Source organism: Amblyomma maculatum, chromosome 6 (assembly GCF_055883805.1).
Source record: "Amblyomma maculatum isolate TAMU_Amacu chromosome 6, ASM5588380v1, whole genome shotgun sequence".
Lineage (NCBI taxonomy): Eukaryota > Metazoa > Arthropoda > Arachnida > Ixodida > Ixodidae > Amblyomma > Amblyomma maculatum.
In genome coordinates, this window is record NC_139349.1 from 6,817,284 (window position 1) to 6,948,785 (window position 131,502).

The 131,502-nt window shown below is 47.8% G+C and overlaps 2 protein-coding genes and 1 pseudogene across 2 annotated transcripts; 2 read left to right on the top strand and 1 right to left on the bottom strand.

Moving 5' to 3' along the window:
- The first annotated feature begins 260 nt into the window (after positions 1-260).
- LOC146184993 (uncharacterized) lies at positions 261-1,835 on the top strand (annotated as a pseudogene).
- Positions 1,836-6,815: 4,980 nt separating this feature from the next.
- On the bottom strand, positions 6,816-75,658 carry LOC146184994 (uncharacterized). Its single transcript, XM_084605462.1, has 5 exons — positions 75,479-75,658; positions 46,600-46,735; positions 12,965-13,132; positions 9,883-10,011; positions 6,816-7,213 (listed from the first exon to the last, which is right to left on the bottom strand). The coding sequence occupies exons 1-5, from the start codon at positions 75,520-75,522 to the stop codon at positions 7,037-7,039; spliced, it is 654 nt and encodes a 217-aa protein (XP_084461588.1). The 5' UTR covers positions 75,523-75,658; the 3' UTR covers positions 6,816-7,036.
- Positions 70,061-73,201, top strand: LOC146184995 (uncharacterized). The gene is made up of 3 exons (XM_084605938.1): positions 70,061-70,483; positions 70,929-71,055; positions 72,666-73,201. Exons 1-3 carry the CDS (start codon positions 70,209-70,211, stop codon positions 73,107-73,109), a joined length of 846 nt encoding a protein of 281 aa, XP_084462064.1. The 5' UTR covers positions 70,061-70,208; the 3' UTR covers positions 73,110-73,201.
- Positions 75,659-131,502: the final 55,844 nt, after the last annotated feature.

Here is a 131,502-nt window from a genome sequence, read left to right on the forward strand (position 1 = left end):
CTGCACGGGTTAGACCACGGAGGTATCAGAGCACGTGTACGGCGTCGGAGGTTCCTTTATTGTTGAATCGAACGGATATGGCAATCACGTCGGTCGAGCAAGAAACGCCGTCAGGTCCGCTCGATTCACCTGCACTACGTGACTGTGTGGTGTTCTCGAAGGTAGAAGCAGACTCCAGCCGTCCCGAACGAACACCACATTGGCGACGAGGATGCTGTGAACCTAGCCCCAACCCCGCCGCACCATCCGGGACCGCCATCATGAACTTCACCCGCCTTGCTCCGCCACCGTTCTTCCTTCCAACGCCCGGCCGTTCGTCATTGCCATGGGAGCAGATGTTCAATGTGTACTTGGTGGCATCCGTAGCTGCCGCATTCAAGCCAGAGCAACAAAAGACTATTCTTTTGCAATGTTTGGAGGTGGAGGCCCAGCGTGTTTATCAGACGTTACATGCAGGGACCAGCGCAGCAGCAGCACCGTCAGCGCCAAGCGCCGCATTCTTCGACGATGACAAGTCTGCCGCTCCTGAAGAATACGACTCTGCACTCGCCGCTTTACGGCAGCAGTTTTCAACGTCGTGCAACGTTATCGTCGAGCGCCATCGTTTTTACCGCCGCAGCCAAAACACAGGTGAGTCCGTTCATTACTTGGTTGCCGCTCTACGGGAGCTATAGCCGCACATTGTTCGTTTGCTTCACAAGATGATGCTCTGCGGGATCAATTCGTTGCTGGCGTTGCTTCCAACCGCGCATGTGAGCGGTTACTGCTCGAGGGTTCCACGCTGTCTTTCGAGGATTCAGTTCGAATTGCACTTCAGTTTGAGCAAGCAGCGGAAGAACTGAAGGAGCTTTCTGCTTCGGTAGAGGCAATTTCATTGCGGCAGCGTCGTAAACCATCCTCGAACCTTTCGAAAAAAAAAAAAAGAAGAAATACGCATCCAGCAGCTCCCTTTCAGCAGAGGTTAACGAGGGGCGCAGGTAGCTCACGTGCGCCGCAGCGGAACCGCCCCCCTGAGCGGAACCGAGAATGGAGTAGCTGCTCCGGTTCAACACATTGTTTCCGATGCGGCTCGCAGGACCACTTAGCATCAGCGCCGCAGTGCCCAGCGCATGGGAAGACTTATTCATTTTGCGGTCTCAAGGGCCACTTTCAAAAAGTATGCAACTGCAAACGAACTCAAATGCAAGGCCGAGTCCGTGAAGTTGAGTTACATGAAGATGTTTCGTCAGGTAGCAGTGCTGAGCAAGTTTTGACTTTGCAACGTTCCGCACGTAGCGGAATTCATATTCAAGTGTAAGTCGCGTATGTCACTTTCTTGTCGATTCAGGGTCGTCTGTTTCAATTCCGTCAAAGTAAGAATACAGTCGATATTTTCAGAGCGTTCTACTCCTGCCTGCTCCGCATGTCACTCTGTTCGACTACTCTCAGCGGCCGATTTCCGTGCTATAGGTTGTTTCCAGGAAGACGTTCAGTTTAAAGGCCGCACAGCTTCACTACATTTTTATGTTGTTCACCGAGGAACTTGTCTGATCGGTCTTGACGGCATTCAAGCCTTGGATCTTCGCATTGAGGGTTCTGCTCTTAAATGCTTCCACACGTCCGTTTATCCGCTGCCGACTGTCAATGACCCGCTATACCGTTCTATTTCCACACCGTCAAGCGAGCAGCCCCGCAACAAAGATCTACCGCCAGCCTTAGCACATGAGTTCAGTTCGCTTTTCAGTCCCGAGTTGGGTCTTGCTAAGGGGTTCATCCATCGCATCAAGACGCGGCAAGGCGTGCAGCCTGTAGCTTCCAAGCTTCGCCGTCTACCATATTCTCTCCGGTCGCCAGTATCGAAGAAGCTTCAGAAGTTACTGAGCCTTGACATCATCGAGCGCATCGATGCTTCTGAATGGATGTCCCCTATTGTTGTTGTTGACAAGTAAGATGGTAGTATCAAGATATGTCTAGACCTTCGAGAGTCGCTATTGTTCCAGACAGTTTCCCATTACCCCATACAGAAGAGCTGTTTCACGCTTTAGTAGGCGCTGCACACTTCACAAAACTTGACTTGGCTCCTGCTTATTATCAGGTTCTTTTGCACCCTGACAGCAGGGATCTGACAGCATTCGCCACTCATGACGGTCTTTTCCGCTTTAAAAGAGTTTGCTTAGGATTGGCTTCTGCCCCAGGGGCATTTTAGAAGATGATGGCGACAATCCTCGACCGTTACCCTGGAGTGTTGTTCTACGTCGATGATGTGATCATTTTTGGCAATACCGCATAAGAGCACCTTTCAAACTTGAAGACCGTGCTGCAATAGATCAAGAACGCAGGCCTGAAACTGAACAACAAATGCCTCTTTGACGTTCCGGAACTTGAGTTCCTAGGGCATAAGGTCACTGCACGTGGTATCTCGCCACTTCCAGAGAAAGTAGATTCCATAGTTAACACCCCAGTGCCAATTGATGTTGCCGCCCTCCGTTCGTTCCTGGGTCTCGTAGAACAATACTCCAAGTTTGTTCCACACTTTGCACAAGTGGTCGAGGCTATGAGAATTGCTTCGCAAAAATGAGCCATTCATCTGGTCAGCTGAAGCAGACAGCAGTTTCAGGAGGGTTAAGGAAACGCTTTCCTCGAGTACAGTCCTCCAGATGCTCGATCCGTCACTTCCAGTAATTGCGTCGACCGACGCGTCCGACTGTGGACTGGGAGCAGTCCTGCAACAGAAAAGTGGCCATGAGCTCCGCACAGTCGCTTTCGCATCTCGTACACTGTCGCCTGCGGAGAGGAAATATTCAGTCGGTGAACGGGAAGCACTAGCGTGTATTTGGGCATGTGAGCGATGGCACACATACCTTTGGGGTCGCCATTTCACAATTCGAACAGATCATCAAGCACTGGTGTCCTTGCTGTCGTCTCAGTGACATGGAAGACGCCCACTCCGAATCGCACGCTGGAGTGCACGACTGATTTGCTACAATTTCACGGTTGAATACCGCAAGGGGTCCACAAACACTGTAGCAGATGCACTTTCTCGGCTGCCAGCACCTATTTCGGAGGCAGAGTAAGGAGGAAGAAATCGTCTTGTTCATTGAGCCAGCCTGTGTGGCAATGGAGAATTTCAGGCCCTCGATGACGATTGCCTGAAAACCGTCAAGTCATTCGTGCTGAATTCCTGGCCGCCAAAGAAGTCCATACCAGAAGAGTCTAAATCATTCGGGAAGAACTGTCTGATGTTGACAACTTGCTACTGCGTGCAGAGCGCCTGGTTCTGGTGGTATTTTTGAAAAATAACACAACCCGTTTATTCACACATACACACATATATGTAACGAATAACAGAAACGCCTCCTGGGGAATAAAGAATACAAACCGAAAACGAAACTGAATATAACAAACTGGTGTGTAAATTCATCCTTCTTCAGAGAGTTAGCTCAATTCGCTTCGCCGCCTTTTTCTGTGCGTTCAAATGCCAGTAATGTGATTTCTAGGCGCCAAACTTATGAAACTCAATTTATCGGCCGAGACTAGTGTGTAAATTCACCCTTCTTCGGAGAGTTAGCTCAATTCGCTTCACCACCTATAATTTGTTTTTTTCCCTACTCGTTCCTATCATTTCTCAAATGCTTTCGTCTATCGCCTCTCTACATCGATGCTTCATTTTTGAGACCGGTAAACAATGTTCTGCATAAGCAATCACCAGCCCCAGAGTATAAAACCCCGAGAGAGAGAGAGAGAGAGAGACGATTACATTGCGACACCAATGAACTTAAGGAGAAAATTCGATCTCCCCTGTCGCCCCTAGCCGTCGCCGGAATCCGTTGGGGCACCGAAGTACCAAGGGTTTGGCCTTCGGTGCCCTGCTGGACGTTAGGTCTAAGCTGTGAAGCAAAGCCTGTCAGATTTTTGAGAGTGCCGCCTTCCAAAGATACCGAAACTATAAAACCAGGAGAGAAAATGATTGCAGACGCTTTATTTGCAGCTTAGGTAACGACGAGGTGCAATTTTGCGAGCATTACGGAATGTTTTACAGCGGCCGCTGCTATATCGAACCGTCAAGATTATTTAGAAGAAAACAAAGCTAAAATTAGAAGAGGGTTTAGATGGAACCCATTTGATAAGGAGGCTTCTCTAATAGGAGTACGTTCAAACTCGATTTAACGAAGTTGAGGGGAGCCGTGAAATATTTCGTTAAATCGGGAATTTCGTTAAATCGAGTGAGGCAATTCTCGGTCCTATAATTTAGTACATTCGATTATAAGGTGCGGCGGCCCCTCAAAAGCTACCGCGGCATCGTACTAGCGAAGACTTAATGCTCCCAAAATAAATTGCTGCCTGGAAAAAATTACCTGCGCTGTTAGCGCCCAAGAAAAAAAAAATTGGTACACGTCAAGAACAGCTCGAGAGGTCTACATATTTATTTTCCAGCAATCAAGTCGATGGTCTTTGCCTGTGCGCGCTTTGTAAGCAATGACCGCAACCGATTTCTCGTAGGTCTGAAGGGCTACGTATAGCACTGTTGGCCTAACAAGCTGAGCTTGAGAAAAGCAAGCACTCAAAGGCACGGGGAAATATCCGCAGGAGCACAATGGCGAACGAACCACACGAAGCACCCAACAAAAAAACACCGAACCGCAACCCCGCCCTTTGGAATGAGGCACGAGACTTTTTTTTACCGCTGTCACCATCTGGTGAATTCAACTGAACACTGCAACTCTTGTTTTGCGCCGCGCAGTTAAAAAAAAAAAAAAAAAAAAAAAGCAGGACGAAGGTGCCCCGCACTGTTACCCTGGGCTCGCAATTAATAAATTTTGGGGGTGCTCTCTACAAAATAGATCAAAAATAGCCCCTTTCCACGTTCATTTTTTGAAAAAAAGGTTCGTTAAACCGGGACAGATTACGAAATTGATTTCGTTATTTCGAGTTAATCAAAACATTGAATCCTATGGGCTTCTGACGGGGAATTACGATATCTTCGTTAAATCGGAACTTTCGTTAAATCGGGCTTCGTTAAATTGAGTTTTGACTTCAAAAAATAGAAGCAATTCAATACAGTAAACTTTTCGCTATTGGGATGCCAGGCGGATAAGCAGAGGATATCGAGGTTCGTTGGCGCAAAGCAAGTTAAGCGGGCACCTAGTGAGCGCACTGCACTGTTTATGAATTACCAACGTATGCTTAGAATATTTACGGAAATTCGAGTAATAATAAAAATTAAATATAAGCCATAAAAGGGACGAAAATTTGTGGAATCAAAATACGGTGTTAAAGGTGCTGTTTAGAAGAACGTCAATTTGGGCTAGATAGTGCATACTGTTCGAGACTGAAAATGACGTTAAGAAATGACAACCACAAGGTGAACGACGCAGGACGAGCGCTTGTCCTCTCTTGTGGTTATCTCGTTCTCTCTTGTATAGTTGTCACTTCTTAACGCTATTTTCAGTCTCGAACAAGCTGCTGTTTTCATCTCTTTTCATGCGAAGCTTAAGCGTAATTTTCTTCTTTTGTTGTTCTGGCTATTCTTAGTGGTACGGAATTTTATTCGGAAGGCAAATACTCAGCTTTTGCAGACATAATAGCCTGCATACGCACTGTAAAAGATGGCAGGCAAATCAGGTGATATATTGGCAGCCCAGAGAGGCTGTACGGTGAAGTTCTCTCCCGTCGTTCGGTTCATACCCATGGCGTTAACACCGAAAATGACTAACGACTGTGCTGTCTAGCTAGAGAAATAAGTCGTTGTGACGCCATTGCGGCTTGTGAAAACGGCTGGGGCCGTTGACTTCATTTAGCGAAAGTAGCACATAAATTTGTCGTTGCGTGCTATAACGTGTCTATACGGATCAACTTCAGTTTGTCCAATTGTATACCGATCTGAGCATACAGCGAACAGTTCTTGTACAGCTGTGGCTCTCATTTCTGCCAGAAGGGCAGCGAAGTGCGACAATCGATGCAATCGTTGATATCCTCGGCGAATTGTTCAAACGGCCGACACACAAAGTACAGGTGTGCTGCTTGCCATTTTGCCTCTCGGCTTGCCAGGCAATCGTCGCCATACTGGTGACAGTCCGAGATCCTTTTCGTACAGAACGCTGAACGCCGCACAGAACAAATCAGCGTTCTCAACAGAGCAAGGATTGGTTGGAATGATTAAAAACAATAGCAAGCAGGAATATACGATACCAAGGCATACTATAAAATGGGCACAAGGGAATGATAGCATGCACGCACTTAATAAATAAATGTATAAATAAGGCAGACGATCAGACGGTGTTGGCCGCACAAACAGGTTGTATACGGTCACGACAGCGAACGTTACACGCAACAAAACAGCACAGGTCCATCATACACACCTGGAGACAGCCACTGCATTCGATTTCGACGCAGAGTAGTACACCGTCCGCTGCCCTTGCACACTGATCACACTAAAAGCGTGCAAAATGCTAGCAAGGAAATCTTGCCGGCTAAGAAACACGCGCACATTTGCATATGCCCAGTGTGGAAGGATCAGTTCTGTCAGCACAGAGAGTTCTCATTGCAGCAGGATAATAGATTGCTCACCTAAGTAGGACAAATCTATTTCAAAAATACACAAATAAAAGTACGCCTTAATGCTGCACACAGTGTACTTCAGGGCAGGTAATATACGGCGCCCCGTAACGTACATCAAGTTTGCGGGGCGCATAATTTCCGATTCTGAGCACATTGGACAGTTTAAAGATTCCTGAGGCGTCAACTTGATCGCCTCATCGTTTGAAATCGCATGAAGCAGAAATAGACACGAAATGTGACGTTCCTTACAAGTCATAGCATGCGTACTAATTGCAAACAGATATATAACAATATAAGGGCACGCCACGCGCGTGACTAAGTAATGAACACAGTTCTAGAGCACTTTGTACAGATGCGTGGCGCAAAGTTTTCACACAAACAAATAATATTTGCATTGTCATGAACGCAGCTATAAATCCTCAGATGACCCGGTAAGTTGCGCCATTGACACGATGGACGCGCCGCCACGTATTCGCGGGAAATCAGACGGTATCACTCGTCACGGACAGGTGGACCCCGCCGGTTTCTCTTTGTACCGGTAGATGGCGTTGATCCTGGACTTTCCGTTGACGGCTTGAGATTTGGTGGAGTTGCACGCGTTCACCCAATCCTCGCACTCGATGTTGAACAGAGCCAGGCTGATGTGCTCTCCGTAGCGGTGCCTGACTTCGCACAACTGCATGGACGGGCGTATGCAGCAGAGTTAGTGAAAACCGTCCTTTCGGTACGGCTCGAAAGTGTCCGCGTTTCAATGCATGTGCAGACGCCGACGCAACACAGTTGGATGCGAAATCTAGGTGATAATAGAGAGTTTTAGCTTACCGTGGTCCGAGATCCGCTACCGTGATTCGCCACCGCGCGTTCCACTGCACATGCCCAGATCCCTTGACGCCGATAGATGGCGCCACTTACTGGATGTCGGCACATAGACCTACCGCGTCGGGACCAATCAGCTTGAGCGCCCCGCCCACGCGCAGTAGAGAGTCACAGTGGTGGATCACGGTAAGCTAAATCTCTCTAATGAGAGCGGCGCGCAATGTGGGCACGAACATTAACGCCCCGCCTTGGTGGTGCAGTGGTATGCGCAGAAGTAATCAGCGGAATTTTTTTCTTTTCAAAGTATTGGAATCTTTAAAACAAATTGTCGACAGACAAGTTATTCATTCTGCCTGTCAAAATATTAGGGGGCACAGGCACCGCTGTTAAGTGTATGACGCAGTAACGTTTCGCACAGACGAACAATGTTTTTCACTTTTTTTTTTCATTTTCTTTCTTTTTTTATATACAACGATACTTAGCGTCAGCAAACATTGGCTTTTCATTCTAAGCATTTTAATGCCTCTGAGTCACCCCCCCCCCCCTTTTTTTTTAATTACACACGTTAAATTTTCATAATTATCATCGAGCACTGGCTTTTCATTATCAGCAGTTTGAAACCTTTGAACCACCCTTTTTCCATTTTTTTTTTTTTTGAAGCGAAAAGCTTGTCAACTCCGAGTCTCGCGTGTGCTCCGTCGTTGGCAGCAGCTGCCAACTCGGGAGGGTGATATCAGAATCAGCCTGCTAGAACGCTTTGCATTCACATTACCCCTAGAACACGCAGGCAGGCACGTCCATATACGGCTTAGTTAAAGCGTCACTTTATATGTGGGCTGGTAGCTTACGCTATCGCGTCATACCCTGAAAGGCCGAGGTTAAGTGTCCTCAATAACGTAATGCCCTGCACTCATAGGGTGGGATAGGGGAATAATGTAGCAGGAAAAAGAAGTTTCCATCAGAGTTTAACCAGAGCTAAACCACAGCTTTTTTTTTTTTTTTCATTTCTTTTGATTCATTAATTAATCAAATAATCGCAATAATTTTATCATCACCTATCACAAACCAATCTATCAATCCCTAGAACCACAAATTACCATGATACGTTATTTTTTTTTTACGCACCCTCAATTTTTACGACACGTGGTGGCAACTACTACTGCTACTAGGCCGACGGCTTTTCAACCGAAAAAAGCTGTACAAGTTTACGCTCAATGCAGTGGGAGCTGCATGCGACTTAATAACTAGTAAAATGTCCTCTTATATTTGCTTGTTTTAGCAGTCGTTTTTAAAGTGGTAGCGTTAAAGGGCACCAGAAAATCCGCCATCGCCGTTGTCGGCGTTGCGAGCGAAAAATCAAGCGTAGGTCTAGCAACTGATTGGACGTAGCGTTGCCTGACGTAGGGTTAGCCAGGAGCTGCCATCTCGGGCCTCTCCTTTCATATAGGAGGGCGACATCAGAATCAACCTGTCGGAATCCTCGCATTCTATGACACCCTATATGGCTATACGCAGGTATCTGTACACAACTGCAAGCACAAGGCGACTGCGAGCAATAATGACCCTTTTTACACAACATCGTTAAAACCCCGTTAGTCAGAAAAGCCAGCGTCAGCTTTGTGAGCGAAAAATCACAGGTACGGCGCTGGCTGGTGGTATACCATGGCAGCTGGCATGGCCGATGATTTGTGCGACTTAACGAGACCATATGGTATCAGAAATTTGGGGGCATCTGCGAACTCGAATTGCTCATTTAAGGTGTGGAATAAGAATCAGCCTTCTTTCGGGTGCAGAGTTAGGTACAATAGTTTGCGCAAGCAAATTCATACGGCTGGATTGGTTAAAGCAGAAATTCATATGGTGAGCGGTCGGCTATGCTATCACTGAGCGTCCCATTTTTTTTTTTATTTTTTTTTTTTTTTTTTGCATTGCCTTAGTGCAAAATCAACCAACTTAGAAGCGTTTGTTCCGTTCAAGTGGTAGTTCCGTTTAACCGATTTCCGTTTATCGATATTCTACTTTATTCGGAATGCCGAGTGGACTGTCATGGACTCAATATAACTGAGTTTATCAGTTCTACGCGACGATCTATTTCCAAGGAAATTCCATGGAAATAATATGTCGAGCCAATGTTTAATGATAATGCGACAGAGGCACTTTCTTCCGAGGATACCTGCTAATTATGTATTTGGAGGCATAAAATGGATGCCGGGAAGTTCTAAGACTATAGATATGCAGCTACCTCAGTAAATGATAAAAACTTAATGTACGCTTTTTTGAAATTAATTCTTAGCTGAAAAAACGCACTTTTATTGTAAATTTTTGGGTTTCCGAATAGCGTGGTGATATCGTGCGCGCAAAGTGTTTGTATTCGCGCCTGTCAGGATTTGGAGAATCTTTGTAATATATCAGCGGAGTTCAGTTGAGTTGCCTAAGGTTTAGTTCTAACTGCGCTGGAAGCGACCGATAACAAAAAAAAAAAAAAAAAAAAAAGACACGCTGCCCTTTTTTTACAGTTAGGTGCCTCACCTTGAACGTAGCAGAGTAGACGACCTCGAAACTTGCTAAGTATATGCCCCCAGGCGGAACGGTGTACACAACAAGTTCGTCTGGCACGGTCTTGAAAGCGTCATACCAATCGATATCGGTGTTGCAGAACTGGAAAAAAAAAAAAAAAAAAGGAGGGGTTCATTGCTGCTGAACGGAATTTGGAAAGAAAACTTCGGTTGCGGGCGACCGAGCGTCGTATAGAACACATGGAGGAAGGAAACAACTAAGGAGAGGCCCTTGCCATTCCCAATGCATTGGAGCAAGTGTGGTGGAAGTGACGTCAAAATTTAGGGTTAGCCACGTCGGGTCATTAGCAACGGCATCGCTGTTGCTATGAAAACACGGGCCACTAGCAACAGACTAGCAACAGCGTTGCTAAGGGCCCGGGGTACGTGAGCGTCGCGGAGAAAGAAAACGCGGAAAGTAAAGGAGGAGGAGCATATCTGCTCTGGGATGCCCATACCCTCCATCTCTCTGTAGCGAGCGCTGCAGCGGAACACCGCTGGGACGGCGCAGCTGGTTGCCATGGTTACGGCGAATGCGTATAGTAGCGGCTTGGGATACACACTGTACACACTGCAATCTGGGAAACACGCGAAATACACGGCGAAACCCGGAATTACATAGCGTATAGTAAGGCTATCGCTCGAAATAAAGAAAAATAAGGTCAGTCTGCAAAGAAGATGTCCCAGCACCATAAATGTTTGAACCGATGATCGAATTTCAAGTTCGGACACATCAATTCCACGGTTTTGTTGTGGCTCGTTACGCTCTTATAAATATATGCTTCTATACTTCGTCTCACAAGATGCTTACAGCACTGCGAAAGGCAGAGGCACCCCGGTTCAATCGGGATCACGCGCGCTACAATAGGCAATTGTGCTCCTACGCGCCTCTCTCCCCCCAAATCGGCAGGGGTGACATTAGTAGCACAATTTTCTATTATAGTGCGCAGCGGCGAGATGCATTTAGAGCACAATTGAAAGGGCTCGTCTGCCTTTTGTAGTGCTGCAGATATCTTGTGAAACGAAGTATAGCCAGCGTTGCCAATTCAAAAATAGCAAATACGCGACAATAAGCCCCCAAACCCACCAAGCCCCAAAACCCGCTAAAAGCTGCCAAGTTCAATATTCTAATCAAAAAGCTAATTTTAACTTTTTATGTTATTTGCACTGTCAAACATAAAACCAATATTTTAAACATATTAGAAAGATTTTAGTATAGAAACTTGAGACAACGTATATTTTCATTCTCAAACATCCCGCTTACTTTCTGTGGGTTAAAATTAAAGTTGCAAATTGTTTTTTTTCCGTGACCACAAACTGCTCCCGACAGGTACGTTTTCTAGCAAAACGGCACCGTCTGGTTAATTTTGATTTGCCGAACACTCTGCGGGTCATTGTGCGCTCGTGCGGCCGGTTTTAGGCAGAATTTCAGCACTGCTGCCAACATGCAGAATTATATCTGTCTGTTATCTTCGCAGTTTGAGCGACATCTGATCTGCCTTCGAACCCGGCTTGAATAATTTAGATGGGATTCTTTATCTCTCTTCACTATAGTTTCCCTGTTTACAACTGATAATGTCTATAAATGACTGAACACGCGTTTAGCCTCTGCCTTTTACCGGAGGAGCGTCGGCGTGGAGAGAGAAAGCTTAATCACATCTATTTCTAGTTCACTATAGTCATGATCAGCGTAGTCTGGTCAACCGGACTCGGGAGATGGCTCGGGTCTATGGCTTCCTGGACTGAGCAGGCTGCCCAACTAGGTCTGAATATTTCACGCCTGCTCCGAATAAGTGTTTTTCTCTATAGTCAATTCGAAGGAATTTTTATCGTAAGCATCCTCGTTTTAGTTCACTTAATCTCAGAATGCTGCTGTGCTCTTATGGCTTCTCCAGCTAACGAAAGTGGGCTTCTCCCATTGCAGTTTCATGGCAGTGTTTTTTTTTTTGTTTTTTATAAGCATAGGGTCCTGCACCCACTCTTTAATAAATTTCTGCACATACTTGACAGCCCAGCCCACCGGACTGCATGCCAGGAATCACCAGACCGGACGATTGCATTTAAAAGAAGTCTCATAAATCAATTCAAGGCCTATTGGACGTGTTCGAATATTCGGCAGCTTGGTATCTTAGTAACTTCACGCGCTTACAGTAGGTTCTCTTGCAGAAATGAAAATAATGTCAAAAGCACTTGTAATATTGTAGACAAAAATTGTAGGACCACGAAAACTACCAATAAGAAAACCAAATGGACCGCAAAAAACACTAAAATCCCTTCTCCAGCAATACATTTCACTAAACAGCCTAAAAACCCGCTAAACTGGGCGAAAAAAATGGGCAAACTTGACAATACTGACTTTTACACAGAGCATTATAGACACCGCTGCAGTAAGGTCAAGAAAAATTGCATTCGTCCGTTAAAAACTCCAGCTACAAGGGAAATGTAATGCGGTTTTTACGGTGGCTTATTTCCAAACAAATATGTTGAGGAAGACGCAACAGAGAAGGCCGTCTACAGTCGCATTATGATGTGACGCAATATTAAGAAGGCAGCATCTGAAACTACCCCCTCCAGACAAAACTCCAGATGAAAAACATGACGGCATGGATGCATCTGCAAGCAGATACTTATCCAAATCCGGCCTTCAACAAATATATTTTCCAAGACTTTGAAGATGAGAGCTGCAGGGTTTGCGAGGAGAGGGGGGCTCTGAACCGCATAATATGTGAGCGTTTGCATTAATACGTAGTGGCTAGCTGACTTGTTGGTTTATCATTCTGGAGTCTACAGCGCAGTAGCAACAAGGACAGAACAAAAGAGACGGACGCAAACACAAGCGCTGACATCTGAGCGCAGCATCATCTGAAGCAGCATCTGAAGCGGATTCCCGCCTGCCCTGCCTCTCCTCAAGGGGGGATGGCTTGGAGCAGGAAAGAAGCCTTTTCTGTTGGATAATGGTTTGCTCCTTCCACTAACTACAAAACATGCATTGAAATTACAACCGCATCTTTGAGAAATGTGAGACACAAGGGTGAGCAGCGACGCCGTCTGCTCACCGCTTCTGAGGGGCCCGGTAGGAAGCCGGAGTCAAAGCAGGTGTCCCCTATCTTGGCGTCACCTGACGAGGTGGTCCCGAAGACGCGCGTGCACAAGGTCAACGGCATGGCCACCGCCGGGTAGGCGTTCCACGAAGTGCTCATGTTCACCCAGTCCATGACCTGGAACTGTCACAGTGACGAAAAAGCTCTAATATGGCGCCGCTGTATTCTATTCTGTCGGAATAACCCCATGTGTTTTTCGCCAACCCGTAACGTCAGAGCAATTGTGATCTTGAAAGAGGAACTAATGCAACATGTATTTTGTGTCAAAGGCAGAGGCTGCATAAAGCAGTGCTTCAAGAACTTACTCATTTGTTTGTCCTGAAGTTAGAAGCATATCAGAGGAGGCCTGACACTGCGTATTAAATATTTTCAAAGAATTAATATCAAAGTAAAACTAGAACTCTAGAAGTCAGCGAGAAGTACGTTCTTTTAGCCACTAAAGCTGTGGGTGTTTGAGGGTGATATAGCAAGTTGTAAACGATCGTTACATATAAAAAATTAGGGCGACACAGCGTTTCACATACACGGACTATGTTTTATTTACCTTCCTGAATTTTTTTGTTTCCTTTTTTTATACACTAATACTTAGCATCAGCAAAAATTGGCTTTTCATTCTGATCATTTTGACACCCTTAAACGCCCTTTTCCCAATTCTTTTTTTCAGTTAAATCATTGATTAATCAGTTACACTCTGAATTTTCTTAATTAGCATCATCGAGCACTGGCTTCTTACTCTGAGCAGTCTAACGCCTTTGAACTTTCTTTTTCCCTTTTTTTTATTTCTTTTGACTCATCAGTTATTTACAATGATTTCATCAACCTGCCCTCTCCTATGACATATCAATCTCTAGGAACCAAAAATTACCATGATAGAGGTTTTACGCAGCTCCTATTTCCGACACATGGTGCCGACTACTAACATTATTTCGCCGACTGCTTTTCGACCGAACGAGCTGTATAAGCAGGGTTGTTTGTTTTCGCGTAAAACCCGATTTTACCCGGTTTTTGCACCCCGAACATGTTCCCAAAAAATCGGGTAAAACCTGATTTTTCCCTGTTTCTAGAACAACTGTGCCCACGGAACTTGTTGAAAGCTCGTATGAAAGCAGCAAAGTTTTGCGCTAAAAAATGTAGGCTCGCTTCACGGAGAGTTTAACCAGTATTTTCTAGAAGCAAGCCCCACAAACGAGTCTTGAACTGATGGACTATCAGAACGACGCCACTGTGCACTACTGGGCTAGCGAATGCAGCGTTGACATTTTTCTGTCTAGCTAAAGGCGGCTGTGACGTTGAGCGAATGTTCTCTCAGTTAAGATGCCTCCAGAGATCAGACAGGTCTAGCATGGAAACCGAAATGCGCATGCAGATGATTATGTATGTTGATAAGGGCGTGTAAAACGTCGATGATCAGCTCACGTGAATAAAATGTTTCTTGTCCAAAAACTGACCGTTGCACATCACTAAGAGAAATAATTACGACAGAAACACCGAATATTGAATTACTGTTTTGAAAGCAACTCAAAACATAACCCTATCGTTACCCACCGGCTAGGAAAAATCTAATAAATTATTAGTTTGTAAACTTAACCCGATAAAACCTGATATTTCGGAGTGTTCCCACGAAAAACCCGATTTCTCCAGTGTTATCAAGTTGAAATATAACGACCGATATTTACCCCCCGAATTGGAAAAAATATAAAACTCGAATAGGAATAACCCTTGTATAAGCTATAGCATATCGCCTAAAAAGAAAGGGTGATTGTGAAAACTTAACGTTGAAAAGGGAGTTTGCCCGCTACAGCACGACGAGGCCCCGTCTTGAGTCCGCTTTACTAGAGCTCTTTGGACCTCCAGTGTGCGGGTAGGGGGAAGATGAGGACTTTGAGCGCATGCCCACACTACAGATATCGCAGATCTCTCCACATTGCGGGCAACACCCATCGGTACAGCAGGATGGAGTTCCTGTCTGCAGAGTCCGCTCCTCCGTCTTATTCAGCCCCTTGGCAGTGTAAAGTGCTTTTTTTGGAGCCGTGTGCCTTGCGGTGGCTATTCCTTTAAAGCGTTAGCTTTACAGCTCATTTGCACCGAGGTCTTGTTATTCCGTGAGCCGTAAAGAAATGGTGGTTGCAAAGGCAATGGCGTGAATCCATCGCACAGAAACAGCGCGTGTACCACGTTAAGTAAATAAATGTAAATTGATCTTTTACATTTAGTCTTTTGCATGTTTTCATGTTTACAGCTGTGATGAGACATCCGAGAAGCATGTATATACACTTCAGGATCAGTAATAAAAAAGTAAAAACGGACTAACATTCTCTTCCGTCAAGCCGTGAGCGGGCCAATTGCGTGAAGCCCATTACGGTCTGCTACAGGTAACAGTCGATCTGCGTTGTGGCGATTAAACACGCAATATTATTGTTGCAGAAAATCAACAACGCGATTTTCACCTGTATTGTCGTAAATTTTTAAAGAAAACAACGTTATAATAGTTGTTAAAACGTTTCAGTTCAACCTTTATGCCGCGAGGTGACACCAGGCGCCGACAGATCAGGCGCATTCCATTACGCGAACGTGCAGACTGGTGTAGGTGTAGACGTCTACGATGACGTCTAAGAAGCAGTCTTGCTAGAATTGGAACGTACCTTAGCTTGCATAAGTCATTTTAGCGCCAGCGTGCGGCGCCCACCCGAAACCCGCGATTCATTCATTCATTCATAAACCTTTATTCATGAGGATGACCTGAGGCCTAGAGGGGAAGGGGGTGGGTTATGTGAGGTTGAGGGCGCCAGACTCCGACATGAAGCTTGCGCTTGGTGTTGGTATTGGGGGCTGTCCAGTCTTCGTAACTCTGAATGCGGTCGTTCTGCCCGTGACCGTACTGCATTGACGCAACAGATGGCGCTAAATGGACGCGAAGTGGACGGGATGCGCTGCAGTCTACTCGTTCCTATGAGCCGTCGTCTTCAAGTGCGGTCGGTGCATCTATGCCTGCTCCTTCTACGAGTGCATCCATGCATCTGTTCCGATCGGTGGCGAGGTCGGTGAAGTAAATCTAAAGCCGATGAGGCGGAGACGAAGCCTAGACGATGAGGGTTAGGCGGCGGGAAAATAACGGGATGCGGGCAAGACAGAGGCAATGTGGCAGAAGCGGACCGGAGAAGCGGATTATCGTGCATCAAGATTCAAGAAAGTCCCAATTTAGCGGTGGCGTCCTTGCCTAGCAGGCAGTAAGGCAAAAACAAACATAACTTATAAAGTGAAAAAATAAAACAAAAAATCTCCGTCTTTCTGCGTGTATGCGTGCGTGTGTGTGTGAAATGCAATCGTGCCATACCCTTAATGGCGGAGCTTAAGTGTCCCCCTAATTTTACTAATCAACATCCGCGGCACTTTCAAATACACGGTTGTGTTCGGAATCGTTACAGCTTGAAAGGAATAAAACAAAACATAGAAATCAGCATTGTGTGTCATATGAACGGAGCTGTAGCTCGACTCTAATTAGCAGCGTTGATTCCACCCCCCCCCCTTTTTTTTTTTTCATTCTGCAAGTTAGTTAATCAGTGTCTGTTTGGAAGTCCTGGATAGTGTCAAAAAGAGCAGAGGGAGATATGTACAACACACACTATTTACCGAGATACTGCTACCTAAACAGAAAGCCCGTCGAGAGACTAGCATGTTGCTTGTGCTTGAGCATATTATGAAGCTACTGCGAATGAAAAGTCGCGTCGGTGACAGCGTTCCTGAGATGAGCGAGTCTTTGGGCCTATCACGTTTTTACATTTCGTGGGTGTGTTATTATCACCGTGAACATTTCAGACAACGGTTTTCAACACAATAATGTTCAACTTCCAGACTGACACTTTCATCCCAGAGTGATTGTTCAAAGAGCAAGCTTGCTAATACCAAACCTTTCACAGCAAAAAATATCACTGGTCAGGACATATCTATGATTCCCAAAAGTACTAAGTGGTTTCACTCGCCTTAGGCACTATAGACTATATTTTTTTAAAAATGAGTTGTTAGCGGTGGTGTTAGCTGAGAGACTAGCGACATCCACTGTCAAGCGGACGAAACGACAACGGAGAGGCGGAGCCGATAGAGGGAGTATCGGCGAGAGAGCCGAGAAGAGAAGGTAGAGAAGGGAGACGGGGGAGAGCGTTCGTGTCGGACGCACGTTACGTCGGAAGCTCCATTATGTAACCTATTCTAATCCAGTTCAATCCTTATTAAATTTCGTTTCTTGTGAACATCGATCGTGTCATCATGAGCTGCAAAGGCTGACAATTTGGATCAGACTGTGAGGCGTATGTAACACAGTTGTGTGAGGCAATCGGAGCTCTCGGTTGACAAGTCACTTTCTCGCTGAGCCAGCCAGCAAACGAGGTAAAACTTGAAGTCGGCTAAAAGCGCATTTCAGAGCGAATTTGTTTACTACTAAAGCCGAAGTCGTTTCACGAGCGTTTGACCTTGAGCCGGAGGAGTGCAGGAGGGACTCTGACGTCATGCATACGGAAGAGGCCGCAAGAAGCTAAGGGTTGCCATTGCTGGTCTCGAAGCGTGCGCGCGCATCGTGACCGGCCTTGGAGCTGCCTGCCAGCCTATAATCCGTGGGTTCACTATTCCCCGTTTTCCCAGGCCTGCGTGCCGGGGGCGGAAAGGAAGGCACCCTTTTTCTCGTGAAAATAAAAGCTGTAATATCAATCAATCAATAAAAAAATAGATGTAGTTTAGCTTGTGGTTAAACATGGAGTTACGCGAGAGCTATCTGCATGGCTACGCTTAGGTTCAGCTTGAAAGTAAAGACATGGCTTTTGCACATAGTAGTTTACTATATAGTTTGAGCTTTATTTATGCAATAGAGGGCACTTTTGGCCACTAAAGTGCGATGAGGCGAAAGCCTCTAGCCCGCGGTAGTCCGAAGCCCTCCAATATGGCACTTCATTCTCTGTTTTTCACTCCCACCTTCGCGATGACGCGATAGCGTAAGCTACAAGCCAACATATTATTACGTGCTTAGTACGCACGGGGGGGGGGGGGGGGGGGGGGGGGGGAGTATTTACAGGGATCAGTCGAAACAGGACCGCGGCGAAGCGTCAGACGTGCTGCTGCCCTTGCTCTTCTTTCTTCACCAATCCACCCGACCGTTCTTCATCTTCCGTCGACGTTCTGCGAAGGCGCGTGACATTTCCCTCCCCGCAGACGTAGCCCGTCGGAGAAGTTACATAGAACCTCTGGAATGAAATCGCTTGAGGCGGGCTACATGCACCACCTGAGACTGCCGTGACCGTCGAACATTAGCCGTGTTTACATGAAGGCGACAGTAGCGCATCGCATCGCATCGCATTTCGTAGCGCCTTACGGTAATGCGATGCGACAGCGTTTACATGTAGCGCATCATCTCTAGCGCGGTGGTGACGGGGCGCGGTGTCGCATATCGAAAGCATTATTGGCACCAGGTTGTAAATTTATCAAATTCATTTAATATTTATTTTGTACGTACCAGAATAAAAGGGAAGCTGTAATAAATATCAAAACAGCCTATGAATCGAAATTAAATACTTCTTCTAATTTGTTTATCCAGCCTAGGTAGTTTATTTATTTATTTATTTATTACAGGTTCCTGCAGCGCCCGAAGGCATCATTGCAGGGTGGGTGGGGAGATGACAAATAATCTTGCAGGGAACGCGAGTGATAAAATACATAAAAATGAAGAAAATAACACGACACAAGTGATAATGCAGAATGAGAAGCATGCATCTAAAGGGGGCAACTGCGCGACGAACAAAGGGATGAAAACACTCAAAAACAAAGTAATGAAGGAAACACACGCAAGAGAACTGGGCGCCACGTCACACATCCGATAAAAAATCCCGAAATAAATTTTCAGTGCAACACTCAGTGATGCCAGCTGGCAGCCGGTTCCACTCATTGATCGTCAGTGGAAGAAACGAGGTTTTACACACATCTGTCCGGCATTTTATTTCGCGGATCTTCCACTGATGATCAAGTCGTCTAGACAAAAAGTGAGGTTGAAGCAGGTACCGGTCTTTGTCAATGCTGAACTTTCCAAAATAAATGCGATACATGATCTGCAGTCTGAAATGTTTTCTGCGGTGAGCTAAAGATTCCCAACCAAGATGATGTTTAATAGACGTGACGCTAGATTAAAAACTATAATTGTTAGACACAAATCTGGCAGCATTATTTTGGACGCGTCCGAGCATGTCAGATAAGTAAATAAACTGGGGATCCCATACAGGGCATGCATATTCAAGAATTGGCCTTATGTAAGTGAAATACAGGAGCTGCTTGACATTTGACTGCGCTTTGTTGAAATTACGCTTTAAAAAATTAAACATTCTGCAGGCTTTCGATGTAATATGCTCAACTTGTCTCGTCCACGCAAGGTTAGGTGTGAAATATACGCCGAGATACTTATATTCAGAAACTTTTTGCAGGGGAACATTATTTATTGAGTAGCAGGTCTGTAGAGGGGAACGAATATCCCGCGCTTTCAGTCACCTGCCCGATTCTAGAAGCTTATATATCTTAAAATTTGAGGCGTTATGCCGCCAGAATTGCGTGGTATGGGCATCTTCAGACAAAAAAAAAAAAAAAAAAAAAAAAAGCTTCGTTCACCACTTGTTTGCAGCGAACGCGAGACACAGTGGAGCGGCAACGACGAATTGGTGGTGAGGCCAGTGGCCGCCGTTTCTCCGGACGCCGCCGTCTTTTCCGTAATGCGATGCGACCGGGTTTACATGCACGGAGAAAGTCGACTTACCCCTTTCAATCAAGCCCTGCCTGGCGCATTAATGCGATGCCCTTTCCTAGCGCATTACCCCTGTTTACATGAATGCGATGCGCTAGGAACCGGGTGCGATACGATGCGATGCGCTAGCTGTCGCATTCATGTAAACACGGCTATTTGCAGTTAGGCGTAATTCAAGTTAATGATGCGCTCTAACACAACAAAAGGTTCGGTGTAGTGTGACAGCAGTTTCTGACAAATACCAGGCAATTACGGAGAGGTGTCCACAGCCACACACAGTCGCCGAAACATAAGAAACTTGTTGGTGTCGGGTGTCGTAGCAGTTCTTAGAACGTTCTTGCGAATATAAAATTCGAACTCTGGCCAGCTGGCGAGCTTCTTCAGCTCTGCAGAGTGTAATAACAAGAGAAGGTTCGTCATGAATAAAAAATGGCAGTATGGTGTCGAGGCCACAGCGAGGCGTGCGAGCGTAGAGAAGGTAAAATCCCTAGATCCGTTTTTTTTTTTTTTTTTAATGGATCTAGGGACTTTAAGAGAAGGTAGAAGGGGCTGTAGCCCTTGCTGTATGTATGAGTAATGAACGGTACAACGGCATCCCAGTCCTTATGATCTACAGCGACGCACATAGCCAACACGGCGGTGAGCGTCCTATCAGTTCGTTCTACCACACCCTTCGTTTGGGGATGATATGGTGTGGAGTGGCGAAAACTGCAGGCGCTGAGGCGAAGGAGTTCTTCGACAATGTCAGCTGTGAATTGGCATCCACGATCTCTACTGATGACTGCAGGAGGGTCGTGCCAAAGAATGACGAATCGAAGTAAGAAATTAGATACTTCAGACGCAGTAGCGGATGGTATCGCGGCTGTCTCACAATAACGGGTTAAATAATCTACACGTACAAGAATTCATCGGTTTCCTTTAGAGGACCGTGGGGCGGTTGGAGGTGTGACTGGCCGTAGTTTTCCCGGTGGACGAAGTCGACAGCTTAAAGCGCTGGCATTGCACACAGCTGGCTACATATCGCTCGATAATTGAACGCATCTTCGGCCAGTAAAATCGCTGCTGTGCACGTGTGGTGGAGTGTTCAGACCACTCCCATGTGCCCAGACGTGGCGCCATCATGCATAATTTCTAGAACTTTGATGCGTAGGCTTTCCGGTGTCACCCGTTAATAATTAGGGGGATTATTAACGATTCGCCCTTAATGGTGCGCACACTCCCAGACACCCTTAGAGTGAGTGGGGGTAGCTGTTCCGGTCGCGAAGGAGATGCCCTCGACCTGCGTGGCAAGCTCAGCCGGAATTCAGCTACCTTGTAGTGACAGAAGGGGGTGGTCGTTTGGTGCCCAGCGGTCGCCGGTTCAAACCAGAGTAAGGATCGGTGTCAGAAGTAACAAACAAAACACAATTTATGCACAGCAAGAGACGATACAAAGGAATACACAAGATCATCTGAAATACAACAGACGAGAGGTTCACAGAATACAAACGCTAAGCATGCAATTACACAGGTATCCAATAACATAGAGGCTTTACAATAGATGAAACACGAGAGAGTACATAAACAAACGCCAAATTGTTCACCGGGCACTGTTGCAGTCCGACGCCTCAAGAGTCACGATGTGGCCGCCATACGAGACGAGCGCCGCTCCCTTGAAAGTCCGTGGGCAAAGCACTGGCGAACTGACTGACTGACTGACTGACTGACTGACTCATCAAGCGGCGCGGTCTCTTTAAATAGGGCGCGCCGCATCTGTTTGTTAGCACGCGTCAAAGCTAGCGCGCACACACACATAGCTTCGCTGGTTATAGCTCCCTCTTCTCTTCCAGTCGAGCCGCGCGTCGTCATTGGCCAGGTCCCATAGAACTTTCTCGAAAGGCCTGGCACTTTCCAGGCCGATGAACCACCGTCCTCCCCGGGCAATGGGAAAGAGGTTCACGGCAGCGCGTACAAAGCTACGCGCTCTCCCGCGCGGGGAAGGGGGCTTTTCTCTACATGCTTTCCACGCGACGCCGCGCGGGCCTCGCGCCGTGCCGGCTTGATGAAAATGGGCGCCGATTTCGTGACACTGCCCCTCCCTTAAAGAATATTGTCCCACAATATTCACAACAACCACGAACATCGCGCGCACATGCATGCGCTCACAAATATATGGGGCAAATGACCATATCACACACATTGCACAAATTTCACAAACTGTAATAACCCCATTACAAAATTTACACATCAATGCCATGAAATTCACAAACATAGCAACACACTGTCGTCAGATGCACATAAGAATCAACAACACAGAAACACAGCTATTCAAATGTGGAGCGCACAAACCCAGGGCATGCTTTCGCCTATATTTCCAAAAACGGCTTGTGGCTCTTTCTTGGAACCGGTGAGCTCTTCTCAAACTGCCAGTTCTCTTTCTTATGAAGCACTGGCGCTTCTTTCGTTCGCGTGTCCTGGCTCTTTTTCTGGTTCTAATGATATTTCTCATCCGCGATTTTATCTCGCTCCTCCCTCTACTCTTGAGTTCTGCTTTCCGATCGGAAGCTTGACCAGAACTAATTCTACTTTGTCTAGCTGCGCTTCGAGGACGCCGTCTCATTCTTTCTCGGTCTGGGCTGCTCTCCATGCGCTTGCGCATCCAGTCGTTCAGCCGCTTCTTCCTTCTTTTTCCATGAGACATTTCCCTGTCGACTTTGCCTGACTTGGCTGGTTTGGATTTGTTTCTTTTCGTTTCCACTTTTATTCGCACCTTTAGCCGAGGAACGTTTGATCCAGTTTTACCCGCATAATCAGAACATTGTTGTCTGAAAGGAGCGTCTTTTTGAGAACTTTGTTCTCCCTTAATCCTTTTCATTTTCTTTCTTTTCTTCACGACCTCCAGTCGTACTTTCTCAAAGCAGGACTCATTTTCAACTAGGGACTCATTATCCTCACTTTTGGTTACCTCCTGTTCCTTAAAATGTTTCTTGAACCTTTTCATTGCAGTGCAGTCTTCGCTTTCTTCCATTTCTGAATCCTCAAGGTTAGGATCTGCACTGCCACCTTCATCCAAGCTTTGGTGCTCACTGCTATTTGAAAGCTCCTCATCCCGGTCACTCATGCACTCAGCCATGGTGTCATTTAATAACGAGCTACAATCCTGCCCTTCTTCATCTCCAGGCAATGAAAACACGAAAGAGGTTTCTGGCTCGATAACTACATTCACAGCTTTGCCGCAACCTGTCATTTTGGAGGGGACAATCTCACTTTCTTGAGAAATCTTCGCTCCAGAAAAGTTTGTTCTTTCTGAACATTCTGTCGCGGGAACGGACTGTTCCACAACCTTACTCTGACCCCTGGAGCTAGTCTGACCCTCTTCAGTGGTTGTCAGGGAGTCAGTCGGTACCCTTTCAAACAATATAGCCGCATGCAGCGGCGGTTCTGCAGCCGGGCAGTAAGTAGTAGAGCACTTAGCAACATTTTCTCTCCAGAGTCAGATAGTTGGAACTTTGTGTCCTGAGCTTTCACTTCTGTCTGTACACCCCTCATCTGACACAGTTTGTTTTGCTTTGGGAGCAAACATCTCTTCAGCCTCGTCGGCGTGACAAGTTTCGGGATTTGGTGGTCCCGCGTCCTTGATGCTACCCAAGATTAGATCGTACACCAGGTGTTGCATGCATATCGCAGTCACAACGCCGGTGAAGATCGGAGTCTTCACATGCACTTTGGCTTCAGGAAACAGTTTAGCGGAACCATCGAGGAAAAGCACAGGAGTCATTTCACCGGTAAGCTCTTCATCAAGAACTAATTCTCTTTTTATAAACACTGCAGTGCTCCCTGTGCTTGTCAGTACAGAAATCGATTTGCCTCGAATTTTTCCGCTGAGAACCGGAATTCCAGCACTCTTGGATCCCGGCGCGGTGCACGCAACTGTGCATAATACTGGAGTTTTCTCCCAGCTCTTTTGTTGCACACTGTCGATGCCGACGTCTTCATCGCAGCGTTCAAATGAAGAGTCGCCGACGCATGATGGCTGTAGGAATGGCTTCCTTGGACAATGCACTGCTTTATGTCCCTTACCACCACAACTAAAACAACTAACCATTCCTGTGTGCACAAGGTTGCTACGGCAATCTGAGGCATAGTGCCCTACCTTATTGCACCTGTAGCATTTCACTTGGGGCCGGAATAATTTCTCACTATTGCCCCTTCCTTTGGCTAGCCCTGTCTGCTGCCTCTCACTCTTCATAGGCGCTTCTTTGACCTTCAATGAAAGCATTTTCTCCTGGTGGCCAAATTTTGTTTCTTGCGCCATTTGATATTTCACTGCCCTTCCTCGGGCGCTTTCTTTTTCTTCTGTCCCAAAATGGGTTCTTTCGGTTACTTCTCGGGCTCTTGCCCTTTCTCTTGGCGCCCTTAATCGGGCTTTCTGAGCAGCTACTCGAGAGCTCTCTGCCTTGTATCTTTTCCTGTTTTTCATTCGCAGAGGCTTCTATGTAAATCAGCCTTTGCCTCTCATTTTCTTTTCGCTGACTCTCTCTTTCCTTCTTAGCCTCTTCTAGAACCTCCATTTCTTTTCGGTCCACCCATTCTCGCAGTTCAGCTCCTTTAAGACCTTTCTCTAGGCCCAACGCAATAATCTCCTTGAGATTCATCTTCAATCTGAACTGCCTAATGCTAACACATAGCACTCTCAATGGACCTTACACAACCGCCTCAGCGCGGTACCTCTCACTATCGCTCTGCTGCTACACCGTTTACGACCTCTTCGTAAACTCTTCCAACTCGTCCTCCGTCCTCTGCGCTTGAGTGCACCAAACGTCCTGTCGCGGACGCCAGATTAATTGTCACCCGTTAATAATTAGGGGGATTATTAACGATGCGCCCTTAACGGTGCGCACACTCCCAGACACCCTTAGAGTGAGTGGGGGTAGCTGTTCCGGTCGCGAAGGAGATGCCCTCGACCTGCGTGGCAAGCTCAGCCGGAATTCAGCTACCTTGTAGTGACAGAAGGGGGTGGTCGTTTGGTGCCCAGCGGTCGCCGGTTCAAACCAGAGTAAGGATCGGAGTCAGAAGTAACAAACAAAACACAATTTATGCACAGCAAGAGACGATACAAAGGAATACACAAGATCATCTGAAATACAACAGACGAGAGGTTCACAGAATACAAACGCTAAGCATGCAATTACACAGGTATCCAATAACATAGAGGCTTTACAATAGATGAAACACGAGAGAGTACATAAACAAACGCCAAATTGTTCACCGGGCACTGTTGCAGTCCGACGCCTCAAGAGTCACGATGTGGCCGCCATACGAGACGAGCGCCGCTCCCTTGAAAGTCCGTGGGCAAAGCACTGGCGAACTGACTGACTGACTGACTGACTGACTCATCAAGCGGCGCGGTCTCTTTAAATAGGGCGCGCCGCATCTGTTTGTTAGCACGCGTCAAAGCTAGCGCGCACACACACATAGCTTCGCTGGTTATAGCTCCCTCTTCTCTTCCAGTCGAGCCGCGCGTCGTCATTGGCCAGGTCCCATAGAACTTTCTCGAAAGGCCTGGCACTTTCCAGGCCGATGAACCACCGTCCTCCCCGGGCAATGGGAAAGAGGTTCACGGTAGCGCGTACAAAGCTACGCGCTCTCCCGCGCGGGGAAGGGGGCTTTTCTCTACATGCTTTCCACGCGACGCCGCGCGGGCCTCGCGCCGTGCCGGCTTGATGAAAATGGGCGCCGATTTCGTGACATCCGGAACGACAAGAGCATGCGTGCTCCCCCAGAGGCGAAATTTTTCTTGTAAAGCACTCCTTCGCGAATGCTAAATGTGTTCTTCATAGGATCGTTGGCGGAATCAAACAGTGAAGTTAATGTTTTGTCTTTGCGTTGCTCGGTTCAGAAAACTCGGAGATCGGGGAAGGTTTGTAAAATTGGAGCCAAATATTCATCGAAATTGTCTGAGTCGTTATCAGTCGTTTGAAGCGGCAAACTCGAAATACAATCAGTATCTGAGTGTTTATGGCCGCTTTTATGCACCACAGTAAATTAAACTTTTGTAAGCGTAAAGCCCATCGAGCGCGCCGTCCACAGGGGTCACGAAGACTCACGAGCCAGCAAAGGGAATGGTGGTCGGTCACGACGGTGAAATCATTCCCGTATAAATAGGAGCGAAAGCGCTGTACAGCGAACACAACGGCGAGACATTCTTGCTCCGTAACCATGTAATTTCTTTCGTATTTAGTCAACGAGCTTCTGGCATGCGCTAATACGTGCTGATCGCGTCCATGGCGTTGCTGAAGTACAGCGCCGTTACCACTTGCGTCAGTGTGTACTTCAGTTGGTGCTGATGGGCAGAAGTGGCGGAGGATGGGTCCCGTCGTCAAAAGAAATTTCAGATGAAGGAAAACTGACAAGTGAATGGTGCATCTTTATGCAGTAGACAAGTGAGTGAGTAAGCGGTGTCTGCAAATCTTGGTATAAAGCGTCGAAAGTACGAGCATAGCCCCAAAAAGCTCTGCAGCTCTTTTTTGATTTGGGGCACGGTAAAACTTTTGATAGCTTCAATTTTCTTGGGATCTGGTCGAACATCTTCTTTATCAAATAAGTGACCGAGGACAATATTGTTTCACGAACCCAAAATGACATTTCATTGCATTCAGTGCAAGACCAGCTCGTTCCATGCAATCAAGCACGATATCCAGACGGCTTTTGTGCTCACTAAATGTTTTGCCAAAAATTACGTCGTCCAAATAACATAAACAAATTTGCGACTTTAGTCCACGCAGGATTGTATCCATGAACCGCTCGAATCTGGCAGGCGCATTACATAATCTAAAAGGCATAACGTTAAATTCATAGAGTCCATCTTGTGTTACGAAGGCCGTTTTTACTTTATCTGCAGTGGGCATGGGGATTTGCCAGTAGCCGGATCTCAAGTCAATAGAAGAAAAGTATGAAACTGAGTGCAGACAGTCAATTGCGTCATCTATTCGCAAGTTCCACGTATGGTGTCGCCACCACGCGGCTACTTCAGGAATCGCCCGAAGGGTGGTAGCGGTGGAGGTCGCCCTGCTTGCAGAGGCGCCTCCCGCCCAACATTGTTTAGCTGTTTGTCGCATCGCGTACTGCTTTTCGCGTGCCGTTCTGTTTCGAGTGTTTTTTTTTTTTTTACATAACCAGAGCTTATCGCAACGTCCACGCATGCGTATAAAGCACACAATATCGGTTAAACAGGAAATTCAGTTGCCGAGTTAAGTTATTTGTCTTTCGCGCAACATTCAACTGTGCGACCAAAAACGACATTAACTTGCATACATAATTTTCCTATTGGTTGTAAGCTCGAGAAAGAGTTTCCGTGTCGGCATGTCGGTTATAGCTATCATGAACATTTGAAGTAGCGTGAGAAGAACAGGCACGAAGAATAAAGCGCTAGCAACATGGCTAGAGCTGATCAAGGATTACATCGGAAGGATGAGTTATCAAGGATAACATCGACAAACTTTGAACGAAGGCTGTGACAGTTTTTGGTACGCATTCTGGTCCTAATTATTTATTGCTAGCGCTTTACCATGGAACAATGACCTTGACTGACGGAAACTGTTAACTACCATTGAGCGCAACATTTTTTATCGGCAACCGCTGTTGCAAATACCGTACATGTATTTGTAAGAAATCAAATTAGTATTTCCCGCGTGATGGCTTGTGTGGAGCGTTTGCAGTCAGAAACCGCGTGTGCACTAAATTGGGAGTATTTATACTGAATTTATGCGACGTGGGGCAACATCCGAAGCCAGTAGTATCCTTTGTGGTACCCAGAAAGTCGTAGCTGTTCTTGTTTTGAAGCCGGAATTACGCCGATTATGAAGCGATCACTGCTGAAAAATACTTTTGACAGAGCTTGTTCGCAATTTACTTAATTCAAAATCGATACATATCAATGGTGCTCCAAACGAGATTAGCATGGTCTGAAATGAGCCCTGTAAACCATCATTCCAACTTTCCAGCGCCTATCATTTTGCTTATTTAGGCAGCGACGCGAAATCGGGGAAAAGCGAGGCCACAGAATACGAGGTCGGCGTACACCTACAATGGCGTGAACGCGTGCACTTCATGTTGAAAAGAGTGCCATGAATAAGACAAGAGCCACAGAATTTCTAAATATTCATCTTGCTATCGACACATGTTTGTCGGCCGTTTTTCTTGCCGCGATTAGAGCCACCTCAGTACGAGTCATAGCTACCGCTCCACGCCCTTAGTAGTCGAATGCTTTGCATACCACACCGGCTACCCCTGCATCGGGTCCTTTTACTGCACTTGATATGCACACGCACTGAATGCTTGTACGGTGGTAACACAGCGGAGCCTACAATGAGAGCTTTCTCGACAATAGCACACACGTACATTTTTTTTTTAAGTTTTAAAGGGCCACTGTCCAGGGAAGGCCCTTTTAAGAAAAGGAGCCCAGTGTTTCGATCAGGTACCGGAGATAGTCTGTGCAAAATTCTACAGCGACACGCGCGCCGCAAAGCATCGAAAATACAATTCAAAGCTCCCTCATGCTCTCCTTTGAGAAGCCAGCTTCACCGCTTCCTGCGCTGGCCCGACGAGCCCCGATAATGACGTACGTACCGGGAACGACGTCCATTGGTCCGTCTCGCTGACTGACGGGAGAAGGATGGGTGTCTACCGCTCGCAGCGCGCTTTTCCCTCGCCACGGCCAGACTGAATCCAGCGGCGCGCGCTCCCTCGACCGTTTTTTTTTTTTTCGCGCTCGCGGAGAGCCACGCCCCACCTCCCGCCAAACGCGGAGGAGGAAGGGGAATTTGTATTGCGGAGGCTAGACGACCTCGGGCAGGAGAGTGAAAAACCTTTGCGAGGGAACCGAAGGAGAGAGGCAGGATAGAATCGGGTGATTGCGGTGGCTGTAACTGCGTTATTAGTTACTCTTTTCAAAAACATTTTGCGGCCTTGCGTTCCAGGGGCGAAGTCTCACAGTCACCGGGGAAGAAAATATTTTCGACCGGAGGGTGGACAGTGGGCCTTTAAGGCACCATCTGGCAGCGCAGCGCTGCTGCAATAGCGCCGCCGACTAGCCGGACCACCATTCAGGCAGCCATATTGGATTTTCAGTGGCGCCCTCTATAGGTCGCGGAACTTGCGAATACGTGGAAGCGGGCAGACATCTTTCTTCGTGACTGTATTTAAGTGACGGTAGTAAACCCAAAACCTCCATGTGCAATCTTTCTTTCTAACAAGAATAACTGGAGCTGCCCAAGGACTAAATGACGCTCGAATAATGCCGCGCTTTAGCATGTCTTGAACTTGCTTATCTATTACCTTAAGTTCAGTTGCTGAGACTTGATAGGGCTTCTGCCGTATTGGAGGTGCGGATCCGGTGTTGATCGTGTGATGAATATGACTGGCAGACAGTGGTGTTGAGGTTTCCTTGGCAAAGTCGAACAAGCTGTCACGTGTTTCAGAAGTAGTTCCACTAGGATGCGGCGCTCGGTTGTAGAGACTTATTAATCATGGCCATAATTTGGGTCTCCATACCTGGTTGCACCTGCTGCTCAGTGACAGAGCTGTTTAACGTCGCGACGGAACCTGATATACCTTCCTCAACACGGGCGAGTTTTAGGCCCCGAGGCAACGCAGTTGGCTCTTTAGAGTGGTTCACTGTCCACAGCTCAGTGCGGCCTCTAGTCACGGTAACGACGCAACGAGGCACAAGAATAATCTTCTTAGAGCAGGGGAGCCTCATAGGTTCTACTATAGCTTCAAAAGATTGTCACTGGTCGCAAATAGAGAAAACTCGCACGAGTGCTGCAGATGAAGCTGGCACAATTGTGTCTTCTTCCACCGCAAATGCTCCAAAATCAGGTGTCGAGTCATCCACAAGAGCCGAAAGTAGGGATTGATTCAAAGCAATCTCTCCCATACCACAGTCTAAAGTTGTACCACACTCTTGCAGAAAATCAATCCCAAGAATCACATCATGCGTCAACACTGCAAATTCTACTCTAAACTTGAGGCCACCAATAACAACATCAGAAGCACACACCCGAACTGGAAGTAAAGATTCACCACCGACACCACGGATTAACACTACACGGTCACCACTGAACATTACTTTACTACCTAAACGGTTCTCATAACACTCATAACAGATACTGTAGCACCAGTGTCCACAAGAGCCATTGTTTTCACACCATCAACAAATAGTTCCAGTTTGTTCTTTAATAAACACGGGTAAAGGTATGGACAGGCTGGACAGGCCGCCATTGAAAACTGACCCTGGCAACGTTTAATGCTAGAACCCTAGCCAGTGAAGCTAGTTTAGCAGTGCTGTTAGAGGAACTAGAGGGCATGAAATGGGATGTCATAGGCAGAGGTGGGCATTTGACCTCAAAAACCTCGACCTCACCTCAAACTCAAAAAATATTTGGCAGCCTCACTCAACCTCAACCTCATCAATTGAGGTTGAGGTCCCCCAGGCGACCTCACCTCACTTTTCAGGTGACCATTGGCGACCTCACTCAACCTCACCTCAAACTCAAAATGTGAGGTTGAGGTCGGGCGTTCGACCTCAAAAAAAAAAAAAAAAAAAAAAAAAAGAATCATTAAATTAAACCCCAACTTAAAGCTAATATACATTTCTCGGTAATCCTAGGTTATATAGGCTAGCCAGAATTTTGTCGTATGAAGGCTGTATTTTGCTCCTAATTTTATACAACAATTAATATCCCGGATAAAAGCAGAAAAACTCCGGACACTACATGTCCAACTCTGCACTAAAGTGGCAATCCTCTCCCCCTCCTCGCCTACCATTTTGTGGTCGGTTTCAATATAAGGCCTATATGGGTACAACGGTACTACGCATAGGCCCATAATGCAATAAAAAGAGTTTATCCCATATGACCCACGTGAATAAGATTCGTATAAGAAATAAAACAAGCCAGTTCTTACTATAAACTGAAAAGACAAATGCTGTTGACCCTAGTGACGACGACAACAATGACGATATGCTCTTTTTCTTTTCTTGCCACATAGCACTAAACAGCCAAGGACACAGCGAGACACACGGGACGGGCGCTTTTTTTTATCGCCCGTCCAGTATGTCTGGCTGTGTCCGTCTGTTTAGCGCTATAAGGCAAGAAAACCGACACCAACTCGCCCAAGCTTCCATCCTTGCTTTTTTTCTTAATTCGAAAAAAAGAAATTGATGATTGCCGAACTCTTTTTTAATACACTGTACATTGTTTTTCAACAGAATACATTAAATTAGGAAAATATAGGAATACATTCGTGCCTCGTTAGTACGGACGCTTTGGTTTCCAACCAAAGCTGTCCATAAAGCGAGTCATCCATAATAACGAGTCATGAATAAAAACGAAAAGTATATAATTGAGAAAAAATGTATAATTAATGGCTGCTGTTTTAATTAATTTGGGTATATAAACACAGCCGAGATGTCGATGCTACCCTCTTCTCCATAGATCCGTCGATCCGAAACGTCATGTCTGTTCTTAAACCTTGTCAGCCATCCTCTTGAGCAGCTGAAGTCAGTAACGCCTAGACAGAGCGTAGAATAATATTTCTCAGTAAACATCCCCCTGTTTTACTGAACAAAAATTCCGTAAGTCATCACAGGTAAAACCTATCAAGACGGAGGAGAAGAAGTACTCATAATGTTGCCGAGGCAGCGAGCCTTCTTTTGAAGCATTTCGTCGCTCATGACAGCACCATTCGCGTACACATTCCCGAACCACATTAACAAGGCTGAGTCCATTTCTTCGAACTGTGCTTGGCGCTATCGGACTGTGGCTTTCGCTGCGATGCCGACGTTGAGTCATTTATCGGAGTCCTGTAGTATATATAGATGGTATACCGTCGACCTGGCGAGGCTGAGGCCTAGTTGAACTTGGGTCCAGTCTTTCATGGCTTGGATTGACTGAGATGGCTTTTGCCGCTTGTATTCACAGATTTCCCGCTTCGCGCCTAAGTTCAGCTCCATTCTTTTGCGTTTAACTCCCGCCATGCAAAAAGTCAGACTAAAGTTGAGGGTTACAGGCTCCTGCTTCTTTGCACTCTTTTTCCCTAGTTAACCTCCCTGACTTTCCGTTCTTCTAATTCTCTTTCTTGCCTTGTACTGTTTCTGTAAGGAAGTGAGGGAGTCAAGTTGGCAGGCTACTATACAGAGGGCTATCAAACAGCCCTTTCCAGTGCCGTTTGTATGTGTTCCTATGAAACAAACACTGCAAGCTGATGTACAGTTTAGAACGACGGCTAGCCGACTACGAAGAGGTCAGACCTTGTCAAGGCCGCATCGTTGACTCAAGGCGAAGCCGACATGCGGATCGCTGTGTTGCAAAATGTGGTAGTTCGGCAGCGCTACAGTGACGAAAACCAGGAGCATTAGAAAGAAGGGCCTCCAGGACGGGACGCCCGGTCCTGGTTGCGTGCTCGTCGCCTTTCTTTTGTCGCTCTTCTTCGTGAGTGTCTTAACCCTGACCGAAAAGCGTTAACGGCTTCATGGAACACACTTTGTGTTCTGGGATAGAAAAACTTCAGTTACCACCCCCAATTTTGGCGCTTGTCTTTCTTCTTATTATTTCTTTCTTACGCTTTTAACGGCCTCTCTTCTGTTCACGTCCAGCAGAATTTATTGCGACCACATGTTGCTATTTTCCCGACTGCGGCCTTTAGTTGCGGCGCTGCCGCTGCACCCAGAAATCTCCCGGTTCCCTCCTTTTGGGGTCTTTCTTAGTTAGCTGACCCTCGGTTTGCTGTGTACGATCCCTGCCATCCACCCTCCTTTTTTCCTCCTCCTCCTCCCTTGCTTTCTGCTCTAGCCCCCCCCCTACCCTCCCCTCCTAAAACGACGACACGCCCGCTTTGGTTCTTTCCAACTCCACAAGATCGGCTGTCGCATAGGTTCTCGGCCTGCGCACCCCTCTTTAAATTGCTTTCGGACTACCCTGGTTTTTTCAAACGATGTCCATATTAACGAGACAAAAATACATGGGCCGAATAGGCTGTGTGCATTCATCCCCTGTCCATTGTTCAGAGAGCGAGTTTCTATATTAACGAGGCATAAATACATTGAAAAATCTTCGCCTCAGAAAACTGTCCATAATTCGGGTCCTCCATATTAACGGATGTCATATTAACGGGGCACAAATTTTCCATAATAGCCACTCATGAAACGACTTGTGAAGACTAAATCGCCAACAAAACAAACAAAAGAGGAAAAGACAGCAAAGCACCAATTAATCATAAAACTCGGCCAACGCCGAATAAACCTTCAGAAAATTTCCGAGAGGAATGCTGTTTATCTTATGAGGTCTGAACGGCCACTCCTGGACGTTTGGTTATAATTCTGTGATCCCGTGACGTATTGCAAGAATGGGCGAAATTGCTTCTTCGAACACCACGCTTACATTAAAAAATTACAAGGGTCGGAACTGCTAGGAAAAAAGGGTTAAACGTGAACCACTTTGCTGTCGCGAACATCGGCTCGCCCGTCAAATTTCGCCGGAGCAAAATGTCCAACTCCCACCCGCCTAAAACACACACACACACACACACACACACACGCACACGCACACGCACACACACACGCACACACACACGCACACACACACACACACGCACACGCACACGCACACGCACACGCACACGCACACGCACACGCACACGCACACACACACACACACACACACACACACACACACACACACACACACACACACACACACACACACACACACACACATGATATAAATACTTGTACGTCTGAACTGAATACTGGATGCCATTTCGCCAACAATTTTGAGACGAGCTTCTTTCTAGTATTCACCTGTTTTCCTTTGAAGACTAAGCTAATAAATTGCACGGTGGTGTCTCCGAAGCTGCTTCGCCGCATGCACCGTAGGTGAATCTAGAGAAACCGTTTCCCCGTTAGTGTCGTATAGTTACAGCACATAAACGTAAAATAAAGACAAGAACAAAAGAAAGGAGGCGAGCAAGCAGCCCGGAGGGACCGCGCCCCCTCCTGTGCACGCACTCCTCCCTTCGCCGTCCGTCTCCGTGGCATCTGGTTTTGCTCATGCAGTGAATGCCGAACTGTCACCAATACACACCAAAGGCAGTGGGGTATGTGTGTCAGCTCCGCTTCCAGAGACTGCATCGCGCTTTTCAATACTTGCAAAAAGAGAAAAACTAAATGACCGCGCCGGTAAGTGGAAAGGAGGGTTGTGCTTTGGGCCTCCGAAAAGATGCCAAAGAAAGAGCCTAATGTGAGGGAAGAAGCTTGTTCTCTTTCCGGCAGTGTACGAACTTAATTGACATACAAGAAAATATATATGAAGAATTTCATGTTGACGAAAGTAATAACAAATGTCGCACACTAAAACAGAAGAGAACTGCGCTTCCCAGAGCGTATAGAAGGTTTGAGACATCGACTTAGTACTGCATTTCTCAGTGCTAGCATGTATTTGGCTTCAATTCACGTATATCTAAATTGATTTTTAAAGAAAAAGGCAAATGACTGAAAAAATTATTCCGACATCTGGCCACAAAAATTTTCATCCGATTGATTTGTCCGTCTGGAGCAGACGGGAGCACAAGAGACACGCTCAGTTCGCTACACCAATTCGTCCATCTAGACACCAAAATGTCGAGTCGGAAGCCATCTCAATACTTTCTAGCTCGTAAAAACATGTAGGAAAACGCTTTTCTCTTTTTTTCTGCACCTGAAAAAGAGATTTCAAGGGAAACTTGATATTATGAAGATTCCTTACTCTCCTCCTTTCTCCGGCATTGCTTGATTTCACTAGAATTTGAGAGAGAAACAAGGGGCCTTAGCGGAGGGAAATAATTTTTTTTTTTCAATGGGCTTCACTGTATGCAAGCCCCATATATTTTTTTTGTCTCTTCTATCTCGGCAAATAGTTAACATCTGCAGGCTTCTTTCCACACTACTGCGTCTTATAAGCTGTGCCGTCCGTTTCATCCTCTTGCATCTTTTACCGCTATATTGCTTATACGGAACGATAGCACCTTCATCCCATTGCAGTAGTTCGGGGCCACCTGTGAATCTGTTAGAAGGAACAAGCAGCATAAGACCAAAGAGAGGTTGTTTTGGAGAATACAAGAATATAAATTTACAGGACCGGAATATAGAACGATGACCTACAATTCGAAAGGGAGGACTTCGATAAAATGCTCAGATGGTATTGTGCCGGTTTTCCTGGTTTGTTCATGTTTTCCTTTTTTTTTTATCTGTCAGTATCACGACCTCTAACCATTTCGCTGCACCATTTTCTGTTAAGTTTCCGTGTAATGTACAGCAGGGTCCTTTATCGAATGTAAGGCAGCAGCCGTGACGTTAGCGCCTGGAAACGGGCATGCACACGACAAACAGTTCTGCTCCGCGCCGTCTACGCAAAGACAGTTTGCTTGTTTCTTTGCGGCATCCGACAAAAGCACCGCGGGTCAACGTGAGTTATGTGCTTTGCGCGCTCCTGGGTGTTTGAGCAGGCGGCAAGCATCGGCAAAAACAAGTCAGAGGAAACGGGGGTGGCGGGCGGGGGGCATGAGGAGTTCGTGAAGTAAACAAAAAAAAAATATCTCCTTCCAAGAAAACCAGAGGGAAGCGTCCTCGGGCTGCGGACATTACGGTGGAATGCCGAAAGCTGGGCAGGGGCTGCGGTATCCGGTCGTCCGAACGGGGGGTAACCAAACACCGAGAGCCAGCGGGCACACCGCGGCAGTACGCTCGAGCTCCGCGTCAAAAGGGGCGCTCTTCGAAGAAAGCCGCGGCAACAGCAAAAAGCCTGGACCTCACAATTTCGACCTCACACAATGACGACCTCACTCAACCTCAAACTCACGCGTGAGGTTGAGGTCCAAATTCGTGACCTCACTCAAAAAATTTCGAGCTGTCACCGACCTCACCTCAACCTCACCTCACTCCGTGAGGTTGAGGTCATTTTGAGGTTGAGGTCGACCTCATGAGGTCGAAACCTCATGAGGTTGCCCACCTCTGGTCATAGGGCTTAGTGAGGTTAGGAGGCCGAATGAGGCATATACTGTACTGAAGGATGGGCATGGACTGTGTTATCGAGGTTTACCAGAGAGGCGACAACTAGGAGTAGGTTTCCTTGTCAATAAGTATATAGCGGGTAATATAGATGAATTCTATAGTATTAATGAGAGGGTTGCAGGCATCGTAATTAGGCTTAATAAGCGGTATAAACTGAAGGTTGTACAGGCCTATTCACCTACAAGTAGTTATGATGACCAGGCGGTTGAAAGCTTCTACGAAGATGTAGAATCGGCAATGCGAAAAGTAAAGACGCAGTATACTGTACTAATGGGCGACTTCAATGTCAAGGTAGGGAAAAAAAACAGGCAGGAGACAAGGCGGTAGGTGACTATGGCATTGATTCTAGGAATAGCAGGGGGGGAGTTACTAGTTGAGTTTGCAGAGCGCAATAACTTACGAATTATGAATACCTTCTTCAGCAAACGGAAGAACCGGAAATGGACATGGAAAAGTCCTAACGGAGAGACTAAAAATGAAATCGACTTCATAATGTGTTCAACCCCCGCCATTATGCAAGATGTAGAGGTAATCGGGAAAGTGCGATGCATGACCCCAGGAGGATGAGGTCCCGAATTAGCCTAAATCTGAAGAAGGAACGCAACAGAATAGTAAGAAAGAAACCCATCAACGAATTAGCGGTGAGGGTGAGGGCAGAAGAGTTCAGGATCTCGCTACAGAATAGGTATTCAGCTCTAACTGAGGATGGCAACATTACCCTAGAGGCAAGGAACAATAATTTCACAGATATCATTACTGAGTGCGCGGTAGAAGTAGGCGGTAGGATAATTGGAGAGGATACCGGTAAGCTGTCTAAGGAGATGAAAGATTTGATTAAGAAACGCCAGAGTATGAAGGCTTCCAATCCAACAGACCAGATTGAATTGGCCGAGATATCAAAGCTAATCAATAAGCGCAAGGTGGCCGATATAAGGAAGTATAACACGGAGAAAATTCAGCATGCTGTAAAGAACGGGGAAAGCTTTAAAGCGGCAAAAAAGAAGAAATTGGGCATAGGCAAAAACCAGATGTATGCGATAAGGGACAAGGCGAGCAACGTCATCACTAATATGGACAAGATAGTCAAAGTAGCCGAGGAGTTCTATACAGATCTGTACAGTAGCCAAAGTAGTCAGGACCGTAATGAGATTGGCGGTAGGGAAAAACAGTCAGACGTTCCACCATTGACGAAGGACGAGGTCAAGAAAGCACTAGAAACTATGAAAAGGGGGAAATCAGCTGGAGAGGATCAGATAACTACAGATTTGCTGAAGGACGGGGGGGGGGGGGGGGGGATATCGTGCTAGAAAAACTGGCCACCCTGTATACGCAGTGCCTCGTGTCATCGACGGTACCGGAACCATGGAAGAATGCAAACATTATCCTCATTCATAAGAAAGGGGACTCTAAGGATCTTAAAAATTAGACCAATCAGCTTACTGTCTGTTACGTATAAGGTATTTACTAAGGTAACCGCTAATAGAATCAAGACAACCTTGGACTGCAATCAAGCAAAGGATCAAGCAGGGTTTCGGAAACGGTACTCTACTATCGATCATATCCATACCATCAATCAGGTGATAGAAAAATGCTCGGAATATGTGGGATTCGGGCTTGCTGCGGCTGCCCTTTGCGCGGCCGCTGCCCGCTTCCCAGTTGTTCTCCTCGTTCCCCTTCTCCCGCCTGAGACGGCGGAGAGAGGCTCGGACGACTTGTCACTGTCGTTCGGGCCACAGCTCCGCCCTGGCGTCCCAGTGGCTGTTCCCATTGGCGCCTTTTGGCGGGAACATGGCACCGCTTCGACGGCCGCGCTCGCGCGACCCTCCGAGCGGGGCCCAAGAAGAGACCCCTCCGAGACATCGCAAGGTGCGTACGCAACTGTTCTTGTCTGCCGGCCTTTGTCCGCGCAGACCAGTGTGTACTCGAGTTCGTCTGCCCCGGGTCGTACCTGAGAGCGAAGCTCGAGCCTGTCGATCGTGATCCAACGATCCGCGACAGGCGTACCTTGCGGTGGTTGCCCACTATCTCTCAAAGCAACCCTCTGGTCACTGCGAGAGAGATATCACAGCACGCCCTTGCGTGCTTGCGGCGTGCACTCCGTGTCACTTCGTGCGCGCAGGGGAGCCTTGCTCCTCGCGCGCTCCAGGGACACGGTGACTGAGTATGTGTGTGTATGTGCGTTTGTATATTTGTGTATGTGTGTGCGTGCGTGTGTATAAACGTCGCCTTTGTGAACATGGAGGCTTGTGTCCTTGCAGCGAAGTGCTCTCCTCCTTGTGGAGGTTGAGTGCGCGTTGCGGTGTTTCAGTGTGCGCGCGGTGACGGCTGATCGGGGCTTCGGCTCGCGCGACGCTCGAGCCCGCGGTGGTTGGTGGCCTATGCCCACGTACAAACCACAACTGGCGCCCAACGTGAATTGTTTCTGGCTCCATATGAGTCGTTGGACAGCACATCGGGCGAGCCGGTCGCCTTGACAATCAAGCTCATGCGCCATGCCTGCCGCCCCCTGCGCGGCACTCGGCAAAGGCACTGAAACACGCTACATAGTTCTTCGGACCACCCTGCGGTCCGACCGTTGACCATATGCCTCCGCTGTTTCAGCTTTACGCCGTTGCGGAAGCAATGTGCGCGACGCCGCCGCTGCCGGCATCTCCGCACAACAGCACCCGTACCCCGCTTGCAGTCATTTCTGTTCGGGGAACGGCAAGGCGTCGGCTGGGCTCCCTTTGGAAACCGCACCGACAGCGCGCTCACTTGGCTGATGCGGCTCCGTGTACTTGCGAGCCGGCTGGTGCGCCATTCTCTCCTGGTACAGCATTTCGACTTTTCGGTGCAGTATCTTAAGGGGAGAACGAACGTGGTAGCTGACGCGCTATCCCGTGCTCCACTCGCCTGCGGCGGCGTCTTTACGCTGGCAGGCGAAGGGGGCGAAACAGCGGACGAGACGCAGATCGGCACAGAGGGGACGCCCGCAGACGTGTTCCCCATTCCGCTATCCAGGCAAGCAGCGCTTCGCAAAGCAGGCGAGGGTGAAAGCTCTTTGTGAGCACATATAAGACGCCGATGCTAGCGGAAGTTTTGCTGCGAACCTGCGAAGGGACGAAACCAGGCTCTTCTTTGGGATGACTGGTATCGTTTTCAGCCATGAAGAGCTACGACGGTCCAGCAAAATGACCCGTTTTGTCGCGATGTCAGCGACGGTCTCTGGGAGACGAAGCGCCGTTACGCTGCTTGTATTGCAGCGGGCGCAGCGCCGTTAGGCCTCATTCTCACAGCCGGTGCTCCTCTCCGTCGCGGCGGCACCGGCGGGGGACACCGCACGACGGATGGAACGGCGCGATGTTCAAACATAAAGGGCCGCCGGACGCCGTCAAACCTGTTCGGGCGGGGCTTCGCCGCTCCCACGCGACTCTACGTCAGAGCGCTTTTTTTTTCTCCTGCAAGAAAAAAAAAAAAATACGGAGGGCGGCTGCCCTCTCTGCAGCGGTGGAAGTCGTGTACTCCGCGTCTGTACGAGGGAAAAAAAAAAGAAGCGTGCTGTCTCACGTGCTCTAGCAGCAGTTTGGAGCTAGAAAACGTTTTCATCTGAGCTTTGGTAACGGTACAAACACCACGCGTACTGCGTCAAAACAAATGAGTATAATTATAGCAAGCATGTACTAAACCGCAGAAAGTTATGCTCACTCCAATAAAATTATTCTTCGCAATCAGCACAATCACAGAAAACGTAATGAACTATTCTATCAATAAAAGAATTGTTCGCGACAACATGGCAAGATGGTTTTGATACAAGCATTAAAAATTCAAGTTAGAATGGCGCCGACTGAAATAATATTTCCCGCAAATCTGTCGGAAGTCGAGGTTAGCTGTGACGTCCTGCATTTTGCAAAATTAAATAAAATCGGCATTTTTTGTTAGCCTCTTGCACTTTGGTGCTTCAGTAGCTCCACGCAACTCTAGACTGCTATCAATATAAGCATTGTTCACAAGCAATGAAACGTTCCTGTCGATACCACCATTCGTGATATTAAGGTAGCGCTTAATATTTCGCTATCACCTGCAAGTGCAAGCAATGTGGCTTCAAAAGCGGTGGCTTCCTCTTGAAACGCAGTTTCGTCACAGCGTTTTTTTTTTTAAAGGGTTCTCTGTTTTGCGGGAAGATTGCGACCTTTTCTTACATTTCTTTTCCCCATTGATGTGCTTTTTCTTTACTTGCTTTCTTAGACCTCCTCCCCTTGACGAAGTTTTCTTGCCGCGCCATTTGCCCCGCTGTTTACATTTTTTTCTCTCTATCTTTTCTTTGTTCAGTTTTCTCCGCTGCTCCTTTCCTCACCTCGCCCATTACCTCTTCCTTTCCCTTCTTCACCTGTGCGGCAGTCGTTTTGACTTCTTCGCCTGCCTAGCCAGCAGGTTTTCCGTCCATCCAAATCTTTACTGCCTCGAACCTTGTTTGCCACTCCGTACTTGTTTTTAGTTCTTGTTGTGTCTATATAATGGCTCTTAGCTCAACTTGTGAGCCACATACTTAACATGATTTCAATTTGTCAAGAACCTGTTCTGCGTTTGGATCGACTTAGGTTGGCGAGAAAAACTACCAGATTAACTATTTGCAACTAGGTACCGTTTGCGTAGCTCCAAAATGAAAGGGAGTGAAATTCCAAATCTATTACTTGAAAATAGTGTTACCTCAGCATCTCAGATAAAAAAAAAATTACCCGTCTCTTATATTCCGCTTTTAATGTCGAGACTTCTCGCAGCAGTTCAGAGTTGGAACACCTTCTTATGTCAGCCTCAGTATAAACACCGCACGTACTACGGAACAACAAATGGGTACGAATATATATCAAGCCAGTGTCCAAGCTCAGCATAAATGCGCACATCTATAATATTATTCATGGCAGTTAGCGAAATCGAACAAATCTATAGGAACATATATAATAACTGTCATCAATAAAGGAATGGGTCGCCAGAACTTGCAAAATTTCGTTTGATACACCGATTTAAACATACAACTGAAATATCGTTAAGTTTTGTAGGAGGTCATGTTTAGCTGCGACACCCGGTGCATTGAAAAATGAAAAAAAAAAAAAAGAAACGGCATCTGTTGTCTCTTGCCAGCGCGCGCTTCGCGGGGCACCAAACAATGGAGGAGCCTTACACCAAACAGGAGGGAACCCCCGCTTTTCTCTCTCTCTCTCTCTGTGTGTGTGTGTGTTCGCGCACCGCCGTCTGCATGCGAGCCCGCGATGGCCGCGCGGCCGCTCCGCCAGCGCTGGCTCGGTCGCGACACGCAAGCCGTGACGTAGAGTCACGTGAGAGAAGCGAGCGCGCTCACTGGTCCGTCTTTCGTGGGGCGGAGTCCGCCGCTCCGGCATGACGGAGGCGACGGAGGAGAGAAAAACCGGCTGTGAGAATGAGGCCTTACGCTACTTGTATTGAGCGGGCGCAGGGGGGCACGAGCCAGCGTGTGTCGCGGCGTGCCCCGGGGATTCATATTTCCTGGGCCATGACGGGCTCGCGCTAAAATACATAGCCACGGATGAATTTGAAGTGGCTATTCCCCAATGTCTGAGCGGCGCTTTGTTGCGTTTCTCTCACGACAAACCATTGGCTGGTCATCTGAGTGGCTCGAAGGTTTCCAGAAACTGAGTCAATCGGTAACTGCAGCCCGGCATGAAGCGCGACATTTTCCGCTGTTGCCGTTCCTGCCATGTCTGTCAAATGGAGAAGTCGAGGACTGGCAAACCACCGGGCATGACGAAACCAACGGATAGTGTGCGTCCGTGGCAGATGGCCATCTGCGATTTCATGGGGCGTTTCCTCAGTAACAACCAGGGGCTAATTGCTGGAGAATCCCCCTATGGGAAATGCCAGCCGTGCCTACATTGCAGACCTGAAGGCCTATGCGTAACGGTCTGACGAGCTTGCGCTGGTGCCCATTGTCACCACAGGCAAGCGCCAAGGCACACCCGATGCGGTGGAACGCAGCCGTGCCCCGCACCGGTACTAGGTGAGGCGACGTTCACCTGTGTGATTGATGCCGGACGGCGGGCCTTTTCCGCAACCGAAGGCATACCGCTTCACCGATCGAGCTTGCTCGTCGAACCCTACCCGGAAGCAAGGCTGGTCTCCCCCTTTTCTGGCTCGCTCAGTTCCAGCCTGTGTGCTTTATTTATTTTTATTTTTTTTTTTGTTTTGTGTGCCTCTGTTCTCATTTTTCGCTTTCTTCTGTTTTCGTTCTTGCTTCTTATCTTGTAAATATTGTACAGTGAGTGCCTTCTTTTGTACTGCGCTTCTTCTATCATCTTTCTTCTTGAAATTGCGAGGGTTGCTCGTTAGGCAGCCCCGACGCGCGGCCTTTCCGGTGTGTGTGGAAAGGAAGTTGGGGCCGTTTGGGGACGGCGAGCATGGACGATGCCCCTTTCACCCAAGGCCGCCGCGGTTGCGAAGGTGCTCGGGACAGGTTCGCCGCTGAAGGTCGGCATCACCATTTGCTTGGTGTGTGAGTGGCTGTGCGTGTGCGTGCCTGGGCGTGGAGGCGACGACGTCGCGCCATGTGTGTTTGCCGGCGTGTGCGGAGCGCGGTGGAAAGGAAGCCCCGCGCGGTCTTCCCATGTGCGCCTTTGATCGCCACGGAGTCACGGACTTTCCACGCCTGGGGCCCCTTCGGCGTGTTCGCTGTTTCTGCACTTAGCCTGCACCGCCACCGACGGAGATCGTCTGCAGCCAACTGGCCACCCAGAAGTCGGCGTGCGGTGAGTCACCGGTCATCGCAGGCTCCCTGAGCTACACCGACGAACTTTGGGTCTTCTGTACATAGTTGTGTTCTGTATATAGTTGTTGTTACTTAGCCTTCGGAACTTTGTACATCATTCTTCATGCCATCTTTTTTTTTTTTGTGCGCCTTGCTAATGTTTGTCTTTCTTGAGTGTCTGTCTTTTCGAGATCTTTTTGGCTGGAGCTGAAGCGTAGTTGACTTGTTGCGTGAGGATAGCATTCTTTTCTTCATGCTGGGGACCTGCCGCGTGCTTTCGCTGATGGGTAGGAGGGCAATTAAGGAGAGGAGGATGTGGGATTCGGGCTTGCTGCGGCTGCCCTTTGAGCGGCCGCCGCCCGCTTCCCAGTTGTTCTCCTCGTTCCCTTTCTCCCGCCTGAGGCGGCGGAGAGAGGCTCGGACGACTTGTCACTGTCGTTCGGGCCACAGCTCTGCCCTGGCGTCCCAGTGGCTGTTCCCATTGGCGCCTTTTGGCGGGAACATGGCACCGCTTCGACGGCCACGCTCGCGCGACCCTCCGAGCGGGGCCCAAGGAGAGACCCCTCCGAGACATCGCAAGGTGCGTACGCAACTGTTCTTCTCTGTCGGCCTTTGTACGCGCAGAGCAGTGTGTACTCGAGTTCGTCTGCTCCGGGTCGTACCTGAGATCGAAGCTCGAGCCTGTCGATCGTGATCCAACGATCCGCGACAGGCGTACCTTGCGGTTGCCCACTCTCTCTCAAAGGAACCCTCTGGTCACTGCGAGAGAGATATCACAGCACGCCCTTGTGTGCTTGCGGCGCGCACTCCGTGTCACTTCGTGCGCGCAGGGGAGCCTTGCTCCTCGCGCGCTCCAGGGACACGGTGACTGAGTATGTGTGTGTATGTGCGTTTGTATATTTGTGTAAGTGCGTGCGTGCGTGCGTGTGTGGTGTGTGTGTGTGTGTGCCGCTGGAGGATGGCGTTTCAATAAACGTCTCCTTTGTGAACTTGGAGGCTTGTGTCCTTGCAGCGAAGTGCTCTCCTCCCTGTGGAGGTTGAGTGCGCGCTGCGGTGTTTCAGTGTGCGCGCGGTGACGGCTGATCGGGGCTTCGGCTCGCGCGACGCTCGAACCCGCGGTGGTTGGTGGCCTATGCCCACGTAGAAATCACAAATATTACCAGCCCTTATACATAGCATTCATTGATTACGAAAAAGCATTTGACTCAGTTGGAACCTCGGCGGTGATGCAGGCATTGCGAAATCAGGGGGTAGACGAGCCGCACGTGAAATTACTGGAAGATATATATAATGGCTGCACAGCAACCATATAAAGAAAGTAGCAAAATTCCCATAAAGAAAGGTGTTAGACAAGGAGACACAATCTCCACAGTACTATTCAGAGCTTGTTTAGAGGAAGTATTCAGAGACTTGAAATTGGAGCAGTTAGGGATAAGGGTAGATGGAGAATACCTCAGTAATTTGCGATTTGCTGATGACATTGCCTTGCTAAGCAACTCGGGGGATAAACTGCAAATAATGATTGATGACCTAGACAGGAAAAGTAGAAAGGTAGGCTTGAAAATCAATATGCAGAAGACTAAGGTAATGTTCAACAGCCTCGGGAAGGAACAGCAGTTTACATTAGGTAGCGAAATACTGGAAGTAGTAGGCGAATATGTCTACTTAGGACAGGTAGTAACCGCAGATTCGGACCATGAAAAGGAAATAAGAAGAATAAGATTGGGATGGAGCGCATTTGGCAAGCACTCGCAGATTAGGACTAGTAGCTTACCGGTATCGCTCAAGAGGAAAGTATACAACAGTTGTATCTTGCCTGTACTCACCGACGGGGCTGAAACGTGGAGGCTAACCAAGAGAGTTCTACTTGAGGACAACCCAGAGGGTTATGGAACGAAAAATGGTAGGGGTAACATTAAGAGATAGAAAGCGTGCAGAGTGGGTCAGAGAAATAACTCAAGTTACCGATATTCTAATGGAAATTAAGAAGAAATGGACATGGGCAGGACATGTAGTGCGAAGAGAGGATATCCGATGGTCGCTAAGGGTAACAAACTGGATTCCAAGGGAAGGAAAGCGTAGCAGGGGGCGGCAGAAAGTTCGGTGGGCGGATGAGATAAAGAAGTTCGCAGGGGTCAAGTGGATGCAGCTAGCACAGAACCGGGTTAAGTGGAGAAATATGGGAGAGGCCTTCGCTCTGCAGTGGGTATAATCAGGCTGATGATTATGATTATTATTAAAGGTATGGACGTCATTGACTCGCCAGCGGCCTCACCTCCATCGGCCGCGCCTCCTAGTTTCCCTGAGGCGGAGGGGAAGAACGACGTCGAGGGGAAGGTGACCTGCGCTGGCGCTGGGGTGGCGGTGTCACACGATCAGATGCAGGAGATGAATTCCACAAATATGTCGAATGGTATGTTTCCCAAGCGGACATAGTCGGGGATCGCTGCTGTTCGGTGTACAGCCGTCCGTGAATGTTCGCAGGGGGTCGGTAGTCTTGGACAGTTGGAAAACGGCGGCGGCAATATCTAGCGATACGCCCCGCACACACACACAGGTTGAGGGCGCCAGCGATCAGCATAAGAGTCCTCACTAACAAAGTCGCGACGTTGGTTGTAGCTAGGCCCTCGCTGCTGACGAACCACGTTTCCAGAGTAGGCGGGCCTCCTTTCCATCGGGGGTTATTTACAGGGATCGGTCGAAACAGGACCGCGGCGAAGCGTACAAACGGCCTTCTGCCCTTGCTCTTCTATCTTCACCGATTCACCCGACCGTTTTTCTTCATCTTCCGTCGACGTTCTGCGAAGGCGCGTATAAAGCCCCGCTTTAACCGAGCCGTATGAACGTGCCTGCGTTGCCTAGTGATAACAAGAAGGCAAGGGTTTTTTGCAGGCTGATTGTGATATCACCCTCAAATGTGAAAGGCGAGGCTCAAGTTGGCAGCTCCTGCCAAACGTAATGTCAGGAAGCCCTACGTCCAGTTAGTGCTCGGCCATGTCAGCTGCCAGCTACCGCCTCCCACGACTTCTTTCTTCGCTCTTCGGACAGGCCCGGCGAAATGGCGAATGTGTGGCCAATGTAGCTCTCGCTACAATAAATTCAATTGACTCGCCGCCATAGAAAGGCATTTACCACGCCATAGAAATGCGGGCGTTTACCAAGCTCCGCCGTGATACCACGTGACTAAAAGAGTGTATATTACAGCTGCTCCGCTTCCCGTTCGCCTGCTCCGTCACTTTAATACTGTATGGTACGCTACAATTTGGGGAGGGCCAAAGTTATTTCATGCTTGTAAAGTTATAAACACCTCTAGCGTTCAACGAGCCGGATTGTGCAATGTAATTATCTAAACTACGATCTCACCTGCATTAACAGAATTGTAAGGCAGCTTCTTTGTTCACATCACTACCTGTAAAACGATGTTCGATTGCAGCTAACTGTTTTGTGTTAAGCACCTAAGATACGTTAGCATTACTATCACCCTTAGGCGTTCATAAATTATGCTGATTTGTTATTAACTATGTAACTTGTTTAATTTACCAGTATTTGATGCATAAATGTGGACTTAAAATACAGGCAATAAAGGAGACCCATACACGCCACTGTAATCGCACACTGTGCGCATGGTCGCTTAGCAGTCGCTATATGGGTAAACGTCATTCGTATTTTTCCGTTTGAACTTAGAAGATGAAGCGACACGCGGAGAATACGTTACCTCAGTAATGCACTGCAGCCTATGTGGCAGCTGCAGCGAGAATAGGAAAGCCGCTCTTATCTACCGTTCGCAAGCCCAACTGCAATTTCTGCCGTATGAGATAGTTAAAACGAAATACTGGAAGCTGGTTATTTTTTCCCGCTATTTTGTTCGCCTGAGTATTGCAAGGTCAAACACATATCGTGCCGTTATAGCAGGCGCCAGTTTGACGTCGGGGCTGTAGAGTGACTTGCCAGCCCATGTCACTGCGTATAGAGCTCCTCACTATGCTAGCGCTGTAGTTGTCCCCACTGCGAAGAGGCGACTGGCCTGAAATGATGCACTCCGGGAATGTGACGCCAGGGGTAAACCAGTTCTCCGTGAAATGTGTCCAGGGGGCCAGGCCTTCCACCGGAAAATTCCTGGGTAAATAAAGTAGGAAAGTAACTTTATTAGTATAAAGTTAATTTATATAATCATACAAACAAAGTAGAAAAGAGGGCTCCAAAGGATCAGGAGCCCTCTAGCCTTCACCTCCCGCCTCGCCCAAATGATCAGCCTTGGCTAATCAAGTCAGCCTGAAGAACCAAGCAGCTTTCCGCTTGGATAAGCATGAGCGAAACGTAGAAATATGTTAAATGTGCAACGGAGCGTCGCCAAATGTCCGCGGGCAAGAAACTATGCAGAGCGCGAACTTACGATAGTCCGCCTCCCCTCTTAGCAAAGGTAGCGAAAAAAAAAAATTATTCCCGCGTCATAGCTTTCCAGTTTGAGAGCAAAATTCTGTTAACCACCACAATTTAAGGCCGAGTTGCAGTACGTCAAAATTCACGTGAGCGCGATGGCGGCAAGCGTGATGCGAAGAGAAATATATGTCGTGTGCCTCGTCGCTCTCATCTGCTGAAACAAATTTCGCCCGTCGCCTGGAAGTGCACTCGCGAATATCCAATCAGACTCTCGCTGACCGTTTCCGGTTTGGCACATAGCTCCTCCACACAGTTCTGTGTGGAGGACAACGCGTAGTATTGACGCCGCCGCTGTTGAACCGCTATCGTAGAGATTTCGGATTAGGTGTGAGATAGGCGAAAAATTGAAAAATGAAGGGAACAATCAGCTTGCTGATAGTGGAGGGCTCTACATTGGGAGCGGGCTACGAGCGAGCACTTCACGGCGATTAGATTTCCAGTGTCGCTGTTCTCAAGTTGTATGTATAGGTGCGATATGTATAGGTTTCCTTACAGAAATTCCATAACTGCTCCAGATATAGAATATATGCTGCCAGATACAAATATATAAGACAGCAAATAAGACCTTATCTGGGCAAATCAAATTGAAAATCAGGCCAGATAAGGTCATATATGTGAAAAATGTTGCCCTTGTATGGCTTAGATTTGGCTATATCATGCAACATATAATCCATATCTGAATGGGTAATGGGACCTTATATGGCTAGATCAGGGGCATATATGGTATCCTCGCGCCCTTATGTGGCCTGATAAAGGGCATATACGGTGTCGTAATGGCCTTATATGGACAGACCAGGATGCATGCCTGGCGTCAACACGACCTTATACAGCCTCAGCGGGGCCTTAATTATGTAGGCGCCATAATGGCTGTGTATTAGCAATATATGGCCTTCGTCTACATTCTGCAAATATCCAATATTGGCATCATGTGGCCCAGCTTCAATTTGTTTAAACATTCAGTATGGCCTGCATGCTTAGTTTTGACATACTTGTATCCAATTTAGAAAGCCTACGACTCTTAATATTTCAATTATTCTGCAGATTTCACTGCGCTATAATTATTAAACCATGTGTTCCATAATCCAGGAGTGCGCTGGGTTATGGCTACATGCTCCTTTTGCCCCTACTAACTCAATTTTCATTTAAAATGCGGCGGCAGTCCGCTTTACAAAGCATGGTCGGTTCATTTGAGCGATTCAAAATATCAAGAAAATGATGGCAGTTCAGTATACGGCCCCCTCCGCGCTGTCTAGACGGTGACTCATCTTCAGAGACAGCGGCGTCGGGGGCCGCGTGAACCGCGCTGGCTAGACAGTGACTGATCCTGTCTGGCCTTCGCCTCTTCCCTCTCAGAGACAGCTGTGGTCGCTGCGCCGCGGGCTCGCATTTCATCTCTCCTCGTAGCCGCTTGCTTCTTTCCCCTCCCCCTTTCCATTTCGTGCGCGTCGATCAGCACGTCTTGGTGTCTCGTTCCTTTTCGGTGGCAGACATCGGGAGTTCGGTGCGGCTGGTGGGCGTGCTGCGTGTTGTGTATGCTTGCGTGTGTGTATGCGCCAGCGCCTGTTCGCTATTAGCTGTGTGCATGTAACAAAAATGCGACAGCAAACCTACACGAGCTTCAGTCTGACCGCCGACTTAGAAGAAATGACTGTGTCCCACTGCGGGTTGAAGCTGTATCCCCAGCCTTGGCAGCGAACCTGATGGCCGCTTGAGCTTTTCGGGGCTTCTGTACTGGACGGCCCCGGCCAAATCTTCACCATTGTGTAGAAACTGCCAGCGGATCGCACCCTCATTGTGTCCCCTCATCTTCACGCCAGATTACCAAAACCGTGAGCATGAGACTTCTTGTCGGGAACTAGCACACGCCAGCCTCACGATATTGTTCACTTTATTATTTTGGTAGAAAATAAATTTTGCAATCAGTAAATTCGATGGTAATTGACAGTGATATTTTCCCGTACATTTCGTCGCTAATTTGTCTTTCGCTCCAGCAGGTTCGACAAATTTCAGTGGGTGGATAGGGTCCTTCGTTGTTTATTATTATTGATATTTTCACTACCTAAGTAGCTTGATTTGGTTTAGGGGCAGAGCTGTCGCTGTCATGACAAATGCCATCGGACACTTTCAAAAATCAGCGCTAGCCTTCTATTGTTTTTTCTTTGTTTTTCTCTTAATTTCAAAAGCAACCACGAGTTAGGCGCATTCGCTCATTTTGCGCTGCAATCTCTGCTTAAGGTAACACCAGTACTTCCTGACAGCCTATGTGTACTCTGCTAAGGTTTAGGTATTAGCAGCAGTCCCAGCAGTGTGTGGTTTATCACCCTACGGTTTAGCAGTACCTTTTCCGGGTATAGACAAACATTTAAATTCGATTTCAATAGCCGTTCTCTATTTATTTTGTTTAGCTTCGCAAGTAAACCAGCTCATACTAAAACCATTTATTGGTTAAAGCTCTGTGTGTAAGAGTAGATTAAAAATGTAATATCTAATTTAATAGGTGCATATGTCTTTCTGTTTAGCTTCTCGTGTGAACACGTAGGTTCATTATTTTGTTCAGATACCTCATTAGCTTGTTATAGTTTCGCGCGTAAATGAGTAGGATCTCAATATTTACTAATGGATGAGCATATGTTTGACCTTCAGTACCCACGTAATTCAGGCCCATCTTTGAGCGATTCCATAGGCAGAGAAAAAAGAAAATCTGTGGTTTCAAAGCTGTTTTCCTGTAAGGTTTGAAATGGAAGAGGAAATTCAGGTTTCCCTTGGCAAACTTGATTGAGCGTGCGGCACGTTTAGCTGGAATACTGAAAATTTCCTTATGTATGTTGTAATAAAGTGTTATGTTGATATGTAGATATATAGTTCAAAACCTACATGTCCTGCGGGCTAGATCTTTAAATCCGGAATTGGGTAGATAAGGTGTATCTGACCAGATATGCCTTATCTGGTACGCCAAATTAGGAATTGGGCTGATATGCCTTATCTGGCCCAGATGTGTCCTAATATACCATATCTGCCCAATTAGTGATATACCTGATCTGGTATTTTTATAAGTCCAGATATAGCATTTGCTGTTTAAGCCGGAGGTGGTTCCGTGTATCGTGCTCAGCTGAATTTGTTCGCAGTAATGACGTCACGTCCGGTTCTGCATGGCGTCACCATGGAAGTATGACGTCACGTCCGGTCATGACCGATGATTTCACGAGGCGATGGCTCATATATGATGCTGACCTCGCCGGATGTCCGGTTCAGCCTCCGTACTGCGCCTTTCATTTGGCGCTTCATTGAATGTCGCACCACACAGAATAAAAGAAGCAAGCGTAGTAAAGCAGTGGCGTTTCAAGTTGGTTTACAGGAAAGAAGAAGAAGACACAGTATTTGTCACACTTCTGCACCGAAGGCAACACGTAGAAATGACGAGTCTCGCTAATAACTTAGTCTAATCAAACGCAAACAGCATCGCTGTGTCAGTCTTACAAGAGAGCGTAATCTGCCCATTTCAACAGCCGCCAGCATGTGGCCTCATTAGTGTGATTGTAGCACACGGAACGATCTTACACTCTATTCATGCTGCGACATTTTTGTCACACAAGGTAGGCCGAGGTCTATCTAGAATGATTCCAGGCATTCGCGTCCGTTTCCACAACGTTCTAGGGTGCTCTGGTCATGTTTTGCGTTTTTATCTAGATGCTCCTCCGCCGACTTTAAATTGAATGCGGACGTGTGAAAATGGCATCCTTTGTTCGACGACCGCCGATCCCGATTGTTACTATTACCCCCGCCATGTTTCTTTATTCTATTGCGGGCGCAAGTCAGCCCAATGAAGAGCTTAATTCTAGTGCAGCCGGTCTCTACTGTAGCTGCTTTTTACCTCGTCACCAACACGCGACGAAAATAGGCAGTGGCCTAGCTCCGCTAGGCCAGAGGCCCTATTTTCGATACACATGACCCCCATTAGGTGCCTTGCTGTTTCTCTGATTGGTTGTCAAAAACATCACGTGTTTCAAATATGTGGCGCGAAATTGCGGTTTGTCGAAATGGCTTTTTGCGGTAATGTAAAAATGACGTGAGCGTGAAAACAGATTTTTAGCAGCGCTATTCATGATGTCTGGATAGTATTTATAAAAATTTGTGGAGGGAAAACGGAGGTATAGATGATAGAAAGGGGAGTACTTACGCTTGTATTACGAATGGGCTGAAATAAACTGCCGAAATGAACCGCTGAAATGAACTGCCAACTGTCAAGAGCCGTCTCCTTAAATCTGATTGGCTGGCGCCATGCGATGTGAAATATATCGCACATAAACATTACATGAAGATGTCAAAAATTACGTTTCGTTACGTTAATGATGTGCTGCTATTGCTGTAAATTGTCAAAGTTTGACGCCACATTTCGGAGCACTTGAGACGACTGCGCAAAAAAACACGGCGAATCCGACGTGGAGTATAGACGGCTGTTAGCTCACCGAAGTTTGGTAGACAGTTTGATGGGTGGTAACGTAAGCCGAGGCATCTTGTTGTAATTGCAGAAACCATTGAAACGACGTCATAAGGGTACGTTTCAGCTGCGCAACCTTAGAAAATTAGTAATGAAGACGCAAATTTACAGCCGCACGAGGGTCCTAGCTGCCCTCCCGTTGCAAATGCTTTCCTCTCGTAGACTGCGGCTGATAAAACTTTATTCATAATAAGTGGGAGTAGAGGAACCATTGATCCGCGCTGTTGTTGCCAAGCGCAACAATGCGGCTCGCTAACTCAAGCGGTGTATCTACGCGAGACGAAGCATTTCAGAGAGCAACAAAAGGGAAAGTTGGGCGAGTTGTAGGTTGTTCATGATGGTTTGGTGGGCGACAAGGATAAAAGAAGAGAAAGAAAGGTGCCAGTCCCTTGTTTTCTTCTCTTCGCCTCTGTGTTAAACAGCGCCCATCAAACCATCATGGATTTCAGAGAGCACCGCGACGCTTTCTAATTATCTGTCTGGAAGGTTCGTGAGTACAACCCGAAACGTCATGGTGTGGTGACTGTGCAGGAACTTAGCGCGACAGGCAGCGAGGGATCACCAAAGACTGCCTTAAACGTCGGCCCTAAACACTGCTTTTTATTTCTTAGCGCTATGCACTCACTGCAATCTTAATGAATTGAACAGCTTTCCCACGATGTGAAAAGCAAGCAAAATAAGCCGTTCTTATTTTAGGAATGCATGTGCCGTGTACATGGCACATGTTTGCTTGCCACGTGTGATGTGTAAGGGTTTGTTTGAATATGCACGCGGGCTCACCTATTTTTAGAAAAAATAAGTACTCCATAGCACTTTATGACTGTATGTTCTAATCATATGATGTTGTTGAGTGACATTTCGTGTTGATTTCTTTTTTTTAATGCAGCCGGAAAATAACCTCCCTTTATTGATTTGCATTTTACCGCTTCGACAGTAAGGATTACATGCTCGCGGCGCCACCCTAGCTTCATACCACTATTTCCTCAGTCATCTTTCGCTTTCTTTCCTTAGTGTCCGTTTATCCCCTTCTGCACGTGTACGGTAGCCTGGGCATAGCCTAGTTAACCTTCCTGCTATTCCGTTCTTCTGTTTCTATGTCTCTTTCCCAGACATATTTTGCGTTTCGCAAGAGCCTTTCGCACGCCAGCGCATGAAAATTTAACCGACTAGGTGTGTGTGTTTGGGGGGGGGGGGGGGGAGGAGGGGGGGTGCGCGCGTTGAGTTGAGTTGATCAGGAGACTGGCGCTTCATTCAAACAATTTCTTAAAAAGTCATCGAGAGGAACTTTGATGTCATCGGCTAGCTTTCTCATACGTGGGATAAAATGCTTCAGGCAGAGTGATTTGCTAACATAAAGCCTCAGTGCTGAGTTTTAAATGAATGAACTTCGGTATGATCCCTAAGCGATTTGACCTTCAAAGCGTACATCGTATCTTCGCTGCTTGGATAGACTCCGCACATTGGTTGCAATTTATAAGCTCTGAACAGGACTGCATGGTTCTGAACGCACACACTAAATAATGTATCACCTTTAAAGGTGCAATGCTGTTCCCGGGCTGACGCCCTACGTGAAAGACGGCAAGGCATGGGTAAGGAATGGCGGTTAACAAAAAAGGACTTCCGGATGGCTGCCGTGCGTTGTGTAACATGGATGATGGGCATATACGAAAAAGCGAGAGACAGAAATAAAGTCTGAAAGCAAAACACCACTGCAGAAGTGTCCTGAGAACTGTGATGGTTGCATCGTACCGTGGCCTAAAAAGAACACAGCATCCGCTTTTCGACGCCAAACAAATGGCATTTGCAGAACGAAGGATGTTCCACGGTTACGAAGTGCTGCTCTACCCACCGTGTTAGCCTAGGGACAGCGTTACATCTTTAAGGGTGAGAAATTGTTTAGTGTGCGCCAGCAGGCAGGCCATGTGATGTACTGGATCGAGAAGTCTTAAATATCTCAAAAGACTGATCATCTTGGCGATTGGTACGTAATGCATACAGAGTCTTTTCTTGAAAGAATCATACTATGGTGGAGTTTCAGCAGGAATTTTGTATCGGCCCCAGGAAGGGCGCGACAGGATCTTTAGGATGTTCATGGCTTTTATACACTTTTGCAGAGAGAGCTACACTACGCCAGGTTTTCGAGCCGTCAGCGTGGCTGCGCCGTGACATGAAATAAAGAACACAGCGCTGGCAGGCGGTAGCTGGCAATCGATATGGTCTAGCACCTACTAGGCATAGGGTTGCCTGACGAAACGTTTGGCAGCCAACTCGGGCCTCATTCCATTGGCAGAGTTTTATTAGAACCAGCCTGTCAGGACCGTCGCATTAACGTTACCACTTGGCCACGCCGACACATTTACACGGCTTGGTTGAAGTGGTGTTTTATATAGTATGTGGGTTGGTAGCCTACGCTATGCTCTCATACCCATAAGGCGGAGCTTAAGTGTCCCCCCTAATTTTTCTTTTATATATCTGACTTGGGATAAACATGTGAGTTTGTAAACTAAGATAATTTTTGCTCCCCCGTTACCGTTGATTCCTGCCTGCCAAGAAAGACTGAAGACCTTGGTACAATTCCTCATTTCCATGAGAAAAGTGCGCCAGCGGTTTTCTCAGCGCTAAATTTAAACGGCCCATTTTACTAGACGGTCAATCGTCACCTGTCTCGCATATAGTCAAACTGCAAGACCGAAAACTGATCTGCAGGTCGTCCACATAGAGAAGACAGGCCGGAAATAACGAATTCATCTTCAGGATGAGCAGTGTACAATTAAATACACCGCCCTTGGGGACGCCATTAAAAAAAAAAGAAAAAATCTCTCGATAGAGATTTTCCTCCCTAAATGACCGGTGAGTCAGGTATACCTCAGTAAATTGTAGAACATATCCTACGTATTCTGTAAGTTGCTATAGGTCTCTAAGGATGCCATAACGCTAAGTAATGTGATGTGCTTTTTGAATATCACAAAAATATAGGCAAAATTGCTTATGTTCAAATGTATCTCTAACATAAGCCTCAAGCCGCACTAAGTTATCTCTTGTAGGTCGCTCAGCTCTAAAGCCGAACTGAAAGGGGTCTTAATTTCTAGGAGATGTACCAGATGAGTGTTCATTGCTATTTCGAACTGCTTGCGCAGACAACTGGTCAAGGCTAAAACAGCTGCTATTTTTAAACACCTGCTATCTGCTGCGTTTTTAGAAGAAGCTGAATTCCTGGCAAAAGCGGGAGACAAGAAAGGGAAATAATTGGAGTCTTTTTAAATGCGAGGAGCGTAGATCGATGTGTGAGCACGCCGTCCGTTCTTCTATCAGATAAATAAATTGAATTTCTAGAAGGGAGCAATGCGTATCGTCATGTTTAGTTTTTCACCTTTTCTCTTGGTTCTGTTGTTGGTATGCTTCACTCTTTTTTGTTTGTTTTTTTGTAGCTCTGTTTTTAGTGGTCTCATCTTCTTGCCCATAGTTCTGTTGGGTTTTGCATTATTTTAGCTCCAATTTTAGTGGTCTCATCTTTGTCTTCAACTTCGCTCCTTTTTGGTTTCGAATTATTTTATCAATGTTTTTAGTGGTCTCATCATTGCGTATTACCATGTTCCTGTTGGGTTTTCTGCTTTCATTACGTTATCTGTTTGTCAGCCCCCTCTTTTGGGTTGTTGCCTCACTCTCGTCTAAGCTTCTAGGCATGTTCGGCTTGTGGTGGCCAAGGCACATGGCACGCGATCTTCGTCTTGATGAGTTGAAATTTTTGCGGTTTACGAGTTACTTGTGTGTTGGTCAGGCGCCTGTCTTTTATCGAGAACTAAACGGGACATTCTAAGCAGATAACGCGCCCGTGTTTTGAATGTTACGGATGGTTTGGTTGTTTTGTTGCTGGTGGCTGCAGAGGGTATATAAAAAGACTGGCGTAATCTTCTCGAATAAAAGTTGGTCCTGCGCTTTGTGTGTGTTCCAGTGTTTCTTGCTCTATCCTTGTTTTATTCGCGCAGTTTTGAAAAATGAATGCTATAAGCCTATAATCATTTAGTGTGACACTTCATAATACGTGACCGAAGGGCGGTCAATTGACTATTCTGAGAACGCAGGATTGTCGTACTTTTGAAGGACATCTCGACCGCTCAGTGAGGCCTTCGGATGAACTCTTGTATGGGCAAATTTCCCACCTATAATCTGGTACTTCTCGGTCACCAGTCACTATAAATACGAGACTGCTTCGAGATTAGGCGTCGTGTCTCAGAGCGTAAGCTCTACAACTCAGGATGAAACTTAGAATTTCGCCTCGCTGGGTCCAAATGACCTTGAGTTAGGACCGAATGACCTTGAGTCAAGACAGATACTGCAGCTTCATTTCCCTCAAAACTAATTTAAGCAAAAGTATAAACAATCGCGCAATGAAAAGACTTTGTGACTTCGCATAATTAAGTGTTGGTCTCCACCGACAAGTGAGACACTATGCCTCCCTCTTCAGCTACTAAACAAACTTGAACAAAAATAGTTAGGAAATCGCAGAATGAACAGGCGGTGCTAAAAGAGCTTATAGCGCCCGCCGACGCTATAAAGCGGAGGCGCTGAGATCAGCGTTACCAGCCGTGTTAGAGGAAAATAAAGATGTACAGCGCGTGCTCGGAGCGCTAGCTCGGCACGGGCTGTTAGAGTGAGAAGCCTGCCACGCTGGTCGTCTTGCTCTGGTGTTCCGCTGCGACCCTGCAAATTCGCAACAAGCTATTGCGCCTATATACTCTTAGGTTTTTTTTCTCGTGAGCACACCTTGCTTCTTTCGCTCCAACTTTCATCACTACATTTATTTTTTGTGATGCGCACTATGTCCAAATCATTCATTGAGAAAGAAGATCATGATTTATATCTGCCCCGGGCAGCGCAGAACAGTTGTTTTCGAATTACTATGGCATGTTGCAGTGCCTCGGGCGGTCTGAAATAATCTGAAGTTCTCCACTGCAACGTTCCCAAATAGGACGTCTGTCTCTCTTCGGAAAGCTGTACCCCACAATTCCGCCATTCAGTATCAGAGTGGCTGAATGGAGAAGACTAATTAAGAAGAAAAAAGACGGGCTAATGATGCTCAAGTATATGTGAACGAGAATTGAGCTCTTCTTTCCTTGTATTTTTGTGCTGTATTATATAACGTTCCTTCGTTTGTACAGAAGGAACAGTGCACAGTTTTACCCGTTTTTTATTTGTATAAACGTGTTTAGCTATCAAACACGTGAAATGATTTTTATCCTGTCTGCTGCTCTGCCAACTTTGTAAGGGGGCCAGGACCCCGTCAAGCTGTTTTAACAGCTTTTAGTTCTGGCCCCTCCTTTCCTTGCTAAAAGTAAATAAACTTGAAACTTGAAAAGGGCACGCAAAGCGTAATCTCTGGGTACGTCATCAGATTTCGTTAGAAGGAAAGCAGAGGTTGGCAGAAAGACGGATGGCCGGATGTAATTAGGAAGTTTGAGGAGGTGACGGCGACCGGTACAGGACAGGGTAAAGTAAAAGGGCTTCAAATAATATTTTGTCCCAGAATAGACGTAGATAGGCTGATGCCCTTGATCGCAGCAAGCTGTGTTCCCTAGGCTCGATGGTTGTCTCGAACGAGCAACGTACTTGAACGTTATTTGTTAACCACGTTTTAGCACAACAGACGATAGTCAAGCATACAGTCACTTCAAGCTGCATGTTTAAACATACTAGCGCCCAAACGCTGTGAGGAACGATCTCCCATCTCCCGCGGTAGTTACTCTAGCTATCGCGGAATGGCACCAACACACGGCCGGTCTCGAGGGAGAGTGCGTTTAAGCGCGCGCTCTCTCCCTCGAGACCGGCCGTGACCAACTCAACATTGGAGGTTAATATTAACTATCGAGAGATGGCGCCAGCGTCGCGGCAGCACTAAAGCCCCTTAGGCAGCACTAAAATCCCTTGATAATTCGAAAGTAGCGACACTCTCCTCCACGCCGCGCTTTCCTCCTCGATTCTCCTCGAGCGGCGGCGGCAAGCGTTGCGCACGACACGCTTTTTCTCCTTGTCGCCCGCCGGCCGGCCGCAGCAGTGAGTGAAGCGCGAGCTTTTGGGCCAGGTCTGTGCTCCAGGAGTGCACAAAATGTTTGAAAAATTGCGAGAAAAGCATTGAGAATGCCGAAAGTAAAGTTCATGAATTTATTGCTTTCTTCTTTGAACTGTTTGAATGGGGAATACTGATAAACAAAGCTTTCAGGCGAGGTCTGTGCTGCAGACACTTTTTAAATCACATGATAAGGTTTTACTTTGTGCACCTAATCTAGTACTGCCTCTGAATTTGTGTTTTTTTTTTAGAGCGTGAAATTTTTCACCGCGGTAAAACTTCGGAAAACGATCCAGGCTGGTGCTTTGAACTTCAAGATCAGAGAAGGTCAAAGCAGGACTTAGTCTATTTCGCTACTGTCAAGCTATCTCTCTAAGCATAGTATATGTCACGTGATCAGCCATGAGATTTGATTATTGGTTAATTGTACATGTATTTTGATCAATTACTGGGCCAAATTAATTGATATTTTGTAAATTGCAATTAAAATCTAACTTTTAGCTGCAACATCAAACCGTATACCGTTGGCAAGCTTAGGCCAAGTGTAATGGCACTGTGCTAGTTAGCGATCCGTGATAATCTGCGTTAATTAGTTAATTTTGTATAAAACCAAATTTTTAGCTGTTCCTTGCCGCTTCGAGGTAAAGAACAGGTTTGCCATGGCAGTCTTGATATGATGCTGATGTAGGAATTCAGTAATTTTTTGAGTAAGCGGCCACACACTGGCTTCGCGTGTGGTTAAAAGACAGCAGGGTACACTGGGAGAAGTGGTGGGCCCTATTGCCGACACACTGAAGTTCTGGGGCAAGCATGCTGCGGTCTCATGCGCTATGTAAAAGAGCGTGATTTCATTGAACGCAACAATCAAATAAAAAAATGGCAGGGTGCACATAGGTCTTCAACGTGCGGAAATGAGAAAGCATATAACTGCCAATTCATTAACTATCGCTATCCTATCTATCACTATATCTACTAATGCCAGTGACCTATCGTAACTGTCACTATCCGAAACGAACACTATCACCTCACTATCCGGGCCTATTACTATCATTTACTATTACTATCCGTAACAGCCACCATCATTACCTATCACTATTCTTAACCATCACTATTTAATCTGATGCCGTCCCATGACCCATTGATATACTTCAATTTTCATTGACTTACGTTGTCAGTCATATCTCTATTATCGTATAATATCTGACGAGACAACTATACATTGACTTTTAATTATTATACTTTCTTGTTTTCTCATAAATGGAGGTGGGAAAAGAGCAAGCCACTGAAATAACTGACTACTATCAGCGCGAGGTTCATGTCTCGGTCGAGGAGGCTTCCTTTACTTCAGGACAGGTCGGTGAGAGAAAATTGATGGAACTGCGTTGGGCCTCAGTTTTTTTTTTTCGAGATCGTGTAATATTGGCAACTCAAACTGGTCTTCAGTGAAATGTAGCTAGAACATAGAGAGCGATGAGTTAATCACTCAGGCAAGGTGAAAAAAAAATCTTCTTGCATACAATTGAAATGAGTAATACGTTACAGTGCTAAGAATTGTTGCTCGCAAAATGTTCCTCTATTTTTTACACCATAACTATAATCATTATTGTTTAAATTTCGTAAATACAGAAAATTGCTGCAATGATTACGGCTGATTTGACATCGATGGGAAAATTTTTCTCGCAGTAAATGAATACGCGGAATCGCGGTTTTAGAGCTCCAGCTTTCAAAGCGAAGGTAACCTGCCAACGCCTAGTAGTCATGGTTAAAGTGAAGTGTGTGTGATCATATGAACACCTCCTGCACATTGGCCGTATCCCTGATAAAACGAACGCATACTTTTTAACCCACGCGTGCGTCGAAGCATGGCAAGACACATTCAAGAATTGAAAAAAAAATATGTCGTACGACCTAACTACCCGCAATACCTCGGGTTTACTTGCCAAAGAGTTTTTCAGGGCCAGCATTCATTGCTCCCGAGTAACCGACGCACACTACAAGTACAAGCTGGAAAGACTAGCTCCTCTACAAGCCCGAATTTTGATTTTTAGTGAAGGAGGCCAGGGATCCTAGCATAATCGCGACAAATGCAATCGTGAGACTAATTTTTCAGTTATCTCTGACAGAAAAAAGCAGATTATAGTGCCCTATTTCTGACTGTACAGAAGTCGACAGCGTGTTAAAGGATGGAGCCTTGGAGCCTCGCAGAATGTTCAGCATGCTGCAGAGGACAACCTTATTTTTATACAATGAACATGTTGCCGCCGCAAAAATATTGAGGAGCAAGCAGGAATAGAAAACGCAGCGTCAGGTGACGCGTTATTACAGGCAGTGAGAAAGGCGCATCTCGTCGCAAACAACCCTGTTCTTTCTAGGAATAAACTTCTTTCGACTAATCTTGTAAATCCATTGACTCTTGCGCAAGCCGTCACGCTTGCCTTGAGGTATCATGAATACCGCATAACCATCTTCAGGCCGCTTGCTGCAGTTGTACACGCAACAGCACGGCATAGACCTTGCATGCTGCAATAAAAGCACAGCGCGCAATATTCGCTCGCCGAGAATGGGAGAAAAATGGCGCGAAGGAAAAAGAAAACACAAGGAAAACGCCGGACGCACGTTGGTTTCCAAGGGCAACGGCAGGGAGACCAATCGTCGCTCAGGAAATCGGGCGGAGAGCCGGCCTTCAGCGAAGGGGTGCGCAAGGGGCGAGGAGGAGGTGAGGAGGTAGCGCGGCGGCGGCAAAGTTCAATCGTTGGCGTAACTTTCAAATTATCAAGGGGCTTTAGGCAGCACAAGCACCACCCCTGATCTTGTCACCGCGCACGCGCGGACAAAGCCGAGTCTCTTCGGCATCGGGAACTGGACGCGAGCGGACCGTAGTCGACGACTACGCGACCTACTACGGACTCCAGTGCGCCCCAGCTAAATCTGAATTTGTGCACGTACGTCCCTCCCCTCGAGACACAACTCAGCTTCGCATCAGTCTCCCCTCGGGACCGATCTGGGAGGCCTAAGAGATCCGCGTCCCTGGCCTCTTCATACACCATCAACACAGAGTTGACACCACTCTGGCCAAACTTCGCATGGTGGGAGACCAGGTCAGCCGTATGGTCCGCCGGATTTCCAACAAGCGGGGCAGACTACGAAGCAAGGATGCACTGCGGCTTGCCCATGCTTTTGTAACGAGCAGAATCTTCTACTCGACCCCCTTCTTGTGCCTGCGTAAACACGATGATGATCAATTGGAGGCCATCCACAGGAAAAAATCTAAAGAAGACCATAACGGTCATGACGAGCTCCTCCTCATCAAAATTTTTACCAATACTGTACTGTGCCCGGCGGTGCTAAAACATTCCAACCCGTCCTTTGATGGTGCGTGCCAGTACTGTGGGGAGGTGGCTTATACCTTCCACATAGTCTGGGCGTGCCAGTCAAACCCATCCATTCCCCCAACCCCAATCCAACTAGAGAGGACTGGGAGGCGGCCCTGCTCGGCTGTCAAGACCTCAATGCTCAAAAGGCCTTGGTTCAACGGACTCGGGTGGCGTTGCTTGCCAATGGGGCCCCGGAATAGGGGCTCCACCTAGTATTGTGAGGGGAGGAGACCGATACGTCTGTAACCCAAACCCCTCTCTGTAACCATTTAATTGTTAATAAATGTTTTTATCCACCACTACCACGTCTCCTCATGGCACTCCACAGTCACCGGCGAGGTGAAGCCTCGCGGGACTTATCCCGCTTGCCCGTCTTGTCCGGCCTCGGTGTTTATCCCCTGCCCTAGCGTGGGCAAACATTCGCCTGTAGTCTTGCTGGTGAGTCAGACGACCTGCATTCATTAGCGTGTTTTATTGCTAGCTGGCGTTGTTGCTGCAGCAATAAATGCCTGTTTGTTGTCAGCACGTGTTGTTCCTTTGTTCCCAAGAGCACGGCCCGCAGTAGTCGGCGTGCGCTCGGTAGCGCACGCGATCACTGGGTGAGGTCGGCGGCTTTGACTGTCAGCCGCGACTAAGCGTGGAAAACGTATTTATCCCCCTATTACTACCCTACATCTGGCGCCCAACGTGGGGCCGCTCTTAGAACACTGGACGACTATTTGTTCGTGACAAGGGACGCTCTTTGTCCGGATATGGCAAGTGCTAGGCCTAGAGTGACTTGATCGCTAGGCCCTGTGGCATCCTTTCTTGAGTGCGGGGTTGAATTTTGCTGCAGCATGTTTGAACTTTTCGACATGCTCAGCGCCTCTCTTTTGTGCCCTTTGGAGAAGTTTCTTCAGTTTGAAAACCACATCGATGGAGCGCGAGGCCTAGCGCCCGCGTAGTCGCCAAGCCTGTAGCGAGTGGGAAGCCGCGAGGAGGGTCCCAGTTTTCTGTACATATTTTCTCATGTCTCTCTTGCGACTCCGGGAGTCGCGGGCTCTGGAAGCCGAGTGGCCTGGCGCCACGGGTGCCACCACAATGAGCTTGCTGGTATATACCTTTGCAACGAGGGCATCCTAGGCGTCACCATATTGCTCGTTGGGCTGTTGCGTGCGCCTGACGCCAACACGGTGGAGGCGGCAGCAGAACCGGTTTGCAACAGTCCAGAGAGGAGGCGTTTCGACCACCTCCTCGCCCGATGCAAAGGTCTATTGCAGCTCGGCACTGGGCGCTCCGACACCGTCCGGGACGATGGGAGCCGATCGCAAATCCGCTTTGTGCGATGAGCGGAGTAGGACCAACCCATTGTGCTGATGTCTCCTCGCGGCTGTGTGCGCGTTACCCTTTTTCGGGTTGTTTTCTTTCTTTATTTTTTAAGGCGGCCTTTGACATAGTATATGTTAGGCCTAAGGCTTTGTATAGCTGCTTGCACCACTTCAGAAGAGAGAACCGCCGGGTCCGTGGTGTTGTAAAGCGGGAGCGCATTGCTGACCGCTTGTTTCTTTTTTTTTAGTATCCTCGCACGAACTGAGCAGTCTCGTTCAACTCAAGAAATGGCTTTGTTCACTTGAACTTTGCGTTTTACAGCCGCATGACACATTTTGCTAGCGAGTTTTGTACGGAGCCACGAGGCTCGTGCGGATGCTGGTGCCGCCTCTCGTAACTTACATTAAAGGCATGCGGAGAGCGTTACGGCAGTTATGCAGGTTCACCGGAGCCACCCCGGCTTACTGGCCTCTGCACATTGTCTCGCTGCTGCCAGATGCGACGGAGTTGTTTGTATGTTGTTCAGCACATCCACCCGGAGCAGTCGTGACGAGACCAGTCAGCAGTCACCTCCGGCTGCTGCTATCCTGGCCTGCAGCTTTTAGACGCCCTCGCGGGCCCTGTGGACACATGGTCAACTCCCCGCGATCCCTGGTGTTGTGCCGTACCAGCACCTGGCTCGGTGCCCTTCCTTGCGTCGTCTGCATCTCCCTTCCTGACAGCGGTGCCACCTCTATGAACTCCCGGCCACAGTTTCCGACCGAGCACCGCTGCGTACCGAACTGCAGCCCACGTGACATACCAGCCATTCTGCGGAGACCTTCCCGCTACCGTCGGCGCACCGCGGAAGTCTGCGAGGACGTCGTCGGTGCTACCTTTGCTGGAAGCTCCTGCCTCCATGAAGACATCTCCATAGCATGTACTTACAGGCGCGTGGGTCATTTTAAGGTTGGGGGGATGTGGGGAACGATCTCCCATCGTCCCCTTTAAAGTCGGCTTTCCACCGCGGTAGTTACTCTAGCTATTGCGGAATGGCGCCAACCATGGCCTCCGAGATCACCTCCGCGCGCAGGCCATGCGCCAACATTGGTGGTTAACATTAACTATCGACAGATGGCGCCAGCATCGCGGCCACTAAAACCCCTTGATACTTTGAAAGTTACGCCAACGATTGAACTTTGCCGCCGCCGCGCTACCTCCTCGCCTCCTCCTCGCCCCTTGCGCGCCCCTTCGCTGAAGGCCGGTTCTCCGCCCGATTTCCTGAGCGACGATTGGTCTCCCTGCCGTTGCCATTGGAAACCGACGCGCGTCCGGCGTTTTCCTTGTGTTTTCTTTTTCCTTCGCGCCATTTTTCCCCCAGTCTCTGCGAGCGAATATTGCGCGCTGTGCTTTTATTGCAGCGTGCAAGCTCTATGCCGTGCTGTTGCGCGTACAACTGCAGCAAGCGACCTGAAGATGGTTATGCGGTATTCATGATATCTCAAGGCAAGCGTGACGGCTTGCGCACGAGTCAATGGATTCACAAGATTAGTCGAAATACGTTTATTCCTAGAAACAACAGAGTTGTTTACGACGTCGAGTGCCTTTCTCACTCCCCGTAATAACGCGTCACCTGACGCTGCGTTTTTTATTCCTGCTTGCTGCTCAATATTTTTGCGGCGGCAGCATGTTCATTGTATAAAAATAAGGTTGTCCTCTGCAGCATGCTGAATATTCTACGAGGCTCCAAGGCTCCATCATTTAACACGCTTCGACTTCTGTACAGTGAGAAACAGGGCGCTATAATCTGCTTTTTGCTGTCAGAAATAACTGGAAAATTACAGTCTCTCGATTGCATTTTGTCGCGATTATGCTAGGATCCCTGGCCTCCTTCACTAAAAATCAAAATTCGGGCTTGTAGAGGAGCTAGCCTTTCCAGCTTTTACTTGTAGTGTGCGTCGGTTACTCGGGAGCATTGAATGCTGGCCCTGAAAAACTCTTTGGCAAGTAAACCCGAGGTATTGCGGGTAATCTGCACTAGTTAGGTCGTATGGCATTTTTTTTTTTTCAATTCTTGAATGTGTCTTGCCATGCTTCGACGCACGCGTGGGTTAAAAAATATGCGTTCGTTTTATCAGGGATACGGCCAATGTGCAGGAGGTGTTCATATGATCACACACGCTTCACTTTGACCATGACTACAAGGCGTTGGCAGGTTACCTTCGCTTTGAAAGCTGGAGCTCTAAAAGCGCGATTCCGCGTATTCATTTATTGCGAGAAAAGTTATCCCATCGATGTCAAATCAGCCAGAATCATTGCATCAATTTTCTGTATTTACGAAACTTAAACAATCAATGATGATTATAGTTATGTAAAAATAGGGGAACATTTTGCGAGCAACAATTCCTAACACTGTAACATATTACTCATTTCAATTGTATGCAAGATTTTTTTTTCACCTAGCCTGAGTAATTATCTCATCGCTCTATGTTCTAGCTACATTTCACTGAAGACCAGTTTGAGCCGCCAATATTACACGAACTCGAAAAAAAAAAACAGACCAAACGCAGTTCCATCAATTTTCTCTCACCAACCTGTCCTGAAGTAAAGGAAGCCTCCTCGACAGAGACATGAACCTCGCGCTGATAGTAGTCAGTTATTTCTGTGGCTTGCTCTTTTCTCACCTCCATTTATGAGAAAACAAGAAAGTATAAGAATTAAAAGTCAATGTATAGTTGTCTCGTCAGATATTATGAGATAATAGAGATATGACTGACAACGTAAGTCAATGAAAATTGAAGTATATCAATGGGTCATGGGATGGCATCAGATTAAATAGTGATGGTTATGAATAGTGATAGGTAATGATGGTGACTGTTACGGATAATAATAGTAAATTATAGTAATAGGCCCGGATAGTGAGGTGATAGTGTTCGTTGCGGATAGTGACAGTTACGATAGGTCTCTGGCATTAGTAGATATAGTGATAGATAGGATAGCGATAGTTAATGAATTGGCAGTTATATGCTTTCTCATTTCCGCACGTTGAAGACCTATGTGCACCTTGTAATTTTTTTATTTGATTGTTGCGTTCAATGAAACCAAGCTCTTTTACACAGCGCATGAGACCACAGCATGCTTGCCCCAGAACTTCAGTGTATCGGCAATAGGGCCCACCACTTCTCCCAGTGTACCCTGCTGTCTTTTAACCACACGCGAAGTCAGTGAGGGGCCACGTACTCATAAAATTATTTAATTCCTCCATCAGCATCATATCAAGACTGCCGTGGCAAAACTGTTCCTTGCCTCGAAGCAGCAAGGAACAGCTCAAAATTTGATTTTATACAAAATTAACTAATGAACGCAGATTATCGCGGATCGCTAACTAGCACAGTGCCATTACACTTGGCCTAAGCTTTCCAACGGTATACGGTTCGGTGTTGCAGCTAAAATTTAGATTTTAATTGCAATTTACTAACTATCAATTAATTTGGCCCAGTAATTGATTGAAATACATGTACAATTAACCAATAATCCAATCTCATGGTTGATCACGTGACATATACTATGCTTAGAGAGATAGCTTGACAGTAGCGAAATAGACTAAGTCCTGCTTTAACCTTCTCTAATCTTGAAGCTCAAAGCACCAGCCTGGATCGTTTTCTGAAGTTTTACCGTGGTGACAGATTTCACGCTCTAAAAAAAACAAACATAAAGTCAGAGGCAGTACTAGATTAAGTGCACAAAGTAAAACCTTATCATGAGACTTATAAAGTGTCTAGCACAGAACTCGCCTGAAAGCTTTGTTTATCAGCATTCCCCATTCAAACAGTTCTAAGAAGAAAGCAATCAATTCATGAACTTTACTATAGGCATTCTCAATGCTTTTCTCGCAATTTTTCAAAAATTTTGTGCACTCCTGGAGCGCAGACTTGGCCCAAAAGCTCGCGCTTCACTCACTGCTGCGGCCGGCCGGCGGGCGTCAGGGGGAAAAAGCGTGTCGTGCGCAGCGCTCGCCGCCGCCGCGCGAGGAGAATCGAGGAGGAAAGCGCGGCGCGGAGGAGAGTGTCGCTACTTTCAAATTATCAAGGGACTTTAGGCAGCACTAAAGCCCCTTGATAATTTGAAAGTAGCGACACTCTCCTCCGCGCCGCGCTTTCCTCCTCGATTCTCCTCGCGCGGCGGCGGCGAGCGCTGCGCACGACACTCTTTTTCTCGTTGGCGCCCGCCCGCCGGCCGGCCGCAGCAGTGAGTGAAGCGCGAGCTTTTGGGCCAGGTCTGCGCTCCAGGAGTGCTAAAAATTTGAAAAAATGCGAGAAAAGGATTGAGAATGCCGAAAGTAACGTTCATGAATTGATTGGTTTCTTCTTAGAGCTGTTTGAATGGGGAATACTGATAAACAAAGCTTTCAGGCGAGTTCTGTGCTGCAGACACTTTTTAAGTCACATGATAAGGTGTTTCTTTGTGCGCCTAATATAGTACTGCCTCTGACTTTGTGTGTTTTTTTAGAGTGTGAAATCTGTCACCGCGGTAAAACTTCGGAAAACGATCCAGGCTGTTGCTTTGAACTTCAAGATCAGAGGTCAAAGCAGGTCTTGATCTATTTCGCTACTGTCAAGCTATCTGTCTAAGCATAGTATATATCACGTGATCAACCATGAGATTGTATTATGGTTAATGGTACATGTATTTTGTTCAATTACTGGGCCAAACTTATTGTTATTTAGTAAATTGCAATTAAAATCTAAATTTTAGCTGCAACATCGAACCGTCTACCGTTGAAAAGCTTAGACCAAGTGTAATGGCACTGTGCTAGTTAGCGATCCGCAATAATCTGCGTTAATTAGTTATTTTGTATAAAACCAAACTTTGAGCCAAGGAACAGGTTTGCCACGGCTGTCTTGATATGATGCTGATGGAGGAATTAAATAATTTTATGAGTACGCGGCCGCTCACTGATTTCGCGTGTGGTTATAAGAAAAGCAGGGGTGTGTCACGTCCCACTCACGGAAGAACTTTCTAAGCTCGTCGCTGTCGAAGGGTGGTCCCTGATCAGATACGATTGTCACAGGAATGCCAAACCTGGCAAATGTTTCCTTCAGTACCTGTATCAGCGAACTTGCTGTGGTTGTTCTCATCTGCCGAACCTCTACATACTTGGAAAAATAATCGACAATCAGCAGGTATGTCTTTCCCCGCAGATGGAAGAAGTCCACGGCGAGTTGTTGCCAAGGTTGATCAGGAAGGGCTCGGTCCAATAAAGGCTGGTGTGGATTGCCAATTTGATGTGATTGACATATGTAACAGCTCTTGACCAAAGTCTCGATGTCCTGGTTTAGAGTTGGCCAATACACACTCTGGCTTGCCAAACCCTTGCACGCAACGATTCCGCGGTGTGCTGGTGGAGCGTGCGAAGCACATTTGCCTGGCATGCGGCTGGTATAACCAAGCGTTGGCCGTAGCACACGAAGCCTTCCGTTGTGTAGAGCTCGCTTCTCACATGGTAGAATGGTTTGACTTTGTTGTCTACCTGTGCGAGTTTTTGAGGCCATCCTTCTTTGATGTATTTGGCTACTGTTTGAAGAGTCGAATCTCATGATGTCTCCTCAGCGATCTCGCAAAGTCTGCTAGGAGTTGCTTGAACCAAACTTGAAACGTCAAGTCCGGGATCGTGATCTGCTGTTTCCATTCTTGTTGACCCATCGGGAGCTCTTGATAAGGCATCTGCAACTGCTAGTTGTTTTCCCGGAACGTAAGTCAGAGTCACGGTGTACCGCTGGAGGCGCAGTAGTAGCCTTTGAAGTCGGGGTGATATTTTGTTCAGGTCCTTATTCTGCAGGCCAATCAGAGGTTTGTGATCCGACTGTATGGTCACTTCTCGTGCGAACGTGTAGTAATGAAATCTTTCACACGCAAACACGACGGCTAGCAGTTCTTTCTCGATTTGCGCATACTGCTGCTGGGTGGCTGTGAGAGCTGCTGAAGCGTAGGCCACGGGTCTGCCTTCTTGCAGTAAGACTGATCCCATTCCGTAGGAGCTGGCGTCCGTAGAAATTGTCACGGGCTTTGATGGATCAAAATAGCGAAGAACGGGTGCCGTAATCAACCTTGACTTCACGAGCTTGACGATGTCGATATGTTGTTGGGTCCAGTGCCAGTGAATATCCGTCTTCAGTAGTTCACGAAGAGGGCTTGTGAGTTGCGAAAAGTTGGCAATGAATTTCGTCAAGTAGGTAACCATTCCAAGAAATCTCTGCAGTTCTTGCTTGTTTGTTGGCAGTGGCATAGACTCGATGGCTGTCACCTTTGCTGGGTCTGGAGCAATCCCATGGGATGATAATTGGTGTCCAAGGTATGTAATGGACGTCAAAGCCAGCTGGAGCTTTTCCTTGTTAAGTTTCAGGTTGTTGGCTCTGGCGATGGTCAGCACCTGTCTCAGGTCGCCCGCATGTTCTTCAAGGTTTCTTGATGCCACAAGGATGTCGTCAAAATAGGGCTTGACAATTGGTTGCTGCTCAAACACCCTGTCTGTGGCTTGTTGGAAAAGTTCAGGAGCTGTTGCAAGGCCAAATGGAACCCGAAGGAAACGATAGCGTCCCCAGGGCGTCGTGAAAGTGCACAAGCGCGAGCTTAGCTCGTCTAAGACCAGCTGGTAGAATGCACTTTTAGCATCGAGAACAGAGAAAATCTTAGCACCATTAAGCGTTGCAAATAACTCTTCAGGGACTGGAACCTGATAGTGCTGTCTTTTCACAGCTGCGTTAAGGTTGCGAGGGTCCAAACACAGCCTTACGTTGCCATCTTTTTTGTGAATAATGACAACTGGGTGAACCCACTCGGAAGGCTCTGTCACCTTCATTATGATGCCGTTCTCTTCCATCCGTTGCAGTTCGGCCTTCACTTTGTGCTCTATTGCACAGGGTACTCGGCGTGGAGCTGACACCGTAGGAATCACTCCTTCTTTCAGTTGTATAGAGCACACCCCAGGCAATTTCCCAATGCCTTCAAATATATCAGAAAAGTCGTCGAGCACGTTCCTTATGGTCTGGGTTGCTGTGCATGCAGCTACAGTTGTTCGCTGCGGCTGTACTCTTTTGATGAGCTGCAATGCCTTGCATGCGTCGGCGCCTAAGATTGGCTTTAGCGGCTGTTTGACGACGAGGAAATTCAAGATACAGGAGTTTTCGCCCGCTGAGCATTTCAGTTGGCATTCAGCATATATAGGAAGTTCCTGCCCGCTGTACGTCGTCACTCGTGCATGCGTCGGCTTCATGTCTGGTTGCATACGCCAGTTTCTGATTTGATGCATGGACATGATGTTCACGTCGGAGCCGGTGTCCAACTTGAACCCGATGCTGTGACCATTCACGCAGACTGTTTCGAACCATTCTGAGGCACTGTTTACGTTGATGAGATCGAGGCTCTCCAGGAAGAATTCTTGTTGCTGATCCTGCTGCTGAAGACCTTCAAGGAGCCCGATTCGCTGACTTGAGTTGCTGCCCCGTTGGCGTCGTTTACACATGCTCGAAAAATGCCCGAATTTGCCGCAGGCGTAACAGTTGTGACCGTAAGCGGTGCAGGCGCGCGGCTTGTGCGTTGTTCCACAGCGCGAGCATTTGCGTTGCTGCTTCTGCTGCGGGATCGAATGCGGGGTCCTCGAAGCTGGTTGTTTTGACGAGTTCCATCTTTTCTGATTGTTTATGGCTTGCACTTCAAGCTTGGGCTCTTGCAGGTCTTTTACGTGCTTCTTATACCCTTGTCACACGGGCATGCTTAACCGCGGTTACGATAACCGTAGTTATCGGTAACCGCGGTTACGGTTGTTCACACGGCGGAACCGAACGCGGTTAGCCCGCTAACTACGGTTGGCGCGAACCGAGCTTGGCAACCTCGGTTTCATCGCTCAAACCGTGAACCAAAGTAAAGATGGCGGCGTCTCTGAGTGGTGCGTGCGGTGTGCCTCCTGCATCTCTGTCATCTCCGGCTGCAGCTACGAGACTTCTGTGGTCGCATGAAGCGACTATGATATTAATACGGCTGTGGGAGGAGAGGCTCCACGCTTTGCGGGCCTGTACAAGAAATGCACGCATTTATGCGGCGATTGCTGCCGACCTCAACGCTGGCCTGCAAGCCATGGACGAAGGGCCCTATAGCGCAAAGCAGGTCCGCCAAAAAATAGACAACCTGCACAAAAAGTATCGGTAAGTGAAGTTGTAATATCTACTTATGCTACTTTCGAATGCGGGCCTGGGGCTGATAGGCTGCATAGCGGATGGGCTGCCTAGCGGATGTAGCCATGTGTCGTGCCTAGTTTTACTGCTTGCGGTTGAGTGCGAGAAATAGAAGGAGATGCGTGTGCCCGTCCCCAACTTTGCTCTGATGTGCTTAAACTGCTTTTCCATCACGAACACCGCACGCTTTATCATAATCATCGCGTATTTGCAAAACAAAAACCCTCATTACGGAAGTGCAATTTTCAATGCCTAGATTTTGATTGTTCAAAATATCGCTGAAGTGCCACATGACCGCTCAGCGTGTACAGCACTGACTTGATTTTATTCAGCATTTACAATCCCAACGGATATTTCTTCACTTTTTAAATTGCTTGCTTGTGTGCAATAATGGTAATTATTTTATTGCATCCAGGAAGCTGAAGCGCTGCGGCTCTACCACTGGCTCGGGCAGGCAAGACTGGCCATTCTACTGGCACCTCCACAAATTTCTGGGAACACTTCCTATGAATGATGATCTTTTAATTGAAGAAAATGTGGAGGTAAGCTGTGATTTATAACACTTCCTCAAACTGCACTTTACAGGAATCATTGTGCATGCTTTTGTAATAAGTGCAGATTACAAATAGACTATAGCTTGAAAAAAACTGTTTACATATTACTGTCAGTGAGTTTTCAATGTAAAATTTAATTGTGCCCCATTAATTTAATGGAAACTAATGTGGGCATCTTGAGATCATTATTTTTTCTGGATACTAAGCCTTTTCATTGTAGTTTTGGCTTGTTAACCTGACATCTCATTTGCTTGGGCATCGAAGGGTGAACATGCTCGGAGCGCATTGTGTCACATGTACTTTCGTCACATTAACATGTACAGTTTCAACCACATTGTCTGCAGTGCTAGAGCAGCACAGAGAAAGTAAAGTAATACGCTAAGGTAGGTACTGATCTTTGCTGATAAAACTTGTGCCCCAATGCAGCTGCAAAATCATGCAAACCGCACAGACACAAATGCATTGCCCCTGAATGAAGCAGCTGGGTTAAGAATTGACTTATTATACTACACAGCACACTGACAAATGTGATCCAGCCTGTGCAGCAACAAAGTGAAACACTGCTGTTTCATTGAGTTTAGAACAGCACTTGAATGCAGCCAGAAAGTGCAGATGGCACAACGGAGGAGAACTGTTTCATGCTCTCGAGTGCCAAGGTACTCTTTTGACGTGCCTTTCCATTCACCTATTTCATGAGCAGCTCTGCAACTCATATACTGAAAGCCACAACTGGCACCTGTCAGCATAGCAGCTTTAAAGATATGTAGTCGTGGTAGTGTATTAAAGGCTGAAAGATCATTTATCTAAGGCTACGAAAAACCCTTTTCATTCATGTCCTATAGCAGCATTATTTCAAGCATTGTAATAGGTGAGCAACTGTGTCATCATCACCACACACATCGACTGTCCGCATGGCCGACTTTGTTTAGAGAGTGCATCGTGTATGCTGTTTCCAATTGCAATTGTGACAAGAGTACCCATACTTATTGTTCGGCCATCGTAATTGTGATATTACAGATGAACAATGAAATATAAAGCTCCTGAAATTTGCCCTGGACCACTCATATTAATATGCACAGACATAGGCATGCACATGGGGGAAGGGGGGGAGTACAGCCGCCTTCTCTAATGCTCTCAGTGGGGCGCCAAGTCTACCCCATACCTTTACTCTGCTGGACCATCTGTTATTTCCACAATGTATTTTTTTTTCTTTTACTATACTGTCGTCTGACGACACGTGGTGCTGCATTACAAGAACTGCTCATAAGTGGTTGCCTAACCATGACGTCTGCCTTAGTGTATCCAGTAATAAGACAGTGTCTGTGTTCACTGTACACAATGTTGAACATACCCATCACAGGAATACAGGCGCTAGATTTCAGCAAGTTTATTCCATGTGTTTGGAACTCAAGAAGGCTGTTTAATATTCCAAGTTTGTGCACTCACATGTTGTATCAACATTTTCTTTCATTTGTAGTGAACTGAATTTGGACACTCGAAAGCAGTTATGACTGTCTTGCGTCGAGTAAATATAGCATGACATGGCAAAAAATGCATCCGAGTAACAATGCTCTCTGCTGTATACTTGTTTGGTGCAGGTGCCAGTAGTGGATGAGGTGCCGGAAGGTGCTGAGCTGCTGTCATGGACAGAAGCAGACAGCGCCGTCCTTCAAGATAGTGCTGGACCTGCTGCCACTACAGAAGCTCAGCAACACAACACTACAAATGAATGCACTGCTGATGTCGGTGCAGCAATCGGCAATAGTGCTCATTGTGAGCCAGTTATTGGCTGCCAACCCAGTACACAGCCTGCAGTTGCAGGACCAGCTACCACTAATGCTGGCAATAGAAAGAGGACATCCTCATCAGCTGTTCAGCAGCTACTTGTAGCTCACAAAGAGGCAGCGGAAAAAGCTGAAAGCGCCGCCAAAAAAAGCAGGAAACTGCAAAAAAAAGTTGTTCGCCTTATGGAGGAGTCAAATGGCATTCAAGGTAGGATGGTTCAAATCATGGAGGCATTTTTCGTCAAAAAAACTGAATAAATGCAAATTTCTTTGGTATGCGTACATGTCACATGCTCATTTTGTGCAACAATTCATCACTGAGAGTTCTGCGTATCAGTTTCCTGAATCACATCCAGTCTTGTATCACAACACAGAGCACTGTTGGCAGCTTTCAATTAGAAAAAATGTGATCTGCTAGAGCATCTCGAACTGCTACTCCAGGCGCATCATGCTGACTGCTGGTGCACACTGGCTGAGTGCGCCTCTGGTCTTCAGACTGAGCTGCATCGAGCCAAGCGACATCACAGCGATCTGACATTTGTTCACACACATTGTGAAGTACACAGGCAGCACGAATGGCAGTGTTCACATTGTGTATGTTGCATTCCAGCCCCTTCAACAACATACGAAAACGTGCTTTCAATCTCCCAAACACATTTTCCACAACGCGCCTTGCAGATGAAAGGCGGAAGTTAAATAACTGTGTCGGAGATCCTTGTGCTCCAGGTTGAGAATAAGGATTCATAATGTGTGTCTGGAGAGGAAACGCTTGATCAGCAAGCAGGACAGGGCCAACTGGCACGCTATTCAGAATTTTCACTTCTCTACTGAACAGTTCACTCTGCAACAGTTTCGGCAGTCTGGAGGCTTGAAATACACCAGAATCGTGATTCCTACCTGGTGCACCGACACAGCAGTACAGCAATTTGTACTTGTGATCTGCAACTGCCAAAAGAATGGTACTATACCAGCCTTTGTAATTATAGTAATCTACTGCGTTCTCTTCAGGTGGACACACCTCGATGTGGCATCCATCAAGGGCGCCAACGCCTTGAGGAAATCCAGTCACTGCGGCAAACTGGCGCATGTGTTCGGCCAAGTCGCGAATTGTCGGGAAGCCCACAAATTTCGGTTCCAGTAGCCGCACAACAACATGGCAGAATTCCCAGAAAATCTCGTTCACTGTGGAGCGCCCCACACCAAAAGCATTGCTGACACTTCTGTCTTCACCGGAGGTGGCAAGACGGTAAAGGCCGATTGCAACACGTTTGTGCAGAGGTACAGCCATCCTCATGTTTGTGTCCTGCCGTCTCATACACTCACATGCACTTAATAGGTAACGAAACGTGCTGCGATTCACTCTAAAATGTTTGTCCTGAATTCGCTGTCGGGAAGGTGAGGCACCGTCGTTTCATACCAAGAATTTCCTCTCGGGTACGACCATAACCTCCTCTCAAGTGGGCACAGTTGTACAACAGCTGCAGCGAGCTGACGGCACTGCATCTCGGCATATCTTCGCTCTTCTTCCACACACGCAATCTCAGCTTGGAGAGATGCAAGTTGGGCACACTGGCGTTGAAGTGCAACTTGCTGCACTACGAACGCGAACCAGAATTCATTATCTTCACGATGTCCATTTTGGTCAACCGGTTCGCTCGCAGCCATCTTTCCGCTCGGGAGCGGCACTCACAGAAAACAAACACGCTGCACAGGTCGCGAATATGTATAACAAAAACACGGAAACGAGACACAGTACGACGGGCACAACATGAACGTAAGGCCAAAACACTGAAGGCAGGCAGTGACAGCGTGGGTTGCAGCGGGGAAGCTGGCGGAAGTTTGGCTTGGCTGCTATCTGGCGATCTGGCTACGAAGCTGACTGCACCCAATGTTACGAGACCACACTCAGTTGGCGTCAGATTTAGGTGAATGCGCAGAGCATTCACGTGTAGCTGCACAACGTGCATATACCTTGTGGATAAAAACATTACCGTGTAGTGTTATTAAGTCGTTTATCGTAACAAATTAATGGTAATTTGGTTGTCTATTTGGAAACCACGTGATCGCTGTCAAACCACCGAACGGTGGGCCTAATCCCCGTGTGGCAGCGGCGAGATCACGGTTTGCTGTAACCACGGTTCTTCCGGCTAACCGTAGTTAAGCATAACCGCGGTTAGCGTGTCCGTCTGACTAGGGTATTAGAAATCTCTGCTGTTTTGCACGTTGTAATTATTTTGTCAAGCGTGAGGTCCCGCTCACGGAAAAGTCGCCCCCTCAATGCTGCGTCTCTAATTCCGACAACGATGCGGTCCCCTATTAGCCTCTCTGCTTTTTCTCCAAAGTCGCATTTTTCTGCTTGCCTCCGGAGGTCAGTTACAAAGTCGTCGAACGGTTGGTTTGCTTTTTGTGCATGCTGTTGAAGACAGCCGACGCCTGTATTACGTTTTTGTATGGCATGTACAGAGCGTCGAACTGCTCGAGGAGGTACGTAACTTGATCCGGCGTCTGCGCGCCGTCGGCGCTCGGAGGTTGAGGGGGGAATGTCTGGGCGACGCGGCGGCCGCGGGGCCCGAGAACATGGAGGAGTAGGGCCTTGCGAGTAGCGGGAGGCTTGCTGGCGTACTCACATGCGAGTTCGTAGATGTTGTAGGCGTCTTTCCAGTCCTCCCATGCCTGGTGCGGGTTGTCGCCGGGCTCGAAGTGAGGAGGTGGTTGCAGAAACACACTGGCCATATTTACGGGGTTCTAGGTTATTCTGACACCATGTTATGTTGGTTAATGTCGGAGAGACTGACGACACGGACCAGCCTAGTTGTGAACAGAAAAGGAACTAAGGTTTATTCAGGATCAGGGTTGCCAGGTACTCACAGCGTGACCCGCCAAATTTTTTGCTCGATGTAGCCCAAAAATAGCCAAACGTCGAACCATAAAAATAGCCCAAATAGCCAAAACAGAAAACTTCATAGTTACAGTACACAGTTTATTTCAAACATTTATTAACATGTCTGCTGTGAAGTTTTGAATTCACTTCCAAATGAATGTAAAAAAGAGTATCCAAACATCACTCACTGTACATTGCGGCGGTATTGAAGCGCTCCAAAAAAATATCTGACGGCACAAAGTCTTTGCAGCATTTACCATTTTTCAGCAGTGCAAATTTCACATGCAAAATATTTTCCAAGGTTTCCAAAGACATTCTGTTCCGCAAGTCGGTTTTTGTTAGAGTGACATGGCTAAACACTCGTTCCACAGCAGCATTGGATACAGGCAGCGTGAGTAGAGAAATGGCTAGCTCCGACAGCAACGGAAATAGGCTGACTCCAGCACTGTTTTTGGAACGCAGAACGTTTTTCCAAAATACTGTCACGGAGTCGTCTCGGAGTTCACTAAGCTTACATTGCAAAAGGCAGTATTCGGATTCCATTGCAGAAACAACTGATGGATCTATGAATTTTGCAAAGGCCTTGTAGAATGCATCAAAAGAAAACTTGGCAATATTGTTGCAGTGCAAGAGGTGAAGTTCACTTAATACCTTAAAATTTGTTGGAAGGCGCTTTAATGTGCTTTTGATGCAAGCGACCAAAAAGTTTCGGCAACGCTCAAGAATGGCGATTTTCTTGTCGTCGCCGAGGGAAGACTTCTCTAAGGAGTCGCGAAAGACGCTTCCCAGCTGACAGGCTCGAACATGCATCAAATGGCTTTCCCAAGCTGAATCGGGAGATGCATGATCGGGAAGTACGATCCGCCTAAGCAAACACTTCACAAACGAGCTTAAGTCTTCGAAAAGTTTTGATGGATCAGGGTCCTCACTCTGAAATACTTTGTTGAGTTTGTCAAATTCGTTAACAATGGGGCTCAAGAACTGCACATACAAAAAGTTCTGGTCATCATTGTACATCTCACTCAACATTTTAGCTAAGTAACAACGCTCAGCTGTTTTTGCGACATCGAAGTGCGCCTTCAGTTCCAGCCACTGGTCAAGAATTGCACGGAGAGCACCAGCAATGCTAAGCCAACGCGTCGCACACACACCAACCAACTTTTTGGGGGTTGATCCAGAGTTAATCGCAGCATAAATGCTTTTATAAAACTCTTGACGCTTTGGAGAGTGGGAAAACCAGTTAAAGGTTTCCCGAACAAGGTAGTCAATCTGTGTGGGTAGTACATCCACTGCCTCGTTACAAGCAAGGTGAAGGGAGTGACATACGCATTTTACCAACACGATGTTTGGGTTAACTTCCCTCATTCTTGTGTACAGACTATTGTGCTGCCCGCACATCACACTGGCTCCATCAGTTCCTATACCCACACAGTCACTGACAGAGAGATTAGACTTGTCGAGGAAGTTTTTCAACTCACAGAAAAGTCCTCCAGATGATGCGTCCAGAACTGGAACTAGTCCAAGGAACGCAGTTACAATTGCGCTGCTCTCGCTCGAGTAGAACCTTGCCACAATGGCAAGCTCTTTTGCCGAAGACACGTCTGTGCTTTCGTCCAGGATCAACGAAAATTTTCTTCCCTTCAGCTCATCCAAAAGCATCTGTTTGAAGGTTGGTCCAAGTACCTTGTTCACTAACGCCGTACACTTGGTTCTTCCCATGGATAGCGACGACGCAGTGGTCGAATCTCTGAAACAGTCGCTGATGAGCGGCGTCAGGTGGTCAGCGGTAGCAAGCGAACCATGTACGGCGACATACGCCGCCAAACGCAGCTCCGCAATCTTCGCTTCATGTCTGTTGCTGGCGGCCCTTGGCTGCGAGGTGACAAATCTATCCATTTGCCTTTGTTCGGGTGCAGTCGACGACTGCATGCTTCTAGCATGCTTTTCGGTTTTTCTATGTGCCTTCAGATCTTGCACGTGTGCACGTAGCTCTGTTTTGCAGGCTGTGCAAAAGGCCATATCCCCTGAGGGTGAGCGCGTAAGCCAATCTGTAATCAAAAAGAAAAATTTGTCACGCGCTAATGATCGAGACTGGCATGGTCACATGGAATGCACTCCGAAAAGCGGAACATAATTTTTGGACTGGTACAAACAAGCACTAAAACATTAAAGATGGTCAACGTACCTTTGAATGCAGGATCTTTTTCCCATTCTTTTCTGTACGTCCGCGCGTACTTCGCCCATTTGCCCATAGTGGCGTCGAGAAGCACGTTTCACTATATGCGGACTGTTAAACCTCCACCGCTGTGCTCAAAGTTCTTGCTGCGGAATCAGTGGTTGCCAGTGGTGCAGGGGAAATTAAAACGAGCTAGACTTCCGTCTGCTCGTTTCTTCGAATAATGAGTGGCGCATCTTGGAACGAGAAATTTCTGTTGGAAAACAAGCCTTACAGAGAAGCTGAGTTCTGCAAATTGTCCATTCAATAGACCACTTTAACACCATCGGCAACGCCGGGAAGCAGGAAAGGGAAGGAAAAGAGCTTCGAGCTTTTGTCCAGGCACACCTCACTACCAACCCCGTCATGTGCGAAGTCCCCCATTCACTCATCTGTACCCTAATCCCCTATGCCGAACATTCATCGAACCACAGGCTGCGAAGGCCCGTCTTTCTGACAGTCGAAATATATACTTCGTCTCACAAGAATTTTGCAGCACTGTGAGGCAGGGAAGCCCTGGCCCATTTAGGATCTCGTGCATTAGAATAGGCAATTGTGCTCGGCGCACTATAATAGATAATTTGTGCTCCTACTATTACCCCCACCAATTCGCAGGGCGAGAGATGCACAGAAGCAAATTACCTATTGTGCACATGATCTGGGTTGGACAAGGTTACCTCTGCCTTTCGCAGTGCTGCAAACAGCTTGTGGGACCAACACCAATTCGCAGGGCGAGAGATGCACAGAAGCAAATTACCTATTGTGCACATGATCCGGGTTGGACAAGGTTACCCTAGCTGCCTTTCGCAGTGCTGCAAACAGCTTGTGAGACCAAAGTGTGGGCCTAGAATGTACACTGGCAGTATCTTCTAGGAAAGAAAAGTGCGCTGGTTGCTATTACTGTACACACAGCATCGCGGCCCACTGCTAAACCTTTCTGGAGAAAAGGCTTTTGAAATGGTTTGGACCTTTCAAGCGAAAATGCACAATAGCCCAAAGATAGCCAAATAGCCAACCAACAATATTTCCCGCCAACCACAACATAAAGTAGCCCAATTTGGCTATTTATAGCCCAACCTGGCAACCCTGTTCAGGATTTGAACTTGGGTCGCGGTTACGTAGGTGGCGCTGTCTGGAGCCTTGTTAGGATTGAGGCGGCCACGTAGAGATGGCGCGACAGGATGAGAAGCAGAGTTGCAGTTGTGCGCATACATAACAACTGGGAGAAGTGGTGGGTCCTATTGCCGACACATTGAAGTTCTGGGGCAAGCATGCTGTGGCCTCATGCGCTATGTAAAAGGGCGTAATTTTATTGAACGCAACAATCAAATAAAAAAACAGGGGGCACATAAGTCTTCAACGTGCGGAAATGAGAAAGCATATAACTGCCAACTAATTAACTATCGCTATCCTATCTATCACTAATCTACTAATGCCGTAAACTCACTATTCGCAACGAACACTATCACCTCACTATCCGGGCCTATTACTATGATTTACTATTAATATCCGTAACAGTCACCATCATTAGCTATAACTATTCATAGACATCACTATTTAGTCTAATGCCGTCCCATAACCCATTGATATACTTCACTTTTCATTGATTTACGTTGTCAGTTATATCTCTATTAATATCTGACGAGACAACTGTACATTGACTTTTAATTCGTATACTTTCTTATTTTCTCATAAATGGAGGTGGAAAAAGAGGAAGCCACAGAAATAACTGACTACTATCAGCGCGAGGTTCATGTCTCTGTTGAGGAGGCTTCCTTTGCTTCAGCACAGGTCGGTGAGAGAAAATTGATGGAACTGCGTTGGGCCTCAGCTTTTTTTTTTTCGAGGTCGTGTAATATTGGCGGCTCAAACCGGTCTTCAGTGAAATGTAGCTAGAACATAGAGCGATGAGTTAATAATCACTCAGGCTAGGTGAAAAAAAAATCTTGCATACAATTGAAATTAGTAATATGTTACAGTGCTAAGAATTGTTGCTCACAAAATATTCCCCTATGTTTAAATCGTAACTATAATCATTATTGATTGTTTAAGTGTCGTAAATACAGAAAATTGATGCAATGGTTCCGGCTTATTTGACATCGATGGGAAAATGTTTCGCGCAGTAAATGAATACGCGGAATCGAGGTTTTAGAGCTCCAGCTTTCAAAGCGAAGGTAACTTAATTGCCAACGGCTAGTAGTCATGGTCAAAGTGAAGCGTGTGTGATCATGTGAACATCCCCTGCACATTGGCCGCATCCCTGATAAAAAGAACACATACTTTTTAATCCACGCGTGCGTCGAAGCATGGCAAGACACATTCGGGAATTGAAAAAAAAATGCCGTACGACCTAACTAGTCCAGATTACCCGCAATACCTCGGGTTTACTTGCTAAAGAGTTTTTCAGGGCCAGCATTCATTGCTCCCGAGTAACCGACGCAGACTACAAGTACTAGCTGGAAAGACTAGCTCCTCTACAAGCCCCAATCTTGATTTTTAGTGAAGGAGGCCAGGGATCCTAGCATAATCGCGACAAATTCAATCGAGAGACATGAGGAGCGGCAGGAGATTACCATTGTCTCTAATGTCATCCTCCTGCTTTCCAAGCCTATTTCTGCTGGCCAGGGGGTCACTGAAGCACTCGCCTCGCAGCGCATCCGGCTCCGAAAATTGCTCCAGCGACACTGGGACGGTCTTATGGTGAATTCCAATCGCAGAACTGGAGCAGCGCGCACGCTCCATCACAGAACGCCTCAATCCGGCGGAGAGCACGCTCCCAGACTCTGCGTTTCGAATACTCTTGCTCCGGCCGGAGCAAGTAGGTGGCGCTCGCGAGCAAACGGAGACGGAGAAAGTACCCATCATTCCTTGCACTTGCCCACGCTTTTCGTGCGCTCGCGTCGTCTGCTTTGCAAGCCTGCAGCCTTTCTTCCCTATGATATGGAGGTTACACCAGCCGTTTACGCAATTATATCCTCCTTGCTAGAAGAGCCGAGCGCGGACACTCCTTCAGCACTTTCTTTAATATGGAAGAAAACTTCGGTTCACGTACCGAATGTTTGCAGTCTTTCAGAGCCGAGCTGTAACGTGCGCGGCTTTGAGTTTACACGGACGATGGACATATAAATAGTTGATTCTTGATTCTTCGACAGATGAGTCGGAACTGCTGCTCTCCGACTCGCTGTCCTCAAGCAAAGCGAGCGCAAGAGCGCGACGCGAATCATCATCCATGGCGGCGCAAATACTGATCGTCTGCTATGGAGCGGCGCGTTGCAGAGACCAGAAGCCAAAGCGGCGAGCCACCGGAAATGGATGCGCTAGCTAGCGCATGCGCAAGCGTCGCTCGGAAAGTCACGTCACGCAAACTTCCGGTCGGTTCCCCCGATTTCGGCGGAGCAGTTTTGACTGCTCCGCGGAGCGACCCTTGCTCGGCAATTGCTCCCGTTCTGCGTTTGGAAGACGCGATCCGTGTTCCGGATCTGCGTTTGGAAGACAATTGCTCCGAAAGGAGCAGAAGACGTTGCTCTGGAAGTGCTCCTGCTCTGCGATTGGAATTCACCATTAGGGTTATGGCGCACGCTGAGCAGTGGGAGAGGGAACATTGGTGCAGCAGACACCTCCTCCGACGCCGCTTAGCGCGCACAGAGACTTCCCTCACAGAATTGGTAGACCCGGTTACGGGGTCCATCTCCAACACACGGGATGCGGTTCTTAAAGCAGCACGGCAGTTTTATTCCGTCCTATATCAGGCTCCAGCTCCAAACATAGCTACTTTTCCACTCGAAACCCCCTCCAACCCAGTTCACCTATCAGGAGCTCCTTTGAATGAGACAGAACTAGAAGCGGCGCTCAAGTCGTTCCATAGAAACCGTAGCCCAGGTTCAGACGGCCTGGCTGTTGAGTTTTATGTCAAGTACTGGAAGCAGCTCGGGAAGCCTTTCACCGCTCTTGTAAACAGGCTTCTGGGTGAGGAGATGCTTTCAGGTACTCAAAGGGAAGGACGGATCACCCTCCTTTGTAAGGATGAGTCGAGACGCACTGACCTGCGAGCCTGGCGTCCCATCACGCTCCTGAACGTCGACTATAAACTCATAGCCAAGTGCCTGTCCTCTCGGTTAACTTCCTTCCTTCCAGACATCATAGGTCCATACCAGTCTTGTAATGTTCCTGATCGTTCCACTCAGCTTCACGGTTTTGCCCTCAGGGACCTTTTCCTCTGGGATCAACATAGGAATATTCAGGGTATTCTTTGTTCTTTTGATCAGGAAAAGGCATTTGATGTTGTCAGTCATTCCTACTTATTCCAAGTCCTGGAGGAAGCTGGTATAGACTCTGATTTCCAGCGCATGGTCAGAGTTCTATTTTCCAGGCCAGTTTCAGCCGTTACTGTGCTAGGTCGCACCTCAGAAGTTTCCTCAGAAGTTTCGACGTGGGCCGTGGAGTTCGACAGGTATGCCCTCTATCTCCTGCCCTCTACGTGCTCGCATTTGAACCCCTCTTACAAAGGCTGTGGGGCCCTGCACCACGTCTCCGTAAGGCCCGTGCGCGCCGCGCATTCAAAGGCCGCGCCACTATCCCAATGCGCCCTGCGCGGTGCCTGTTTCCCTCTCCCCGCTCGTTCGGGGATAACCGGTCCCGCGCGAGGGGGCTATAAAGGAAGCCTCGCGCCGCCGTCGCGGTCTTCTTGGTTCCTGGCTCGTCGCTCCTGCTTCTCCCCTGGCTCTCTCCACGAGAACGACCCGCAGCCACCCGGAAGACGACCCCGGACGGCCTCGACGACCCCCGCGCGTAACGTGAGATAAAGAATGTTTGTTACACGGCCCACTGTGTGTTTTGTCGTGCGCATGCCTCGGGCAGAGGAATCGCCCACAACTGGCGCCCAACGTGGGGCTGAATTAGCACCCATGTGGACGATTCCTCTGCGCCCGAGGCATGCGCACGACAAAACACACAGTGGGCCGTGTAACAAACATTCTTTATCTCACGTTACGCGCGGGGGTCGTCGAGGCCGTCCGGGGTCGTCTTCCGGGTGGCTGCGGGTCGTTCTCGTGGAGAGAGCCAGGGGAGAAGCAGGAGCGACGAGCCAGGAACCAAGAAGACCGCGACGGCGGCGCGAGGCTTCCTTTATAGCCCCCTCGCGCGGGACCGGTTATCCCCGAACGAGCGGGGAGAGGGAAACAGGCACCGCGCAGGGGGCATTGGGATAGTGGCGCGGCCTTTGAATGCGCGGCGCGCACGGGCCTTACGGAGACGTGGTGCAGGGCCCCACAAGGCTCTCTCGTGACAGTCGAATAACTCGCTTTCCGCTCCCGCCAGGTTCTCCACCAGCTCCCATCTTTGCCTATGCAGATGACCTAACCATTCTCGTCCCGGACGAGGCTTCTGTCTCCTCCGTTCTGGATGTCATGGAGGTGTACTGTAAGGCGAGTGGGGCTAAGGTTAATAGGTCGAAGAGTGCCACCCTCTATTTTGGGTGTGCACCATCCAGTCCTCAGCCCGCTCATGGTCTTCCCGTGAAGGCTGAAGTCCGCCTCCTTGGTTTTCACTTTCTGCTCAAGAGAAAATTGAATCGAGGGCAAGAGAGTATGAGAAGCTCTTGTGTCCGCTCACGGCTCGAGCCACTATCACGCGGTCCCTCCTGTTCTCGGTGCTGACCTATGTCGCTGGCGTAACACCTTTGTCGGCGCGGAAGAAGCTCCGCCTGGAGCGGATCTTTTTCCGTTTCTTGTGGAGTGGAGCTCCGGATAAGGTCAAAAGGCTTGTGGTAAAGCTGTCTAGGGACAGGGGAGGCCTTGGCATCTCCGACCTGGGCATCGTAGCCTCAGCCTTGCACGTCAGGTGGACCTAAGTGGCATTGAACTCGGACATGCCTCTAACTCGAAGCCTGACTTCGTTTTTTCTGAGTACTCGACTCCGCCTTTTCGCCCAGAGCACATATTCTCATTGCGTGCCACGGTCGGGCTCTCCATCCTCTTTCTATGCCCAGGCAGCTACATGCCTTGAGCGTCTCCATATGGCGGAGGCGGACATTAGGAACTAGTTAGGCTTCTGACCCTCAGTCTCCCCCCTCACCTCCGTCTTTACGACCTTATCCATGTTAAGCCCAGCTGGCGGTATATCACAGCGGATTTTTTGGAAGCAAGCAGAACGTCCTTTATGTACCGCTTCAGGGTGGTCCTCCCCATTAAGGCTCCGGCGTTTACACGGGCCAGCTTGCGAACAACTTGTCCGACTTGTTGTGGTAGAGAGGACTCTGTGCACATATTCTCGCAGTGTCTTCTTCCTGAAGCGCTTCTCCGTCGTGTAGCTAATCTCTTCCAGCTTCCGGGTATACCGTACCAGACCGTGCAATACCTGAATCCGTTACCAGGCATAGCCGTTAACCAGTTCGTCCTCCTGCTCGTGGAGTGCGTGTACCAAGTATGGCTGGCACGTTGCGCGGCCGCATACAACAGCAGAGTTCCGGGCCTCCATGAAGTAACTGCAAAGGTACGGAAAGAAGTCTAGTTCTGCCTGCAGCGGGAACGTCGCATTCTTGGCGAGCGGAGGTTCTCGAAGATTTGGTGCGGGCCGTCTGTGATTTTCTCGGTTAAGGGTGGAACACTCTGTGTCGCTATGATCTTATCACAGTGAATGGTCGTCCTTAGTAGCACTCGTTGCGTTTTCATGAATATCCGCCTCGTTGGCTCAGTGCCATGATGGCGCTGCAGGCTGTCTCTGCATCAGATGCCACTCACTCCGGTGGGGGCGTCACGCGGCGGCCCCCTTGTCCGGGTAGGATATCACCTCGAACTAAAAAGCTCTCCCAGACCCCACTTGGCCCTGGGGTGGACCTTGCCGGAGGTGTTGAATGGATGATGGTTGGTTGGTTTGTGGGGTTTAACGTCCCAAAGCAACTCAGGCTATGAGAGACGCCGTAGTGGAGGACTCCGGAAATTTAGACCACCTGGGGTTCTTTAACGTGCACTGACATCGCACAGCACACGGGGTCGAATGGATGATGATGGGCTGATGAGTTATGTGTGACTCTGGGGCACGGCACTTCCGGGTGTCAATCCCCCTCCCCATCTGACAACGGCAAGCCTCGCGGGGCTTATCGCGCTTGCTCGTCTTGTCTGTCCTCGGAGTTTATCCCCTGCTCTAGCGTGAGCAAACATACGCTTGTAGCCTTGCTGGTGAGTCAGACGACCTGTATTCATTAGCGTGTTTTATTGCTAGCTGGCGTTGTTGTTGCTCCAGCAATAAATGCCTGTTTGTTGCCAGCACGTGTTGTTCCTTTGTTCCCAAGAGCACGGCCCGCAGTGGTCGGCATGCTCTCGGTAGCGCACGCAATCACTGGCTGGGGTCGGCGGTTTTGACTGTCAGCCGCGACTAAGCGAGGAAAACGTATTTATCCCCCTATTACAACCCCACAACGCATATGCACAGGTACTAAAGGGGACATTAAAAATAGGGGCAGTAATTAATTGTCGAGGTATAACCATGCAGGTGTAGCCTGTGTTGTAACGGTCTCATCGTAAGGTGGTATGGTTAAGTAATGGTTTCTAACACAAATATCTAAAACTCGTTTAAAACGCACTGGCTAATACATTGCGGATGCCAATAAATGCAGCCCCTAGGACGTAAGCAAAAATAGTGAACTCTGTGCACTCACTCCAGTTGTTCGCTGATGTTTCCGAGGACAGGCACCATGTTGGCCGGCCAGACCCGGAAGCCGAGCATTATGAAGCCGTTGATAGAAGGTTGAGGGACAGTAGTGTCGCTTCTCAGTGCCTTCTGCCTCTCTCTGATCTTCTGCACGCGCGTTTCAAGCGCCGCCTTCAACCTGGCGAACAACGTCGCGACTTTCTTTATGCGGTACGCGCAGTCGAAAGTAAAGGATACAGACATCTCTCATAAAGTATATGCGTACTTGTAGGAAGTCGAAAACCTGAGCGACTTCGTTCCTGATGTCCTTATTTTCCCACGGTTTGATGTCCAGGTCGAGGACGGCGTGGTGGTATATTTTAGCATTCCAGTACTTCTTAAGATTCTCCTCGGCCTTGTCATCCCTCAGGTGCAATATGGCGCGCCGAATTTGTCTGCAAAAGTATAAGCCCCACGAAAGGTCATTGACAACCCAGGAGACTGAACATCTAACAACTTACTAGAAATTCACGACCAAACTGGAAATTCCAGTTAGCAGATGTAGGGTAAAACTGAAAGTTATGCTATAATGGAAATATTTCCGTAAGATGCTGAAGCTGATTGCCGATGCCTTTCATGCATTCTTCTTCCTAAATTCGTGTGCTTTAAATGTTGTTTCAGTAGAAGTTCTTGCGTAACTTATGTCACATGGTACGGATGCCACCGAGCTTTCCCAATATACGCATGCCAGTCATAATGCATGTATTCCACACATCTTCCTCCTGCGAGATGTACGCGGAGCTTACGCATTTTATTTCTATTGCCACGCAGGACAAAACACGTGCTAGTTGGGGAAGCATGGTTTCGTAACAAGTTATTCAGCGCTACATAAAAGAGACGGACACAAAAAGAAATACACAGGACGGGCTCTTTCTTTAGCTCTGAATAACCTGTTACGAATTCCACGCAGAAAGCATGCAGAATGATGCATCTCTATAGTATTCCAACGTTTCAACTTGCCTGAAGTGGTCTTCCTTCAAAGATGGTATACTTGTTTTGCTCTTCTCGGAGGCAGGAACCCATGGCATAATTTTTGAGGGGGTGAAGGTGAGGAGGTGAATATGCTGTTTGCTTATGAAATGTGCGACTCGGCAAATTACGTGTGTAGTTGCCGATATGGCTTGAGTATCATCGGCAAGTGGTGCCCGTATTCTGTAACTTGAGATATACGTATGAGCCGAATACGTATACTTTTGATACTGCTGAGCCGATCCTTGCGAACAGATTTTATTTATCAAATTAATCAGATACTGATTGGCTGAAGATGCGGTAGAAGTCTTAAACTGAAGGGCGCAGCAGCAGCGAGCAATACAATAATATCCGAAAAAGGCAAAATCTTGAACTTTTCATTTCGCAATGAAGCGACAAATAAAAGTTTGTTGTAGTGAAGCTTGCTCTTCCTCTCCCGCTAACTTGAAGCAGTCAGAGCTTAAAGTTGGGCAATACCCCCCCGCCCTCTATTTTAGTATTTGGAAGGGATTTGAAGTATCGCGCGCTAGAATGCATACGGACTACCTGAATACGAAGCAGGCAAGCGCTCTTGTCAATGGTGGTATCGTTTCGAAGATTTCGCAGAGGGTTAGCAAAAATCATTAACATGTCTTCTAGAGCACTAGAGGGAGAAAAATAAGAAGTCGGTGGCACTGCACAACAAAGGATTGAACTTCTTATCTTGCGCACGCTCCAATCTCACTGAATTCAAGCGAATTATCGATGCTCGCGCACTATTATTGAATAGCTGAGAGGCTTTACTCACCGCCTGTTGAACACCTTGCTGTTTTAATAATATTTAATAATTTTCGTTTTATTCACTGGCGGCAAATACTGTTGTTTTTATCCACTTCGTTGACTTTATGTTTAAAGTGTAATAAGAGCTGGCGCTTTTCTATAAAGTGTATAAAGCGCATTAAAAGTCGTGCGTCACAATTTAACTTATTTAACTTATAAACAACATTTAAAGCACATTTATTAGCAAAAACATTATTTTGATTACATACTTTACTTTTCCGTAGACTCCGTAGCACGATCGAGCCTTTTCGGCCTTGTTCAAAAACACTACAAACTTCCATGTCAAGAGTGCCAAAAGACAGTTGTTTCAAGAATGTGCACAAGTGCCGAAGCCTCGTTTCAATATCAGCTGTTTCCTGTCAGATACCGTCAATAACAGCGGCAGAGCACGGAAGCTCTCTTTCACGAGCAAATGGCAAAATCCGGGCTATCTCCGAATCCTGACCTTGATTCAACCTTGTGAGGCCATTGTAGCAACAGTGTGTCTTGAACGAAAGTGTATTGAGGTGCCCTCATCATTTGACGGACACTTGAAACATGTAATTTTATCAAGGCTGCATCATAGATGGCGCCAATGGATTTCTAACATAATGGACAATAGATTTTTATGAGTATGAATGTGTTAAAAGATAACTTTTCCTCGACATTTGAGTTTAAGCATGTTAAAACTGTGTTTTTCTGGTATGTGTAATAAATTGAACAAAGATCACCTTTAAAATGGTTTCTCCTATCTCTAAAAAACGATTTGTAGTGCAGGCCGCCACCGTTATTCCCCCTCCCCCTCATTATTTTCGTCTCCACATGTGCTGAAATTTCACAGATACATGGAGGTATATCTGAAGTGAAGGTTAAATGTGAAGCTGGCATCTTCCGTCACGACTCGAATGTCATGCGTTTCCGTCATGCAGCTTGACAAGTGTGCTTACGAAAAGCGTGCACTCCTTACACCCGCCGGGGTGGTGCAGTGGTAAGACGCCCGACTACTGTGCCGAGTTCCCGGGTTCGAACCCGACCGCGGCGGCTTCGTTTCGATGGAGGCGAAACGAAGTGGCGTCCGTGTGCTGTGCGATGTCAGCGCACGTTAAAGATCCCCAGGTGGTCGAAATTACTCTGTAGCCCTCCACTACGGCTCCTCTTTCTCTCTTTCCACTTTCCCTCCCACCTTCCTCCCTTCCCTTACGGCGCGGTTCGGGTGTCCACAGAGCAAGTGTGACAGTTACTGCGCCTTTCCCTTCCTGTGAACCAATTTAACTTAACTTACACCAGAGTCATTCATTACGTGCTGCCAATGGGGGGCCTATTAGGCCTTCTGGACTGGGTACAGCCCAAATCACCATTGATGGCACCTTGAACTACACTGAGATGGCTATGCTTTCCTACTGTGTCCATGTTCCCCTGTGTCCACGTGTTTCACTGATTTTGCATGACTGCTGAGGTTTCCACTGAGCCAATAAAGGCTGGCTATATTCCGAGAATCTTTATATCACCCGGTTGATAATACGGATAGCCAGGATACGACTACTGTTCTGGAGTATCCTAGTTAGAACCCGACCGCCGATGGCTGCGTTTCGTTGGACGGAACGGAGAGGCATCGGTCTACTGTGAGAATTCAGTGCACTTTAAAAATCTCCCGGTGGTCGAAATTACTTCGAAGCCATCCACTAGGGCACCCCTTTCTCTCTCTCCGCTTTCACTCCCACCTTCTTCCCTTCCCTTACGGTGCAGTTCAGGTGTCCACAGAAACTAGTGTGACAGATGCTGGCCTTTCCTTTCCTGCAAGCCAGTTATTATTATTATTATTATTATTATTATTATTATTATTATTATTATTATTATTATTATTATTATTATTATTATTATTATTATTATTATTATTATTATTATTATTATTATTATTATCATTATTATTATTATTATTTGGTTCATTGAAGTCGAAGATTGTCCTGATTCTATTAGCGATTACCTTAATAAATAACTTGTACGTAATGGACAATAAGCTTACTGATCTGTAATTGAAATTTCAAGTCTTTAGCGTCCCCTTTCCTATGAATTAAGTCAATCTTCGGGTTTTTCATGACCCGGTACCGTCAGTGTCCCCAGGCATTGCGTATACAAGGAGGTAAGGTTTTCAAGCATGACATCCTCCCCCCCCCCCCCCCCCCCCATCCTTCAACAAATCAGTAGTAACCTGATTCCCCCCAGCCGATTTCCCTTTTCCTAAAGCTTTGAGTTGGAGGCTTTCATATTTTGACGTCTCTTCGAATATTTCGTTTATCTAGATAATTTACTGGTATCCTCCCTAACTACCGTACCACCTACTTTTACCGCGCCCTCAGTAATGATATCTCTGAAGGTATCATTCATTGCTTCTACACTAAAGTCGTCTTCCTGAGTTAAAGCTGGACATCTATCCTGTAGCGAGATTCTGAATTCTTCTCCTTTCCTTCTCACCGCTAATTCGTTGGTGGACTTCTCCCTTACTAACTTGTTTCATTCACAATTAAAATTTAGACTTATTTGAGAGTTTAGCATCCTGTGGTCACTGAATCGCACTTTTCAGGTCACCTCTACATCCTGTACGATGTCAGGATTAGAACAAAGTGAAATCAATTTCATTTTTAGTCTCTCCGTCAGGACTTTTCCATGTCCACTTCCGGTTCTTTCGTTTGCTGAAGAAAGTATTCATGATTCTTAGCTTATTGCTCTCTGCGAACTCTGATACCTTGGAAAGGATAATTATTCGTATTCGTTTGTTTAGTAATTAGTATTCGTTTGTTGCAGACGATTGTGTCATTTACCGTCCCATTAAAAGCCCTCGTGACCACATTATCTTACAGGATGACTTAAACCTTATTTCTGACTGGTGTACAACGTGGCTAATGCAAGTAAATACTGACAAAACTAAAGCTCAAACGTTTACTAAAAGGCGACGCGTTGTCCTTCATACCTATTTCATTGGAAACGTTGCCATTGAACATGTACCATCCATTAAATACCTAGGAGTACATTTATCTTCTGACCTTACTTGGAATACTCACATTGAACACATTATCAACAAGGCCTCTAGAACATTAGGCTTTCTAAAACGCACTCTCTATCAAGCTAATGAAAAACGAAACTCCTAGCCTATACAACACTTGTCAGGTCTCAGCTTGAATATGCATCCATCATTTGGCACCCTCATCAAGCTTACTTAGCAAACTCCATTGAATCGCTACAGAGTAAAAGCAGCCAGGTTTATTGCCCACGATTATTCCTACCCAACTAGCGTAAACAGTGTCAAGCAACGATTTAATTATTGCCCCTTGAGACTAGGCGACGAAATGCCCGCCTATCTTTCATGCACAAACTATATCATGGTTCATCAGACTTTCGAAAAACGTTCCTTCGCCCTGCCCCCCACATATCTGCTCGCGTAGACCATCCATTTAAAATCAACCCCCTACATGCGCGCACAAATATGTTTAAATATTCACCACTGCTACTTGCTATTTCACAATGGAACAGTTTGCCAGCAGATGTCGCAACCATACCTGACCCTCCGGGTGGTGGCGAGAGTGGCGCGAACAGAACTCCCTTCGTGCAGGCGTCCAAAAGGAGACTCACGGAGTGGTGGACAGCAATACGCAAGCCGTAATTTTTTTTAATTTGTTTTGTGTATGTGTGTGTGTGTGTGTGTGTGTGTGTGTGTATGAGTTAAGTGTGGTGTTGTGTCTACGGTACTTTGTATTGTTTATGAATTTTTTTTTACGACTGCGGCGCCAACACGGTGCCCGCCCGATACGAAGGGTAGAGTCAATAAATCATCATCATCATCATAGTTCATTCCTCAAGGCTTTGGAGGGAATTGAATGTTAAACTGACTTAATTTTCTTAATAATATTTTGCAATGCTTATTACTTGTTTTCCTTGATGTGTAGTGCTGTGTTATTTCTTGTTCATTTCAGCCTACTGCTTGGTATTATAAGCGCGCGCATACCTCGTTTCTTTAGAGCATGTAAAATTGCTTAGGTCATATAACTTCTGTATAAAAAAAAGGAAAAATAGCGACCTGAATGACTTTTTTTTTTCTCCTTTCTTTTCCTCCTCTCTGAACCTTAAGTGCAATTGTTACTTATGTGCCTGTTATAACCAACTTTGTTCATGTGACTCCTCCCCCCCTATGTAATGCCTGAAAGGGCCTTTAGGGTATATAAATAAATAAATAAATAAATAAATAAATAAATAAATAAATAAATAAATAAATAAATAAATAAATAAATAAATAAATAAATAAATAAATAAATAAATAAATAAATAAATAAATAAATAAATAAATAAATAAATAAATTAGAAACGAATCATGCTTATGTCAGCATGACTGCGTTGCTGTCAAAAGTTTGCAGTCACAAGGAGAGCATGGTATGGTAAAAGGATGAAAGAAAGATGAGGTTTAAAAAAATGAACGAAGGTTGCAGAGGACAATCAGTCCCCTAGCCAACCGTAAACGAACTGAGGCTCCCACTATACAAGTTTTTAATCTCAAAGGGTCGAGTAATAAACCTCTACAGATAGAGGGTTTTATTACTTGACCTTCGAAGATAACCTGTACGTGATACTGCATGAAGAAGTGGAAATCTTACCTATACGCGTAGCTTATGCCGAAGCTTATTCTGGGGAATCGAGGAACCAAGGCGAGCATCTGCTGGAAAGGCTGAAGGTTGTCGCGTACCAGAACGTTCTCATTGCCTGGCCACGCGTACAGCGGAATGAAGGCGAAGTCGCACGCCTCTGTCAGGGTTATCGCGTCGTAGTTCTGCTGGTAGACGCCGAACGTACACCACACCTTTCTCCTTTCCATCGGTCCGACTCCCAAAATATTTGTAGGCGGTTCTGGGAAAGCAAGCATTCATAATCATTAGCACTCTACTGCGATGCGATGTTGGATTCCAGTCTTAAACGATGCTGATTGCATTAAGACTGGGAAAAGTAGATTAGTACCGATCTGCATAATCGTTCCTGCTCCTGTGTTTATGGCTTGTCTCCCTTGATCTTCAAACGCCATGATGTGTAACAATTAGTTGCACATAGCTCAACATTAGACAATCTCAGATAAAGTGGCAACCACTTTTGAAAGCTTGTAATATTTCTGTATATTCTGATTTCCTGGAATCATTAAATAATCTGTCCGCCATTCCGAATGCTTTCTGAATGTTAACTGCCCTTCTGTATTTAAATTCAATTGTTACATATTAAGTGTCTATGTATATTACAAATGCGTATGCACTGAGCAAGACAAGGCCAGTGTTTCCGCTGCTTAGTGCGCAGAAAGAGAAATGCCAGAAAGCGGGAGTATACTGAAGGTTGTATGCACTTTGTTCTGCTTTCCATAAAGGCGGAGTGATTTCACTGACGCACTCTTGGACACACTTTCACAGAAACTCTCCTGAAGAGCCGCAAAGTAAAAGGTTAGACATACTTTTAGTACTGGTGGTGGTCGTCGTAGTAGTTGTCGTGGTTGTGGTAGTTGTAGTTGCGGTGGTTGTAGTGGTGGTGCTCGTAGTTGTGGTTGTGGTGGTTGTGGTAGTTGTAGTTGTAGTGGTCGTGGTAGTTGTAGTTGTAGTGGTTGTAGTAGTTGTGGTTGTGGTGGTTGTGGTAGTTGTAGTGGTTGTAGTAGTTGTGGTTGTGGTAGTTGTGGTAGTCGTGGTTGTAGTTGTGGTAGGTGTGGACGTACGTGTGGCCGTATGCATGGCCGTGCGTGTGGCCGTAGGTGTGGCCGTACGCATGGCCGTGCGTGTGGCTGCAGGTGCGGCCGTAGGTAAGGTCACAGGTGGGACTGTAGTTGTAGTGGTTGTAGTTGTGGTGGCTGTAATAGTAGTAGTGGTTGCTGTAGTCGTTGTGGTAGTTGTTGGGGATGTGATGGTATCGGCAGTGATCGTAGTTGTTGTTGTAGTCGTAGCGGTTGTGGTGCTAGTCGGGGTCGTTGTAGGCGCGGTAACCACCGGAGGAACTGCGAGTGCAGAAAGACACTAATTTAGACGCAGTGGTAACTGATGCCAGGCTTACTGTCTCGCAAGACGACGGATATACTGATTTGCCCGCGCCACCGGAGCACTCGCTCACGTGATTTTACATAATTTTATAGGATTATTCAAGGTCGTGTAAAAAGTACATTCTGAAAGTCACTAAAGTAAATAGCCCATCACGTACAAAGTTACTTGCCTACTATTGCACACATGAGAGCTACATTGTTCTTGTTAATCCCGTTTGCACCGCCCGACGCGCGCTGAATTGTGCTCCGTCGGGCAAAGAATTGAAATAGTGTGGGCACGGCGACTCGGCCAGCATGGTTGAAGCGGCATTAGAGTAAACTTAGCGGGGGCACTGTCATGAGACAGGATGTGCCGATGGTTTCCATCCCTTCATTCCGTCCCTTTCATTCCGCCAAATTTCAAGACCAGATGAAACAGAAATGGGAATTCACAAAATATATGAGGTGCCTCTTAATTATTTGTGCTGGGTTTAGCTGCGCACTGCACTGCGCATGTGACAACAATCTAAAATCTAGAACAACAATCTCGACACTTGCCTCTCAATATGATGAGCAGAAGATAACCCATCAGAGCCAGCAGTGCGACGAGGAGTGAGAATAGCAGCAGCACGATGCACCAGTAACCACTGGGAGGGCAGGAGGAGCGGTAGACATTTAAATATACTAATAAAAATAACAATTTACATAAAGGAGCGCCACGTGACCACAAACAGAGGTCGGTCTGTATTGATAATTATAGGTTTTCGATGGAATAGAGGCTTCTTTCACAGAAAATAAAACTTCATTGTGCAACCCCCCCCCCCCCTTTCCTTTTTGGAATTGAAGCCCTGGTATCGCCGCAAGTCGCTTTCCTACACTAACTGCAGTGGCTTCAACGCATTTTGTACGGTTTATTAATCACCGAGGTTACTTCATTACATCATCCACTTCGCAGCTGTGACCAAAGATAAATATTCCTTAATGATCTCATGAGTGAAGTTCTGGGAACAAAAATGTCTTGAAATTTACTTTCCGCTCAACAGATATACCTCTTTTGCTGTCTTGAAAAAAGGATCAGCATATTGATGAGGAGGCGAGCACCTTTTATTGATTGGAAATTGCACGGAGCTGTGCTCAGTGGTCACTCAAAACGACATATAGTAAAACTAAAAGGCTCTCACATTCAGAGCATAACGCGGATTTGCGAAGCGATAATTATAATGTACTAATCACATCAGCCTGATAATCAAAATTCGTGGCTCAGCCATGCAAACTTGCTTCACGAACTTCTAACGACCGAGATGATCGCAATATTTTACTCCATTTAATTTTCATTGGTCACAAACAATTTGAGACAACGCAAGCTATAACTTGCCTGCATCTGTGATTACCGCACTTGATTACTCACTAATAACGCATTTCATGTAACCGCTTGCTCTTTGTGTAGCACCGCTGTCTGTGCTAAACAAATAAAATTGCTTGGCTGGATGACTTCGTTAACGATGCTAATGTATGTCTTAGTGTGATCGCTACTTGGATGCACATCAATATATCTCGATAAAATTGCATTTAGTGAAGTCTTATTTGGTTAATTGTACATTGTAGTTTTGCTGGTGTTATACGAAATCAGTTGTCAACTAATGTAAATGCACGATAAAGCTGCACTGAATGGCAGGCCCAAATGGGCTATTAGAAGGCTGTAACGTACCATGAGCCAGCTGTGTCTGTATAGGGTGAGCCGCTGCCGTAGACCGCAATCGGACTGCAAAATAACGCCGCATGTCTGTTATTAGAATACGAAACGATAAATCATTTTTTCGATTTTGTTCCCCCCTTCCACCAGCGCCATGGTTCGGAAAGAAGCCTACTCCGCCTGCTGTAATAACGATGTGCACATTTAGAGTGTGTGACTGATAAATTAATGAAATAGCTGAAATAAAAATGAAGAATTGAGAAAAAGGACGTTCAAACAGGTCAAAATGCTCAGAATGAAAAGTCAATGCTTGATGATGCTAATTTAGAAGACGAAGTAATCAGTCAATTAAATAATTGAAATAATTGAAAATAGTAAAATATTACAGGGAGTGTTCTTATTGATGCATTGTTTGCGGGAATAGTGATGCCTAGCTGACTAAGTATGTGTCGTCCTGTAGTTGTAGCGGCTAATCCGTGGCGTTGTGCTTGTAAGTACATGGGCCTCTCGAAGTTCATGTATTGTGTCATGGACTCCGAGTTCGAGCAGTCGTTGCTAGTGCTTTTCAGTAATTTAAGCGAGCGTCTGCGGAGTATGTATAATCGACTGTGGCACACGCAGGACCTCTCGTGGGTAAGAAATGCATGTGGCCAACGATTGCGTATAGCGTTTCCAGACTGGGATGAGGAAACCGTGAAGAAGGTGGTCTTGTGTCGAACGTGCCAAGACAATTTGAGGGGTGGCTTCACGATTGTTTAGCCTGGAGGTATCCCATGAGCCCTCTGTGCAGCACAAAAAAAAAAAAAATCACCATGCTTCAGCCTACGCCAGCGCGCAAGAAAAAAAAAATCGTGATGGTGCCTCACCCCGCCCCATCCCGCCCATGTGACTTGGGAGCGTCCAATATAGCGCGCCCAGCAGCCCCGCTGATTGATGTCAGTGGGGAGGTTTTTGTGCGAAGATGTGTCGCCCTAATAGACCTCTCCTGGAATACGTCACGAATGACGTATCAGAGGAGGGCGAACGGGCCGGTCGCCACGTGGCTTGGCCTGGTGGGCTAACATATTGCGCTACCGGTGGCGTGGTGTGGAGGATTTGGTCTCGTCTGGTGATAACTTGCTGTCTTTTTTCAATACCGTCAAGCTCTCGCGTGGTGTGATGCGATATTGGATCGAAGATGACCAACGGCACGTGTTTCTTCCGTTATAGAAATATATAGCCCAAATGTGTTTTTCAGCTTTGCGAAGAACGAAGCGATAAACGTCATGCGCTGACAGGCCTCGATATTGTTTTTGACAGTAAGTACATTTTTTTTTTGTATTCTCGTGCGTTCGCGAAATTCTGGGAAAACGAACAAGCACTTATTATTAGAACTTCCTGCTGGGCCAGTTGGTAGTTCATCTTGATGTAGGGTTTTTTTAGCGCAAACCAAGACAAAGACAAGAAAGGCGAGACGTACACATACAAGCGCTAACTATCAACTGAGCTTATTCGTGGAAGGCAGCATCATAGATAGGCCGAAGGGTGGAAGATAATGAATTGAACGCTAATAACAAAAGAAAAAAGAAATAAATAAAAAATCACAAGGTAAAAGCCAGGAAATCAAGACGCATGCGCGGGTGGGCGTGTGCTACACTTGAAAAGACACTTTTGCCAAAGTCAACAGGTAGTGGCGTTTAAAAAGTCAATCTCAGCCGCGAACAGAGATAACGAGGGTTCGCTGATACATTCGTTCCCAAGTTTCCTAATGACTGAGATCGATTTTTTAAACGCCACTACCTGTTGACTTTGGAAAAAGTGTCTTTTCAAGTGTAACACACGCCCACCCGCGCATGCGTCTTGATTTCCTGGCTTTTACCTTGTGATTTGTTATTTATTTCTTTTTTCTTTTGTTATTAGCGTTCAATTCATTATCTTCCACCCTTCGGCCTATCTATGATGCTGCCTTCCACGAATAAACTCAGTTGATAGTTGTGTGTGTACGTCTCGCCTTTCTTGTCTTTGTCTTTGTTTGCGCTAAAAAAACCCTACATCAAGCACTTATTAGTTTGCTTTGTTGTCCTTCCGAACGATTCCTGCTGAATGCTGACCTACTGCATCGCGCTCTAAAAGGTCCGGACGGCATACAATCAATGGCAGCGCATTTAGAGATTCTTGCCTGAATTTATTCCAGTTCAGCAGGCCATGTTGAAGGAGCTAGCTCTCTCACAAGATGGCTCCCAAGGTAATGCCAGCGCATGATCAGACAAGTATACAACCGCATCCCCAGACGGAATCGTTGTATAGCGCGTTCAAAGACTATCGCGTCCCAAGCGAAAATTGGATTGACTTATGCATTGTACGCCTTGCATGAATATTATGTGGTACTGATAGCGCTTTCTTACTTTCCATACCGCGGGACTCATTCGCGTGGTTTTGCTAGCTTCCTTGTAACACAGTTTAGGTTATTGAATCGCACGACTAGGCGGAAATAATTTTTTTGCTTTGTCTGGCCGAACATAACACAAACTAAAAATGCTTCTACTTGGGAGGCAAATTATCCAGCGAAGCACGAAGCTCGCGCGTGCGCTGCTGTTCTCGCTCACAACTTCCCACGCTTCGTGGGGCTCAGCAGTCACTTTTGTGAACATTTTCAGAAAAAAAACAAAAAAAAAAAGAAAAACAAATTGAAGATGATGATGCCTGTAATATGCCTGCATTGACCCATTTTCCAGCATGCTTACGTCCTATGAGTTTCGATCGTTTGGTAGGACTTGAGGTCGTCCGCAACCGGTACGCCAGTTTATGGAACAAAAATAATTGCCTGCATGCTTGTGGAGACTGCCATCTTTTTCAAAGTAAAAATTGCTAATGGGTACGTGTACTAAGGAGTGCGGCATATTATGCCGGATCTGAATATGGCTAAAGCACGATTTGAAGCAAAAGTGCACAGCAGCGGGCAGAAGGAGCAGCCTGGAGACCCGGCTGAAAAGGACGCTTTTGCCCGCCAAGCCGTTTTCCTTCGGCGCGCCCCCGTCGTCACGTGCTTCCCTGACGTCACATTGTTTGCAAACAGGGAGAGTTCCGAGTGGTCGCCAGGAGCATTTCTTGGAAACTGTTTCCAAATTATTTGCTCTACACAAAGTTTTCAAATATGGTTCGAATACTCACGAAGACCACCTCTATCGATTTCTTCCAATTGAATTTTACCCCAAGAAGCATTTCAGTGGCTCTTTAATACAATCGAACACATGCTTTGAGTGGAACAACGTGCGGTCCCACAAAACAGTGGGAAAACTTGCGTATGCTGTTGAGGTGATATGCCGGATCTTTCAGGAGCTTTTGCCATGCATACTACGCATGAAGGTCCCATCACGAGATCGAAAGCAGCACAGGGACTCCAGAGCCGGGGGGGCAGGGGCGGGGGGGGGGGGCGCCCTCCCCCCCCCCCCTACCTTCGAAAAGTTTTCAAAATGGTGGCAGTCCATGCTAGCTCATTTACAGCACAGTCTACATTTTAACGTCCTAAACTTTGAGCGCTCATAAAAGTGATTTTAGTGTGAGCAGTGGGAAGGTAGGGGGGGGGGGGGCGCCCTCCCCCCCCCCCTACCTTCCCACTGCTCACACTAAAATCACTTTTATGAGCGCTCAAAGTTTAGGACGTTAAAATGTAGACTGTGCTGTAAATGAGCTAGCATGGACTGCCACCATTTTGAAAACTTTTTCTTTGCGTGAACTAAATTAATACTCTCCCCTCAAAAAAAGAACAAAAAAAAATCAAGTATTGAATGACTGACCACAGTTGATGAGCAAGAACCAGGGGATTGAAACAGGCCGTGCGCGAACTTCCTGAACTCAAGTGTATATTGTTCGCGCGTATACTCCTTTGAACTAAGGTTTTTTTTTATATATATATATATATATATATATATATATATATATATATATATATATATATATATATATATATATATATATATATAAATTGAGTTCAACAGCCTCGGGAAGGAACAGCAGTTTACATTAGGTAGCGAAATACTGGAAGTAGTAGGCGAATATGTCTACTTAGGACAGTAACCGCAGATCCGGACCACGAAAAGGAAATAAGAAGAATACGATTGGGATGGAGCGCATTTGGCAAGCACTCGCAGATTATGACTAGCAGCTTACCGGTATCGCTCAAGAGGAAAGTATACAACAGTTGCATCTTGCCTGTACTCACCTATGGGGCTGAAACGTGGAGGCTAACCAAGAGAGTTCTACTTAAGTTGAGGACAACCCAGAGGGCTATGGAACGAAAAATGGTAGTGGTAACATTAAGAGATAGAAAGCGTGCAGAGTGGGTCAGAGAAATAACTCAAGTTACCGACATTCTAGTAGAAATTAAGAAGAAGAAATGGACATGGGCAGGACATGTAGTGCGAAGAGAGGATAACCGATGGTCGCTGAGGGTAACAAACTGGATTCCAAGGGAAGGAAAGCGTAGCAGGGGGCAACAGAAAGTTAGGTGGGCGGATGAGATTAAGAAGATCGCAGGGGTCAAGTGGATGCAACTAGCAAAGAACCGGGTTAAGTGGAGAAATATGGGAGAGGCCTTCGCCCTGCAGTGGGTATAATCAGGCTGATGATGATGATGATATATATATATATATATATATATATATATATATATATATATATATATATATATTTTTCATACAAAATTAAAGCGCTTTTTCATTTCTTTGCCCAAGTTTCGTTCGTTGGCGTGAAAATTGACGGATTGCAAGAAATTGAGCCAACGTAACAATTTCTTCTCGCAAAGAATCTGAAGGCAAGTTGTTGGGACCCTTAAACAACCTTTTGTTGGCTCCCTAAAGTTATGTATTCTCTTAAACCAACTTTTCGATTGCTTGAACTTGATGGTTGGTTGGTAATTTTAAGTGAGTATATAGTAACAAGTATTTTCAAAGTATAAAGTGCGATAGTGTTTTAGAAGGCTGTATTTGATAACAATTCATGGCCTCATTCTTCTTTAGGGGTAAAACATGCTTTCAAATTGCGTTATCAAAAGTACCTGAACAATAATAATTATGACCTGACAAAATTTGTCCCAACACTCAAAAAAAAGTTCCGGAGTCCCTGAGCAGCACTCGAAAACCGAAATTCAGGCAGCGTTTGCAAACAAAATAGCGGCTGTCCGGGAACATGCATATTTCACAATCGTCCTCCATCAACTCCTTATGTCCCAAACGTGTCTGAAAACTGTTTTGAAACATGCACAAAATTTTTTAAAGCTATGTTATCACCACAGTTTTTAAAACTCCAGTAAAAATCTTATTTTTACTTGTCAAGATAAAACTGTGATGTGTTTTATAGCGTATAAGCAACTAAGGTTATCGTGCGCCAAGCGCGAGGTAAGAAATGTTTAAAGTATGATTATAATCTCATAGCTTGTTGAGAAGCTTCTTTTAAAAATTTAAGCACAGAAGATATTTCCACGAGTGAATTTTCTCCTAAAAGTAAACAAGGGTGAAACGGTATGCACTCAGAATAAAATACTGGAAAGCTTTTTTCCCTAGTTAGTTTTGTTTTATGCATGAGCATATGTGAATTACAGTGAGCGCTTTATCACACAGATCACATTTTGGTGTGTTTTCGTTTGCAAGTATAAAACTGAGTGAGGTGTGTATGTCGAATACGAAGGTGACATAAATACTTCGATGAATCTTTTTGGAGCAAGCTTGAATTTCTGTTATGACAAATTTTACTGGGTGCAGCTTTGCACAGTGTTCCATTTAGACTGATACTTTTCTCTTAGTTAACAGCGTGCTAACGTCATTGCGCCTTTGGATGGAGTGTTTAATCTCTTAATCTCCAGAGTCAGGGCTTTTGCAGCACACGCATCTGCTTTTTCATTTCCATCTATTCCAACATAACTCAGAACCCAGTAAATTTTTACGTTCTGTCCACGTGTTTCAATTAATGGTTTGACTGCATTTCTTGGATGAAGGGAGGTGAGTGTGCTTAGAGAATCAGTGTAAATGATACTTTTCTTGATATTCTGATTATTTTTTCTATGGCCATACAGACCGCATACAACTCAGCAGTAAAAATGGATGTAATCTGAGGCAGTCGCACTGTTCTTTTTTTTAATCGTTTTGTACCGCTGCACTTCCTACGTAGTTTGCTGATTTTGAACCACCGATATAAAATGCTGCATATCCTCCGTATTTTTCGTTTGGTGCTAAATACTGTTGTAGTATATGTTGATGGGGTGTTTGTTTTTTCTGAAGATAAGTTAATGTGAAGTCACATACTGAGGGTGGGCGAGAGGGTGAGTCAGGTTTCTGGGCAGTACTAGGTTAAGGTGTCTATTATGTTTAACTCTTGGCATTTCAATACGAAGCGGATAATAAGGGGTCCTATTGCATAAGGCTTGTTGATGAACAGAGATGAACATTTTGTAACTATTTGGTAACAGATGTTTCTGTAGTGAACGGATTGAACTGTTGTAATGGTCGGCGTAGTTACGCGGCAGCGTGGTAGACAATGTCAAGCGTTAGCCTCCGGTATCAGTGGTGCCTTGTGAGTACGTAATACAAGGACGCATGCAGGCACGGAGGTATGACAAAAGGAAGAAGATACACCTGCTTGGGAGGGGTCTGGTGCGTGTCGTTTCAGCAACAAGATCGTGCTCGCAAGGGAGAATGTCATTGACGGTCACTTATCACAGTGCATGACGCCAACTAGTTCGGGAAGGAGGCGTCAAAACGACAACGCCAAATTAACATTGTCAACCTTCTCGTTGAAGTGAACAGGTGCGTGGTGTAAACGATTAGTCGACACGGCGTTGCGAATGGAAATGTTGAAAGCATCTGGTGTTTGGTTGTTTGTTGCTCCCTTTCTCTGTAAGAGAGGGGCCCGTGTACAGGTCAGGTTTTTTGTGGGACAGAAAATGGGATTTTGCAGGCCAATATTGTCCTTCGGGTTACTTCCAGTCGTATATTTTGACTGTTTTGTTGCTCTTTTTGCTTGCATGTGTGATCGGGAGAGAGCTATTATTTCTTGTAAAGTCGAAAGGAGTGTGGTAATGTGGCAAGTAACCAATCATGGTGATGCTTGCTGCAATTGGGCATGATTCAAATGTGAGCTGGGCCCCGAGGCATTAAAACTTAGCCCGATCGAGCCCAGTCGAGTGTTCTGTGCTACCGCTTAATTCGTCATCTTCGGCTAGTCCGAGCTAGCCAGATCCATATTGCAAGGCCGCGGTGGCCCTTTCTTTAATGTTTCGGCGCGCGCGCCGCAGAAAACGGAGATGGAAGGTTCTCCAAGCTACGAGAAATCGACGCGACCGATTACGTCATCTCGGCCACCGCGCTGCGCCTCCTCGCCCTCGTCGCCATGCGCGGAGTCAAGCGTGCATTCCCCCGCACGGTCCCGGCCCTCCTCCTCGCTTCGCGCGAGAGGGGTGCGCGTGTTAACCATGTTCGAGAAAGTTCGAGGCCTCTCCAGAAGGCCAGGGGGGGAAGGCATAGCTTTGGCAGCGCTAAGCTGTTTTCCGTTCCTCCTCCGCATCTAGAAGGTTCGGCGCTGGCTATTTAAGAGCGCGCCGCGCAGGCACCGACGGTTCTGGTTCTGATTCGATTCTCGCTCGGAGAAGACAGCGTAGCAAGCAGGCCCCGACTGAGAAGTCGTAAAAAAAGTGATGCGCTCAGTTTGATGTTAGTTTTTAGCTGTCTTTTTTGTAAAGTGTGTCGCCTCTCTGTCTCGTGTAACTAAGTTTTCTGTACCCTGTGCTTCGTGTTCTTGTTATATCAAGTTATTGTTCGTTTTGTTACTGCAAGTTCGTCGGCCTTCGCCTCAGTGTGTTTGCGTGCGAACTGCACGTCGCCCGCCGAATCGAGGAGCACCTTGCAGAGGTGTGGAAGATTTGAAGAAGAGACAAGAAGAACCTGTGACTTTTACTGGCGCAGTCGAAAGGATGATTCTGCAACTGTAGCACTCCGCAAGCCCAGCCCGTTACTCGAGCCGTCGCAACGTTATCGGCGCTCACCGAAGTCTGTCGGCCGTTCAAGGTGGAAGAGCTTGCCGCGTGCAAGGACCTAGGGACCCCAAGAGGAGACGGTCAGAGGCAGCGGCCAGTAGGAGTGCCCACCAGCGAGGAGTGGCGCGGAAAAGAAGGAGCAACCGTTGCTGAGGTGCCAAGATCTCCCGGTCGTTCGGGGAAGAAGCTTCGTCGACGCGTGCAAGGACCCAGGGACCCCCAGCGGTGACGGTCAGAGGCAGCGACGATTGGAAGTGCCCCACAGCGAGGAGCGACGCGGCGAGAAGGGCGGAACCGTTGCTCAGGTGAGCGGGATTTCTTGCGTCCGTTGGTGTGCGTGGCTCAGGCATTAGGAGCGGGAGGTGCACGGTGTCGACGTGTAGTTAGTTAGGTTAGCAAACATGAACACCAGAAAGTCAGTGTTTTCCGGATGGACCAGAGTGTCCGTAAGAGTCCCCATAGCCTCACTGAGACGGAAGAATTGCGTAACAAAGACGAATAGTAAGGACCTAGCGAAGCGTCGAGAGGCAGAGGCGAAAGCAGAGGCTGAATTAGAAATTAGAAAGATGGAGATAAAAGTTAAGTTGGAAATCGCAAAGATGGAGGCAGAATTGAGAACGTACGAACTAGAAACTCAAAGAGTGATAGCGGAGGCAGAAGCTCGAAAGGTACGAGCAGAGGTCCAATTATTGGAAAGAAGATGAATGCCTCGTGGTTTCCAAATTGAAGCAAGTAAAGTAGAAGAAACTAAAAAGAACCCTTCGAAAGAGCGGCCCCGAATAGTACTCGAAGGGAGCGTGTCAGGTAACGAAGCGGCCTTGCCGGCCGGTACTGCCGCGAGCACTACGCCGGCGGAGACAACCTTCGCCGGAGCGAGCGATGCTGTCGGCGTGCAAGGCGCGTTGCCGGCCAGCGAAGTAAACAACGCCATAACATCGGCTAAAGTCTTCCTAATAGAAGTGCCCGCGTGCGATCAAATTACCGAGGGCGTCAGCGTCCCGTCAGGTGCACCGGAAGACGCGCGGCAGCAGAAGACCGAACTAAAACTCGCTGTAGACGAGGTAATCGAAGAACGTAAAGCTGGGACGTGTTTACAAACTGATCCTGACGCGTTAAATGCAGCAAATGCGAGTGAAACAGCGGCACCGGGCGTGAGTGCCTATCAAGAACAGGGCGCCACAGTTGATTCAGTGACAGCGGTCGCGAGCCATGCTATCGGCGAGATCAGCGATCATGCGTCGACTGCAACAGATACTGCTTGTAGGGCAGAAGTCCCAGCAGCTGTCGCGAACATCAAAGTCAGCACCGCAACAGTCGCAGAATTGGCCGCCACTAGTACTCGTGAACCCGAGATGCTCAGTAAAGCGACGAGTCTCCCATTCGAAGGCGAGTGTTTAGCATGCTGCATCGTTGCAGACCTACACGAGCCGCACGATGCCGCGCCCCTCCTTAGCTCTAACGAGTGTCGAGACGAAACAATTTCTCCACTTGAGCCTGAGCACCGTTGCACCGGCGGGCGTGAGCGGTCCTGCTCACCTGTGCTTGAAAGTGTGTGCGCCCGCGAGCACGGAGTGGCAAGCGAAGCGTGCGAAGAACACTTGCCGGACTTGACCACATGTGATGTGTGCGGAACTACAGGATCTGGGACTTACCGTGAACGTTTTGCATGCTGTGCAGTGACTGTGCGCGACAGAAGTGCTTTTGAACTTCGTGCTTGTGAACTTTGTGCGCCAGGAACTGTGACCAACATTGAATGTCATTCGTGCCACCCTGAGACTGTGAGCAAAGGGAAATGTGCCTGTAGACTGTGTTATAGCGGAAGGAAAGTCGCGGCCTTTAGTATATGTTCGGTTTGGCTGGGCAAAAAAAGCCCAGCAATCCTCTTATGGTGGGGCGTGTAAGGCCGCGGTGGCCCTTTCTTTAATGTTTAGGCGCGCGCGCCGCAGAAAGCGGCGATGGAAAGTTCTCCAAGCTACGAGAAATCGACGCGACCGGTTACGTCATCTCGGCCACCGCGCTGCGCCTCCTCGCCCTCGTCGCCATGCGCGGAGTCAAGCGTGCATTCCCCACACGGTCCCGGCCCTCTTCCTCGCTTCGCGCGGGAGGGCTGCGCGTGTTAACCATGTTCGAGAAAGTTCGAGGCCTCTCCACATCACCCTCGAGCAGGTGAGTGCACCGCGATCACACTCACCCTCCAATTCGCCCAACAGGCTGTCATCCCAAGCAAGCTCCGCAGAGAAAGAGGAGCCTTCAAACATCGCCCTCGAGCAGGTGAGTGCGCCGCGTTCGCGCTCACCCTCTAATTCGCCCACCAGATTGACCTCCGGGGCAAGGACTGCCTCCCCCCTGCCTTCTCGCCACGCGTGACGCGGTACAGGAGACAACAATTCCTGAAGGAGCAGACTATGAACCAGCCGGCCCTCCAGCAGCGACAACGCAAGCAGAAAGGGCCGTCGCGAAAGAAGTGCCCCGGGGACACTGAAGCATCCCAGGATGTAAGTAATGCCCCCAGCACTAACACCCTTCCGCCACCTTGCCCAGCAGATGCACACAGCATTGTAGCTGCCACGGAGCCTGGGCCCGCAGACCCAGATGGCCAAAAATCTGACTCCCTGTCCAGCGCCGCCCCCCTTGGCAGGTGACTTGGCAGCCCTCACCTCGGCTAAGACTGTGGAGCTCCCTGCCGAACACCAGGCCAACGCAGCAAACAGCCTGGCATCCAACGTAGCACAGGGACAGGAGTCCCAAGCCGACAACCCCACAAAAGAGGTATTTCCTTTCTCCCTCCTCCTAATGAGGTTTCTGCCTCTGCAGGAAATCAAGACGACGGCGGCTGGATAGAAGTGCAGCGCAAGGCCAGACGCCAGCGCAGCCGCAACCTGCCCAGGCTGACCACCGTCCTCTTCCGACCATCTGAACGTGGCTTCTCCCTCAGGGACATTGTGAAGGAGAACTACAGCGCCTTCCTCTACGGCTTCCCTGCAGTCCTCGAGGTTCGAGTGAATGCGAAGCAGAATATCTTCGCCGCAGATGTGTCCACGGAGGCTGCCCGTGATCAGCTCCTGGCCCTTTCCTCACTGCTGTCCACACCGGTACGTGCGTTTGAGGCCTCCCAACGCAGCAGCTACGTTGGAAGGGTGTACGGTGTCAACCGGGAGGTGAGCGACAGCGTCGTGGCCGACTCCATCGAGGCCGACGTGGGTATCGTCAGCCTGAGGCGCAGCGACTAAGCCGTGACGATCCGGTTTGCTGCTCCACCTCCAGACGACGTCCTCATCTCTGGGATGCGGTTCCGTGTCCGCCCCCTCATGGCCCGCCCCTTGCAGTGTCCCTTGTGTGGATGGTACAACCACACCAGGTCTGCTTGTACCCGACCACCACGCTGCCCCACCTGCAGTGGGCCCCACCTCAGGAAGGACTGCACGGCCCCCGCTCCGAGGTGCATCCACTGCAGTGGACGCCACAAGGCCTCGGACCCGTCCTGCCCACGCTGGAAACAACAAAGTAAGTTGACCACCGCTCTGCGCAGGAACCCCAACCCAGAGGCAAGGCGGACCATCCTCACCAAGCTGCGCTCCCAGCAGCCGAGCCAACGCCCCACTGGAGCCACAGCTCCCCACGGGGGAAAAGGTAACTACGCAGGGGTCCTCAAGACCAGACCTCGCCCTGCAGCCCAAGGCCCTGCCAAGCCGCCTGCCACGGTGGGTGAGGTCCAACCAGGCGTGCCCGCTGCCATCCGACTGGCGGTCCAAACCCTCCTCTCCTAGCTTCCCCCCAACTCCGGGGCACGTAAGCTCTACGAGGCAGCTCTACTTGCAGAGAACCCTTCACTCCTTAATCATGGCGAGCCGTAGAGGAACCGCAGAGAGGCCACGCGACCTCCAGTGGAATGTGAATTCCCTACGCGCTCGCCACGCTGACCTACGAGACATGATTTTGCAGGGAACCATGAACGTTGACGTCCTGGCGCTTCAGGAGACCAGGATACCTGTAGAATCTGCTCGCCTTCCGGGCTACACTGGCTACTCTGGCCTGTCCTGCTGTGCCCTCGGTTCATGTGCAGATGCCCCCTGCCTGGACCCGTCCCACCCTCAGGACCGACCCCGCACTGCCATCTATGTGCGTAACACCATCCCGCACACGGTGCTAGATGTCGCTGCCAAGGACCTGGGACACCTCGAGATTTGTGCCATCCGTGTCCGTCTGGGCAACACAGACACCTCGGTGGCCTCGGTCTATGTCCCCCCGGGCGTCCCATGGGATCCTTCCTGCCTCACGGCCCTGCATTGCCGCCTAGGTAATGATGCCATAATCTGTGGCGATTTTAACTCTCACCACAGGGCCTGGGGCAGCCAGACATCCTCAGCCAGGGGCAAGAGGCTGCTGGATTCCATTTCAGCCGCTGGCATGCGGTTCCTGAGGCCCACTGCACCAACCTTCATCAGGCCTCGATGCTCGTTCATCCTCGACCTGGCCCTGCTGACGGAGGCCTGCTTCTACACCTGGGAGCGAGCGGTAGACTCCCTGGGCTCCGACCACTTCCCCATCTACCTGACACCTACCAGGCAGCGTCGACAACGAGACAGGGTGTATCGGGTAACGAGGTGGTCTCAGTTCAGGGAGCTGACCAAGGGTATCCCGCACGCAGGTGACTTCCTGACCCTCTTGGGAGAATGTGCCCAGAGTGACACCGTGACTGGCCATGTCCCAGACTGACCCCGGTGCCTGACCTCCGGCTACTGGGCCTTCGAGCAGCTAGGCGAAGGGCGGAACGCACAGCCAAGCGGACGGAGCTTCCCAAGGACTGGTCCAAATGGTGGAAGGTCGACGCCTGCTGCCGCCGACAAGCCCACCGACGGGGTCGAGAAGGCTGGGCCAGCCTCTTCCACAAGCTTCAAACCGCCCGACAGTCAGTGACAGCATGGCGTCTCTTCCGATCTCTCCTGCAGGTGACCGTCAACCGCCATCCTGTCCTGGGCGCCGCCATTGCCAGAGGGGTGTCCTACCAGGTGTTAGCCGAGGAGCTGGCCGACCACCTGTCTAAGGCCGCCCGCCCTGCCGTCGGCCCTCTACCAAGCCCTCCGCTACGTGAGCCTCAGACTCGCCACCCCCTTCCTCCCGCAGCAACCTCCATGGTCGCTGCTCAGTGCTCGGATCCCATCACCACCCACGAGCTTCTTCGGGCCCTCAACCTGTCCAAGAAGATGGCTCCAGGTGCAGATGGGATCACCCTCCAAATGCTGCGCAACCTAGACACCCCAGAAAAGGCCTGCCTCCTGCAGGTGTTCAACGGGATCTGGGAAAGCGGCATCCTTCCCGAGAGTTGGACTACGGCCATCGTGGTCCCCATCCTCAAGGAAAAGAAGCCCCCCCCCCCCCAGCAGCTCTCGTCCTACCGCCCCGTGTCCCTGACATCCGCAACCTGCAAGGCCATGGAGTCTGTGGTCCTGGAGCACCTCTCCTGGATTGCACGGGTGAAGAACTTTCTCCCTGAAAGCCAGTCCGGGTTCCGGAGACACAGGTGCACAGCGGACTCCAGCGCAGACGTGGTGTCTACCCTGGAAGAGGCACAGTACATGGGTGACATGGGCGACGTCGCCTTTCTCGCCCTTCTGGACGTCGAGTCTGCCTTCGACCATCTACCACACCAGGCCATCCAACAGGCTCTGGATGACCTGGGAGTCACAGGTAACCTGCGGCGTTTCATAACAGCCTTTCTTTCCAATCGTACCCTGCAGGTCCGGGTTGGACAGACCCTGAGCTCGCCTCGTCCCATCAACACCGGAGTGCCCCAGGGGTCTGTTCTCAGCCCCTTCCTGTTCAACCTGGTGCTGGCCGGTCTCCCGAGCGCCATCAAACAGGGTCGGAACCACAGAGTGCTGACCTCGATCTACGCTGACGACGTGGCGCTCTGGGTACAGGCCCCAAGGAGGAGGATGATCTCTGCTAGGAAAGCCCTTCAACGAGCCCTCGACTCCGTGCAGCAGTTCCTTCGCGACAGGGGGCTCAAGCTCTCTGCCGCAAAGTCGGAGGCCCTCATGGTGCACCCTTGGGAGCACGAGCGTCAGCCCATGCAACCACCCTGATGATCGACGGCACCAGCCTGCCCTGGAGATGCCAGGTCAAGTACCTGGGGCTGGTGATCGATCACCGCCTCACATGGATCCCTGCAGACAAGGCCTACCTGGGTCATCTGAACCGGGTTGGCCGAGCAGCCCAACGTCTTCTTGCAGGGGGCAACGGCTGCTGCACATCATGGGCAATCCGGCTGTTTGAGGCGGCCGCCACCTCTTCCATACTTTATGCCCTCCCTTTTGTTTCCCTCAGGTCCACCAGAGTGAACATCCTGGACGGAGCACGCAGGAAATGGATCCGACGCCTGCTGGGAGCAACGCAGTGCTCTAGGATTGCGGCAACACTGCCGGAAGCCGGTGTCTACCCCCTGACCCTGCAGCTCCTCCAGAGAGGCCTCACTCAAGTGGACCGCCTTCACCACGCCCCTGACGGAGCTTCCCTCCTGGCACGGCTGCGCAGCGCCCCCCATTCACGGATGGAACAACTGACGGCTGTATACAAGGACTTCATCGGAGATGCCCCAGGGTATTCCATCCTCCCTCCTCCACCAACACGTCCTCCTTTACAGGTCACCCTTGACCTGGAGGGTTCAGCAAGCGCCGCTCCCCAGCTGTTGCCCTGGGCCAGGCTGCCGCAGCCCTGATTGAAGAGTGCAAAGGGAGCACCCTCCTCTTCACAGACGGCTCGGTCCTGCCTTCCACAGGCCAGGCTGCAGCGGCTATGACGGCCCCACAGGTGGGGTGTCCAGCTCTTGCAGGCTCTCCTTTCCAGGTAGCTCTACTGCAGCCGAGCTGGCGGGCCTCCACCTGGCAGCGGACTTCCTGGAGACTGGTCAGCCCTCAGGCTTCTACACCATCCTGTGCGACTCGAGGCCGGCACTGCAGCTCCTGCGCAAGCCGTCCTGCTTCCAGCTATCGGCTTGCCACCTACGAGCGCGCCTCCAGGCCCTGGAGGATGCCGGCTTCGTCAACTCACTGCACTGGATCCCGGGCCATGCGGGCATCCAGGGCAACGATGAGGCCGACGCACTTGCCAAAGCGGCCCACTCCGACCAGGTAAGTATGACTCACCATGTATCTGCCTTTGCCTTTTCCAGGCTCCCCCTCAAGAAGGCGGTAAGGGCCCTGCATCCCGATCGGCGCATCGCCGAGGGGAGGCCATTCCACCGCCTGTCTGACAAGCTCGCCCGCAGGGAGCGAGCTCTCCTCCTACGCCTCCGCACCGGAGGTTCCTGGACGCCCACGGACCTGTATGTCCGTAGCCGGGCCCCCTCCCCATCTTGCCCCTCCTGCGGTGATGCAGGAACGCTGGTGCACCTCCTCTGTGTGTGCCCGGCACACGCCCACCACCGTCGCAAGATGGAGGCAGGCTACCGGGCCCTCGGACTTCCTGCTGCCACCGAGGACCACCTGCTCTTCCCGGCCAGGAGCCCCCTGGCAGCCCACCGGCTCCTGCTGGCCTTCCTGGAGGAGTCCGGCCTGGCTGCACAACTGTAGCCTTCCACCGGGCCTGCTGACCTGCTGGCCACAGCGCTGGCGATGGAGCCGATGACGAGGACGATGACGAGAGCGACTCCACGATGATGATCCCCCCTCCCCTCCCAACATCCCATCTCCCCTTCCCCCCGGACACCAAGAGTGCCGCCGCGAATTAAGGCCGGCATAACCCGTGTCCGGTATCCCCCCCCCCCCCCCCCCCGAGAATAACCCAAAGACCCCAACCAACCAACCTCTCCAGAAGGCCAGGGGGGGAAGGCATAGCTTTGGCAGCGCTAAGCTGTTTTCCGTTCCTCCTCCGCATCTAGAAAGTTCGGCGCTGGCTATTAAAGAGCTCGCCGCGCAGGCACCAACGGTTCTGGTTCTGATTCGATTCTCGCTCGGAGAAGACAGCGTAGCAGGTAGGCCCCGACTGAGAAGTCGTAAAAAGAGCGATGCGCTCAGTTTGATGTTAGTTTTTAGCTCAGTCTATTTTGTAAAGTGTGTCGCCTCTCTGTCTCGTGTAACTAAGTTTTCTGTACCCTGTGCTTCGTGTTCTTGTTATATCAAGTTATTGTTCGTTTTGTTACTGCAAGTTCGTCGGCCTTCGTCTCAGTGTGTTTGCGTGTGAACTGCACGTCGCCCGCCGAATCGAGGAGCACCTTGCAGAGGTGCGGAAGATTTGAAGCAGAGACAAGAAGAACCTGTGATTTTTACTCATATGTTACCCAACCTTGTGTATATATTATTCAGATGATCTCTTTGCTATCTCCAAGTGTCGCCATCCGTACGCATCTGTCATCGTCATTTCGTTTCACCATCCCAGAAGGATTGATGATGGCAACACGCTCGAGGTCTCAGATTTGACATTCCCCCCTTTTCCCGTCCGCCCCTCCTGTTGAACACGCTGCGCTAAAGCACTTTACTCGCGCTACGCTCCGCTGAAATTCCGCTGTGGGGCTCTTGGAGCGGAACGTAAACCCGCTCTGTTAAAAGTCTCAATTAACGTTTTCGTGGACAAGGAGCTCGAATAAGAAGTGAATTGTGTGAGAAATGGGTTACCGCCTCTGTCGTTACCAGCAGTCACCTGTTCACGCGTTGGAAAGGCGCCAGTTGGGCGAGTATTTGTTTCCTTAAGGGAGAAACGAAAATAGCGACGGGATGGATGCAACGAGCTGCAAATAAGCTTTTCAAAAGAGGCTTCCAGCCAATCGCGTCGACCGCGTCTTCTGACGCCATTATTAATTCCCTTGGACCTGGCTGCGTGACATCACAAGATGTGCAGATGAAAGGTGACTCACCAAGGAGGGATTACGCCCTGCTTCTTGAAAACCCTGATTATGAGGCAGCGCATCATGATCATGGTTCGCTGCCTCATAATCATGGCATACCAACTAGCCCAATTATCCGCTTTCTTGAGAACCCATCAACACCATTGTCTCAAGGTTCTCCTTCGAGGGACATATGCTGCAGCATTTTTTCCTCGTATCCGACTAGACGTACGCGAAATTCCGCAACGGAGCTTCCCCATCCGGCCGTCGACGTTGAGCACTGTGCCAGCAAGCTCTTGCCGCCATCCGTGGACAGACGCACGAGAATACTCGTGGCGTACTGCCTCCAGTCGTCTGGCTCCGGGTAGCGAAGCGAGCAGTAAACACCGCACGGTCTCGCCGCCTTCCGCGGCAAACTTCGGGCACGGCTTTTCCCAATTAATGCAGCGTTCACGCTAAGTTCCATCGAGCACCGCCTTCAATCTGGGCGCGTGCAAACGGTCGTCGCAAAAGTAGCCCCCCTTCCCCAGCCGGTAAGTAGAAAGCCCTTCTTTAGAAACACTCTTTCCGAGAGAAAGTTTGGATGTTTTTCAGGTGGCTGGCCCACTTTCTACCATTTGAAATTGCAGCAAACAACATTTAAGTGTATAGGAGTATTGCGCGGCATACTTTTGTTCCCTCCAACGCGGACCACCCCGTGATTGGAGGGAAACAGTTGACTACTCAGCCCCCATATCGCCGCAATACTTACATTTGCTCTGAAAGAAACAAAGTAAATAATGAGTACCGGAAGTGATAGTTTGCAGGTAACACTGCTGGCTTGCGAGTTTGCGAGACAACACGGCCGAAGTGCCAGCCAACTTTAAGATGTATAGGAAACAAACCCTTCGGGACCCCATGCAAGCATGTTCATGCGGCTTGGTTAAGGTTTAAATCTATGGCGGTCAATCTTGCACACTTCGTGGCTACTTAGGTGTCAATGAGTATGCATCAGTAAAGTAAAGGCACAGGTAAAGCGATTAATGGCTAAGTGAGTGCATGCGCGTGAAAGAAGATCCGCAAGAGGAGCCGCAGACGAGATGCCATTGACGAGTGGTTGGTAACATTAGCCGTGGGTTTGGCCTGGTTTCTTTTTTTTCTTTTTATGGGGTCGACTAATGCCATGAGAGACGCCGTAATGGATGGCTCCAAAACTTTCCGCCACCTGGGATTCTTTAACATGCACTAAGACGCGGGTGGTTGCCTATAATAAATCTTAAAGGAAAGCTGAAACAATTTTCAAATTGCCTAAAATTCGGTGGATGGTAGTTCTGAATTCTGTCGATAAGAAAAACAGAAATCGCTTGTTAAAAATGCGCCACGGTCAAGACCTCGACGCTGCCGGGAACGGCGTGGGCGGGGTGCCGAAATGTCTCTGGAGCAGGCGAATGTGACGTCAACCTCGGAATGCCGGCCGGCCGGCTAGGCCAGCCCAACGTTACTAGAACTAGTAACGTTGGGCCAGCCACGCGTTTTGCACGCTTGCGTCGCTCCATCCCATCCATTAGTGATCGATGGATGAGCGCAATCTGCTGCTGGTGCCGTTTGTTTTCTCCAGTTCGATCGTTCAGCGCTGAAGGTTCCGCGTGTTCAAAGATTCCAGGAGGCCAACCAGCAGATGCGCAGCTGTTGCGGAGTGGCGCGCCGCGTGCTTCGACGTCCTCCGACTAGTGAGCCTCTTTGGCTCAGTTGTAAAATAAACGTCGTTCGATATTCGAAAATTGTTTTCCTCAAGTAATTAGAAAGCAAAAAATCCTGATCGAGAGTGCGTGAAGCGACTAGTGGCTATAGGCACTGCTTTCCGAATATCAGTGCTCCAGGCAACATGATAGTCTGCCAAAGGATAAGAAACTTTCGGCGCAGTGGGTTTCTGTCATGAAAAAGAAAAATTATCTTGCCTTTGGAATCAGCTGTGTTTTTCACTGATGATTTTCGTGCCGATGGCGATGATCGAATCTTGGCATCGATTGCGGCCACTTGAGATTCCAATTAAATCAGCGGAACTGAAGCCATTGTTTCCGCACCTAATCAGGTTAATACCGTTGTTGGACCACCGTCGTTTAGCTTAACCGAGGATATCGTATACTTAAAACGCGATTCGCGGCTCACAATTGTTACACACCTCGCCGCCTTTCTCGGATGTCAACAATTACCAATAAGGTACAGCAAACGAAATGCATGATCGGTAGAACGAAGCTACATTTGCAATAGTCATTTATAACGCAGTTTCTGGAATGTCGTGCTGCTCGCGCGGCAGCAGCGCGCTCAAGCATCGTTCGAACGCCACACTGCCTCCACACGCCGCGCCGGCCGCGCCTACCGAGCATGACGTCATGATGGGCCCGGCCAATCACGAACAACAGCAGCGTTTGCTTGGAGGGCGGACCCGCTGGTGCTCGTTTTCTTGTAAAAACTGCCGTTTGCGTTCATTTCCGCCATTTTTATGCATGGTAGTCTTGTTCGGCGGGCAAAAAAAAAAAAAAGAAAACCTATAAAATGCCGCACAGAACTCTCTCTCTCTCTTTTTTTTGTTTTGCGAAAAACGTTTCAGCTTACCTTTAACGGGCACATCCAAGCTTTTGCAAATCCGAGCAATTCACGCTGTTTTTAAGCTGTACTCTGCTATAATAAAGGAGTAATTACTCATTGACCCACCAAAGCGCAGCAATGGGGTTACAAATGAAAGCTATAGAGCTTTCTTCGTAGTTGAAGAAAAAATCGTCCTGGTCCGGAGATCGAACCTTGGACCGCGTTCTTTACGCGGCAGTCTCTCTACCAACTGCGCTGTAATGCTATATGGCTTCGGAATTCTGTTCGGGTTTCTTGTTTGTGTGCATATTTATTTGCGTTCGTTCGAACTTATCCGGTATCTATAAGCATGAATCGCGAATCTCTTTGCCAAGAAATGATGAAAGCGCTTAAACTTTTCTCTCAGATTTTGCGATGCACCCATTATCGCATGCATGTAGAAAACATCAAAGCTGCAGGCCTTTTTTACACTGTCAACTGCATTTTTACCAGCACGGAAATAATTCGTGAAAGAAACTAACGCGCGAACTGTAGAGCAAGGCACTCAACATGATCAAGAGCACAGCTACTGAGTCCCGAGTCCATTGCAGCTTACTCTACGGCGCGGATGGCCTTATATCGTGGCTGAACTATGGGTGCCACAAGCAGTGTTGCCAAATGTCGGTGAGCAAAAGTAGCTAGATGGCAGCGTGAAAGTAGCTAAAAGTAGCCAAAAAATCTAGCAAGGAGCTAAAAGCAGCTAATTTTTTCCCAAGCATTTTTATTTTATATTTTGGATATATATAACGCATTTATCGGTAGCTCTATTATTGTAAAAGTTAAACACAGCTCTCAAGACATGGTTTCCTGCAGGCGACTACGCATGACAAGTGCTAACTACGAATAACGAATGATAAATGTGCTCAGGTTTCGATTCCGAAAATTTAGGCAGACGTAGTTTTCGCAAAGCGTTAAGGCTTGCGCGCTAAGAAAAGACGAGCTGCGAATGCATCACTGCTCTGTAAACATGTAAAGAATGGACTTTTATCTACTTTTTGCGCGTACACAGAGGCCTATGAACGGAGAGTTATGAAATGTTTAATGACTGTCCAGGCAATATCTTTAGTTCACGACTCGGCGTAACTCGGACCGGTCGGCCTCTTTCATCCGCTCGACGCTGACCGCGCATGATCCGCAAAGAGGGTCGAATCACACAGTCGATTTCAGGCGCCTTATGGTTGCCGCGCAGGGAACGTTAGGAGTATAAGTAATAAGAATGCGTACACACATGCACAATAGTGTACCGCGAGCACGACTTCGATGCTCATCGGGAACCCCGCGCTGCGCGATAGGCCACACCCGTCAGAATTGCAGCGCCGGCGCATCAGCTGCATCGCCTCGCCTCTTTACCATCTTTACTTTGTGAGCTATTTTTTCTTTTTCCTGCTGAGGCAGACAGGGAAGAAGGTTCATGGTGGCAGAGACTGCGAGTCACACACCGCCTAATTGTATTGCATCCTCCTCTCTCTTTTCAAGTGTTTCATTCTTTCTCGCAAGATATCTTTGTCTGGCTTGCGTCTTGTTTAAAAACTACCAAATAGCGCTATGTGCCTGACGTCAGTTTCATCATGTCTAGCGTTTTTGGTGAGATTTTTCACGCCAGAATATTAACTTTCCAAAATTTAGCCAGATTTAAGCTAGATTTCACCAAAATAGCTAGATTTGTAGCTAGATTTTGAAGAAAAGAGCTAAAACAGCTACTCGTAGCTATACTAAGTTTCTTGGTAGCTAGTTGAGTCCAAAAGTAGCTAAATCTAGCTACAAAGTAGCTAAATTGGCAACACTGGCCACAAGCGGCCGCGACACATTCTCCCCTTGCTACACCAGTGCGCAAGGGGGTCACCCGCGGCCAAAAAAGCTCCGTTAACATTGCACTTCCTTGTTCTGAACACTTGCGCATTTGCGCTGCCTGCACTTCGGCTCACTTTGACTACAGCTCTCAGAACTAATGTGAAATTCCAAGAGGTACTCTAGACGCACCTTGGTCCAGCGGTTGGAGAGACTGCACCCCTGGAACTTCTCCTGGAAGAATGCAGTGCATCGAAAGTAGCAGGACAGCTACTAGTTTGTAATATGACGCTAGGTATAGCCTCTGTTTGCGGTATAGCCGAGGCATATTTACTCGCCGTAAATGCGAGCTTCTTTCTGCTTGTTTTCATTGTGTACTTGTTCGTGTTCGTTGATAACTGCAAACTTACAAGAGCTTTATTATTTCACTGTTTCTTTACCTTGCGTTGAAATGCACACGACATGTATTTTGTTTTAATCCATATACCTGATTACTGCAGTGTTGTCAAAGTGGGGGCCCATGGCTTTCTCAAATTGTCTAACGGCACCTTTTAATCAGGGCTCCCGCCATTATTTGTACCACGATGGCAAATAATTGAATTGGAATTAAATTGAATATCAGGAGTGCATGTTCGAACCACTGGGTCACAGCTTAGCGGCAGGTGCTGAAGGTGCATTTTTACCGGAGGGTGGGGAGGGGATTCGGTAGTGATTTTGTGAACGTCAACGAAAGCGAGGAACTTCGGCATATCCTGTTACCATGTTTTCAACGACAATTTTTATAGCGTATTGCCTCATGTTGACAGCCCGAGAATCCGGCGTCTGCGATCGTCCGCCGTCGTTGTGAGCGAAACATCAAGAGCATGGCGCTGGCAGGCGATAACTGGACAAAGGGTTGCCTGACGTTTCGCAGGAATTGCAACCTCCTTTAAGGTGTGGTGATATCAGAATCAGTTTGTCAGGACCCTTGCGTTCTCGTTACCCCTATAGGTTACGCAGCCACGTTCAAACTGCACGGTTAAAGCAGGACTTTATATGTGGGACTGGTACACTACGCTATCGCATCATACTCCTAAAGGAATGTTTCATTACTGCGCTGCGGTGCGTTCAAAGATGTGACCAATAATAAGCCCCAATAGAGCTAACGCCATTAGGTCATGAGCTTTCTTGCTCACCTCCGAGTGATGTCTTCGATTCTGTGGGAAACAAAGACGTCCCTGCAACCGCGAAGAAACGATGTAAGCGTGGGGTTCGAGTCGTTTTTCACTCTGCGACATAAAGGCCTCGGGGAAGAGACCTGTGTTGGAAGCGTTCCAGATCGTAAATGGATACACCTGTTCGACTCACCCGGTTCGAAGCTCGACGATGTGGTGGCGGTCGTAAATCCAGTGCTGGTGGATGTGTTTTCTAAAGCGGTGGTGGACGGGAAGCCATCAGTGGGAGCGGCGACTTTGCCTGGTTGAGCTGGCAACCATGCAGATGTGAAAAAAGAACACGATTCAGCCACCGAACGTGTCGCTTCGACCAAGCGCTGAAAGTGCTATGGTTAGGTTGGTAGATATAAGAACCATTAGCCCCTCCCCTGGATTCAAATTGAAACGAAACGCCAACTAGAATTAGCCTCTGCAAGTTTTTCAATTAGTGCCATTCTCCTACACTTCTATTCCAAATCCAAATCCTTTATTCAGTATTTTGTACAAAAAAAATACTAGGGCAGGAACAAAAAGCTACTGTACTAGTAGCTTGAGGGGGTTATCCCAGCCCACCTTAGAATACAGCCTGAGACTGCGCGGAGGATCCGCCTCTGGCAGGTCTGGTCACATCTCCCTCGCTTGAAAAACAGGAAGCTGCTCTCGCCATCTGGGGCCGGGATGTCCGGTCCCGGACTAGGGCAAGAGCGCAAAAGGTCGCAGACAAACTTCAACTGCATGTCACCTGAAAAGGCCAAGGAACTCTACCATTGCTACTTCGCTGACAATAAGTTTTCTCTCTTTCTCTTTCTCTCCCCATTCTCATCCTCTCTTTTTGTCTAAAGAGTATGAGTATACGATGAGCGCAAGAGACACGCCGTCCAAGCTCTTTAGTACGGCCTCCTACTCTGGGAGCTGGTACCTACTGTCGAAATCAAACAAGAGGCTCGCTCACCCATTGGCGCGTAGACAGGCCAGCGAGGCAATGTGAAGTCGATGGTGCAGGCAACAGCGAAAAGGCCCGAACAACAGGTCAAGATAGACGAGGCACAGGAACTAAGCGCAAAGAGCTGCAGCACAGAAAGGCGTCGAGTCTTCTTCTGAGGTCGCGAACGCCACGCACGTGACCTTCTTCGCAAGGGCACGCGCTTTGCTTCGCAAGCGGGAAGCGAATTCAGGAAAAGCCAATTTAAATGAAACCGGTTAATCATGCAGACCTAAACGCGAACGAAGACTGAGAATAAAATTAAAACAAAACTATCGAAGCGTTTAGCCACTGAAGCGTGGGTACCTCCATGAAATGAAGGCAGCGACAAGAAACAAAGAGGCTGAAGTGTTCGAAGATGAACGAAGTGTTCTGGACGCGTAATTTCGTCTTCTCAACGGTAGGGTCCCGCAACTTCTTTCTCGTCACTGGTTACCTCTGAGCGGGTAAACGGCGATTGTTACTGAGAGGTGTGTCTGAACGCAACCTAAAGGTAACATACACTCACTAAAGGCAGGAAATGATTACGTTGAAAAGTATTAAATAGAGTAAGCGTTGTCATTGTGTAGTCTCGCGGCTGTGTTCACGGCAGGTTTTGTGGCTATTAAGAATTAAAAACATACATGATGCAACCTAAAGGGGAACACCCTCCAGAAGGATATTAGTAGCTTATTTTGATACTACAATTTAAAAAACAAATTTTTAAAAAAGTTTACGAACGCACGATTCGAACATACATTTTATTCGCTAAGTGCTCAGGGCAGCAATGTCAATCCATTGCGCCACTGAGGCAACGATCATGGCAAGCTTTAAATGTGCTCTTATTCATTTTTACAATATTTCCGCTATCTGTCGCCAGGTGACGCTGCTCAGAGGACAGTTGACAGCCGTGTAGTGCGGACGCGTGTTCCATCGCTCCTCCGATTGCACGTGGCTACCGGAAACGGACGGACTGGCGACAGCGGGAGCTTCCGAAGCGTCAAATAGATGAGTTCTTTCTTTTATTAACTTTATTTCTTTTTCAGCTAGTTAGGTTAGGTGCAGCCTAAAGAATAGATTTTAGCTCTTGGTCCTAGCGGCCTGGTTTTTCGTGCCGGCAGCTAGGTTTCCTTGGCGTTCATTGTTTAGCTATCTTGTTTAGATAAATATTTTTCTTTCTAGGCTATTGGCATTCGCATATTTGGTTTTTAACGCGTGTTTGCTAGTCGTTTCTTGTGTCTTCTTTTGGCAATTTGTATATTCTAAGAATTCGTAACAGTTATATTTCAGTCGATGAGCGCTTAAGATGTGCAATCAAAAGAAGGTAAAGTGTACTCAGTGTGAGGCGCAGGTTAATCTCAAAGAAACGCGTTTTGATTCTGTAGGTGAAGCGGAAGGCAGCGATTTTTTGTGTCGGGTTTGCGTACTGAATGCACGTCTAGATACATTTGATCAAGAAAGGGGCAGTTTAGTGTCTCGTGTGGAGGATTTAGAAAATGAAGTACGTTTGCTAAGGACGGAAAATCAGAAACTGCTCGGACAGCTTACTCAGATTGAAAAGAAAGGGGCCGACTTTGTCCTTGGAACCAACAAGGACGAACATTCCAATGCGGGCCACGTGGCTGGGGCCAGCACTGGCATGGAAGGCATAAGCAAAGTAGGTCAGGCGGATCCGAACCGTCAGAGTTATTTAGAAGCAGCTAAGACGCCGAAAAAAAAAGGAAGAAGTAAGGAAGCATGAAAATCCCAGATATAAGGACACAGATAACCCAAAGCAGGAGCCAACAGTTGGGAGAGGGAGAGAGAAGGCCCAGGTGCTTATCGCCGGAGATTCTAACATAAACAGGTGCAAGCAAGATATCTTGGAACGTGCAAGGGGTGATAAGAGAGTGTTGGTTGGAGCCTTCCCAGGGAGAACAATGAGGGCTGTACTAAAAGAGAGTAAAAATAGGCTGTTGAAGGACTCCGCAGAGTGCAGTATGGTAATAGTAGCCGCGGGTCTAAACGATGTCCTAAATAGTGACGCCGCAGGAGTGGTGGAAAGTTTAGCTAAGGGAGTTGACGAGATCAGGGAAATAGCACAGCAGACGCAGATAGTTGTATGCACAGTACCGGAGGTGCTAGGATTGAACGGAAAGATGGAAAAGGACGTGGTGACAGTTAATCAGGACATAAGAAAGTTAAGCCTGGAGAAGCGTTTCGAAGTGGTTGAGGTAAACAGGGAGGTACATAAAGCAGGTTTTGGTAGGGCTTTTCAGCGAGATGGCATTCATTTTAACAGAAGGGTCGGAGCAGAGATCGGCTGGCGCTTGGCAGGCAGGGCTCTAGCTTTTTTAGGGGGTCCGCGAGGACTCCGTGCACAGAGGTAGTTAGAAGTGAAGCAGAAGAAAGTGTAATTATGGAGGCTGAGCCCCCAAAAATGTCAGAGTAGATCGAGAAAGAAAAGTACAAAAAAGAAATTTAACACTAGGATCAGCTACATAAACATGCAAGGAGGTAGAAAAAGAGCGAAATGGCTAGAGATAGAACAGCAGTTGAAGGATGACAAAATAGGTGTGTACGCTCTTTGCGAGACTCATCTCAGGGATCTAGAAGATCCGCCGTTTATAGAAGGCTACGTCTGGGAAGGGTGCAACAGAACCAGAACAGAAAGAAAAGGTGGAGGGGTAGGTATGTTGATACATGAGGGAACAAATTGGCAAAGAATTAAATCATCTTGTAAAGAACATATCTGGGTTTCAGGAACCATTGCCGGCATAAGGACATGGCTAGGGGTAGTTTATTTAGGAACAGGACATCAATGCAGGCAAGAAAACAGGGATCTTGTTGAATGTCTCAGTGACGATATAAGCCAGTTTGGAAAAGGGGCCAATATTATTCTGCTGGGGGACATGAACGGCCACATCGACGATCTGGATGGATACACGGATTGTAACGGGAAGCTTATGCTAGATTTCTGCGAGCGACACGATCTAGTTATAGTAAATAGAGAAACAAAATGTGAAGGCCAAATCACGTGGGAATTCCGCAACAGGCAGAAGACCATAGACTATTGTCTAATGTCGCAGGAAATTTATAGCAAGGTCACAAAAATGGAAATAGACGAAGAAGGGGAGTGTAGTCTGGGAAGTGATCATAAACGTATTAGTCTGCAGATGGGGCCCTTGATGAAAAGAGAAATGGAACTTAGACAAAACGTAAACGAAAAATTAAACGACGATCAAATAGCGCAGACAGCAGCAGACATAGAGGAAGCAATAGAGAAAAGCCCCATGGAAGACTGGGATTATGAACAGGTAGAACTACTCATAAGGAGTAAAATTCAGGAGGTTAAAGTAGCAAACCGCTGGAATGGAAAGAGGAAGCCACGGAGCTGGTGGAATAAGGAAATCAGGGAAGCTATTGAACAACGACGGGCTGCTTCAAGGGAACACCGAATGGCAAAGAAAGCACAGGCTTCTCAGGAGGAAATCGACCAAAAATGGGAATCATATCGACAAAAGAAACTTCAGGTGCAGGCCCTCGTCCAAAGTAAAATAAGACAGTCCACCGATCGCTGGATGGCTGATATACACGATGCCTCTAGAGGCGGAGCAAGAAAATTCTGGAACGATATAAGCTGGCGAGGGAAGAAGAATCAAAGAAAGCAGGATCGGATTCAAGATAACGAGGGAAATTGTTTAAAGGGAGACAACGCAGTGAACTACATTACATCAGTTATAGCCGAGTCATTTAAGAACGACGATAGGGTAATCTCCGCAAATCAAGAAGCAACGTGGTAGCAGAATACAAAGCACCTTAGAACTGACCAATCTAAACTGGAAAAAGGCAGAAAAAAATATTCCTAAAAACACATCTACAGGAATAGATGGAATTCCGATCAAGCTGATTAATGAACTCGGTCCAAAAAGTAAGGAAACGTTGTTAAAAGCTTTGGAAACAGTCATAGCGAATAAGCAAATTCCGGACAGCTGGCGGCAGAGTAAAATGAATTTGATTTATAAAGGGAAAGGAGAAAGGATGCACATAAAATCCTACAGGCCGATTACCATAACACCTGTAATGTACAGGTTAGCCATGCAGGCGGTGAAATTAAAGGTGCAAGCATGGGTTGAAAGTAACAAGATATTCGGAGAACTTCAGAACGGCTTTAGAAATGGTAGGCGCTTAGATGATTGCCTGTTCGTGCTTACCCAATGCATCGAAATATCTAGAGTGGAAAATAGACCTTTGTATTTGGCCTTCCTGGACATAAACGGGGCGTACGACAACGTAAGCAGGGAACTCCTGTGGAACATATTAAAAGAAGAAGGTATCGGTTATGAGATAATAGAGTTCCTACAGGAAATATACCGGGATAACCAAGTAGAAATTACGTGGGAAGGGATAAGAAGTACGGAGGATGTCAAAGTATGCAAATGATTAAGACAAGGCTGTCCTCTATCACCGGTGCTGTTCATGCTTTATATGATAAACCTGGAACGGAGGATACAATACAGTAACCTAGGTTTTAACCTGTCATACAGATTAGGTGGAAAGGCGGTAGAGCAGCGCCTCCCCGGTTTGATGTATGCAGACGATATTGTGCTGCTAGCTGAGAGTCTGGAAGAATTGCAAACTCTAGTTAAGTATTGCGGAGACGAAGGGGACGCTCTAGGCTTCAGTTTAAGCGCAGTTAAGTCGGGTCTGATGATTTTCAACGGCTCAAATGATCAGGGTCTTAAAATTCAAGGCCTTGAAATACCTAGAGTAGCAGAATATAAATATTTGGGGGTATGGGTAAACGAAGGATTGGCATACATTGAAAAGCATGAGCAATCACTTAAGGCCAAAGGGCGAAGGAATGCCGGGGTAATGAAGCATAAGGCATTGTGGGGATACAATAGGTATGAGGTATTGAGGGGTATTTGGAAAGGAATTATGGTGCCCGGACTTACTTTCGGAAATGCGGTTTTGTGCCTAAAATCAGAGGTACAGTCGACATTAGCAACAAATCAGAGATCCGTTGGACGATTAGCACTAGGTGCCCACAGCAAAACTACAAATGAGGCGGTACAGGGAGATATGGGCTGGGCATCTTTCGAAGTACGGGAAGCTCAGAGTAAAATATTATATGAGGAACGCCTGAGGAAATTGGACAGTAACAGATGGGCAGCTAAGGTATTTAAATACCTGTACCTAAAAAGCGTTGATTCACAATGGAGGAAAAAAACTAGGAAACTAACTAGTAAGTATGCTAGTAACAAGGACGGAGAAATAAAGAGCATTAAGCAACAGGTGAAAAACACAGAAGGTAAAAATTGGATAAATTCGATGAAAAAAAAAACAGAGTGTGGAATTATACCGAAAGTGGAAAATGCAGATCAGGAAGGAAGATTTCTTTGATAACTCAAGAGGCAGTGCCCTACTTTTTGAAGCTAGATCAGTGTGCCTTAGAACACGCAGCCACAAAAAGAAGTTTAACAATGGAGATGACGGATGTGCTGTATGTGGAAACTCCAGTGAAACAATTGACCATATTATACTCGAATGCAATGGTATCCATCCGGAAGTTGATGCAGGCGCAATCACTGTTCCTGAAGCTCTGGGGTTTAGAGATAACAGTGGCCGGGTGAATAAACCGGTGGTGGAAACTAGCAAAAAACGGCTGGAAGATTGGTGGCTTAAAAGCAGAGAAGTGACATAATGTTAGTAATGTAGGAGTAAAATTTAATAAATAGAATGATGGTTTAGTTAACTATTCTAAATCAATAATTAAGATATATGGAGAAAAATGAGCATGATAGCTACTGCTACCACCCCGTTTCAAAGGGGACGCTCCTATATTCCATCCATCCATCCATCCATCCATCCATCCATCCATCCATCCATCCATCCATCCATCCATCCATCCATCCATCCATCCATCCATCCATCCATCCATCCATCCATCCATCCATCCATCCATCCATCCATCCATCCATCCGTCCGTCCGTCCGTCCGTCCGTCCGTCCGTCCGTCCGTCCATCCATCCATCCATCCATCCATCCATCCATCCATCCATCCATCCATCCATCCATCCATCCATCCATCCATCCATCCATCCATCCATCCATCCATCCATCCATCCATACTAGTGTTCCTGTATATACAGGAACAGTAGACCCTACCGTTGAGAGAACGGAATCACGCGTTCTGGACATTATCCAGCACAGAAGATGCTGTAAGGCAGATGCCTATGCGCAGCTATAGACTGAAAGCGGCATTCGTATGCAGCTTCTGCAAGAACACTAGCTTCGGATGTGGACGCTGGCATAACAAAGTCGGTTGTCTCAACTGTGGAGAAAGCCCTTGAGGGCGTCATGGAGCGTATGTTGATCACGTCTACCGAAGCTGTGCCGCAGGTCATTTCTACGCAGATTGGGTGTACGCATACGTCAGCTTTATAAATTGGCAACCCTGTTACACTGAGTGAATGGCCTGCTCCTACGGTGGATATGGCCTCTATTACTGGATACACTAGCCAGTCGTCGCCTATACCTTTTGCGTCCACGAAAGTGCAGAGTAAGGGTTCTGTGAATACCCACCTGGCCACCGCTTCGCTCGGCGAAAGGTCCGTCGTCCGCCGCGCCAGCGGGAGGCGCCGCTTTCGTAAGCGCTGCTGTATGCTGCGAATTTGTCGTATTCGTTTGTGGTGCAGCTGAGAGCGCACGTTTTTCGACGTTTTGCTCAACAATACGCCGTGAAAACGATGCTGCTACGACGGGACGGGGATACGATGTTGTTGCGCCACCGGATGTACGCCAAGGCTGCATATAAAAACGTTGACGGATGGTACTTTAGCCCCTACTTCATTTATGTGCTGTTCTTGAACCGTGGTTCAACTTCAAAGTATAAATTGTTGAAGAAGGAGAGCTCGATCGTATGATTTTCGCACTCGGTCGCCGGCACACCATGCACAGACACGCATGAATTCGCCAAACTCGGTACGCGATCGGCAATCGGCGTAACCGCGGTGAACGCTGCCCGTGCCTTTAATGCGAAATGAAAGCAGCGCAAAATCGAATATAAATATGCACTATCGAGAGGAAATATACGACAGGAAATGGGTCGCACTTCACGTTAAATCAATGTGGCGATGTACTGGAAAGCATATTTCGTGGTATCTGTATTCCGCGTTCGGTAGCTGCCCGTATACGGTTCATTCGCTTATGTTTGTGTGTGCAGTTACTATAGCGATTGTAAAATATAATTGAAAATACATGTATCATGAAAGATACAACAGGTACATCCTCACAGTTAAGTCTGACGAGTTCAACCTGCGGAAGCGGAGCGCAGTCCCTCGCCCCGGCCGCTAATGCTGTTTCTAACAGCTGCCGCCATGCCAAATGGATGGTGTACGGTTCGCTGGCGAGCTCAATCAAAACACAAAATAGCACCCAGCTGTCCGATAGCTTTCACGAGCACCGCGAAACAGCACTTTTACAATTCCGCATCGCAGCATTAACACGCACAGCACAGCCCAAAATGACGTCAAGAGGAGCCGGAGCGGACTTTCCCAGTTTGGCTCATATGGGGCGCCACCATCAAACTAAGATGGCTGCGCCCAGGCATCGAAACTAAAATCGTCATTGCAGAAGCGCCACGATTCTTCCCCTCCCTCAAAGTCTGCCCATTCTAACACTAAAAGCAAGAAAGGATCCCTTAATCTTCAGCATAAGACTGATGCCTAAAAGGAGGTTTTAACAGCCTCCCGGATTTTACAATAATTATGGCGGGGTTAAAACTGCTATAGTGAAATTGTCGGTCAATTGCATCTTCGTTTAGCGATTCACAGAATCGTATCTCAAAATTTAACCCTGACATAATTTTACTTCAAGAAACTCTGTTTTCGCCAAATCGGCCATTTTCTCTCAAACATTTCCGAACTTTCAGATTTGATCACTATGGAGGCCGGGCTGGCGGCTTGCTAACAATAATTTCGTCAAGAAAATTTCATTGGGCGAAGGTTTCACACAAAATTCTACAACCAGACTGCGGACTGCTTTCAGTTAATATCACAACTGCACAATGCAAATGCAATGTCTACTTCCTAGCAGGCGTCCTTACAACAGATTGTTTAAGTGGTCTATTGAGTTCAAACAACAGAGTGATTATTGATGGCGATTTTAATTCTTACCATGTTCTTTGGGGTTACCTTTCAAATATATCTGGGCAGCGTCTTTAGAATTGATGTCTGTAAATGATGTGCGTTGCTCTAATAGTCCAGGCATAACCTATGCGAGCAGCTTCTAGGTCAGTAATTGATTTAAAGCTAGCAGCGAATGGATTAAGGGTCTCATCATGGGCTACAGTGTATGGTGGTACATCTAGCGACCACTTCACATTCACGTTTTGTCAACCATGCACTCTTCAAAAACCTTGTGAATTCCTCTTTCTCCTCCATAGCATCATATGAGAATTCTGAACATACTCAACAAACAATCTCTTCCCTGTTAGATGCCACTGAGTGTTTAGTGTTCACGGTAAGATCGCTTCTAAGTAACAAAATGCCGTGCCGATGATGGAATGAAAAATGTGAAAAAGCATACCATCGTATAAAAGCTGCATGGAAGAGCCTTCCCCATAACCAGTGTCCTCAAAATTGGATAAAATCAAATTTTATGCTGCTTGATTTCATTAACTATTGTAAAGCTAAGAACGAGTATAATACTATAATATAAACATTTATCTGTGTAATCAAAATAACCGGAAGGCATTGTATAGGTTCATGGAACGAAACCAAAGTTCATCACCTCATGTAACGGAGTCAGAGGTGCTATCGCCTTATGAAGCAAAAGATAAACTTGATCAGATAGCAAAAGGTCTTGCTCTTCGCTTGCAAGCGCAAACGATAGTTCCGTTATGTTGACCTATGCCATGTGCTGATTTCATTGCAGTTGAGCCATCGGAATTGCGTTTTATAGCGGCTGCTCTGAAACCTGCAGCTCCTGGGTAGTAGTGGCTTTCTCAAGCTAGTGCCGCGTCCAACATGACGCCCATTGAAAAAGCATGCGCTGCTAATCGCTAGGCTGCTCGGCTCCTGTGGGCGGCAGATGCTAGTCGGAACAGCCCGCTTTCTTCGTCTCTTCTGTCGTTTTGTCCCTTGCGGAGCCACCGTACCGAGCAAACCCAAATACGCTACCCGGGCGCTCCTGAGGCGTCTTTGTTCGCCGCTCAAGAGACGATGACCTCAGGAAAAGGTGGAAGCGCAATCTTCATAGGGAGGACAAACCACTGACAGAATCTTCAGCGGTCTGCGAGTGCCACTTTGAGCCCGAATGCGCGGGACAACGTGCACGTGATAAACAGAGCGTTGAACAGAGACCGGAAGGAAAAAGGCCAGCAAAAGCAAACTTGTCGGCGACCAGCAAAAAGTCACGACAAGGCACACATGTCGTAACAGATGAGCTTTGTCTGCCTCGAAGCGATATTTCGGTTTCTGCGCTGAACGCTTTGAATCTGAAGCTGCAGGTCCCGCCGAGGGTGCGCCCTTCACAGTTAATGTGCTTCAACGAGCGACGCTCCCTTCAAAGCGAAAAAACGCTACCTTGCGTCGCGCACGTATGGACGCGTGGCACCTCGGCTCCGTCATTTTTTGACAAGAGCCACGGACCAATTCGTCAAACCCCGCAAGTTTGGCATCCATCGGACGCAGCAAGCTTCCCGGCACACAGGGATGCCACTTCAATACGGTGGGCAAATTTTTCACCACTTTAGAGCGGACTTTCACTTGCGCTCGGTGGCGCCGCCGCTAAGCCTAATGGCTGCGCCGGCGTCCGGCGGCGAGGAAGCCACTCTCCGCATCAACATGGCGAACGCCCTGCGTCAACGCGGCTACGACCCGGACGCCATGACCTGGTCGACGGTTCCTCAAGCCGGGGAACCCAATTCGGCACCATCGGACACGCTCTGGGACTCAAATCTCCTCCGTCTCGTTGAGAGCCGCTCTCAGCGCCAGAAAGCCAAAATGACGGCAGACGCCAGGTTGACATTCGGCAAGTCAACCCCACCTCAGCATGACCGCGTCTCGCATGCGGCCAAGGATCGCCAACCCAAGTCATCGTGGAGGCCCAGACCTCTCCACAAATTCCGCCCCGACGATTTCGTCGTGATCATCAAGCCCCGAACCGCTGTAGCCATCGGGACTGTCTTCCAATGTGGTGAGCTGGGCTAAAATCCGTGTTACACGGGCAGTTTCAACTGCCGTTCAGTTAAATCACAGTTCAGCGTTTTAACTGACGTTGAACTGAATGGCAGTCGACTGTAGTTACACGGAACATATCGCGAACCTCAGTTGACCCCCAGAATCACGTGATCCTCCACATGCAAGCAATCCTTACTAAAAGAGTGCTTTATTTTTCATATACAAATTACTTCGTACAACATTTGCACTCTTTATATTATTAAACTGCGCATTTAGCACGCGTTTTCTTTGAGTATGGAGCAAATGAACTCGACACAAAGCCAAGTCAATCCATTTAAGGCGCGTCTGGCTTCGCTGCTTAATCGTCGCTTTTTTTGTGCCGCTTCGCGCGCTTGTGTTTTGACACTCAAACGTTTGAGAATTTAAAGTTGCAGGCTGGGACTTGCGCGAGCTAGGGCAGCAACCTTTCATGTGATATTAGAACGCACAGCGGTTGGAAATGTCGCCGACTCGGTCAGTGCGGCGCGTCCGCTAACAGCCACCTTGTCAGTTGACTGGTTCAACTGGGACCGCCGACCTCAGTTCAACTGACCGCCAACTGAACTGCCGTTGAAAACGCCCGTGTAACAAGGGTATTAGCCTTGCGTGCCTATCTCGGCTGCAAATGGCGCCCGAACTCAGCTTCATTGTTTCCCGCGAGCAAAATCTACTCATTGCGAGCACCAAAAACGAATACGTGGCGCACCGTCTGCTTGGTGATTTCGCGATCAAATCAGCTCAGGGAGATGTGCCACTGCGAGGCCATCTCAAGCAAAATGGCGAAGAAATTTGCTACGGCGTCATCACTGTGGCAAATCACGACACAGCGGAAACCCTGTGAAAGATGGTGTCCAGTGGAGGCATGGCACTATCTTAGAAATTCGCAAATTTGGAGCCTCCAATAAGGCTCGATCGTCTTACTTTTGCCGGAAAAGTGAAGCCACGGACGGTGACCTACAACTCAGAAATTGTCCAAGTGCAGCCCTATCTGCGCACTATCCCAGCCTGCGGTGCGTATGGCACCGTGGGCCACAGGGCAGACCCATACCAAAATTTATTGCAAGATAAGTGCGGCCTGTGTGGATTACAGGCTCCTTTCGTCGAGGGAGTGCGGGCCCCTCATGAGTGTAAGCTGAAATGTGCTGTTTGTGGTGGTGGCCATGCCACAAACTCCAGAGACTGTACCGCCAAGTACCGTCTCGACACCAATACGATTGCCCAAAAGGGCGGCAAAACTGGCGCAACGGGTAAGAAACCACGTCAACAGGATTACGTCACCGGCGGTGATGCCACCAATTCCAAGAAGCAAGCGCCTTCAAGCGGGCGTGACATCAAAGGCGACCAAGCGCCACTACCTCCCCCACACGGCGGATCGGGGAAGCAAGCCCACACCCAATTCAAGCAAGGCGAAAGCGGTGCCTGGGCAAATGCGGTCAAAAAAGGAAAACAGGTGAGCGGTTCGGGTAGGGTTGCCTCCTCCTTCCACCCCCCTTCTCCTTACGCTCGCCCGGCGGCCGACGTCGAGCTTCATAACCTGGTAGCTTCTCTCCGGGTCGAAAACGAGATGCTACTTGCCAAAATTGAAGCCCTTGAAACTAAAACTGCTCCTCCCACACAACCTGCCCCCCAAGCAGAAGCCATGGAGAGCGATGCGGCGGCACCGGTGACCTCGGACTCCTCCGTGGCCATTCTTGAGGCCCGCCTTAACGCCAAATTCGAAACCCTTATCGGGACGGCAATGGGACGTATCATTGCCAAAGACATGGAGGCCCTTCCTACCAAGATTGCTCAACATGTCGTGAGTCTCCCCCGTACGTCTCGCCGGGCCGCTCCTCTCAAAAACATATCCAGCCGGCCCTCAAAATTTTCGCGTCGAGAAATTGATATCGAAAATGAGGAAGATAGTTGCCCCCTCCCCGGAGCTGAATTTCAGCCCCGGGTTGATGGCTCCGGGGCATCTACCTTCCCTCCTCTAACCCCAAAACCTGAACATGGCGGGACAACCTCGGTGTTGGTGTTCCCCCTTATCTAAATTGGCCTCCCCCATCACTGTAACTCAATAGAACTGCCGAGGGCTACGGTCTCGCACTGAACGGGCCGACCTTCGGCTTTTCCTCTCAACTTTCGAGCTTATGCCCGCCGTGGTGGCCCTTCAGGAGCCAGGAAGAGGCGCCACCCTAACAAACTATACGACGTTTCAGCAGGATCCCTCGTCTTGTCTATGCGTTCATAAAAATTACACAGCAAATATGGTCGACTTGAACCTCCAACTTGGTAATTCCCATGTAATGGTGACTCTCCTCCCCCTCCGCAAGCAGGACCCGGCATTCTCGGACCTTTTCAGCCGTGCGCTGAAAGCTGCGGGTCGGGTCCCCCTCTTCATTGTGGGTGATTTTAACGCCCCCAGTCGAGTCTGGGGGTACCGCCGTGAAGAGAAACGGGGGCGCAAGTTGGCGGAGCTTGCGTCTACGTTTGGCCTCACTCTTCACACAGACCCCGTCCACCCAACACGTATAGGTAACTCCGTGACTCGGGATACGTGTCCGGATTTAACCTTTACCCGCAACATTCAGTATGCTGACTGCGTCAACACTGAGGAAACCCTCGGTAGCGACCACTGTATACTAAACACTACAATTGGGACCAGACCATTAGCAAAATCCACAACACAGGCTCGACTCCCAGACTGGTCCAAATTTGGGAAAAATTACAACACAGCTGCATCTATACTCGAGCAAGGCTACCAGTCATGGTCCGAACAATTGGTCTCTAGCCTTCGCTCCACCGAAACCAAAATTC

Coding starts and splice junctions, on each gene's coding strand:
- LOC146184995 (XM_084605938.1), top strand. CDS start 70,209: ATGGCGGCGTCTCTGAGTGGTGCGTGCGGTGTGCCTCCTGCATCTCTG. Junction 70,484..70,928: donor AACCTGCACAAAAAGTATCG/GTAAGTGAAGTT, acceptor TATTGCATCCAG/GAAGCTGAAGCGCTGCGGCT. Junction 71,056..72,665: donor TAATTGAAGAAAATGTGGAG/GTAAGCTGTGAT, acceptor TGTTTGGTGCAG/GTGCCAGTAGTGGATGAGGT.
- LOC146184994 (XM_084605462.1), bottom strand. CDS start 75,522: ATGGGAGGACTGGAAAGACGCCTACAACATCTACGAACTCGCAT. Junction 46,736..75,478: donor CAACATCTACGAACTCGCAT/GTGAGTACGCCA, acceptor TTATTTACCCAG/GAATTTTCCGGTGGAAGGCC. Junction 7,214..9,882: donor TCTACTCTGCTACGTTCAAG/GTGAGGCACCTA, acceptor CCGTCCATGCAG/TTGTGCGAAGTCAGGCACCG.